Below are 127195 nucleotides of genomic sequence, written 5' to 3'. Positions count from 1 at the left end.
GACATCATTTTCTTCAACTTTTCTGATGTGACTTCATGTAAATATGTTTTTAATCTTTTAAAATAATTTTTATTTTGGGAATTAGATGTAATCTAGAATAAATGTCTTTTACCTAGATTATCTCTCTCATTTGGAGTTTGCCAGCTAAACAGCTATGAAGGATGGTTGCACTCTCCCATCCGTCCCTAGATGACGTAAATAACATTTGCTTTTTTGTTTAAACTGAAATAAAGTTTTCCAAGAACAAGATAAGGGTTCTTGATTGTTTTTTTTACAGTTGTAATTCCAGGTATACTTTATAAATTTTTTACGAAATTTATTGTGGTAAGGAATTTGCCTTTTGGCATTTGAACAAATGGCTTTGGTAGGTACTCCATTAAATAGTCATTTTCATACTATAGTTATAATTGCTAGGAATCATCTTTGTTAAATTTTTCTTATTTCTTTCGAAGTTTTTCTTTGTGATTCAGAGTGGTTCATATTTTAGGCATAGTATATATTTTGTGTCAACCAGTAAAAGATAAGGTACCCAGAATGGTAAAGATGTTTAGAAAGTCCTGTTTAAAAAGTATGATGATTTTATAGTCAAAGCGATTTTAATTAACTTAATAAAAGTATAGTACCTATGACAAGGCCGATGATACTCATTATCAGATGACATCTGGAATACTGCTTTACTGATTAGGGTGTCATACTTTAAAGACAATAAATATCTTTTCATCTTGAGATGGATGACTGGGCATGGTGAACAGCATGGTAGGGAAGTGATCGAAGGTACGATTAGACCCTTTTGCTGGGATGAGGCTGGAGGTACTAGATTTGATGGACCCAGCTGTAGGTCTAGTCCAGCATACCAATAGTATCCCAAGTATGTAACAGTGGACAACAGTTGGCAGGTAATTCAGCAAGCAATTGGCATTAGGAGTTTTAACTTGAGAAAACAGTGAGATTATCTTGGTAGGACTAGGGTCTTAGGCAGGTTACCAAGTCAAAATAGGACACAGTATAAGAACTAGGACCCAGACCTGGAAAGAAACTCATTTAGCAGAATTGAAGATCAGAGTGATACACTGTACCGATTACAGGGTAAATTGGTGCTGAACCCCAGAGCTGCTTAAACCACTCATTTCTGGCCAGGACTGGTTCCAGAGATTGAAGTGAAGCCCTAGCTGCACATGAGCATCTAGTCATAGCTGTGGATGAAGAATGGCTGTGGTTAGTTGAGAAAAGTATGGAATTTAAAACATAAATCATCATATGTTCCAACATGGGAAATTATTAACATAAAATACAACATGAATGACTCTGTGTAGAATTGTGCAACACGGTGGCCCTGGAAAGGGTCCATTTAAAAAAAATAGTCAAGAGAGATCTGCCATAGATAAGAGAGTGCCAACTGAAGGAAGGCTACGTATGCCAGAATATTCTGAACTGAAAGCTATGTGCCTCAAGTAGTTGGACAAATGTGAGACATTAAAAGCAAGAGCCAAAGTTACTAGGGAATAATATGGCAACCATTTTAGTAATAACAGGAAAATGTAAATAGTCTGGGACCAGGCACCAAAACAAGATCAGAACTAAAGCAGATAGATCCAAGAGTCAGAGAGGAGATCAGAATGCTGGGAGATACCAAGGCAATTCATAAACCCACAGTGATGTTTAGCATCTCTGCCTCTTTTGTAATTTTGAAAAGTTGGGTCATACAAATACGTGAAATAAGGATACAAACCTAGACTAAACAGGCCAGAAACCAGGTCAGAAGGCTAAATGGATCCATAAAGATCTAATTGATGTTGTTGTTGTTGTTGTTAGGTGCTGTCGAGTCTGTTCCAACTCATAGCGACCCTGTGCACAACAGAACAAAGCGCTGTCCGGTCCTGCACCATCCTTACAATCGTTGTTATGCTTGAGCTCATTGTTGCAGCCACTGTGTCAATCCACCTCGTTGAGGGTCTTCCTCTTTTCCGCTGACCCTGTACTGTGCCAAGCGTGATGTCCTTCTCCAGGGACTGATCCCTCCTGACAACATGCCCAAAGTATGTAAGACGCAGTCTCGCCATCCTTGCTTCTAAGGAGCGTTCTGTCCGCACTTCTTCCAAGACAGATTTGTTCGTTCTTTGCACCACAATTCAAAGGCGTCAGCTGTTCTTCGGTCTTCCTTATTCATTGTCTAGCTTTCACATGCATATGATGCGATTGAAAATACCATGGCTTGGATCAGGCGCACCTTAGTCTTCAGGGTGACACCTTTGCTCTTCAACACTTTGAAGAGGTCCTTTGCAGCAGATTTACCCAATGCAATGCGTCTTTTGATTTCTTGACTGCTGCTTCCACGGTGATGATTGTGGATCCAAGTAAAATGAAATCCTTGACAACTTCAGTCTTTTCTCCATTTATCATCATGTTGCTCATTGGTCCAGTTGTGAGGATTTTTGTTTTCTTTATGTTGAGGTGCAGTCCATACTGAAGGCTATGGTCTTTGATCTTCATTAGTAAGTGCTTCAAGTCCTCTTCACTCTCCGCAAGCAAGGTTGTGTCATCTGTATAACCCAGGTTGTTAAAGAGTTTTCCTCCAATCGTGATGCCCCATTCTTCTTCATATAGTCCAGCTTCTTGGATTATTTGTTCAGCATACAGATTGAATAGGTATGGTGAAAGAATACAACCCTGATGCACACCTTTGCTGAGTTTAAACCAATCAGTGTCCCCTTGTTCTGTCTGAACAACTGCCTCTTGATCTATGTAAAGGTTCCTCATGAGCACAATTAAGTGTTCTGGAATTCCCATTCTTTGCAATGTTATCCATAGTTTGTTATGATCCACACAGTCAAATGCCTTTGCATAGTCAATAAAACACAGGTAAACATCCTTCTGGTATTCTCTGCTTTCAGCCAAGATCCATCTGACATCAGCAATAATATCCCTGGTTCCACATCCTCTTCTGAAACCGGCCTGAATTTCTGGCAGGTCCCTGTCTATATACTGCTGCAGCCGTTTTTGAATGATCTTCAGCAAAATTTTGCTTGTGTGATTTTACGCTGTCAGTGGTAGGATAATATCCATATGGCTACAAGGAAGACCACTTAATACAACTATTATTCAAATTTACACACCAACCACTAGGGCCAAAGATGAAGAAATAGAAGATTTTTATCAGCTGCTGCAGTCTGAAATTGATCAAACATGCAATCAAGACGCATTGGTAATTACTGGTGATTGGGATGTGAAAGTTGGAAATGAAGAAAGATCAGTAGTTGGAAAATATGGCCTTGGTGATAGAAACAATGCCGGAGATCAAATGATAGAATTTTGCAATACCAACGACCTCTTCATTGCAAATACCTTCTTTCACCATCATAAGTGGCGACTATACACATGGACCTCGCCAAATGGAACACACAGAAATCAAATTGACTACATCTGTGGAAAGAGAAGATGCAAAAGCTCAATATCATCAGTCAGAACAAGACCAGGGGCCGACTGTGGAACAGACCATCAATTGCTCTTATGCAAGTTCAAGCTGAAACTGAAGAAAATCAGAGCAAGTCCAAAGAGAGCCAAAATATGACCTCAAATATGTCTTACCTGAATTTAGAGACCATCTCAAGAATAGATTTGACACATTGAGCACTAGTGACCGAAGACCAGACAAGTTGTGGAATGACATCAAGGACATCATACATGAAGAAAGCAAGAGGTCACTGAAAAGACAGGAAAGAAAGAAAAGACCAAGATGGATGTCAGAGGAGACTCTGAAACTTGCTCTTGAGCGTAGAGCGGCTAAAGCAAAAGGGAGAATTGATGAACTAAAAGAACTGAACGGAAGATTTCAAAGGGCCTCTTAAGAAGACAAAGTCAGGTATTATAATGACATGTGCAAAGAGCTGGAGATAGAAAACCAAAAGGGAAGAACACACTTGACATTTCTCAAGCTGAAAGAACTGAGGAAAAAATTGAAGCCTCGAGTTGCGATAGTGAAGGATTCCATGGGGAAAATATTAAATGACGCAGGAAGCATCAAAAGTAGATGGAACGAATACACAGAGTCACTATACCAAAAAGAATTAGTCGATATTCAACCATTTCAAGAGGTGCCATATGATCAGGAACCAATAGTACTGAAGGAAGAAGTCCAAGCTGCTCTGAAGACATTGGCAAAAAACAAGGCTCCAGGAATTGATGGAATATCAATTGAGATGTTTCAACAAACAGATGCAACAAACAGGTGCTCACTCATCTATACCAAGAAATATGGAAGACAGCTTCCTGGCCAACTGACTGCAAGAGATCCATATTTATGCCTATCTATTTCTTTATTATAATTGATATTAGATTGCATTAAAATTAATTTGGCAATAGTGTACAGAGTGGAAGTCTTGCAACAATCCAGGCATGAGGCAACGGGCCCCATATGAAAAGAGTGGCAGTGTAACTGAAAAATAGTGAATCTATGCATCTCTGTAAGGAAAGACTTAATAACAGTTAGTGATCGGATGAGCTTAAAATGAGAAGGGAAAGTCACAATTCCAAAGCCACAAGAAAATGGGGAACTTAGTGAGGGGAACTAGTTTGGTGGTAAAGATAACTATGGTTGTACTTTGAGTTTGAAATGACAAAAAAGAATTTGAGTATCTATGCTTTAGATACATTAGCCCTTGGTTGTAAACCTTGGACCTTGGATCGGCCTGGAGAAATAGATTTAGTTTTGTGTACTTCATAGGTATGCATTTGCAAAGCTAGAACTTTAGAGGTGATATTAGTTCCTTCTCAGTAGTCTACTTGCAATTTGAATGTTACAGGCCATCAGATGCCTAGGTTGTGAATATCATGGTTCATACCATAGTGAGATTAATTGAGCATAACAGATTTTCCCTCTCATTTATGCCTTTTTCTTTCAAAAATAGAGAACTCAATTGTCAAAAAGAAAAATTTCATTAATGAGTCAATTCAAGTTAATAGGATTTATTGAGCAAGAACCTGTTCGTAAACAGCCAAAACTGTCAAGGGGCTCGTTTAAGCAGTACAAATACGTAGCTTTTAAAAGCAGGAGATTTCTCGTAGGGAGGGTACAATGATTGGATCTTAGGTATGTCTTTAATTGGAGGGAAGGATCTTATGAATGACTTTATATCATTTGTTTTGTAACTATACTTGTCTGTTGCGAATTGGTGGAGTCTGGTATCTAGTACTGCTATAACAGAAATACCACAAGTGGATGGCTTTAACAAACAGACATTTATTTTCTCAGTTTAGGAGGCCAGAAGTCCGAATTCAGAGAGCTGGCTTGCGGGGAAGGCTTTCTCTCCCTGTGGGCTCTGGAGGAAGGTCCTTGCCTCTTTAGCTTCTGCTTCCTTGTTCCTTGGAGATCTCCCTATGTTACCCTATCTCAACTCTGCTCTCCTGTTTATCTCAAAAGAAATTGACTCAAGATACACCCTACACTAATCCTGCCTTTTTAGCATAACAAAGACAGCCCATTCCCAAATGGTATTATAACCACAGTCATAGAGTTTAGGATTTACAACACATTTTGTGGGGGACACAATTCAATCCATAACTATGAGTCCAATAGGTTTCTTTTAACTGTCAAGTTGTTTTTGCTGATGGTTAGAACACTGAAAATTTTTCTATTCTGTCAAGGTTTGTATCTAATATGAAAGACCATTTTGATTTATTCTTGGAAAGATTTCACACCTGGCACAGTCATTAATGTTTAGTTAATATTTAACACTATGAGAACAGGCATAATTTTTACTCATATTATGAAAAGAATACAAATATACCAGTCTTGTTTGTCCAATAGATTTTAAATTTATTTTCTTGAAGCCCTACGAGAACAAGCAGGGCCTAGACAGTGTCTGCTGGATAAGTGGGGATGCTTATGCTAAGAGAAGGCTGAGCAGGTATGACTGGGTTACTCATTCCCACTTTGATCAAAGCTGCTTCACTTTTCTGCTTCATATATGTTGTTGTTGTTAGGTGCCATCGAGTTGGTTCTAACTCTTAGCAACCCTATGTACTACAGAATAAAACACTGCCTGGTCCTGCACCATGGTCACATCATTGTTAGGCTTGAGCCCATTGTGGCAGCTACTGTGTCAGTCCATCTCATTGAGGGTCTTCCTCTGCTTCACTGATCCTCTAGGAAGCATGATGGATGTCCTTCTCCAGGGATTGATCTCTCCTGATAACATGTCCAAAGTATGTAAGATGCAGTCTTGCCATCCTTGCTTCTAAGTGGCATTCTGGTTGTACTTCTTCCAAGACGGATTTGTCTGTCCTTTTGGCAGTCCCTTGTATATTCAATATTCTTCACCAATACCACATTTCATTCTCGGCCAGCACCACAATTCAAAGGTGTCAGTTCTTCAGTCTTATTCATTGCCCAGTTTCCGCATGCATATGATGGGATTGAAAACACCATGGCTTGGGTCAGGCGCACCTTAGTCTTCAAGGTGACATTTTTGCTTTTCAACACTTTAAAGAGGTCTTTTGCAGCAGATTTGCCCAATGCAATGCATCTTTTGATTTCTTGACTGCTGCTTCCACGGGTGATGATTGTGGATCCAAGTAAAATGAAATCCTTGACAGCTTCAGTCTTTTCCCCACTTATCATAACGTTGCTTACTGGTCCAGTTGTGAGAATTTTTGTTTTCTTTATGTTGAGGTGTAATCCATACTGAAGGCTTGATCTTCCTCAGTAAGTGCTTCAAGTCCTCTTCACTTACAGCAAACAAGGGTGTGTCACCTGTATAACACAGGTTGTTAATGAGTCTTCCTCCAATCTTGATGCCCCGTTCTTCATATAGTCCAGCTTCTCAGATTATTTGCTCAGCATACAGATTGAATAGGATGGTGAAAGAATACAACCCTGACGCACACCTTTTCCGACTTTAAACCACGCAGTATCTCCTTGTCCACATAAAATTTCAATTAAAATAGGGGTCTTCTGCTTTAAAAAAAGTTTTTCTTCTTCTTTGCTTTTATAATAAATCTTTGATCTAAGACTTTTCACCCCTCCAAGCTTGAATAAAACCTCTCTCCCTCCTTTCTTCTTTCTTTCTCTTCCTTCCTTCCTTCCTCCCTCACTCCCTTTTCTTTCTTTCTCATCCTTCCTTCCTAGTTCACTCTAAGCCCTTTTTATTCAATAAGTTCTTCAACTGTTTATGATCCTTTCTGGTCAAAAAACTTTTCGAGAAAAGGGGGAGTGCAGGGAACAGGAATTATAAAAAAAAAAAAAAAAAGTACATTTACAAAAGTAAATGGCCAACAAACATGAAAAAATGTTTGGTACATTGAGTGATGTACCAATTTCCAATTCTCAGATGCACAAGAGTGAAAAATGTCCACTGTTGGTAAGAGGCTTGGGGGAATAGCCCGTCATGAACTATTGCTGGGTATGTAAATTGGCAGAACACTTTAAAAAGCATTTTGACAATAACTTTAAATACATACATCCATTCACTCAGCAATTCTAGAGCTAGGAATAATATACAACGAAAATAATAAGACAAGTGCCCAAAGATACGTATACACACAGTGAAAAATTGGAAACAACCTAAATATGCAGCAATAAGGGACTGGTTAAATCTGAAATATCCACGTGATAATATCCTTAAAATATTACTGTTCAGTATTTACTGATATGAGATATTAGATGAAAAAACTAAGCAATACAATGGATACTGTATAAATAAAACATGTACACATTTTTAAAAGTTACAACTAAATGTTAATAGTGGTTTTTTTAAAAAATAATTTTATTGTAAAGTACATTTGACAAAAATTTGCTGTTTTAACCATTTTTAAGGGTACAATTCAGTGACATTAATTATATCAACAAGAGATGATAATTGAAATTAAGAGAATAAACTCTTGAAGGAAGTGAGTGGGGAAGAAGAGTGAGCAAAGAGTTAAATCAGCATATGGTTAAAGGAGACAGAAGTAGTCTGAGAAATAGAAGTAAGGGAAGTACAATGTTCTCAATACCATGAAAGTAGAGAACTTAAGAAGATAATCAGCAGTGCCCAAAATAGGAAATAGAGATCAAGGAAGGCGGGGCTGGAGAGAGTGATTGCATTTGGCTTAAAAGGAGGTCTCCATACTATGGTTCATTTATCTCTGTAGCCTATGAAACTGATACCAGATTGCAGAGGGATGAAAGACTGAATAGTACTAAATGAGGCAAGTAAAAATCAAACACTTAACTCAAAGGAGTTAGAGAACCAGGACATTTAAAAGGGCAGGAGTATCAGGTGAGTTGTTGTAAATGGGGAGGCATATAAATGTGTGAAAAGGAGAAGGAGCTAATGGAGAGAACTGGAGATATTGGAGAGAGAGGATGTGTGAGCCAAGATCTCCTTCAGGGTTGAATGGGTTGTAATTTAGTCAAACAATGTTTATGAATGCCTGCTGCGAGAGGCACCTGGGTTACAACAGTACGAACCCTATAAGAACAATTCCTGTCTTTTTGGTGCTTCTGGTCTAGTTATTAGGTAGTCCAAAGTGGAGAGGAGAGGAGGAAAAGGTATCTTTTTGCTCAGACTCCAGGGTAGAATGGGAAGATTAGGTTAAAAGACTGGGATGTTGTACTCTTGCAAAAGGATAGAAGAGCCAAAGTGGGTGGGGTGGTCATAGTGGGAGAGCTGAAGTTTCTTATGTGTGAGAGGACTTGGAGATGAGAAGGGTAAATTGAAGAAATCTGAGAGTTGTATAAGGAAGCACTTGAAGTAGCCGACCATGGAGGGGCTAGAATAGAGTGGAAATCTAGTGTGGCCATGAATTGTCAAAGAAGCTGACGTGTATTTCTTAGTTTCCTGGAATACCTACTTGGTGATTTACAGACAGTTGATACCAAAAAACACCATAGGTTGCTAGATGGGGCAATTTGTTTATTTTTCAAATGTTTAAATTCAAATTGAACTTCAAATAACAGTGAGTTTGAAAGTTGGGCACTGTTGAATAATGGCAATGTTTAACATTTATGTAAGTATTTAGATTTGACTCAGTTTTATCTACATTCTCATGTGTTCCTTACAACAACCTGGTAGGCTGGTTGATATTATCACATCCTCATTTTTTTCGATGAAACTCAAATTCAGGGAATGTACAAGGTCAATTAGTTGGTATGGTGGGTCTTCTTACCCTTGCCACCCACTCTGCTTTTTCTAATTTGTCTTCAATTCACCATTCAATGCTGAGAGAAACATAAACCAGGTAGAAAAGGAGGTTATAATGTGGTCCTATCAAAAGTGAGCTTTCCAAATAAAAGCTACAAAAGAGAAAATTCCCAAATGTCAAATGTACTTACTGTTCTCTGATATTGCTTAAACAGTGCTACTACCACTTGTGGAGATGGGAATTAAGCGTTGATATTCCCTTCAGCTACTGAAATATTGCCCATGTAAAACTGTACCACCACATTTCTTGAGAAATTAATAAATCACAGATAAGAACAAAAAATAATATTAAACATTTGTGACTCCAACACTCGGAATTGACAACTGTTAATATTTTATTATATATGCCTTAGTTTCTTCTAATGAAGGAAATAAAACCTCTTCTACCTAGTTTTTGATGTTTCTTAGCATTGAAAAATGAATTGAAGACAAATTAGAAAAAGCAGAGTGGGTACAAAGGGTAAGAAGACCCAACCACACCAATTTCTAGCCAAGTGACCTTGTAAATTCCCTGAATTTGAGTTTCACCTAAAAAAAAAATGGGGTTGTGATAAAATCGACTAGGCTACCAGGTTGTTGTAAGGAACACATGAGAATGTAGGTGCAGTGCAATGAATGGCTTTTGTGACACCTTTCTTGCTATGGTCTTGTAATCGCCACTCACTTGGATCGACCTCTGCAAATAGGGTAATTATGGCCCACCAGGGTGATTGGTCAGTTTTGCCATCCCTCTGGGCTTGAAATGAGCCATCTCAGAGAAAGGAAAGAGAGAATCCCACCACCACCAAGGAAGAACAGCCAGAAGAGGAGTGTGTCCTTTGGACCTGGGATTCTTGTGCTGAGAAGCTCCTGGAACCAGGAAACGGAAAGAAAGAGTTGTAACACTGAAGACAGCAAGAAGTGGTGGCAGAGAAACAGCATCAGGAGAGACCATCAGGAGACGATGCAGTGGGCTTCCAGACCCACAGATCAAGAAAGCTGAATACCTGTGGGCAGGAGCCTTGCTGGCCAAGTAGGGTGCCTCCAGACACTTGGTGGAGCTAGGTTTGTCAACCCATGGAGGTGGAGCTGAGCACCTTCAGACCGAGGCTTATTGGTAGAGTGGGAAGCCTCTGGGCACTCATCGGCAGAGCTAAAAGAGCTCTGTAACACTTGGTGGAGCAGGGCAGAGGCCAAGGGCCAGAGAGAGGCATGCCTGATGGAAGAACTGTATCCTGAGCATTCCTGAACTTGAATTGTAACCTGTTACTTCCCTAATAAACCCCATAATCATGAGTATGGTCTTCAGTCCTGTGTGGCCATTGCAAAGAATTATTGAACCCAGCAAAAAAGTAGAGAGTGCTGTTTGAGGGATAACTGATGTCAGAATTAGTAAAGATGGTGGAAAGAGGTGGCATAACTGACCTCCGCCTCATAGGAATCAGTCTTGGGCTATTGATCTTGATTCTCCTTCCTCCTCGTGCCATTTTTAAGTAGGTAAAGTGAATCAAATCCAAATACTTACATAAATATAATTTATCGTTCCTAGGGTTATTTGGGCATTATCCCCAGTCCCGTTCTCCTCCCAGTTTGGCCAGTGGGGGAGCCCTAGTAGGTCAGAGAGAGGGGGGAAAGGGAGGTTGGTATTTATTCTCTAAGGTTCCTCCCTCAGTGAGACCATTTTGGTCCAACCCAGTGCTTTCAGTGGGGGAGCCCTAGTAGGTCAGAGAGAGGGGGGAAAGGGAGGTTGGTATTTATTCTCTAAGGTTCCTCCCTCAGTGAGACCATTTTGGTCCAACCCAGTGCTTTGATTAAAGACCACCTTATTTCAAAATGACTCTGCTTCCAGGTAGAAGGAGCTCTGCTGTGACTATCCTTGGGCATTTTACTAACCTGGTGGTTTCCCCGTTAAAAAAACAAAAAAACAAACCCATCGCCATCGAATTGGTTCCGACTCACAGTGACCCTATAGGACAGATTAGAACTGCCTCATAGGGTTTCCAAGGAATGCCTCATGGGATTCAAACTGCCGACCTTTTGGTTAGCAGCCATACTATGCCACTATGGTTTCCCCATAGCTTGGTGAATGGTCCCTTCTTGAACAATGCTCATTCCCGTTTGAGTGTGCACCTGTGTCCTGCTTGCTCTGTAACTGACTCACCTGAGAAGCTAGCCAAACTGCAGATTTTTACATCTTTTCCCTTTCTTGTCTTCATTCATTAACTAATTTAATTATCTATTCATTCAACAAGTATTTATTGCATACCCCATGTACCAGGCACTGGACAAGGTGCTGTGGGTACAGTGGTAACAAGGTGTAGTTCCTGCCTTGGGGAGGAGACAAATAATAAAAAGGAAATAACTATAGCTAATTATGTTGTGATAGAGGGTTACAGAGGCAGGGGAAAACTTTAGATTCATGGTCCGGGAGAGCCTCCCTGAGGAGGTGACATTTCGTCCTGCAGATAGAAACAGGGGGAAGAGAGTCTGAAGCAGAAGAAACTGCAAGTGCAAAGGTTGGAAAAGGCTTGACATTTTCAAGGAGCAGAAAGGAAGCCAGTGCACTAGAAGCAAAGTCAACTAGGGATGCAACATATGGCTAGAGAGCTAGACAGACCAGGGTAAGGAATTTGGGTAAGGAGCTGGCCTTTTGGTTAGCCATATCACTTAACCATTGCACCACCAGGGCTCCTAAGTGATATAAGCTCTAATTTATAGATGAAGAAACCCAAGCTCAGTGGGTTGAATGACTCACACAAGATTGCCTAGCTAATAAGATGACTAACCTGGTATTCATACCCAGGTCTTCAGAGACAAAGTTCAAAACAGTTTCACCATACAACACTGTGGTTAAAAGGCTAGTACTTTCTTGTAATCCTTGTCACTGCACTTCTTAAATATGGGAACCAAACCAATGCCTTTGGACTCTATTCTGACCCATGACGACCCCGTGTGTTACAGAGTAGAACTGCTCCATTGGGTTTTCTTGGTTGTAATCTTAAAGGAAGTAGATCACCAGGCCTTTCTCCTGTCATACTGCAGGATGGGTTCAAACTACCTTTAGGGCAGTAGTCATGCACAAGCCATTTGTGCCACCTAGAAACCAAACCCAAACCAAACCCATTGCCGTGGAGTCGATTCTGACTCATAGCGACACTACGTAACAGAGTAGAATTGCCCCATAGGGTTTCCAAGGAGTGGCTGGTGGATTTGAACTGCCAACATTTTGGTTAGCAGCCAAACACTTAATCACTGCGAACAGGGCCCCAGTGCCACCTAGAGACCTGCTTAATGATGGGAACAGTGTGATAAAAAGAAATCAGTCAGCTCTCATGTAATTTCCTTTCTCTTCCAAGTAAGACATTTAATTAAATATCTTAAAGTTTAATATACTGTGTATCAGTGCTTAACCTCTCCCATTACACAGAGGGTGGCTTTTTTTTTTTTTTACTTCCTCATTTTAGCCATTTTTACCATATTCCAAAAGACATTTGAGTTTTTTAAAAAATAGGAGTCCACCTTTTGTGTTTTCTGTGAGCTTTGAGGTCAAATATTAAAGTTTACCAGTGATGAAGCTATTATAGTTCTGTGTACTTAGGCAAAATGCTCAGATGAACTGTATAAAGCTTTATAGGTTCTTTCCCAACCCCTTCTCCTTTGTAGCTGATTCATTTCCCTTTTTCTTGGGTATATGCCTGCAGTCATCATTTTTAAGTCATGTGATTCTGAAGTAAGAAACCATTTAGGCAGCTTTGCCAAATGTAGCAGGATACACCTGGTCCTACTGATCGCTAACAGAAACATTGAATTTAGTCCATCAAAAACTTAAGATAAATGGTATCATTTCAGAAGAAAAAAACCTTTTGACTCAGATGGGAAATGCCGAGAAGTATTACACCATTTCTCTCAGGAAAAAGCTGTCCTTTTCTAAATTTATTAGTTCTTGGAATAACTTTCCCAAATAATTTGTTCTGAAAGTTATCAGAAGGGCAAATGAGACCTTGACAATTTGAGAAGAGAAATGATTATTTCACTGGACTCAACAGATAATTTGGAAAAATGGAAATATTTGGATTATTAGTATTTTTAGAATTTTAAAGTTTGAAGGGACTTTAGTGATCATTTATTCCAAACTTATCCAAACAGAAATTCTGTATGCCTGATAGAAGGGCATTTACTTCAGTGATTAGGAGCTCACTACCACATAAAGCAACCTATTCCAGCTTCTTGACACCTGTCTTTTAGTTTGCTGTTTGAATTCCCTGTGCTTTGTTGACTTGTTCACATCTAATCTACAAGATTGATGCAACTGATAGAACACTGAAGGCGCTCTGTCTATGCCAAGAAATTTGCAAGACAGTTACCTGGCCGACCAACTGGAAGAGATCCATATTTGTGCCCATTCCAAAGAAAAGCGTTCCAACAGAACGTGGAAATATTGAACAATATCATTAATATCACACATAAGTAAAATTTTTCTGAAGATCATTCAAAAGTGATAGCAGTAGTACGTTGACAGGGAACTGCCAGAAATTCAAGCCAGATTCAGAAGAGGATGTGGAACAAGGGATAATTGCTGATGTCAGATGGGTCTTGGCTGAAAGCAGAGAATACCAGAACGATGTTTACCTGTTTTGTTGACTATGCAAAGTCATTTGACTGTGTGGATCATAATAAATTATGGATAACATTGCAAAAAATGGGAATTCTAGAACACTTAATTGTGCTCATAAGGAATCTGTACGTAGACCAAGAGGCAGTTAATCAAACAGAGCAAGGGGATATTGCATGGTTTAAAATTAGGAAAAGTGTGCATCAGAATTGTATCCTTTCACCATACTTATTCAATCTGTACGCTGAGCAAATAATCACAGACACTGGACTATATAAAGAAGAATGAGGCATCAGGACTGGCGGAAGAGTCATTAACAACCTGCGTTATGCAGATGACACAGCCTTGCTTGCTGAAAGGGAAGAAGACTTGAAGCTCTTACTGATGAAGACCAAAGACCACAGCCCTCAGTACGGATTACACCTCAACACAAAGAAAACAAAAATCCTCACAACTGAACCAATAAGCAATATCATGATAAACAGAGAAAATACTGAAATTGTCAAGGATTTTGTTTTACTTGGATCAACAGTCAGCGCCCATGAGAAGTGTTTTTTAAAGTGTTAAAAATAAAGATGTCACTTTGAGTACTAAGGTGTGCCTGACCCAAGCCATGCTATTTTCAGTCACCTCATAGTGGTATTTTTTTTCATATACGTGTGTAAGCCAGACAATAAGTAAGGAAGACAAAAGAAGAATTGATGCATTTGAATTATGCTGTTGGTGAAGAATATTGACTATACCATGGACTGCCAGAAGAATGAACAAATCGGTCTTGGAAGAAATACAGTCAGAATGCACCTTGGAAGGGAAAATGGCGAGACTTTGTCTCAGGTACTTTGGACATGTTATCATGGAGAAAGATATCACGCTTGGGAAAGTAAAGGGTCAGTGAAAAAGTGTAAGGCCCTCAACAAGATGGATTGACACAGTGACTGCAAGAACGGGCTTAAACATAGCAATGATTATGAGGACAGCACAGGACAAGGCAGTGTTTTGTTCTATTGTACACAGGGTCACTTTGAGTCAGAACCAACTTGATGGCACCTAACAACAACAACAATAACAAACCTATAAGAAAAGGGTGATGAAGTAGTTGCGCTGTTACACTGGAGTCAGTCCTATCCTGATAAAAAAAAAAAAACACCATTAAAATACTTGCACCATACTGATGATTTTTTTTTTTTAATTTATTGTGCTTTAAGTGAAAGTTTACAAATCAAGTCAGTTTCTCATACAAAAACTTATACACACCCTGCTATGTACTCCTAGGTGCTCTTCCCCTAATGAGACAGCACATTCCTCCTCTCCACCCTGTATTCCCTGTGTCTGTTCAGCCAGCTCCTATAGGGTTGCTATGAGTCGGAATCGATGGCACTGGGTTTGGTTTTGGTTTTGGTTTATCCCCCTCTGCATTCCCATCTCACCTCCAGACAGGAGTTGCCTACATAGTCTCAAGTGTCTACTTGAGCCAAGAAGCTCACTCCTCACCAGTATCGCTTTCTGTCTTATTGTCTAGTCCAATCCCTGTCTGAAGAACTGGCTTCCAGAATGGTTCCAGTCTCGGGCTAACAAATGGTCCAGGGACCATGACCTCCCGGTCCCTCTAGACTCAGTCAGACCATTAAGTCTGGTCTTTTTATGAGAATTTGAAGTCTGCATCCCAGTGTTCTCCTGCTCCATCAGGGATTCTCTGTTGTGTTCCCTGTCAGGGCAGTCATCTGTAGTAGCCAGGCACCATCTATTCTTCCAGTCTCAGGCTGATGTGGCCCTTTCTGTCTCTTGGGCTCATTTTTACCTTATGTCTTTGTTCTTCATTCTCCTTTGCTCCAGGTGGGTTGAGACCAATTGATGCATCTTAGGTGGCAGCTTGCTAGCGTTTAAGGCCCCAGACACCACTCACCAAAGTGGGATGCAGAACATTTTCTTAATACATTTTGTAATGCCAATTGATCTAGATGCCCCCTGAAACCATGGTCCCCAAACCCACATCCCTGCTACTCTGGAAACTTCTCTGCTTTTGGTTTAGTCCAGTTGTGCTGAGCTCTCCGGTATTGTGCGTTGTCTTTCCCTTCACCTAAATAGTTCTTGTCTACTAACTAATTATGACTACCCCGTCCCTTCTCTCCCTCCCCACTCTCGTAACCATCAAAGAATATTTTCTTCTGTGTTTAACTTTTTCTTGAGTTCTTATAATAGTGGTCTCATACAATATTTGTCCTTTTGCAACTGACTAATTTCACTCAGGAAACCCTGGTGGCTCAGTGGTTGAGAGTTCAGCTGCTAACCAAAAGGTGGGCAGTTCGAATCTACCAGGTGCTCCTTGGAAACTCTATGGGGCAGTTCTACTCTGTTGTATAGGGTCACTGTGAGTCAGAATCGACTTGACAGCAACAGGTTTTTAATTTCACTTAGCAGATTCCTCCACATTATGAGATGTTTCACAGATTCATCGTTGTTCTTAATCATTGTGTAATATGCCATTATGTGAATATACCATAATTTATTTATCCATTCATCTGTTGATGGGCACCTTGGTTGCTTCCACCTTTTTGCTATTGTAAACAGTGCTGCAATGAACATGGGTGTGACGAAGGTGCTCTTAGCATCTGTTTTAACTTGTACTACTTTTCGAGTGATATCTCCTGGTCTTCAGGAAACGTCAGGAACGTCTTAAAAATAAGAGGTAAATTTTTTTTTTTAAACCCAAAGATTATAGATGTATGTAGATTAAAAAATTGATGTCCCATTCTTTATCTAGTTCTATTTCCCAACATTAACAATTGTCTGTTGTGTGTTCAAAATATTTGCAAGTATAAACAAATTGTTTCATTTTTATTACAAATGATATACTATTTCGTACTGTTCTATAACTTGCTTTTCTCTAGTGAAAACTTTGAGGTGGATTGTGAAGGATTTTCATAGTACTGATCTGTCTTACTGTCTTCCTTATCTGATTTAAATGTGAAAACTTTCTCACAAACCAAGGATTTGATTTGAATAGTATCTAAACTGGAACTCTGGCAAAATAAACTTAAAATCCAGTAAACTGCTTTGGAAGAGCCCTGATAGGAAAACATTAAAAGTTAAATAGCATTATTGTGTTCTGTGAATTTGTGCTATTGGTAAAGCTCATTGGCTCTCTCTTAAATGTCTGATGGCCTTTCTTTTTGGTTCTTCTCACTACAGTGAAACCTGTGAGAGAAGGAACTCAGTGGGACTGCCTTGTTCTTCTGGGTCTCTCCTGTTTTCCAGCTTTGACAGCAATCTTAACACTTTTGTATCACTTGTTTTAGTGGAAAATAATGTTTTCTTTCTCTGATAGGTTTCTGCCCTACACGGTTTCCGGCTTTCATGCATTTTACTATAATTGTTAGCAGTAGTTCCTGAAAAATCCCTACCCACAACCCCTGTAGCCTCTTTACTAGTCTGCTTCCTTCTAGTGGCATTGATCCTTTCTTCCTACAGCAGGTCACGTCCCAGAGGTCACTTCCTTTTTGTTCTGTGTTCTTCATTCTGCGTTCTATTTGAAACGTTCTTATCTTGCAACCTGACCTTTACTTTTCTGCGTAACAAGTATCTGATTTAGGGTACAGTGAGATTCTGCCAGGCTTGGCAGAAATACCTTCTATGACATTCCTGACAGATGGCCATTCAAATTCTACGTGGGAACATCATGATGTATTCTAAGAGCAAAACTTCAAGGGCTGGAAGAGGATCCCCTATAGCTACAACGTGCAAGTGTTTCCACTGCATCAAGTGTTGTAAAAGGTCTGTGTTAGATTAGAAGATTTCTGTGATGTAACATCTAGATGCTTGGTTCTGAACTGAGTCTTGGTTTTGATGAGCCAGCCTGTCAAAGTAAAGGCTTTTTTGAATATGGTTGGTGCAATTTGAATATGGGTATTAAATGGGATGAGAGTTTATTAACATGAGTAAGTAGAGATCATAAAGTCGAAGTAGGTTACATAGCAACATGTACATAGTCTCATTTTAGTACAAATGTATATATTTTTATAAATATCCATAGAAAAATATCTCAAAGTGTATACACGAAGCTAATCTTTGGTTGTGGTAGTGTAATGTTTTTATATTATCCAGTCATCCACAATGCTTCATAAACTGATTTTGTAATGCTAACAGCTTATGTTTTATTAATAAATACAGCCTATAGGTTCTGCAAAAATATAAATGTGAATTTAGTTCATGATAAAGATAATATTTCAAACTAGTTAGAAAAAGAAGATATATATGTGTGTGTGTATAGATACATATATAATATATATAAATATAATACATTATATAAATATGTTGTTGTTGATGTTAGGTGTCGTTGAGTTGTTTCTGACTCATAGCGACCCTGTGCACAACAGATCAAAATACTGCCCCATCCTGTGCCATCCTCACAATTGTTGCTATGCTTGTGCCCATTGTTGCAGCTATTGTATCAATCCATCTCCTTGAGGGTCTTCCTCTTTTTCGCTGACCCTCTACCAAGCATGATGTCCTTCTCCAGGGACGGATCCCTCCTGATAACACGTCTAAAGTACGTGAGACATAGTCTCATCATCTTGCTTCTAAGGAGCATCCTGATTGTACATCTTCTAAGACAGATTTGTTTGTTCTTTTGGAAGTCCATGGTATATTCAATATTCTTCGACAACACCACAATTCAAAGATGTCAGTTCTTTTTTGGTCTTCCTTATTCATTGTCCAGATTTTGCATGCATATGAGGCTGTTGAAAACAACATGGCTTGGATCAGGCACACCTTAGTCCTCAAGGTGACGTCTTTGCTTTTCAAAACTTTAGAAAGGTCTTTTGCAGCCAATTTGCCCAATAGATTTCTTGACTGCTGCTTCTATGGGTGTTGATTGTGGATCCAAGTAAATTGAAATCCTTGAAAACCTCAATCTTTTCTCTGTTCTTCATGATGTTGCCTATTGGCCCAGTTGTGAGGATTTTTGTTTTCTTAATGTTGAGGTGCAGTCCATACTGAAGGCTGTGGTCTTTGATCTTCATTAGTAAGTGCTTCAAGTCCTCTTCACTTTTAGCAAGCAGGGTTGTGTTATCTGCATAATCCAGGTTGTTAACGGGTCTTCCTCCAAACCTGATGCCCCATTCTTCTTCATATAGTCCAGCTTCTTGGATTATTTGCTCAGCATACAGATTGAATAGGTATGGTTAAAGGATACAACCCTGACGCATACCCTTCCTGACTTTAAACCGTGCAATATCCCTTTGTTCTCTTTGAACGACTACCTGTTAATCCATGTACAGCTTTCTCATGAGCACAATTAAGCATTTTGGAATTCCCATTCTCCACAACATTACCCATAATTTGTTATGGCTGACATAGTCAAATGCCTTAGCATAGTCAATAAAACATGGGTAAGCATCTTTCTGGTATTCTGTACTTTCAGCCAGGATCCATCTGACATCAGCAACGATATCCTTGGTTCCTTGTCCTCTTCTAAATCAGGCTTAAATTTCTGGCAGTTCCCTGTCGATACACTGCTGCACCCGCTTTCAAATGATCAGCAAAATTTTGCTTGCATGTGGTATTAACGATATTGTTCGATAATTTGCACATTTGCTTGGATCACTTTTCTTGGGAATAGCATAAATATGGACCTTTTCCAGTAGGTTGGCTGGGCAGCTGTCTTCCAAATTTCTTGTCATAAATGAGTGACCACTTCCAGTGCTGCATCTGATTGTTGAAACATCTCAATTAGTATTCCGTCAATTCCCAGAGCCTTGTTTTTTGCCAATACCTTCAGTGGAGCCTGGACTTCTTCCTTCAGTACCCTTGGCTCCTGATCATATGTTACCTCCTGAAATGGTTGAATGTCGACCAATTCTTTTTGGTATAGTGTCTCTGTATATTCCTTCCATCTTCTTTTGATGCTTCCTGTGTCATTTAATATTTTCCCTGTAGAATCCTTCAGTATTGCAACTTGAGGCTTGAATTTTTTCTTCAGTTCTTTCAGCTTGAGAAATGCTGAGCGTATTCTTCCCTTTTGGTTTTCTATCTCCAGGTCTCTGCATGTGTCATCATAATACACTACTTTGTCTTTTTGAGCCACCCTTTGAAATGTTCCGTTCAACTCTTTTATTTCATTGTTTTTTCCTTTTGCTTTAGCTACTCTGACATTCAAGAGTAAGTTTCATAGTCTCTTCTGATATCATTTAGGTCTTTTCTTTCTCTCCTGTCTTTTTAATGACTTCTTGCTCATGTGTCTGTCTGTTTGTAGTACTGTGTGGTCTTGTGTGTTGCTGTGATGCTGGAAGCTATGTCACCACTATTCAAATACCAGCAGGGTTGCCCATGGTGGATGGGTTTCAGCTAAGCTTCCAGACTAAGACACTAGGAAGAAGGACCTGGCAGTCTACTTCTGAAAAGAAGAACCCAGTGAAAACCTTATGAATAGCGTGGAACATTGTCTGATACAGTGCCAAAAGATGAGCCTCTCAGGTTGAAAAGCACTCAATGTGACTGTCAAGAGCTGCCTCCTCAAAGTAGAGTCAACCTTAATGATGTGGATGGAGTCAAGCTTTCAGGACCTTCATTTGCTGATGTGTCACAACTCAAAATGAGAAGAAATAGCTGCAAACATCCATTAATAATCAGAGCCTAGAATGTATGAAGTATGAATCTAGGAAAATTGGAAATCATTGAAAATGAAATGGAGTGTATAAACATCGATATCCTAGGCATTAGTGAACTAAAATGGACGGTATTAGTCATTTTGAATCAGACAACCATACGGTCTTCTATGCCGAGAATGACAACTTGAAGAGGAAGGGCTTTGCATTCATCACCAAAAAGAACATTTCAAGACCCATCCTAAAGTACAGTGTTGAAAGTGATAGGATAATATCCATACACTACAAAGAAGATCAGTTAATACAATTATTATTCAAATTTACACACCAACCACTAAGGCCAAAGATGAAGAAACTGAAGATTTTTACCAACTTCTGCAGTCTGAAACTGATCAAATATGCAATCAGAATGCAATGATAATTACTGGTGATTGGAACGTGAAAGCTGGAAACAAGGACTGGTAGTTGGAAAATATGGCCTTGGTGTTAGAAACAATGGCAGAGATCGCATGATTGAATTTTGCAAGGCCAACGACTTCTTCATTGCAAATGCCTTTTTTCAGTAACATAAAGGGCAACTATACACATGGACCTTGCCAGATGGAATACACAGGAATCAAATCAACTCTGTGGAAAAAGTTGATGGAAAAGCTCAATATCATCAGTCAGAGCAAGGCCAGGGGCTGAATGTGGATCAGATCATCGATTACTCATATGCAAGTTCAAGTTGAAACTGAAGAAAATTAGAACAAATCTATGAGAGCCAAAGTACGACCTTGTGTTTATCCCACCTGAATTTAGAGACCATCTCAAGAATGAATTTGAGGTGTTGAATAATAATGGCTGAAGACCAAATGAGTTATGAAATGACACCAAGGACATCATACATGAAGAAAGCAAGAGGTCATATATAACTATATACACATATTTATAGTATTGTGACATCTGATTATCACTTGGAAATTAAATAAAAATGGATCCCTGCCACACTCCTTACTCCAAAATAAATTCCAAGTGGAAGTAAAGATTTAAAAGTCAAAAAATGAAACCGTAAAAGTTCTTTAAAAAAAAAAAAAGCTGAATTTAGTTTTATCTTACACTTTAAAAGCCTTTCTAAGAATAAAATACAAAAGCCATGAAGGAAAAGATTGACACATTTGACTACATAGAAATTAAATTTCCTGGAATTGTGTGGTATGTAAATTATATCTCAATAAAGCTATGAAAAAATGTTTGGAGCTTATATGGTAGTTCAAAGAATAAATTCTTTAATTTACAAAGTGTTATTACAAATAATGAAAGAAAAGATGAACAATCCAAAAGGAATATGTGCAAATAATATGAATAGGAATTAAAGGGGGAGAAAAAAACCTTGGGAAATAAATTTTTGGTTTCAAGTCAGGAGTTTTGAGCTCATTTGATCTTCAGAGTTAATACATGCTGCTTCTCTTCTCTAGGACCTTGTATCCTACTTGGTCCTTTAATCTGACCAAACCACCTGATATCTCTGCTGTTTTACAGTCTGGTTAGTTGAATTAATTGGAACCTTGAGTTAATGAGATGCTGGTGTGACTTTGATCCCCATTAGAATTTGTCGCTTCTTACCGAAAAGAAGGAGCCCTGGTGGTGCAGTGGCAGTGCCAAAATGCTGGCAGTTCGAATTCACTAGCTGCTCCTTGGAATCCCTATGGGGCTGTTCTACTCTGTCCTATAGGGTCGCTATGAGTTGAAATCAACTCAGTGGCAGCGGATCAGGGACTGAGAAAAACTTTCTTATCACTAAACTCTGGGACTCTGCCTCACAAATGTGTGCCATTATTCACAGGAAAACTGAGAAAAATGGTGTGGCTGGCTCTTTGCAAACTGTTGAGAAACCTTGAAGCACAATATTCAATTGCTATAAAATCACCTTCAAAATAAAAGACATCAACATATTAGTTTTGCAGTGATTTCTCTTTTTCTCAATGTGCACATCCAATTTTCTTTAGTTTAATAAACACATATAGAGTGTGCAAAACTCTGTGGTTGGGCCTATCATCAAGAAAGTTATATTTTAGAGGAAAAGACATGTCATAAGTGCTTAATGGTCCAATGACAGTGTCTAACCTGACATCTTACATTCAGTTATTACCATATTGTTAATTTACAAATGATACTAAAAACTCCCAGACAATTCTGACTCATAGCGACCATAGAGGACAGAGTAGAGCTGCCCCGTAGGGTTTCCGAGGAGCGGCTGGTAGATTCGAACTGCCAACATTTTGGTTAGCCGCTAAGCTCTTAACCATTGTGCCACCAGGGCTCCATTATACTAAAAGTTGCTACATAATCAGTGGCATTATAAACATCAGTTGTTATTATTAAAAGGAGACCTGGTGGTAAAATGGTTAAAGCACTCAGCTGCTAACAGAAAGGTCGGCTGTTTGAAATGGTGGTCTGCTTCTGAAAAGATTACAGCCTTGGAAACTCTATGGGGCAGTTCTACCCTGTACTAGAGGATCACTATAAGTTGGAATCAGCTCAACAGCAACAGAGTTGGTTTTTTATTATATTATTATGGTATATTATATAATATGTATTATAACATATAATTATGCAATTATATAATACAATGCAAAATATACTAATAGGTAATTATTAGTCTGTAAACAAATGAGTGAGACTGTGTTCAATAAAACTTTATTTATGGACACTGAAATTTGAATTTTGTATACTTTCCACATGTCATAAAATATTATTGTTTTGTTTTAACCATTTAAAAATGTAAAAACCATTCTTAGCTCGGGCGGGGGGGGAAGGGGGAGAGCAATACAAAAACAGACCAGATTGGCTCATGAGTCATAGTCTGCCAATCCCTGATATGAAAAAAAAAGACTGGTTATTTCAGTTAATTGGGACTTGGGAATGAGGCCAAGCTGTGGGTTTGATCCTCAAGGGAAGGGACAAATTAGCTTTGCATTGGCGAACCTGTTGCAGTCCACCCTAAGTATTGCCCAATGACTTGAAGATGGGGCCATTAGTTGTCACCAGGAGAAACCCATAAAAGATACCACTTTCTCACGTCTTCATTCCTATCATCGCTTACCGATGATTATTCACACACTTTCTGTCACTTGAAAGTTTCTGAATCCCACTTTTTTGAAGTAGGGTGACATAAACAGTAGCGGACCCTTCCCACCCCATAGTAAGGCAGTCAAGGGAGCAATCTATAGATTTTTGTTTTTCTTATGTAGAAAAACTAACTTGTAAGCACTTAGGATAATTCTCTGAGAACGTAAAGCAGCGGTGTTGTGCATATTTAATATAAATCTTGAATTTTTTTATTGACCAGGGTAATTTCATTCTCTGAATGCCCTAAGCAATTCCCCTGGGTTTGATCTTGCACTAGGAAGTAAGAGGAGTACTTTTGTTTCCTGTTCAGGTCATTTCTGTGGACTTTGTAAGACTCAGAGCTCTGTTTACCCTAATTAAGCATTGCAGATAGCTTTGTGCTCTTTCCATACGAGAAGGATTTCATTTTCCAGACCTAGATTCTCTTGCCTCTTTCACACGTCTTCATTCTCTGCTTCTGAAATAGCTTTTTTTTTCTAGATGGAACAACTGGCCATGGGGGCTAGTGAAGTGTATAGAGTCCTGGTATTTTCAATTGCCTCATGTCTGCATGCGAAACCTGGATAATGAATAAGGAAGACTGAAGAACTGATGAATTTGAATTATGGTGTTGAAGAATATTGAATATACTGTGGACTGCTGGAAGAAAGAACAAATCTGTTTTGAAAGAAGTACCTCCAGAATGCTCCTTAGAAGGGAGGATGACGACGAGACTTGTCTCACGTACTTTGGACATGTTATCAGGAGGGACCAGTCCCTGGAGAAGGATATCCTGCTTGGTAAAGTAGAGGGTCAGCGAAAAAGAGGAAGACCCTGAAGGAGATGGATTAACACAGTGGCTGCAACAATGAGCTTAAACATAACAACGGTTGTGAGAATGTTGCAAGACCGGCAGGTGTTTTGTTCTGTTGTACATAGGGTTGCTGTGAGTCAGATCTGACTCCACTGCACCCAAAAACAGCAACACAGAGCCCTTGGGGGAGGATTATAAACAAAGCCACTCTTTGTCATTTATAGTTCTACACTGGCATAAATTCCTCCAGTGAAAATGATTTTTTGATGACAGATATAAGTAGGTTCAAGGCTACTCCAGCAAAGCTTTGTCACATGGAATATTTCCTAAACTTGATGTTACTGAATTGAGGTTCAAAGGAGCAATCCCGGCTGGCTTCTCTGTGTGATCAATTATACCAGCAAATTTATACGATCCCATCCGGCTCAGGTCTGAAAACCTGGAATCATGCTTGATACTTTGTTTTTCTTATACCTCAATCCCATCAAAGAACTCTGTCAGCTCTACCTTCAAAATGTCTCCAGGATCAGACTCCTCATTACATCCTAAAATACCGTAACCTGGTTCAAGTCAAAACCATCTCTCTCTGGATTACTACAGAAACTCCCCCTGCTTTTACCCTTGCTCTTCTTCAGTCTAGTCTCAACAGAGAAACCAAGATGGTCCAGTTAAAAATATAAGTCAGATTGTGTTTCTCCTCTGCTCGAAACCCTCCAACTGTTTCTTCTATACCTCAGCATAAAAGCCAAAGTCCTGACAAAGGCTTACAATATCCCCCATGCCAGCCGCCACTTCCTGACCTCATCTTCTGTTATCTTCCCATCACTCAGTTTTAGCCACACTGACCTTTGCCGCCTCTCAAAGAGTGGTCTAATTGGAGGGAGGGACAGGTAGGGCGTGTGCCCTGGGCATTGTATACATGCCCCAGGCACTGCTTGAGGCGGAGCACCTTTTAGCAGTTTCTATTGGCCATTACAGCTGTGAGAGATATGCAGCAGTTTAACACTAATTGCCCTGGGTGCTATTTTCTGTAGTTAGGCCCCTGCTGCTTCCACTTGAGACCTTTGTACTTCTCCAGAGGTGAAGTATTCCAAGGAGAGCATGTTTCCTTCAGATCTCTGCTAAAAGGTTGCTTTACAAATCCATAGAATGGCTAAAATGAAAACAACTGACCATAGCAAGTATTATCAAGGATGTAGAGAAGCTTGAACTCTCATACTGAGCTCATGACAGTGTGAATTGGTTCAATCATCATTTGTCATTAATTACCAACAATAAAACATACACTTTCTTCATGACCCAGCAATTCTACTCCTAGGTATATACCCAAGAGAAATGAATGCATGCGTTCACCAGAAGACATATGTGAATGTTCATAGTAGCTTTCTTCATAGTAGCCTCAAACTGAAAACAATCTGAATGTCTATCCATGGGAGGATGCATAAATCGTGATATAATCATGCAGTGGAATACTGCATTGCAATAAAGAAAACAACCATCTTTACATGCAAAAATATGTGTCAATCTCACAGACATTCTGTTGAGTGAAAGAAGTCAGACACAAAAGGGTGCAATATTGTATGATTCCATTTAGTTGAAGTTCAAGAACAGGTAAAACTCATCCATGGTGATAGAAGTCAGAATGGTAGTTAGCTCTTGGAGGGCACTGAGTGGGAAGGGGCATAAGAGAAACTTCTGGGACACTGTTCTATTTCTTGATCTGGGTAGTGGTTAAGGGGTGTATGTAAACACCCGTCAAATTATATGTATGAGCTCTACACTTTACAGTGGAGCCCTGGTGGCGTAATGGTTAAGAGTGAGTATGCTATACCTTGATAATTAAGAAAAGAAGAAAAAAAATTACCTATACGAAATAGTCCTCTCTATTCTGTTTTTTTTTTTAATCCCGTTACCCCTTATCCTGTTCTATTTTTCTCCATAGCACATATCAGCAGCTTGAATATTTTATATATATTGATATATTTATTTGTCTCTCCCCACTAGAATGTAAGAATTTTGTTTACTGTTTACTGCTGTATCTCAATTTAGAACAGTGCTTGACACATAGGAGGCGCTCAATAAATATTTGTTAAATAAATGAATTACTGTCTTAGAGCATCATCTCTGAATCCACTTACAGATCAATTTTTGTTGGAGCATGGGACACTCCTCTCTGCTGATAACGGGTACTATGTTTAATTTACAAGCTGACTACGGATTACAAAATCTTGGGGTTGAATTGCAGGCACTGAGATTTTGTTGACAAAGACATTAGCTGGCTGCCTTCTGGGCCCAAAGCTAAGCAAGGGGCAGAGTGGGACTTTGTTTCAGGTTTCTCACTCTCCCGAGATTGTTGAATTGCTTGGTATTATTTTCTCCAAAGCTAGAAGAGGAAAATAAGTAAGCCATTGTCTTCCTAAGCTAAATTACTTTTGTTATGGTCAAGAATTTTGACCTTGGGATCAGACAGAAAGAATTAGCAAAGCAAATCTTTTTTTTTTTTCTTTTTTTATTGTGGTTTAAGTGAAAGTTTACAGTTCAAGTCAGTTTCTCATACAAAAACTTATACACACATTGTTATGTGACCCTAGTTGCTCTCCCTACAGTGTAACAGCAAGCTCTTCTCCACCCTGTATTTCCCGTGTCCGTTCAACCAGCTCCTTTCCCTATGCCTTCTCATCTTGCTTCGGGACAAGAGCTGGCCACTTAGTCTTCGAGTCTGCTTGAGTGAAGAGGCACCCTCCTCACCAGTATCATTTTATGTGTCATAGTCCAGTCTAATCTGGCAAAGCAAATCTCAAGAAATATGATCTAGTAAGATGGGTAGGGTGGAAGAGGTGGTTCCTCCAGATCTAGAATGCTCTTGTTGGTTTGCAAGGTAAAATGCAGGGAGAAGATAAGGAATATACAACAAAAAGAAATTGGTCTTAAGATGGAATTTAAATGCAAGGGTATAGATGTGAAAACTGAACTGGGTAAAAAGATTTTGAGAAGTACAGGAGCAGGAAAACAAGGATAAATGAAAATTTACATTTCTCAACTATAAACTTACTCAAGGTAGGAGCTGGCATGGTCAGAAATAACATTTACTGAGTACCTAGGGAGTCCCTGGGTAGTGTTAGGAGCCCTGGTGGCTCAATTGTGAAGAGCTTGATTCCTAACGAAAACGTCGGCAGTTTAAATACACCAGCCACTCCTTGGAAACTCTATGGGGCAGCTCTACTCTGTCCAATAGGGTCACTATGAGTCGGAATTGATTTGATGGCAATTGGTTTGAGTTTTTTGTTTAAATTATTATGTATTTAGCATTTAAGTAGACTTTTCTCATTTAATCCCCACCCCAGGTGTTTAGGCACTTATTATTAACCTCATTATTTTATTATGGCTCAGAAAATTGAGGCTCAAAGGGCTACAAAATTTGTTCACAGATGATGAGAGGAAGAGCTGGGATTTCTGTTTAAATCTGACTCCAAAGGCAAGATTATCTTCCTTTGTGGTAATAACACCCTTCCCTGATGCCTAGAGTTATGACTGCGCCATTCATTCATCACAACCATATATTACTACTTGATTACTTATTTGATCTTATCACTCTCATTGCCTACAACTCAGGATCCAAACTACTCTCAATGCCGTGCAATGGCCTTCACAATCTGACTCCCACCGCCTTTCCAGCTTCTTTCTGTCTTCTCATTCCAATCCATCCTTGGTGCCAGAGTGATCTTCATCTAAAACAAATTCTAATCGAAACTGCTACTTCAAAACCTCTGCTCACCCTGTTACTTTTATGATAAAGTTCAAACTTCTTAATATATTATACCTCTACCTACCTTTCCAGAATCATGTCTTATCCCTCACCCTCATTCCACACACACTAAACTTCTGTTGTACAAACAAATGCACTGCTCCCTGTACGGGCAGTACTGCTCAACACCTCCTAAGCAATCCCCATTTCACTTCTCTCAGGCCTTTACATGGAAATGCCCCAACTGCCCATGTTTCCATGGAATACACTTGCCCCTTTCCTTAGCTGGTGAACTTCTGTTTATCTGGGATTGTATGCTGAATATTACTTCCGTCAAAAAACCAAGCCCATTGCTGTTGAGTTGATTCCAACTCATAGCGACCCTATAGGACAGGGTAGAACTGCCCCATGGGGTTTCCAAGGAGCGGCTGTTGGATTGAAACTGCCGATCTTTTGGTTAGCAGCTGAGCTCTTAACCACTGTACCACTAGGGCTCCATTACTTCCTTGGTGGAGCCTTATCTACCTTCCTTATGGCATTTTTTGGCCCTACTTACAATGTTTTGCATGTGAAATAATATGCATGTTAAAGTCAGAAAATGAATAAGGAAGACCGAAAAAGAATTGACTCCTTTGAACTATGATGTTGGCGAAGAATATTGAATATACCACGGACTGCCAAAAGAACAAACAAATCTGTCTTGAAAGAAATGCAGCCAAAATGCTCCTTAGAAGCAAGGATGGTAAGATATTGTCTCATGTACTTTGAACCTGTTATCAGGAGGGACCAGTCCCTGGACAAGGTCATCATGCTTGGTAAAGTAGAAGGTCAGCTAAAAAGAGGAAGACCCTCAATAAGATGTATTGACACAGTAGCCACAACAATGGTCTCAATCTAACAATGATCATGAGGATGGTGCAGGACCGGACATCGTTTGGTTCTGTTGTACATAGGGTCGCTCGCTATCAGTTAGAGCCGACGCAACAGTACCTAACAACAACATAATATTTTGACCATCTCTTTATCTTTCCCAAGGGTCTACTGCGCCACAAGGGCAAAAAAATTGAAATATTCATCCAGGTGTCTTCAGATCCTGGCACACAACACATGCTCAATGAAACCAGTTCTGGAGAATTGATTTTGACTCATGGTGACCTCATGTGCTTCAGAGTAGAACTCTGCTCCACAGGGTTTTCAGTGGCTGACTTTTTGGAAGTAGATTACCAAGCCATTCTTCCAAAGAGCCTTTGGGTGGACTAGAATGGCCAACCTTTCAGTTAGCAACTGAACGTTAACCGTATGTGCCACACAGAGACTCTATATGCTCAACAGATGTTGTTATGGATTTAATTGTGTCCCCCAGAAATGTGCGTCAACTTGGCTAGGCCATGATACCCAGTATTGTGTGATTGTTCACCATTTTGTCATCTGATGTGATTTTCCTGTGTTGTAAATCCTACCTCTATGATGTTAATGAGGCAGGACTCAGTCTACAAGATTAGGTTGTACCTTAAATCAATCTCTTTTGAGATATAAAAGAGAAAATTGAGCAAAGAGTTGGGTACAGGAGGAACCTCATGCCACCAAGAAACAAGAGCCAGAAGAATAGCATGTCTTTTGGATCCGCAGTCCTTGCTCTGAGAAGCAACTTGACCAAGAAAGATTGATGACAAGGACCTTCCCCCAGAGCGGACAGAGAGAGAAAACCTTCCCCTGGAGCTGACACCCTGAATTCAGACTTCTAGCCTCCTAGACTGTGAGAGAATAAATTTGTTTGTTAAAGCCATCCACCTGTATTTTCTGTTATAGCAGCACTAGATGGCTAAGACAGATATGATGAAAGAATGAATGAACAATTCTTCTAAGAGACTGGTATATCCCTTCAACCAGATTATATAGTTTTTACATTAATTTGTCTCCCCGATGCCTGACAATAACCAGTGAAGATGTGTTATGGATTGTTGTATGTCCCCCCCAAAATGTGTGTATCAGTTTTGCTGGGCCATGATTCCCAGTATTCTGTGGGTGTCCTCTATTTAGTGATTGTAATTTTACGTTAAATAGGATTAGGGTGGGATTGTAATACCCTTGCTAAGGTCATGTCCCTGATCCAATGTAAAAGGAGTTTCCCTGGGGTGTGACCTGCACCACCTTTTATCTTACAAGAGATAAAAGGAAAGGGAAGCAAGCAGAGAGTTGGAGACCTCATACCACCAAGAAAACAGTGTGGGACCAGAGTGTGCCCTTTGGACCTGGGGTCCCTGCGTGGAGAATCTCCTAGCCTGGGGAAGATTGATGATGAGAAAGAAGGCCAACAGAGAGAGAAAGCCTTACCCTGGAGCTGGCACCCCAAATTTGGACTTCTAGCCTACTAGACTGTGAGAAAATAAATTTCTCTTTGTTAAAGCCATATGCTTGTGGTATTTCTGTTACTGCACCACTAGATGACTAAGACAAGATGTAATAAGAAAAAGACCTCCCTCTGCACCTTGCCGTCAAAACAACCAAAGATAAACATCACTGGTTAATACTAATAAGAAATTTGGGTGGCAAAATAATCATATTTTACTAAGAAGCATTAAAAAACAAAAAGTAGAGAAACAAACCATAGTTCTGAAGAATATTAATTAGTATAAAGATGTTGATATTATAAAATTAATTCCTAGGATGGACTGGCTTCCATCAAACTCTCAAAGGATAATTTTCTTTAAATCGAATCTTGAAAAAATGATTTTAAAGTTTATTTGGGTATTCACTGTACATTTTTTTCAATTTTTCTCTATGTTTAACATTTTTATAATTATGGGTAAAAAATAATTTAGAGGAATAAGCAGGTAAGACTAGATGAGCAGCCAAGATTAGTAAAGAAAGTGTTGCAAAAGAAGAGTGTATGTGGGTGTAGGCTTGCCCTATCAAATTTTATTTTATTTATTTTTTAATTGGCATCCCTTTTTTTTAATTGTGCTTCAAGTGAAAGTTTACAAATCAATCAGTCTGTCATACAAAAACTTATGTACACCTTGCTACGTACTCCTAGTTGCTCTTCCCCTAATGAGACAGCACACTCCTTCCCTCTACTCTCTATTTTCGAGTCCATTTGACCGGCTTCTGACCCCCTCTGCCCTCTCATCTCTTCTCCAGGCAGGAGCTGCCCACATAGTCTCATGTGTCAACTGGATCCATGGAGCTCACTCTTCACCAATATCATTTTCTATCCCATTTTCCAGTCCAATCCCTGTCTGAAGAGTTGGCTTTGGGAATGATTCCTATCTTTGGCTAACAGACGGTCTGGAGACCATGACCTCCGGGGTCCTTTTAGTCTCAGTCAGACCATTAAGTCTGGTCTTTTTACAAGAATTTGGGGTCTGCATCCCACTGCTCTCCTGCTCCCTCAGGGGTTCTCTGTTGTGTTCCCTGTCAGAGCAGTCATCGGTTGTAGCCGTGTACCATCTAGTTCTTCTGGTCTCAGGCTGATGTAGTCTCTTGGGCTCATAATTACTTTGTGTCTTTGATATTCTTAACTCTCCTTTGTTCCAGGTGGGTTGAGACCAATTGATGCATCTTAGGTGGCCGCTTGGTAGCCTTTAGACCCCGGACGCCACTCTCCAAAGTGGGATGCAGAATGTTTTCTTAATAGATATTATTATGCCAATTGACCTAGATGTCCCCTGAAACCATGGTCCCCAAACCCCTGCCCATGCTACACTGGCCTTCAAAGCATTCAGTTTATTCAGGAGACTTCTTTGCTTTTGGTTTAGTCCAGTTGTGCTAACCTCTCCTGTAGTGTATGTTGTCTTTCCCTTCACCTAAAATAGTTCTTGTCTACTATCTAATTAGTGAAAACCCCTCTCCTTCCCTGCCTCCCTCGCCGCCTCATAACCATCAAAGAATATTTTCTTCTCTGTTTAAACTATTTCTCGAGTTCTTATAATAGTGGTCTTACACAATATTTGGCCTTTTGCAACTGACTAATTTCACTCAGCATAATGCCTTCCAGATTCCTCCATGTTATAAAATGTTTTATGGATTCACTATTGTTCTTCTTCGATATGTAGTATTCCTTTGTGTGAATATACCATAATTTATTTATCCATTCATCCTTTGATGGGCACATTGGCTGGTTCCATCTTTTTGCTATTGTAAACAGTGCTGCAATGAACATAGGTGCTCATCTACCTGTTTGTGTAAAGGCTCTTATTTCTCTAGGATATATTCCAAGGAGTGGGATTGCTGGATTGTATGATAGTTCTATTTCTAGCTTTTTTTTTTTTTTAATTGTACTTTAAGTGAAAGTTTAAAAATCAAGTCAGTCTCTCACTTATAAACTTATATACACCTTACTGCATACTCCCGATTACTCTCCCCCTAATGAGACAGCCCGCTCCCTCCTTCCAGTCTCTCTTTTCGTGACCATTTTGCTAGCTTCTAACCCCGCTATCCTCCCATCTCCCTTCCAGACTGGAGATGCCAACATAGTCTCGAGTGTCCACCTGATGCAAGTAGCTCACTCCTCATCAGCATCCCTCTCCAACCCATTGTCCAGTCCAATCCACGTCTGAAGAGTTGGCTTCGGGAATGGTTCTTGTCCTGGGCCTACAGAAGGTTTGGGCACCATGACCACCGGGGTCCTTCTAGTCTCAGTCAGACCATTAAGTCTGGTCTTTTTATGAGAATTTGGGGTCTGCATCCCACTATTCTCCTGCTCCCTCAGGGTTTCTCTCTTGTGTTCCCTGTCAGGGCAGTCATCGGTTGTAGCCGGGCACCATCTAGTTCTTCTGGTCTCAGGATGATGTAGTCTCTAGTTCATGTAGCCTTTTCTGTCTCTTGGGCTCATAATTACCTTATGTCCTTGGTGATCTTCATTCTCCTTTGATCCAGGTGGGCTGAGACTCATTGATGCATCTTAGATGGCTGCTTGCTAGCATTTAAGACCCCAGACACCACACTTCGAAGGGAGATGCAGAATGTTTTCTTAATAGATCTTATTTTGCCAATTGACATAGATGCCCCCTGAAACCATGGTCCCCAAACCCCTGCCCCTGCTTCGCTGACTTTTGAAGCATTCAGTTTATTCAGGAAACTTCTTTGCTTTTGGTATAGTCCTGTTGTGCTGACCTCCCCTGTATTGAGTGTTGTTCTTCCTTTCACCTAAAGTAGTTCTTATCTACTATCTAATTAGTAAATACTTCTCTCCTACCCTCCCTCCCTCCCCCTTCTTGTAACCGCAAAAGAATGTGTTCTTCTCAGTTTAAACTATTTCTCAAGATCTTTTAATAGTGGTCTTATACAATATTTGTCCTTTTGCAACTGACTAATTTCACTTAGCATAATGCCTTCCAGGTTCCCCCATGTTATGAAATGTTTCACGGATTCATCACTGTTCTTTATCAATGCGTAGTATTCCATTGTGTGAATATACCATAATTTGTTTATCCATTCATCCTTTGATGGGCACCTTGGTTACTTCCATCTTTTTGCTATTGTAAACAATGATTCAATAAACATGGGTGTGCATATATCTGTTTGTGTAAGGGCTCTTATTTCTCTAGGATATAATCCGAGGGGTGGGATCGCTGGGTCGTATGGTAGTTCTATTTCTAGCTTTTTTAAAAAAAGCGAAGCGCCAAATCGATTTCCAAAGTGTTTGTACCATTTTACATTCTCACCAGCAGTGTAAAAGTGTTCCAATCTCTCCACAGCCTCTCCAACATTTATTATTTTGTGTTTTTCGGATTAATGCTAGCCTTGTTGGAGTGAGATGGAATCTCATTGTAGTTTTAATTTACATATCTCTAATGGCTAATGATGGAGAGCATTTCCTCATGTATCTGTTAGCTACCTGAATGTCTTCTTTAGTGAAGTGCCTGTTCATATCCTTTGCCCAATTTTTAATTGGGTTGTTTGTCTTTTTGTGGTTGAGTTTTAGCTGAATCATATAGATTTTAGAGATCAGGCGCTGGTCGGAGATGTCGTAGCTGAAAATTTTTTCCTGGTCTTTTTACTCTTTTGGTTGAAGTCTTTAGATGAGCCTAGGTGTTTGATTTTTAGAAGTTCTCAATTATCTGGTTTCTCTTCATCTTTTTTAGTAATGTTTTGTGTTCTGTTTATGCCTCGTATTAGGGCTCTTAACGTTCTCCCTATTCTTCTTCCATGATGTTTATTGTTTCAGCCTTTATGTTTAGGTCTTTGATCCCTTTGGAGTTAGCTTTTGTGCATGGTGTGAGGTATGGGTCCTGTTACATTTTTTTGCAGATGGATATCCAGTTATGCCCACACCATTTGTTAAAAAGACTACCTTTTCCCCGATTAACTGACACTGGGCCTTTGTCAAATATCAGCTGCTCATATGTGGATGGATTTATATCTGGATTCTCAATTCTGTTCCATTGGTCTATGTGCCTGTTGTTGTACCAGTACCAGGCTGTTTTGACTACTGTGGCTGTATAATAGTTTCTAAAATCAGGTAGAGTGAGGTCTCCCACTTTGTTCTTCTTTTTCAGTAAAGTTTCACTTATCTGGGGCTTCTTTCCATTCCATATGAAATTAGTGATTTGTTTCTCCATCACGTTAAAAAATATTGTTGGAATTTGGATCAGAAGTGCATTGTATATATAGATGGCTTTTGGTAGAATAGACATTTTTACAATGTTAAGCCTTCCTATCCATGAGCAAGGTATGTTTTTCCACTTATGTAGGTCCGTTTTGGTCTCTTGCAGTAGTACCTTGTAGTTTTCTTTGTATAGGTCTTTTACATCTTTGGTAAGATTTATTCCTAAGTATTTTATCTTCTTGGGGGCTACCATGAATGGTATTGATTTGGTGATTTCCTCTTCGATGTTCTTTTTGTTGATTTAGAGGAATCCTACTGATTTTTGTATGTTTATCTTGTAACATGATACTCTTATTTATAGCTTTTTAAAGAAACACCAAATTGATTTCCAAAGTGTTGTACTGTTTTGCATTCCCACCAGCAGTGTATAAGTGTTCCAGTCTCTCCACAAGCTCTCCAACATTTATTATTTTGTATTTTTTGGATTAATACCAGCCTTGTTGGAGTGAGAAGGAATCTATTGTAGCTTTGATTTGCATTTCTGTAATGGCTAATGATAGTGAGCATTTCCTCATGTATCTGTTAGCAGCCTGAATATCTTCTTTAGTGAAGTGTCTGTTCATATCTTTTGCCCATTTTTTAATTGGGTTATTTGTCTTTTTGTAGTTGAGTTTTTCAGTATCATGTAGCCCTATCAGATTTTAAATGCTATTCCAGTAATTAAGTCTGGAGCAAGAACTAAGATCAGTGGAACACAAAAATTACCCCTGAAATAGTTCCTAGGATAGATAATTTCATGATATTTTAATTGTATTTATTAAACAAACACTTATGCAAAGCTTACTATTTGCCAAGCAACATTCTAAAGACTTCATAAATAGTAACTCATTTATAAATTAACAAATTTAATTAAGAATGGGTCTCTGGTACAGACTACTGGGTTCAGATTCTGCCTCTGCTATTTACCAGCTGTGTTCCCTTTGGCAAGTTACTGAACCTCCCAGTGCCTGTTTCTTTATGTATAAACTGTGGATAATAATTCTTGTTGTTGTTAGGTGCTGTCAAGTCAGTTCTGACTCATAACGACCCTATGCACAACAGAATGAAACACTACCCAGTCCTGCGCCATCCCCATAGTTGTTGTTATGCTTGAGCCCATTGTTGCAGCCACTGTGTCATTCTATCTCGTTGAGGGTCTTCCTCTTTTCTGCTGACCCTATACTTCACCAAGCATGATGTCCTTCTCCAGGGGCTGATCCCACCCGACAACATGTTCAAAGTATGTAAGACGCAGACCCGCCATCCTTGCTTCTAAGGAGCGTTCTGGTTGTACTTCTTCCAAGACAGCTTTATTCATTCTTTTGGCAGTCCATGGTATATGCAATATTCTTAGCCAAAACCACAATTCGAAGGCATCAATTCTTCTTTGCTCTTCCTTCTTCATTGTCCATCTTTCACATGCATATGATGCAATTGAAAATACCACGGCTTGGGTCAGGCACACCTTAGTCTTCAACGTGACATCTTTGCTCTTCAACACTTTAAAGAGGTCCTTTGCAGCAGATTTGCCCAGTGCAATGTGTCTTTTGATTTCTTGACTGCTGCTTCCATGGGTGTTGATTGTGGATCCAAGTGAAATGAAATCCTTGACAACTTCAATCTTTTCTTCGTTTATCATGATGTGGGTTATTGGTACAGTTGTGAGGATTTATTAGATGTAGGCTTCATAAAAATATTAATTTACTTAATATTTTAAGTGGATAAAAATAGATAATAATAATTACTTCTCTCATAAGGGTTTTAAAAGATTATGTAAATTAATTGCGTGAAGAAAATTGGATAAAAATACCTGGTTGGGGCCTCACCTCATATCATACACTGAAAATAAATTGCAGATTTTAAAGAAGTATATCCAAAAAAAATCAAAGCATAAAATATTTAGAAAAAATATAATTAATTCTAAAGTTGTTGTTTTTCTTAGTGTATATATAAATATGTATATACTCACCAGTATATACATAAACCAAAAAACCAAAACCAAACCCACTGCCGTCGAGTCGATACCAACTCATAGCAACCCTATAGGACAGGGTAGAACTGCCCCATAGAGTTTCCAAGGAGCACCTGGCAGATTAGAACTGCCAACCTTTTGGTTAGCAGCCGTAGCACTTAACCACTATGCCACCAAGGTTTCCATATGTATAAAAGAAACCCTAAACTTTGATATAGCAATAAAAATTCAACATTAAAAAGAAAAAACTTGAAAATAGTTGAATGGAATAGATGGTACATTAATAAACTTTCATGTCAACTTTTATAAATCAGAAAAAAATAGAAAACTGGTGTGACCCTAATACTCCCCAGCGTGTTTTCTCCTTTTCAAAGTGGGTGATTGAGAGCTTGACATCACGAATGCCATGATGAACCTGTAAGTTTGCTTTTTTTTTTTTTTTTTCCTCTGCCTGCCTTCTTTTTTCTGCATACCTGTATTAATGATTTTGTTTTGCTCTGTCCGGCCACCTATGACTTATGACCCCCACAGGAATATTAGAGTCCAGATGTCTGGCATGTGTATCTTTAGCCTGATAAGGAGATGTCCAATATGTATTGCTTTAGTCTGATAAAGAGTCTCTTATAATTATCTTGTAATGAGTAACTCATCTGGCCAAGACATCTGCGGGCTACAAAGACACTTTTAATCTTTGTAAAAATCATATATAAGCTCTAACGTAAAATTGCGTTCCAGAACGCCATAAAGACAGCTTGGGTTGCTGTCGGATTTTCCATTGAGAATACCTCCTAAATAAGCTTTCTCTCTGTACCTGACTTTGAGTACGTTTCATTGGCTCAACTGCTCCAGGGCACGGACCCTTGTTGGGCAACACTGGCAGATATGTAAACAATTTACAGAAGAAAAATACAAATAGCCTAATGCTTGCATTTGGAAAAAACGTTCGATCTCACTGATCAAACAAAGATAAATTAAACCAATGAGATAATATATTTTAACTAATAAATTGGTTAGAACTGAAAAAAAAAAGAGTATTAAATGTTGGCATATATATCGTAAGACAGGCACTCAAATACAAAATAAATTGGTACAACCTTCTCAAGAGCATTTTGGGAAGATGCATTGAGTCTTGAAAATGCTCATTTATGCTGATTCTGTCCTTGGGAAATAATTAATATGGGTGGATGTATTTGTTCAAGGATATTCATCACTGGATTATTTATAATTATGAAAAATTAGAAGTGACCAGAATGTCACTACAATAGTAGAACCAGTAAGTGATATACACTCTCAAAGTGGAATATTTCACAACCATTAAAAACCAATTGTATCACCATCTAAGATGCAGCAATTGGTCTCAACCCACCTGGAGCAAAGGAAAATGAAGAACACCAAGACCACACGACAACTAAGAGCCCAAGAGACAGAAAGGGCCACATGAACCAGAGACCTACATCATCCTGAGACCAGAAGAACTAGTTGGTGCCCGGCCACAATCGATGACTGCCCTGACAGGGAGCACAGCAGAGGACCCCTGAGGGAGCAGGAGATCAGTGGGATACAGACCCCAAATTCTCATAAAAAGACCAAACTTAATGGTCTGACTGAGACTGGAGGAATCCCGGCGGCCATGCTCCCCAGACCTTCTGTTGACACAGGACAGGAACCATCCCCAAAGGCAACTCATCAGAAATGAAATGGACTGGTCAGCGGGTGGGAGAGAGACGCTGATGAAGAGTGAGCTAATTATATCAGGTGGACACTTGAGATTGTGTTGGCAACTCTTGTCTGGAGGGGGGGTGGGAGGATAGAGAGAGAGGGAAGCTGGCAAAATTGTCAAGAAAGGAGAGACTGAAAGGGCTGACTCAAGAGGGGGAGAGCAAGTGGGAGTAGGGAGTGAGATGTATGTAAACTTATATGTGACAGACTGATTGGATTTGTAAACGTTCACTTGAAGCTTAATAAAAATTATAAAAAAAAAATTGTTGGGGGGAAAAAAAAAAAAACAATTGTATCATATGGATGTGAAAGCTGGACTCCTAGATAGGTACCCTAAGGAAATACTCTAACCAAAGAAAAATAGTATATTGCAATGCTAGTTAAAAAAGAGAAAATTTGGAAATGATGTAATTGTTCAACAATAAAAGAATGGCTACAGTATGGTTCACTTACATTACCTAATATCATATAGACATTTAAAAAGATAATGTAGTCTCTAGGAATATGAAAAAAAATTTCAGAGAGACTGTGAAAAAAAGAATATGAAGTGATTATACAGATTGATTGTAACAACATAAAAATATGTACCTAGAGGAACTGAGATGCAATTGAACATAGTTGTGGATTGTGGTTGTAGTAGGTCTCAAGGTGAATTTTTTTCCCTTCAAAATTGTTCTTACTTTAAAAAATTATCTAAAACAAACAATTTTATCACATAATCCACTTCTCCAAACACTGGCCCAGCTCCAATTTCTTCCTCTTCCCACACCTCTTCTGCTCAGAAAAGCTTCCCATTTATCATTTGCTTCTGTTCAGCTCCACAGCATGAGCTCCTGTCACTCATATCCACATCACAATGTTGGCCCAAATAGAAATTGCACGTTCCTAGAAGTCACTTCACCATTTTTTCTATCTCACCTATCAAAAATATTGCTGAGCTGCACATTTTATTCAAGAATTGGTCCTCTTTTTTCACCAACAAGGTCTTTTCCCCTCTTCCTCATACCAGTATTCTTTTGAGCTGAGCTGTAACCTTTGTTTATCTGTTAGCTACAGAGTTCCTCATCCTCAGCACCACTGACATTTTGGCTCAAACAATTCTTTGTCGTGGGGGGTTTTCCTGTACACGGTAGCATTTTTAGCAGTATCCCTGGCCTCTACTTACTGGATGCCAGTAGCATTCCCCACAAAGTTGTAATAACCAAAAATGTCTCCAGAAATTTTCAAGTATTTCCTGAAACTGAGGGCAAAATTGTTGCTAATTGAGAACCACGAGACTTAAAGAATGTCAGTGGCACAGGGTGAGAACCTGTAACTGTCTGGTGATGCCTTTATTTAACCACAAGAGGTCTCCCTAGACCCCGTTATAGTTCTAATGGGGGAAATACGGAACAGGGCTATACCAAAAACTAAACCCGTCGCTGTCAAGTCGATTTGGACTCATAGCGGCCTTATAGGACAAAGTAGGACTGCCCCGTAGGCTTTCCAAGGAGTGCCTGGCGGATTTGAACTGCCGACCTTTTGATTAGGATTCCTAGTTCACAGGGCTATAAGAAAAAAAAAAAGGCCACCACCAAATAGGAGATTATCACAATGGCTTGGTGTGGTGACATCAAAAGCTTTCCAAAAAAAAAAAAAAAGCATCTTATCAATCTTCCCTGGAGAAGAATTCCAAATAACTTATGTAGATGTTGTTACCTGCTGTCGAGTTGGTTCCGACTCGTAGCAACCCTATGAACAACAAAACAAAACACTGCCCAGTCCTGCACCAGCCTCATGATCGTTGTTATGCTTGAGCCCATTGTTGCAGGCAGTGTGTCAATTCATCTTGTTGAAGGACTTCCTGTTTTTCACTGACCCTCTACTTTACCAAGCATGATGTCCTTCTCCAGGGACTGATCCCTCCTGATAATATGTCCAAAGTCTGTGAGATGCAGTCTCGCCATCCTCACTTCAAGGAGCACTCTGGCTGTGCTTCTTCCAAGACAGATTTGTTGGCAGTCCACGGTATATTCAATATTCTTCACCAACACCATAATTCGAATGCATCAATTCTTCTTTGGTCTTTCCTATTCATGTCCAGCTTTTGCATGCATATGAGGTGATTGAAAATACCATGGCTTGGGTCAGGCACACCTTAGTCCTCAAAGTGAAATCTTTGCTTTTTAACAACACTCTGGAGAGGTCTTTTGTAGCAGATTTGCCCAATGCAATATGTCATTTGATTTCTTAACTGCTGCTTCCATGGGTGTTGATTGTAGATCCAGGTAAAACGAAATCCTCGACAATTTCTATATTTTCTCCATTTGTCATGATATTGCATATTAGTCCAGTTGTGAGGATTTTCATTTTCTTTATGTTGAGGTGTAATCCATATTGAAGGCTATAGTCTTTGATCTTTTTCAGTAAGTTCTTATATCCTCTCCACTTTCAGCAAGCAAGGTTGTGTCATCTACTTATGAGACACTCCACCATAAATGAAGGGGAGCATAACTCTCTACTTCTTAAGTGTGGGCTGTGCATAGTGACTTCCTTCCGAAGAGTACAGCATGGAAAGGGAGAAAAGTAACCTTATGGTGGAGAAACCTAACAAACACTACTTCAGCCTGGTGATCAAGGTCGATATCACAGTCATAAATCATGCTGATACAATGTACTCTTGATATGATGTAATGAAAATGCTACTTTACATCTGTGGTCTTCCTCTCCAAACCCATTAAAAACAAACAAAAAAAACACGTTTATTGCTCTCGAGTTGAGTCTGATTCACAGCAATCCCACAGAACACAGTAGAACTGCCACCATAAGGTTTCCAAGGCAATAAATCTTTATGGAAGCAGGCTGCCACATCTTTCTCCTGTGGAGCTGCTGGTGGGTTTGAACTGGCGAACTTTTAGTTGCCAGCTGAGCGCTTAATTGCTGCACCACCAGAGTTCAAACCCATTGCTCCAGTCTAAGCATGAGAAAAACATCGGACGATTTACAAGAGGGGCATCCCACCATGTGTCTGGTCATTACTCCTCAAAACTTTTGAGGTCATCAAAAACATGGAAAATCTGAGAAACTGTCACAGCCAAGAGGAACCTAAGGAGCCATGACTATTAAACGTAATGTGGCATCCTGGACAGAATCCTGGAGCAGAAAACGGATGCTACGAGGAATATCATATTGCTTAGTAAAAACTAAGAACATCTGAATGAAGCGTGGACTTTAGTTAATAATAAGGTATCAGTATTGATTCACTAATTGTAATAAATATACCACACTAATGTAAAATGTTAATAATCCCAGAAACCATGCTGGAGCAGGGGGATATGGGAACTCTTGGTACTATCGGCTCAATTTTTCTGTAAATCTAAAATTGCTCTAATACTAAACCAAAAGACGCAAAACCAAACCCATTGCCGCCAAGTCAGTTTTGACTCACAGCAACCCTCTAGAACAGAGTAGAATTGCCTCGTAGGCTTTCCAAGGCGCAGCTGGTGGATTCAAACTACTGACCTTTTGGTTAACAGTCATAGCTCTTAACCACTGTGCTACCAGGGCAAGCCCATTAATTAAAAAAAAAAAAAGCATCTGATCAGTCCTGCCCTTGGCAAAATAATTGGAGAAGGCTTTAAAATGATGTATTGGCTAGAATTCACATTTCTGATCTAAAGGCAATGAGAAACGCTATTTTCATAAACCAGTCAAGCCCCTCACTGTCTGAAGCAACATCAGGTGAGAAAGGCAGAGGTTGACACCAAAGAAAACTTAGTAAAGAGCCCACCTACCTTAGGTAATTGTGAGAGGTTATTCCTATTCTAGCAGGTAGGTAAATGTAGCATGACGATTCACTGAGAAGATCAGCTTCACATCTTACTGAACCTCAGTAACACTCCCTGAAGTTGGTGCTATATTCCTGTACTACACTCAGATGAGGAAAATTCCAGGTCTGAGAGATTACATCTCTGCCCCAAATCATAGAGCTAGTAAGTGGCAAAACTAAAATTCAAACACAGGTCTTATATCTGAGTTTTAAAAAGAATTTATTTTATTTTGTTGTTGTTGTTGAGAATATACACGGCAGAACATACACCAATTAAACAATCTCTACATGTGCAATTCAATGGCATTGATTACGTACTTCAAGTTGTGCAACCACAAACCCAGGTCTTATATCGGATTTAAAACTCTTTGCTCTGAACCCCGTGAAGTATTTCCTCCCTACATGTGACAGCCAAGGTTGTTCACTGTCACTGTAGGCTATGTATGATGTAATTAAATGAACAACAACAACAAAAACAACTAAAAAACAGAAGTGTGGGCCCTTGTTTAGCTCAAGAAAAAAAAACAAAAAAACCCAAACCTATTGCTGTTGAGTCGATTCTGACTCATAGCACCCCTATAGGACAGAGTAGAACTGCCCCATAAGGTTTCCCAGGAGCTTCTGATGGATTTGAACTGCCAACCTTTTGGTAAGCAGCCATAGCTCTTAACCACTACGGCACCAGGGTTTCTTCATTTAGCTCAGGATATCAATTTTCTTACTGGGGGAAAAAATGGACAGTAATACCTGCCCTGCTTACCTCGTTGGGTTATTTTAAGGGTGAAATGAAAGGAATATATGGGAAAATGTCTTGCAATCTGTGAAGCATGGTATTATTGAATCAGTAACACATTTTTCACTTTTGCAGCTTTTTGCAAATATGTCTCTGGGCTAATTGTAAAATGAAATATGTGGGAATGATCGAGGGGAGCTTCAGTCCAGAAGGGCTTTGGAGAGAGCTTTGCCAGTTTCAAATCCTCCCTTTGAATAAAAGAAAAAACAGCTTCAAATCCTCCCTTTGAATGGAAGGTCCCAATTCTGTGGTCTTCATCACTGACTGCACTTGTCACCTGGGGAGCTTTTAAAACGCATTTATGCCCAGGCTCCACCCCAGATGAATTAAATCAGAATTGCTAGGATTGGAGCAGGGGCATTAGTACATTTTAAAAGCTGCCAGGTGATTCTAATATGCATCCAAGGTTGAGAACTCTTGTTCTAACAGATCTAAAGCTACCCCAATTCTACAAGGCTCACAGTACCCTTCCTACAGAGGCTGCTCCTCATCCCTGGAATTGGAATGTTCCCATCAGGTGGTGAGGCTAAAATAAAAGCCTGATCAGACAAGCTGCTAGGACAGCTGGCGATATTGTCATTCGACTAAAGGAAATGGATTTGTTTCAATTTTATTCAAGAAGGATGAGTCCAGCCAAGGAAGGGAGAACGCAGCAAAGAGGATGGCTGACTGGCTATGCAATTATTTAGCACTCTGCTACAGTAGTAGGCCAGTAGAGCAGAGATGCTGCTCTGAGCCTTTGTAAACTTGGCTTTGCATGTCAGTTTACCTTGGCTGTCACGTTGTCTGATGAGGCTTTATTGGGAGCCTGGGCCTCAGTGCCTGGCAGACCAAAGCAACAATCAGCTTACAAGCTGGTGAATTATACTGTTCAAAAACTGAGGTCACAAAAGAAAAAGTGATTGAGCAAGGGTAAACATTAGGTGTGCTACAGAATTAGCCCTTTCCCTGTCTTTCTAAGAAAATACGATTCAGAACTAGAAACTCCCTTCTTCTAGAAACAAGGCCCCACGTTCCTATAGGTACTGCTTCTCAGGATCTCTGGCGGAAGAATTTAGGTTACCGCATTGCCAAGAGTGAGTGCGGAGATGGAGAAGTCCTCTGAGGAAACTGAGGATCGCCATCCTCTCGGGTCTGGGCATCACCTGGACGAATACAGGAACTCTATTTGTCATAACATTCAGAAATGAGCAGTCTCAGTAAGGTTGCACAGCCGATTTGCTGTCAAAAATTGCACCCCTGTAAAACCTGAATTGGCAAAAGTTGTATGACGCATATATGTACACCAATGACAAAAAAAAAAAAGAGTAGCTGCTGAGGCTGCTTAGGTACAACCAAATGCCTCATGGGATTTTGTTTCTTGGTTTGGAGTTTTAGGGTCATGGTTTTATGGGACATCCCAGTTCATTGGATTAATAACATGTTTAGTGCTTCTGTTCTACCTCCTAGTTTGTTATGTAGTGTCTGGGGTCTTAAAAGCTTGCAGGTGGCCCTCCAAGACACAACAATTGGTCTCTATGCACCTGGAGTAACAGAAGAGGGAGAGTCAGGAATAGGAGGAAATGGAATATGTGCCTAATTGCCTCCATGAAAAACTGCCTCCTTTGCCATGAGACCAGAAGAACTGGATGGTGCCCAGCTACCATTACTGAACATTTTGATCAAAGATTCTATAGAAGAATCCCGATCCAAAGGGAGAATATGCAGAACAGAATTTCAAATTCTTATGGAACTCAGACTTTCTGGAGCCATGGAGGCTAGATGAACCCCTGAAACTATTGCCCTGAGATAATCTTTAAACCTTAAACCAAAAATATCCCCTGATGTCTTCTTAAAACCAAACAATAGTTTAGCTTAATCAGTTAAGACTGTCTGCCTTGAGCATTGTGCTCTTTTAAGGTCTATCTACAAAAAAAAAAAACATGGGATCAAATTGACAATAGCAACTCAAAAGATTAGATAGGAACACTAGAGGGCAGTGAGTTTATGTTAATGGGGGAGGAATAACAGAAAAAGGATGGCCGCACAACTTGAAGAACGTAATCAATTAAAAAAAAGAAAGAAAGAAAGAAATGACTATATCATAAGGATGGATCCACATTAACAAAGCTCACAAGATACCAATACTGGTTATGCAATATCCGGACATTAACACTGGGTGGTGCGTTCTCTACCTGTAAAGGAAACAATATGTGGAGGCAAATTAGAACGGTAATTTTACTTGAAAATCAAGGATACAATTAAGAAATTAGTTGGATGATCTTAAAGGATCAAGTTATGGTAGTTAGATTCATTCACGCTCTCTGTAGGGGTATAGTAACCAACCAGATTGAAATACCCCAGATTCTCTGCCTGGGCCACCTTGGAGAGTAACTGACAAATTTTTTGCTCTTCAGAGGTAACTTTTTCAGACCAGAGGTCTGCAGACTTTTCTGATCCTGCGTTCCTAACAGTAAAAAAAAATTTAAATCAATGTTTCAAATTGTCTGTGGATAATTTTGAATTTTTTTTTTGATATCACGTTCTTGTCAGATATGACAAGAAAGCTATTGCTTTTACTGAGTAGTGTGACTGACAAATACCTTATATCAAAAATAGGATATGTCACGACCCCACCATTTTTTTGTTTGCTTGTGCTTTAATTATTATCCTTATCTTCAATTTGTGGTTTCTTTAAAGGGATCTTGTTAAGTCCTTGCCCTTGGGACACCTTAGTAATGAATGAGGCTATTTTTCAGCCAATATACAACACAATGGATTCACTCAGAGACTAGAATATTTCACAGCTTTTGATACAATAGCAATATACAATTGTTCTTGCCTAAAAATTATGCCCTAATCCCTGTAGTTGGGTACGGGCAATCCTAAATATCTAGCCACCCATTTGCTGATTTTTGAGTCTTTTGTGTAGATGTTCAATCTCCTCTATCACATTTTGATTCTCCCTATTTTTACTCCCTGAGGGGAGCTTTATCTGAAGGTTTGGGAGTCCCTGGGGATACAAATGGTTAGACAACTCAGCAGCTAACCTAAACGCTGGAGGTTTGAGTCCACCCAGAAGTGCCTCAGAAGACCTGGCGATCTATTTCTGAAAAAATCAACCATTACAAATCCTGTGGAGCACAGTTCTACTCAGACACACATAGGGTTGCCATGAGCCGAAATCAACTCAACAGCAAATGGTTAGGAATTATAGGTAGTCCTCAGTTTATAGCCGGGGTCTGTTCTGATGACTCTGTCATAAGTCATTTCTGACTTAAATCAAATACCTCATTTAAAAAAAAATTTCATTATTATTGAGTTTTATTATCAGTATCTTTTTAGATCCACCAGTATTTTGAACAGTAAATCACAAAATTGTGAACATCTGAGAATGATAACATCAGCAAATTACAAGCTGCAACCTATTACTAATAATAAGATGTAAAAAACCAAACAAACAACTGCCACAAGAAAAACCAGGTGGTCATAAGCGCTGTCCCTTGTAACTCTAATACGTCTTAAGTCGGGGACTACCTGTACAGGGCTCCATATAGAACTACACAGTGAGTATGATAGTTTTATTATTAGAAGAATGGTTTTATTTGAACTCAAAAACACAACAGCTAAAAGCAGAGGTAATCTGGTTGAAGGGATCTGGGCAAACAAGCTTCACCTCTCTCTTCTCAAGAGACTTCACCTACAGGGCTTCCCAGGAACGGGAAGCCTTCCACTGAGATTGAAAACTACCACTCCACAACATTTAAAGATTGAGATGGAGCTTTGATATAACTAGTGCTGTCTGTGCTATAAGTAAGTTGGCAGGAACTACAGACAAAGGCGATCCCATGCCTAGTTTGTCTGCAATGAATTAAGAACAAAAGAAAGTATTCTGATTCATGTCTTAACCAAAAGACTGTATAATGGAAGATTTTAGAGTTTAGACTTTATAGTCAATCTTGGGTTTTTTTTTTTTATTTCCTCAGAGAATTTAATTTTCTTTTGAATAGGAAATACATACACATGATACTAAATGGTAATATAAGGCTCCCTCCTATCCCTTACCTGCAATCTCCCTGTCCTTTGCAGTGGCAACCACAGTTACAAGGTTCTTGTGTCTTCTCCTAGAGACAGTAAATGCATAGTCAATCATACTTGTAATATATGCATATATAAAAATATATTTGTAAAAAATGATGGCATACTTTGTAATTGTTCTGCATCACACTTTTTTTCACTTAAATTTTGGAATTTGTCCCCTCTTCATTCATTTATTCAACATGTATTTATTGAGCACTAATAGACTGTCTTATTTATTGTTCACTACACCTCATGACAGGGTTATACATCCTGGTTGCTGCCATGTGACTCTTCCAGTAAAGGAGGAGTATACTCCTCTTCCCTCTTGACTTTGGGCTTGGCCTGGTGATTTGCTTTGACAGGGGATTGTGGGCAGAAGTGAGTGTGTCAGTCCTAAGCAGAAGCTTTCAGAGGCACTGTATGTTTCCACGTATTTTCTTGCATTTCAGTGATTCTTAATGAGAAAATACTTGCTGTTGTTAGATGCTATTGAGTTGGTTCTGACTCATAGCACCCCTGTATACAACAGAACGAAACACTGCCCGATCCTGCACCATCCTCACAATTGTTGCTGTGCTTGAGCCCATCGTTGAAGTCACTGTGCGAACCATCTCATTGACGGTCTTCCTCTTTTTCACTGACCCTCTACTTTATCAAGCCTGATGTCCTTCTCCAGGGACCGATCCCTCCTGATAACACATCCAAAATATGTGAGATGTAGTCTCACCATCCTTTCTTCTAAGGAGTATTCTGGCTGTACTTCTTCCAAGACAGAGAAGATACTAGGAGCTGACCTAAACTCAACCTGTGACCCTCAGCCTGGAGCAATGTCACCATAGCTGCCTACAGATTCATGAGGAAGAAAGAAATGTTTGTTGTTGTAAGCCACTGGTATTTTGTTTTATTTATTACAGCAAGACGCAAACTAAGACCTACTATGTGCCCAGGCACTATTCTAGGCATTTGGGTTCATTAGGGAATCAAACAAAGATCCTCATCCATTTATATAGACAGCTGCCTCTTTTTAATGACTGCATAGTATTCCTTTGAATAGAGGCAGGGTAATATACTCAAGCAGTACTTTATTGATGGGTTTAGGTCGTTTGAAAGCATCAGTCTCAAAAGGTGAAAAGCATAGTTCTAATACAAACGCATAGGAAAGATATGTCAAAGTTTTATTAAACTCATTAATGAAGAAACTACCAGGATGACAAAGTTGGTTCAAATGAAAATATGAAAATTGAGATTTTTAAACTCAATGGATAAAAAGACATCCTGAAATGAAATTGCTAAATTTGATATAAAGCTGCTTAATGTCTACAGGGTAATAAAATAATAACCTTTGAGGTTTTCTCCTACTGGTCAGAAAAGAAAAGCATTCCACCTTAACAGTTTTAGACAACGCTGGTGGTATAGTGGTTAAGTGCTATGGCTGCTAACCAAAGGGTCGGCAGTTCAAATCCGCCAGGCGCTCCTTGGAAACTCTATGGGGCAGTTCTACTCTGTCCTATAGTGTCGCTATGAGTCAGAATCAACTCGACGGCACTGGGTTCTGGGTAAGATGTCTGGGCTTTAATAATTTCTTAGGGAGTCAGTCTTTTGCTAATACTAACAATGTTACAACATCCTTTTCCATACATCTTCATGAATATATGTGACTATATCTAAAGGATACATCCCTAAAAGTGAAATTTTTGGTTATATTCATTTCTAATTTCGAGAAAGATTACCAAATGGCCCTCCATAGAAATTTACCCTACTGCTAACAACACGTAAGTGTATTTCTCCACATTTTCTCCAACATCGTGTTATTGAACTTTTTGCTACTTGTCAATACGACAGGATAAAAATAGTATCTCATTTTAATTTATACTTACATAGATTGAGCATTACTTTTCATATCTTTATTTCTTTTTCCTTTACCATGAATTGTTACTTCATGTTCTTTGCCTTTGAAAAAATTAGGGTTTAGTCTGTCACGTTCATTGCGAATATTTTCTTTCATGGTTTCTGGCATATTTCTAAACTCCACCGTTTACTAGCTGTGTGACATAGGGCAAATTACTTAACCTCTCTGAGCCTGTGTCTTTGTCTGTAAAATAGGAATAATAATACAGTCCACAATCCTTATTTGAAACCTTAGGATAGATATTTTAGATTTCAGAATCTTTCAGTGCATATACTGTATATTACATAATACCCTCTGTGGAATTTGGGCTCTTTCATACAAGAAATGGATGAATATAGTAAACTCATTGCTTTTGAGTTGATTCCGACTCATAGCGACCCTATCAGACAGAGTAGGCCTGCCCCACAGGGTTTCCAAGGCTGTAAATCTTTACACAAGCAGACTGCCACATCTTCCTCCCACAGAAAGGCTGGTGGGTTTGAGTGGCTGACATTTGGACCAGCAGCTGAGCGCTTAACCACTGTACCACCAGGGCTCAGATCTTCCTCATAGGGTTGTTGTAAAGATTAAATTAATGCATGTGAAGTGCTTATACCATCTCCTAGAAAACAGGAAGCACCAAATAATACCATTGTTATCACTGCTGTGTTTAAGAGGCAGGTGCTAAGTCCTCATCACTCTTACTTCTAGGACCTTTAGCTTGGCATGAAGTTTTGCCTTGTGGAGTATCTTGATGTTTGGGTGGGTTTTCTCGTGAAGGTGATGTAGGATATTTGAGAACAGGAGGGAAGCATTTTTCCTCTTTGATGGTGTAGCAGAAAGAGAAGCCAGCTAGATCAGGGTTCCAATGCCATAGCATCAGCTCCTTTAAAAAATGGGGATAAAAATCTGTATCTTGCAGGTTGCTCTGAGGATTAAGTATAATTAGAATAGAAAGAGCTCTGTACACACTATGTGCTCTGTAAATGGTAGCAGCTGTTTTGTTAAGGTAAGTTCAGGAGGCTGAGGTACAGCCCTGCCCCATTAACAGGCTGAAAAACTGCATAATCAGCCACTTTCATGACTGCAAATGAGGGACTTGGATAGAGATCAGAGAAAGAATTTATTGTACATAAAGAAACAAAGCACTGTTACCATGATCTGTCAGCGGGAAGATGGCACAGGGCCCTCTTCTGTGATGTAATGCCACGGGACTTATGTTGGGAGAAAACGAGGCGGCACAGTGAGGCCTGAGGGGCATGACTCCCCCTCCCCACCGAGGCAAAGCTGGAGTTTTTCCCAGGTGGTATGACGGTGGGAGAGCCTGTAGCCTTTAGCCTCCTGGGTGTTTCCATTGTACTGTGGTAAAATGTAGGTTTTCTCTTTTATTATAGAATAGTTTCAGGTTTGACGTTTTCATACTACAAAGTAAGACTGCTATCTGTTGATCAGTATACTCTGAGAACAGACCCCATCCATTCCTGCTTAAATCCCCACTGGACTCATCTCAGATATAAACCTTTAGGGAGAGCCTACAATCTGCCAGGTCCAGAAAATACAAGGATGATCTGATAAGGTTCCAGGCCAGGAGGGACTGGCAGAGAGAACAGATAACTGATAGCTCTTAATACTGAGTGTGGGTATTGAGTGATTTGATGCAGCGATGAATAAAGTGCTATGGAGGGTACTAGAAGAGAAAAATTGATTTTGCTAGGGAGGTTAGGAGACCCTCCTTCAAGGAAGTGACATCTAATCTGATCTTGGGGCTAAGTCATCAGGCAAATGGTTAGAGGAGAGGGAGGAGCCCTGGTGATGCAATGGTTATGTGCTGGGCTGCTAACTGGAAGGGTGGTAGTTCGAATCTACCCCTTGCTCTGCTGGAGAAAAGACCTGGCAATCTGCTCTCATAAAGATTACAGCCTAGGAAACCCTGACTATGAGTTAGAATGAAAGGCACACAGAAACAACAGAGGAGAGGCAGGAACAGAGGGGAAGGGGAGGAGAAAATACCATTCCAAGTGAAACAAACTGCAGAGACAAAGGTGTGAGGTGGTAAGCATGTTTGTTCATTCATTCCATTATTCATGCAAAACACAAATATGTGCTGAGTGCCAGACACTGTTTTTGGCACTGGGAATACAAAAGCAAGCAAGACAGACAAGGTCCCTCCTGCTGTGATGCAGTTTACAAGTAAATGAACAAAATCATTTCAGGGAATAATATGTGGTATGAAGAAAACATATTTTATGAAGAAAATAAACTGGAAGAAGGTGTGATGAGGGGGCATATAAGATGAGGTGTTCAGGGGGACCTCTGTGGAGGGGACATATGACCTGAGACCCAGATAGTGAGGAGGAGGCAGCCTTCTGTGAGCAAAGTGTTCCCTGTGGAGCAAACAGCAAATAAAGCCTACGATAGCATTAACCACTTGTGGTCGAGTTGATTCTGACTCATGGTGACCCCATGTGTGTCAGAGGATAACTGTGCTCCATGGCGTTTTCAATGGCTGATTTTTCAGAAGTGGATCACCAGGCCTTTCTTCTCAGGTGCCTCTGGTGGACTGGATCCTCCAATATTTCGGTTAGCAGCCAAGCATGTTAACAGTTTGTATCACCCAGGGACTCGAGGCCTAGGCTGGTCTGGTGTATTTGAGAAACAGAAAGAAGGTCAGCTTGGCTAGAGCTGAGAAAGCAGAGAGGAACAGGAGAGATGGAGGAAGATTAGATGGCGGCCCCTGGTTAGTAGGGCTTTGTGGGCTATGGCCATGGGGTTGTTTTAAAGAAATACCATCCAGACTGTGTAGAGAATGGATTGGTAGCAGGGAGATAAGTTGGAGGCTGTTGCTTACTCTAAGCAAGAGATGTTGGTGGCTCAGACCAAGGTGGACAGTAGAGACAAACATGTTTAGAGCAAAGATATATTTTTGAAGTGGAGCTAACAGGATGTGCTGATAGGTTATTGTGGGGATGAAGGAAAGAAGATATAGTTAATCATGTCAAAAGCTACGAGTGGTTGAGTACAGAAAGAGACCTTCTTCATAGGAGTAGTAGTACCATGTGGCAACAGTGGAAACATGAGCTGGAAAAGAATGGCTGTGACGGCATTAGGAATGAATGAATTTGGCCTCACACAGAGGAGAGAGGGAGCCAGGCTAATAACCCGTCTGTGAGGCCAGGAACCTCCCAAATGTTTACTGTCAAGAGCTTAAAAAAACTGGCTAAATCTGAACAAATTTGCTTATGTCTCTTCCTACATTTCTTTCTAGCCCTAAACAAAAACCAAACCCATTATCACTGAGTCCAACTCATGGTGACCATGCGTGTTACAGAGTAGAACTGCTCCATAAGGCTTTCTTGGCTGTAATCTTCATGAAAGCAGACTGCCAGGGCTTTCTTCCATCATGCTGCTAGGTGGGTTTGAACCACCAATCTTTCAGTTAGTAGCCCAGTGCTTAATTGTCTATACCACCCAGGGACTCTGAGTAAATGTGTATTTAGGGATAATTAAAGGTTCTTGCGTTCCCTAGCAGCTTCTATTACTTCGTTTCAACTTCTACCCTCCTGCTTAATAACTCACAAAGCTCAGCTCTTTTTGACTGGGAGGAGGCATGATCAAGTCGAATAAGTTATCTTCTGTTGAGTGGACTGGCTCTATTGTTTCCTGGTGCTGGTCCCGTCTGGCTGCCTCTTCCAGTCCCCTGCATGTATATAGCAGGCCTGCAGGGGTCCTCAGATCTCCCTCTGAACAGTTGCACCAGGCTCATCCTTCTTAGCTAACATTATCTTTTATTTAAACAGAAAGAGTAGCCACCAATCTTGTTACATAATATACCAATATCCTAGGGTGTTAAACCAATGCAGCATCTACTGTTCAGGAGTGGTGATCTGGCAACACAGATATTCACTAGGAAAATATTGCTGAAACATTATAACAAGTTTGACTTTCTGGCCCTACTTAGAATTTCAGAGCTAGAAGGGATTTTAGAGATCATCCTAATCCAAACCTCCTTGTTTTAAAATGCAGAGACCAAGGCCTAGAGAGACAAAGAAATCTGCCCAAGACGCAGATCAGGACTAGAAACCAAGCTCTTGATACTCCAAAGGAATTCTTGCATCTTCTTAGATTAGTGTAACACTTGTTCATGATTCTTATTTGAAAAGCAGGTGTTTCCCCTTGTTTTAGACTTCAAATTTCTCAGCTGTGAATAATGACATGGTGCTCCTTCTTACAATGCAACTGCAAATCAAAGGCATGTCTACCATGAAACTGATGTACTGAATTTTGTTTTGTTTTAAACTAACATTGGGACTGGATTCACACCCACCAGTGAATATTAACTGAATACAATTTGGTTGGTCAAACGTATTTTCAAAGACAGCTGGATGGAGTTAGGAGTGAAGTTTTGAGCCACCTGGGGATCTACCCCAGCACCATTCTCTGTCACTTGGGCTCCCCAGTCTATGTGCAAACCAGTGTTTGGAGGGGAGTTGGAGTCAGGGGCAAACTCTGAAGCATCTCACATTGCTGGGTAGTTGATTCCAACTCATAGTGACCCTATAGCACAGAGTATAACTGCCCCATAGGGTTCCCAAGGCTGAATTCTTTCCAGAAGCAGACTTCCACATCTTTCTCCAGTGGAGTGGCTGGTGGGTCCAAACTCCCAACATTTCAGTTAGCAGCCCAGTACTTAACTGCCATGCCACCAGGGCTCCTCACATCCTGATGGCTGCTCAATAAAACATGGTTTCCTACTGAAAGTTACTCTTACTCCTCTGTAGAATTGCAGAATACCAGGAGCTTTGAACGTTCATTGAGTGTAAAGGCTGGACCTGGCTCTCTTCACCTGCCCCTGCCAGCATTCATTCTCACATTGACCCATTTTCCTGCTGGGGACACTGCCCTACTTCACCCACCTGGTACCTCCCTGGATTTCCTGACTACCATAGGATTAATTTTTAACCTTCCCTTCCTTGAAAAGTACCACCTCACTGACCCAGAATGTGAGTTTCTCCTTTCTGGTCACTCTGACCATTTTACTCTCTGGAGCTAACCACCTTCTCTTCCTCTAAAAGTCCTGGAAAGTCAGCAGCAATAGGAAGCTAGGTGCCTTCCAATTCCCCTATGGGCTCTTTCCTACTTTTAACTCGCCAAAGTTACTAGCAAAACAGAGAAAAGGGGAAGTGCCCTGCTTCTGAGTAGGGTCTGGCTGGGCCAGGTTGGACCGGCACTATCTCATTAAATTCAACTGTCCCAGTTCCTGAGGGCCTCTTCAGGGGACTTAGGGCTCTGGGTTAGGAATGGCTAAGGTGTAAGGGGGGAGGGTTACTATCTTGGCCCTCCAAATAGAAGTATAAACAGCCCCCTCCTCAAATCCCAGGTTCTGGGAATCATTCTGAAACTCCAGCCCTGACCTGAGCACAAACCCGAAACCCAAATAAACAGGCTCCACCCAGGCGCTGAGAGCCCACCCATCCTCACCACCCTTTTCCCTGCTCCTCCAGCCAGATCCACCGCTTGGCCAGACCCCGCTGGCTGACCCTTGCCGGGCCGGACCGGCACTCACTCCACTCCCAGCACCCTCACCCGGCCGGGGCAGAGGGGTGGGGGGTGGGAGGTAGGGGAAGCAGGGGGCGGAGTTCCGTCCTTCGCTGATTGGCTCGGCGTGGATGGGCTGCGGCCGTGCCCGGCCAACCCGCGACGTGTTGCTATGTGCCGAGCGGAGGGGATAGGCGCGGGGGCGCGTCCGTCACGGGGCAGCCCCCGGCCCGGACCCGGAGGGATGCAGAGTGGTGGCAGCGGCGGTGGCGGCGGCGACGACGACTGTGGCTTTAAGAGCGCGCCCGAAGCCCGGGATCCAGCCGGGCGGTCCTTTGCAGCTGCGCACGCCCGCAGAACCCAGCCCAGCGCTGGCGGGACGGAGCAGCCTGCTGCCGGGTGAGGGAGCCGGGCGCGCGGTGCGGGCTGCGCGCGCGTGGGCGTGGGGCGCGTTGACAGCGCGGGCGTCTGGCACCCGGCGCGGGTGTCTGCCCGGTGGCTTCCCCAGCCCGGGTCCCGCGGAGCCCGAGGCGCCGTCCACCCTGCGCGGTCGTGGCGGGGCCCCGCTTAGGGTCCCGATGGGGGTGGCAGGGGCCGGGGGCGGGGAGCTGGCCGCCGGGGCCACGTGACCGGTTTGTTTACAAACACTGCCGGGCTCCGGCTGCGGCCCGCGGAGAGAACGGAGGCTGCGCCGCCCCGGGGTCGCGGCCGGGGACCTGTGTGCAGGGCCGGGCAAGTCTGCCGTGCGCGGCTTGGCGGGGGACCATGGGGAGACAGGGTGGCCGGTCCCTTTTCGGCTTCTTCCTCGCGGCTTCGGACTCCGTGGGGGCCTGCCTGGGAGCTTCAGACCCTTTCTGTCCCCCGGAGCCAATTGGGACCAGGGAACGCCACCCACGAGGCCCCGCCTCTGGGGGACTGGCCGCCCTCGAAACTCCCGAGAGCGCTTCGCCGGGCCCGAGCCGAGGTAACCGCAGCCGAGTTCTTGCCTGGCCGCTTCCCGGCGCCTCCCCGGTGCCCTTGCCAAGGGGGTGGGCGCAAAATGTAGGGGCCTCTCCAGCGAGTACCTCCCAGGGACTGGCGCGAGGGGTAGCCCTGGCCTCTTACTATTTCTCATAAATTTCCCCTGTTCGGCCGCAGACCTCCCCTGGGTGTCTTTCTCCAAGTAGTGGGCTTTTCTCTTTTCTCAGGTCTTGGGAGTGGCGAGACCTGTTCTTTTGGACCTCTTGCTCAGGGTTCTGCCAACTCTGGCTTCACCCTTTTAGCTACAGGAGTTTAAAAAGCAAAGTGAATGGTCTTCAGATTTCTCTGTTCTGTATGTGGCTGACCCTCCCACAGCCTCACTGCTGTTGAATGGCACAAGAAACTGCTCCTGGGCTTTGCTGGACTTTTGCTTCCTGCCTTCCTTGTTGACTTGCTCTCCTTGCGTTCTGAGAGGTTATTTCAGCGAGCCCTTACTTCTGGTGAGTCTAAAGGCTGACAAGACAGCCACTGTCTTTTTCCCCTGCTCTTCCTACCTTCTAGTCCTGCAAGATATGCAGGATGGGGCTCCCTGTCACTGAGCATTGGGCCAGAAGGGGAGCTGTCAGCTTCCCTGTACCCCACTGGGTCATAGAACATCAGAGGTGCAAAGCAGCAAGGGGCTGGAGAAGTTAAGGGACTTGCCCAAGGTAACAACTCCCTGGCTGTGGGTGGGCTTGGTTCTGATTCTGAGGTTACAGAGCCTGTGATCAGTGGGCTTGGATTCACTCTTCCCTGACTCTCCTTTTACCTAGTGACTGCCACAGGGCCTGCCTAACCTGTGGGCCTAATCTGACTTCTTTCCATCCCTCCCGTCATTTCCTTAGCACTTAATGCTCAGTCCTGCCTGCCTTTGATAAGGAACATTTTCATTCTTCTTAACTGTGATCTGAGTGGCTACAAGTTCTTTCCTGAGGGAGCAGGTCCAGCCTTAGGGGAGCTGTGCAAACTTCACTTTGGCACCTCCCCTATCTCCAGCCCCATGATAGAGTCTTAGGAGGGGAGTGGGGCCCGGGCTCATCCCCTGCTTACGTTTGGCTTTGCCCTATCAGTTTAGGAGTTAACAGTATTTCCAGAATGGTCTTGTTATCTCTGTGCTTGATTGAACTAAAATCAAGAAGCTGGAGGTTAGGGGTTGTTGCTGGGTCCAGTCTGACTTGTAGTGATCCCGTGTACAACAGAACCTAACATTGTTCACTCCTGTGCCATCCTCACAATCATTGCTATGCTTAAGCCCATTGTTGCAGGCACCATGTCAGTCTGTTTCATTGAGGGTCTTCTTCTATTTTACCAAGCATGATGCCCTTCTCCAAGGCCTGGTCCCTCCTGATAACATGTCCAAAGAATGTGAGACGAAGTCTCACCATCCTCGCTTCTAGGGAGCATTCTGGCTATACTCCTTCCAAGACAGATTTGTTCACTCTTTTGGTAGTCCACGGTTTATTCGTTATTCTGGAAAGTGGAAAATAAATACCATAAGAATACGGTTTTCTTCCCTCTAAGAGACTGGTTTTCAAGCTTTAGCTGGGACTCATAGTAAGACGTTTTTACATCACTGCACACAGGTACACAACTGAAATAAAAGTTCCGGGAAACAGTAATTACCCTTACTACCTGCAGTGTGCTCTTAAAAAAAATCAACTATTGGTCATGACCCATTAAGTTGATTTCCTGACCAAAGGGGTCATGGCCCACAGTTTAAGAAATAATGCTGTAGGGCAGAGGTCTTCAAACTTACAAGTGTGCGTAAAGATAACCCAAATAGTGTTTTAAAATGCAGTTTGTCAGGATGCTCCTGAGATGTTTATGTCCAGTGGGTCTCAGAAATCTGCGTTTTTAATAAGGGGATCGAGAGATTGTGATGCAGATGGTTGATAAGAAACCCCTGCTCTAGTGAGAATTGGAAGCGATGAACAATGAAATTCAATTAACTTGAATATGAAATACAAAGCCTTAGTCAGGTGTGGGACCTACACTCTGTGTAAGTGCGTGATCCATCATTCAGCTGCAAATCACACTACCCAAGGCTTTGGAAAGTCTAAGGACATAGTGCTGCTTGCTTTCAACTGCCCTAAGAGACAGTCACCCTTCCCACCCCACCTCACCCTGTTTGAGGGCTGCTGTTCACCGTTCTGTACTGTTCCACTGTTTCTAGGTGCGTGGGGATTGGGGGCATGAGTAGTGCTGATGAGTTCATAGATGATGTGAATTTTCACACATCTTAATGATTTTAATGGTTTTGAGGCAGCGGCACAGTCATTGTGCCTGGGGTATTAACAATTGGCCAGCAAAAGAAAAGGGTTGATTTTGTTTATTTTAATATCTGGATATTTCAGACTATGTGGCCTGAGGCAAGGGCAGGCTCCTGACATTGTTTTGAGTGAGGGAAGTCAGGGACCTATATATTGTCAGTTGTTGATAAGTAGATACACAGGTTCCCACACCTCCCTGTCTACCCTAGTCCTGGTTTTTTGCCTTTGTGAGTGCTCAGCTCCTGTGTGCAGGTGTGTCTTATTACCCAGTTTCTGAGGCTGTTATCTCTACCTTCAAGCACAAACATACACACACCTGATGCAGCCACACATCAGATTTTTCTCTCTTAGTGACTATGTCCAAACATGTTAGTAGAAGAAATTTCTCTGAGTTAGTCAAAGCTGCAATTTAGCTTCAAAAAGGACTCTAAATTATCCAAATTCGGATTTAACTAGGATCCTTCTTGCCAAAGGTGTGCCTTATTTAGGAACATTAACCGTGAGATTGTTTAAATTAACTTTAATAATGTTCATTTTGACCAGGCAGCTCACATTTAGAATGTTTAATTTTGAGCATATGGAAAAAAGAAAGTAACAAAAGGATGGCAAAGGAATAAGAACAGAAAAAGCAAAGAACGATGTTCAGGTGGGATTCAAATGAAGGGATTAGTTCTGTGTGTAAATTATTTTAGCATTTTACTAGGCTTTGTTAACCAAACCCCTAGGTGCTCTTTTAGAATGAAAGGGTTTAAAGTTCTAGAAAAGGAAGCACCTTTTTGAACTTCAGCCCCTCAGTGATGGAAAGCTAGGCATTGGAAAAATCAAGGCCTGCAGGCTAAAGGTATTTGGTGGTGGTTGTTGTATGCCATCAATTCATAGCAACCCTGTAGGACAGGGTGGAACTGCCCCATAGGGTTTCCTTATGGGAGTTGATATTTTCCATGAAGTTTCCTTAATGGCCCAATTATCTGTAACAAGAGGTGGTACAAACTTGAATCTTAAAGGACTGCACCTACCTGAATTTCCCAGGCAGCTGTGGATACAGCCTTGAGGGCTTATACAACATAAATCAGATTGTGATATTTTGTTTGAAACCTTCCAGTGGCTTCCCATAGCCCTCCAGGCATAACCCAACTCCTTTCCCCATAGGCATTGCCTGTCCACCTCCCCCAGTTTCTCCCACCTCATCTCGGACCAGTCCTCACCTTGTCCTCTCTGCTCCAGCCCTGTTGTCCTTTCTGACATGCTTGTTCCTGTCTCAGGGCCTTTCTACTGGGAGTTCCTCTTCCCAAATGCCCTTTCTCCAAGTTTTTCTTTGTGGCCCCTTCTCTCACCAGGGTCTCAGAGAGCGCTTTCCTGACCAGTTATCTAGAACAGCTGCTCCCCTCATCAGACCTCCATTAAACCCCTTAATGTTCTCTGAAGCACTTTAATGTTGTCTGAAAATGTTACTTATCTACTTGTTTGCTAAAGGAGCCCTGGTGATGCAGTGGTTAAGTGCTCAGTCAGCAGTTCGAACTCACTAGCAGCTCAGCTGGAGAAAGATCTGGCAGTTGGTGTCCTGAAAGATTACAGCCTTGGAAACCCCATGGGGCAGCTCTGCCCAGTCCTTTGGGGTTGCTATGAGTTGAAATTGACTGGGCGGCAATGGGTTTGATTTTTTGGTGGTTTTATTTGCTAGATTGGAAGCCCAGTGAGAGCTTTTGTGTTTTGGTCCCTGCTGACAGTGCCTGGCATAGAGTGGGCACTGGACACATGCTGTTGGTTGAATGAATGAATGAATGAATGAATAAAAAGCAGCAGTCTAGGGTAGGAAATTTTTTTTAAGAGAGGAAAAGATAATTTCTCCCTTCCCTTGGATTGGGATAGTGTTCTCTTAGAATTACTTTCTCTCTGAAATTCTGCTTTTCATATTTTCCATCGCTTTATTTCCTTTACAGACCCGCAAACCCTCTAAAATCTCCATTGCTTTTGTTGTTGTGGAGGTCGTGGTGTTAGTAAGCAACTCTGGCCTCCCCAGTCACCTTATTCTAGGCCTCACTATTTTTTCCTGATAAACATTAGCATTTCTCTCATTAATTCTAAGCCCTCAAAACCAACCCCACTGCCATCCAGTAGATTCTGACTCACAGTGACCCTTGTAGGACAGAGTAGAACTGCCCCACAGAATTTCCAAGGCAGTAAATTTTTATGGAAGCAGACTGTCACATCTTTCTCCTGCAGAGTGGCTGGTGGATTTGAACTGCTGATCTTTTGGTTAGCATCTGAGCGCTTAACCACTGCGCCTCCAGGTCTCCTTTCATTAATACTAGGAGGCACTGTAGGCAGGGCCAAGCGTCTGGACTTTGGAATCAGAAAGACTTGTATAATTAGCTCTGTGACCTTGGGCAATTTACTAAAATTCTCTAAATCTTTGTTCCGTATTAGTAAAATGGAACTAATGATAGTTCCTACAACATAGGGTTGATGGGAGGATTAAATGAGAGAATGCAGGGTAAACACTTGGCACAGAGCCTGGCACATAAGAAGCACTCAGTGCTAGCTTTTAATAACAACACTAATATTCATAATTGGATTACCCCTCTTCTCTGGCTGGAAGGAGTTCCCAATCCATTGAGTTGGGATTGGGCAGAGAAAGGGGGAAAATGACCAGATTTTGAATTAGTTGTAAGTAAATGAAGACCAAAAATGCCACTTAGGTCTATCAGAACTAGAATGGAATTTAGAGATCATCTGATAGGAAACTGATTGCTGCCCAACTTTTAACAAATACCCAGTTGGAAGAAGCAATATTTACGGAAGTTTTTGGAAGGACATGCTGTCTACCTGTTCCTCTGGCCATTCCTGGTTTTATCCTTGGGTTAAACTAGGCCAGCTGAAAGCTGCATGCTTGGGCTGTATTATCTCAACCCTTCCAGAATGGTTTTCACTGAGATAAGCTCCTGTGTCCTGCCCTTTGCTTTCATGGAGAGGCACTGTCAGAAAAGGCTTTATGTAACTTGCTACTGTATTTCTTATACAGATTTATATTGTTGACGATTTTAAGTACAACCTCAGTATCCACTTTAAGAAATTCATGGGAGAAATTTCTTTCAGAACTGAGTGTCAGGAAAAGCGTTGTTTCTTTGGTGGAACTGGTATGCTTTTTTCTTTGTGAACTATTGGAAATTTATGACTGATCATATTTCCCTTTTTGCATTGGCTGCCAGGGAGCACAGAGCCAAATTTGTGGCTTAATTTTAGTAACTGCCTAGGGCCCTGCATGCTAATTTTTTCCAGTGTTAACCTTATGATTTTTATCCTCTAATTTTTTATTTATCCTCTAACCTTTTATTCCTGTAATTTTAAGTTAATAATTTTCTATTAATTAGATATATGTACAATTGGGGTATTAAAGTCCATTTTAGGTTACATTTTAGAGATAAACATTGAGGCTGAAATAGGCAAAAGGGACTTCCTTAATACACCACTAATTAGGGCAAAGGAGACTATAAACCATATTCTTTGATTCTCAGGTCAAGGGCTCTTTCTACTCCTGTATAGTCTAGAAAAATACCAACATCTGAGGTAAACTCTAAATAGCCCATAATGGCCCAATACTAGGCAAAGAAGAGAGTGCTGCCTGCGTGGTGCCACGTTGCAACCCACACTCCTATTTCCTGGCTGAGCCGGCAACACTTGTGCCCTCGCCCCATCAGTGACAGAGCAGTCAAAAACATCACCCCTCCCCCGTAGTCCTGAGAATGTAGTGTGTCCAGACTTTAGTGGCCTTGACCTGAAACTAGATTGCTGGGCAGGGATGGGTTACGCAATGAGCAAGGTACGCACGGGCTTACTGGTGTTTACCTACTAATCTGTAGTTCACAGTTTCACCTGTTTTTCATCTTCAAAGGCATGGTGAAACCTATGTGGAATTGTATACTACAGATTAGTAAGTAAACACAATTAACCTCATGTATACCTTGCTTACTGGTTAATCTGCTGCTGTTGCCAGGTCAGAGTGAAATTAGCTTCTAGTGCCTGGAGTTCCCTTGTCTTGCCAGGCAAGGGTGGCCTGACATCCATATGGCAAATGGTGCTGTGGAGGCTCAAACAAGGTCTTCCAGGTGTGAACAGTGGCTGAGTTTGGTTGTATTGAAGATAGTGGACTTACTTTGTTTTATCTGACATCAGATTAATTAAATTAAGGCAATATTGACCATCCTGATAATTTATTTTGTTTTGTTTTCTCAAGGAGCTCTGGTTGGGAGTACCTGGAGCGAGGGAGCATAGGCTTGGAGCAAACATTCCTGTTTTGAGCTAGAGAAGAGGAACCTCTGGCCTGGGGCTACAACTCAACCTTGGCTTTGTTTTACTTTCGGGTAATAATCATTCAACAACAGATAGCAGGGCCTTTGGAAGGTACAGATGAGTTAAGATACAGACCCTGCCCCTAAGAGTTCGAATAGAAGTGATAAAGGCCTATGTGTAAATAACCAGAGGACTAGGTAGAAAGAGTTTAGAGTCATTACCAAACCAAAATCAGACCAAACCCGTCGATCATCTAGTAGATTCAGACTCATAGCTACCCTATAGGACAGTAGAACTGCCCCACAGGGTTTCCAAGGAGCTGGTAGATTAGAACTGCTGATCTTTTGGTTAGCAGAGGCACCAAAAGAAGGTGGGTTTTTTTGAGACTGGAGGTGAGGAGGGTTTAAATGTGCAGAAACTGGTAGATGGAGAGGGTAATTCCGGGGAAAAAGTGCAAAGGCACAGAGGCATGTACATAAGAGGGGATGGTGTGGCGAATGCTCAGTAGGCACGTAAAAGATGGGGAGGAGAATATTGAGACTGTTTGGGCCACCATTGCTGCAGTTAAGAGCAACTCCATGGGTGTGGACTGTCACCTCCATTCAGAGTAGAAATTTTAAAGATTAAGAGCTGTGAACAATAGCTAACTGGCACGGACAATAAACCAAACCAAACTCATTGCGATGGAGTTGATTTCGATTCATAGCAATCCTAGAGGACAGTAGAACTGCCCCATAGGGTTTCCGAGGAGTGGCTGGTAGATTCAAACTGCCACCTTTTTGATTAGCAGCCAAGTTCTTAACCACTGTGCCTCCAGGGCTCCGCCATGGATAATAATAAAAAAAAGAAACCCAAACCTAGTGCTGTCGAGTTGACTCCGACCCATAGTGACCATATAGGACAGAGTAGAACTGACCCATCGAGTTTACAAGGAGCGCCTGGCGGATTTGAACTGCCGACCCTTTGGTTCACAGCCGTGGCACTTAACCACTACACCACCAGGGTTTCCCCATGGATAATAGGTTTCCCTATGGATAATAGTGAGACTATCCGGACTGATCCCCAAATTTGGTTTCCTTAGAATTTCTCAGTCCCATCAAAGGCCTATAAAACCAGAATCTTCAGGATGTGAAATCCATAATAAAAAAAAGCAAACAGCAACCAAAAAAATGTTTTCTCTAGGTTTTTCAAATGTAGCCAATTGCACACGTCTGAAGTTGGGAACCCAACTTTGGTGGTTTATCTCCCTGGCAGAAACCAAATTACTAAGCATCCTCCTTTGGTCTCCCTTCCCTTTGCTCTCTCCTTTTTTGCCTCTTTCTTTTCTTTTTGTTCGTGTCTCTCCTGTACATATCATCTATTATATGTCTCTTATTACCAATTTGGTCTTCATTGGGCATCCCTCCCTAAGTTGATATGCCACCAAATGGACCATAAGGTAGAAATGAATTCTTTCAGTATTTGCTGTATTAATAGAATAAACATGTATATTGTATTTCTTTAAGAGCAACATCTAAATTAAGTAGCCTTAATTAGTTTTGCTTGTTGTTATTGTTGTTAGGTGCCATCGAATTGGAAGTTTGCTTACATGGCTCTTAATTTGATTCCTTTAGGAAAAAAAGTATCCCCACGTTTGACTATAGCCTTAAAGCTAAATAGCAGGAAGGTATAATAAGAACTGAAAAATATCTCTTGGTGTGTGTCTAATTTCCAGTTGTCCCACCTTCTGGGTAAGGTTATTCTCTCTCCTCATTTCTTTTCTCCTGTTTCTTCAATTTAAGGCTGAAGCATTGAGCCCACCCTGACATCTTTGTTTTGCACTGTAATTAGTTGACATAACCTCTTCCTCTAAATGACTCAACAGTATCGGGTTTAGCCTCTTCCTCTGGGAGCCATTCTGCCTGAAGCCCTGGAGGGCTCAGACTTCTCTTTGACTTGAAGAATCCACTTGGGGTGGGGGACATGATTCAAATTCTGATCCTGGTCCTTTCTAGCAGAGTGACCTTGGGCAAATTGCTGAACCTCTCAAGCTTTTCTTTCCTCATCTGGAAAATAGGAATAATCATACTCTAATGCCTGCCTCCCTAGGTTTTTGTGAAGATTAATTGAAATAATGCATATCAAGTACCTGGCCTTTTGCCCAGCCCAAAATAGAGAATCGTAGAGTCCTGGACATCCAACCATTTCAGGAGGTAGTGTATGATCAAGAACCAGTGGTACTGAAAGAAGTCCAAGCTGCACTGAAGGCATTGGGGAAAAACAAGGCTCCAGGTATTGACAAAATACCAACTGAGATGTTCCAACAAATGGACGCTACACTGGAAGCATTCACTTGTCTATGCCAGGAAATATGGAAGACAGCTACGTGACCAACTGACTGAAAGAGATCCATATTTGTGCCCATTTCAAAGAAAGGTGACCCAACAGAATGCGAAAATTATCGAACAATATCGTTAATATCACATAGAAGTAAAATTTTGCTGGAGGTAATTCAAGAGTGGTTGCAGCAGTACATCAACAGAGAGCTGTCAGAAATTCTAGTCGGAATCAGAAGAGCACATGGAATGAGGGATATTATTGCTGATGTCAGATGAATCTTGGCGGAAAGAGAATACTAGAAAAATGTTTACCTGTGTTTTATTGACAGCAAAAGCATTCATCTGTGTGGATCATAAGAAATTGTGGATAGGATAGTGAAGAATAGGAATTGCAAAACATTTACTTGTGCTCATGTGGAACCTGTACATAGACCAAGAAGCAGTTGTTTGAACAGAACAAAGGGATATTGCAGTGTTTTAAAATCAGGAAAGGTGTGCCTCAGGGTTGTATCCTTTCAACATACTTATTCAATCTATATGCTGAGCGAATAATCTGAGAAGCTGGACTAAATGAAAAAGAACGTGGCATCAGGACTGGAGGAAGACTTATTAACAACCTGCAGTATGCAAATGACACAGCTTTGCTTGCTGAAAGTAAAGAGGACTTGAAGTACTTACTGATGAAGATCAGAGACCACAGCCTTCAGTATGTATTACACCTCAACATAAAACAAAAATCCTTGAAACTGGACCAATAAGCAACATCATGATAAATGGAGGAAATATTGAAGTTGTCAGGATTTAATTTTACTTGGATGCACAATCAACACTCATTGAAGCAGCAGTCAAGAAATCAAGTGATGTATTGCATTGGGCAAGTCTGATGCAAAAGACCTCTTTAAAGTGTTCGAAAGCAAAGATATCACCCTGAGGATTAAGGTGCACCCAACCCAAGCCATGGTACTTTCAGTCACCTCATATGCATGCTAAAGCTGGACAATGAATAAGGAAGACCGAAGAAGAATTGATGCCTTTGAATTATGGTGTTGCTGAAGAATATTGAATATACCATGGACTGCCAAAAAAACAAACAAATCTGTCTTGGAAGAAGTACAGTCAGAATGCTCCTTAGAAGTGAGTATGGTGAGACTTCGTCTCATGTACTTTGGACATGTTATGTTGAGGGACCAATCCCTGGAGAAGGACATCATGCTTGGTAAAGTAGAGGGACATAAAAAAAAAAAAAAACAAAGACCCTCAATAAGGTGGATTGACACAGTGGCTGCAACGATGGGGTCAAGCACAGCAATAATTGTGAGGATGGAGCAGGACCGGGCAGTGTCTTGTTCTGTTGTACATAGGGTTGCTGTGAGTCGGAACCAACTCAACAGCACCTAACAACAGCAGTCCATGAGGTTGGTGGTTCAGACCCACCCTACTGTTTCATGGGAGAAAGACCTGGTGATCTGTTCCCGTGAAGATTACAGCATAGAAAACCCTATGGGGCCAGCTCTACTGTGTTGCATGGGGTTGCTGTGAGTCAGAATCGACTTGTTGGCACCCAACAACAACAGAGTCCTGGAGGCTTATTTGCAGTTGCTCCAGCGCCTCAGATGACTCCCCGCTGCCCCTTCCCTTACCTCCCACCTCCCTTCAGAACACTTACTGAGCTCTTTACTGCATGCCAGGCTCTGGGCCAGGTATAAGGGGTGATTAACCAGAAGTGGTCTCTGGCCAGGAATGGCTCACAATCTAGTGGGAAGACTGAACCATGAACAACTAACATTATGAAAGTTTCTGAAATTATATGAAAAAGCTGCCCTGGCAATGTGCATGTCTCCCTTTCATGTGCCAGGCGTATTAAAATCTATCTGCCCTTCTCATACAGAGAAGAAATCCAGAAATGTGCTGTAGATTCACTTCAGATTCTCCCCACCCCACCCTCTTTCCTTGCCTCTCTCCTTCAGTAAATGACACCTCTAGATGACAGTTTAATAATTCCTAGATCAAAACACATCCATCTTTGGGCTGGTGGTAGCTGGGACTTTAGACATACAGGCATTTTTTTGAAAGTGCCTGTCTCCTTTATTGTGCTTGAGTTTTAAGTTCAATTTCCAAATTCCAATTGTGGAAAGGCAGGGAGCCCAGGCACAGATGTCAGAGTCTAGAGTTTGGGATTTATTTGAATTGGGAGATTAAAGTGAGAAAGCCAAAGGCATGCTGACAGCTGAATCACGGAATTGTATTGGCAGATTTGGGATGCATGGTTTGTAACGAATTGGGGCCCCAGCTGTGCCTTGGGGGACTAGCAGTTAAAGAGACATCAAGGTCACATAATGCCTGTAGTCTAAAGGACTCATTCTTTTATTCAGCAGATATTCAAGTGTGGGAGATACGTGACAATCAAATAATCACCCTAATAGAAGTAAAACTGTAACTGTGATAAGTGCTGCTCTGCAAGTGGGGAGTATGGGAATCGGGGCAAGTTCCCTGGTGAAGTAACCTGTGAAGATTGGTGGCATCTCTTACCATTTTTTTTTTGGAAGCTTCATCTAAATTTTTATTAATGTGAGTTTTTAAAAACAAGCATCCATACCGGTGTGGAAGGGAGAGAAGGGAGAAGGGGAGGGCAGAGGAGAAGGGAGGAATTCTGCTTTATTGGTAATGAACTCCAGGTTCATCCCATCGTGAATTTCATAGTTGTCCAGGCACATGTGGTCCTTAAAATTGTGCACCCTTCTTTCAGGGCAGTCTTGTTCCAATGGGTGCCAGTTTGGGCTGCAGTCAGCTTCTTAAAGGTCCCCAATGGGGTCATCAGTGTTGTATTTAACATGGATCTTCTTCCCCAGATGGTCATTGCAAACCACCACATCATCCTGGCTGGAGCGAAGTCACTTCCTCCTAGATTGAACACTGAGCCCTGCTGCCCCTTACCCTGTTTTCTAAGACCTTTTTTTTCCCTTGATAGATCTTCCAAATGGCTGTTTTTAAAAGTAGTTAAAGTATAGCCCTGTCTGGAAGTAGGGTAATAGACCGGATTCCTCTTTGGGCTCCAGATCATGGGAAAAATGTATTTGTTTTGTTTTAACCAGGATTATCTTCTGAGCATGGTCAAATACAAAGGCCAGGACTGATGTTGAAGGATGGCATTCTCTGGGGGGTGAGGGAAAAGGGCAGATTTGGCCCTCTTTTCACACGTGCAGTAGGGGCGGAGTTGAAGCATCCTTTCCCTCTGAACCTGAGCCAACTCTGACACTTCACTTTTCTCTGATTCAGTAGCAGCTCAGACTGCCCTGGGGGTTCTGTGGGGACCACCCTGGAGAAGGTGCCTGGGAGGGGGAAGGCTGAGGGCTTTTCTCTGGGGTCCAATGTCACTGCCAGCCTGGGAGAGTCCCTTGAGAAGCCAACCTAGGGGGCTGCAGAGATGGTGAGAAGGGCCAGGGAGGCGCAGAATGGGAAATATTTCTGCTCTCAGACAGCAGATGAGTAAAACCATCAGAGGATTGTGTGGTGTGGCTTATTGAAGACATGACTCCACAGTACTGAGTTTCAGACTCCATTTGCCAGCCCAGGTGCACTGGCATCACAAAATTTTGCTAGCTTTTTAACTTCATGGAGCACTGATGGTGTGTCAGTCCCGTGTAATAACCAGAGTTAGATAATTTAAAGGCACTGGACAAAAAGTAAGTAAGTAAAGACATTTAAAAATTACCAACTTTACAGGGCAGGACAGTTTCACTGATGGCCACTCATTTTAGTCAATAAACATTTTATTAAGACTCTCCAATGTGCTGGACACTGTGCAAGTCTTGGGGGAAACAAGGGAGGTAAGATTGGACCTCTGACTTCATGAAGTTCCCAGTCTGAACAGTGTGATCAAATGGCATTCCAGAGAAAAATGCAGAATTCCTTGTGTGCTGGGGCCCTCGTTCTGCCTTGGGTCTTATTTGAGCTTGGTATTTTTAAGAAGAGTAGGTATTCACCAGACTCCTGGGTGGTGCAAACGGTTAATGTGCTTGGCTGCTAACTTAAACGTTGGAGGTTCAGGTCACCGAGAGGCACCTCAGAAGAAATGTCTGGCAATCTACTTCCAGAAAATCAGCCAGTGAAAACGTTAGACCAGCTCTACTCTCACACACATGGGGTCAACCCAAAAGCAACTGGTTAGTTAGGCATTTATCAGGCAGAGGAGATAAAGGCATTTCAGGTAACTGAAACAGCTTGAGAGAAGGCACAGTGTATGAAAGAGCTTGATCTGTTGGGGAAACAGAGGTTTGGGGTGGGTTGGGGAGGTGGTAAGAGTTGAAAAGAATTGAGCCCAGGCTCCTTGTATACCACTTGAGTGGTTGGACCATGTGCTATAGACTGCTAGGAAACCACTGGAGGTTTTGAAACATGAGAGAGATGTGATCAGATTGTGTTTTATAAATAGAATTCTAGAATGAGCTAGGGAGAGAAAGGCCTAAGTCAGGAAGACCTGTTAGAAAGCTATTGTAAGATGATAGAGAAGGTGGGGCTTTTACAGTGGGGCTGGTGGTGACTGGGATGGTGTCCAGAGAGTGGATTTATGAGACAGAACCGACCATCTAGAGGACAGATGAAGTATGAGATAAAGGGAAGGAGAGAGTGAAGGACGTTTTCTGCTTGGGCAACTGAATGTTCAGGAGGAAGTGACAGAATTGGGGTGAAGGTGATGGGAGTCAAGGGGATGGGAGAAGATGGTGTTGTCTTCGGACGTGTTTAGTTTGAAATGCCTTCATAGGAGCTAGATAGAGATGTGCGTGAGAAAGGGGTCTAGGGTTCAGGACTGGGAGGCAGAAGTTTAGAAGAATTGAGAGGATGTGAAGAAGAGGCCCAGGGAAGCAGGCAGTTGAAGACATGTTGTGGAAGCAACACAAAAGGAGGAGGATGGAGGAAGAGCAGGTGGTGAATTGAGGCTTAGTCAGAAAGGTAGAAAAACCTGAAGAGGTAAGGTGAGGCCCACAAAAAAATTTTCAGGGAAAAGCAGCCCAGCAGAGTCAAATGCAGCACCAAGGCTGAATGTTATTGTGTGCTGTTGAGTTAATTCCACCTCGTGGTGACCCGATGTGTCAGGGCAGAACTGTCCCATGGGTTTTCCAGGCTATAGTCTATGGGAGAAGATTACCAGGTCTTTTCTCCTGCAGAGTGCTTGGTGGGTTCACACCACCAACCTTTAGGTTAGCAGCTGAGCGCTTAACCGTTGTGCCATCAGGGCTCCTTTTAGGCCGAATAATGTTAGCATTCAAAAGTATTAGTATTTGGACTTGGCATGTTGGAGGCTTCCCACATTTTTGTTACTCAAAAGCCTGGTTGTGATAAATGATATTCATGGAGCATTGCTAGAAGGTTCCGTAGCTCCTTCATTCCTCTGGAGAGTCTATATATTTTTTTTTATCAGTGGATCCAACCAGACCATCAGAAATTCATGTTGTTGGACTGTCCTGATTTGGCCCCCTGTAGAATCCCTTTTACAGAATTGCACTTGGTTGGTTATGCTGTCTGTTTTCATGGAGGGACACTCTAAGAAACCACCTTGAAAGAGGGTACTTGGCAGGAACTGGTGGAGTGTGCTGGGGATCTTGTCCACGGGATGGCTCTTTGTTTGCTCCACCACATTCCACAGGAGAAATCTCTCTTAGAAAACCTGTGTCCTGAGCAACCAAGAGGAAACCCTGGTGGCATAGTGGTTAAGAGCTATGGCTTCTAACCAAGAGGTCGGCAGTTTGAATCCACCAGGCGTTCCTTGGAAACTCTATGGGGGCAATTCTACTCTGTCCTGTGGGGTCGCTGTGAGTCGGAATCAATAGACGGCAAAGGGTATGGAGCAACCAAGATGTTTTTTATTTATTTATTTTTTAAATTTTATTGTGCTTTAGGTGAAAGTTTGCAGCTCCAGTTAGTTTCTCGTTAAAAAAATGATATGTATCAGTTTTTGTGATATCAGTTGCAATCCCCACAATGTGACAGCACTCTCCCTCTTTCCACCTCGACTTCCCCTATGTTGTGTGTTGTCTTTCCCTTCACCAAAGTTGACACTTGTCTACTCTGTAGTTAGAGATTTGCCCTCCTCATCCCTCTCTACCCTGGTAACTATCAAAGAATGTTTTTTTCTGTGTGTAAACCTTTTTGTGAGTTTTTATAATAGCGGTCTCATACAATATTTGTCCTTTTGTGACAGATTTATTTCACTTAGCATAATGCCCTCCAGATTCATCCATGTTGTGAGATGTTTCCTGGATTCATCATTGTTCTTTATTGTTGTGTAATCTGTTGTGTGTATGTACCATAATTTGTTTATCCATTTATCTGTTCATGGGCACTTAGGTTGTTTCCATCTTTTTGCTATTATAAATAGTGCTGCAGTGAACATGGGTGTGCATATGTCTATTCATGTGACAGCTCTTACTTCTCTAGGACATATTCCTAGCTTTTTAAGGAGGCACCATATTGTTTTCCATAGTGGTTGTACCATTTTACATTCCCACCAGCAGTGCATAAGAGTTCCAATCTGTCTGCAACCTCTCCAACATTTATTATTTTCTGTTATTTTTAAATTAGTGCAAGTATTGCCGGGGTGAGATGGCGTCTCATTGTAGTTTTGATTTGCATTTCTCTAAGGACCGATGATCACGAGCATTTCTTCATGTGTCTACTAGCTGCCTGAATGTCTTCTTTTGTCAAGTGTCTGTTCATATCCTTTGCCCATTTTTAATTGGATTATTTGTTTTTTCGTTGTTGAGATGTTGAAAGAAGTATTTTGCAGATTTTAGAGAAGATGTTTTTATGGGAAATATCAGCCTTATAACTGCTGATGTTCGCCCCACCCCTGGTTACTAGGGAGCCGAAAGCCAAATTTGCATCACTGATTATTTAGCAGAAGGCGTTGGTGATTCAATGGTAAAACTTTGCCTTTCATGCGGGAGACCAGGGTTCAATTCCCAGGCAGTGCACCTCGTGCATCCACTACCTGTCTGTTAGTGGAGGTTTGCGTGTCGCTATGATGCTGAACAGGTTTCAACCGAGCTTCCAGACTAGGACAAACTAGGAAGAAAGGATTGGTGATCTACTTCCAAAAATCAGCCAGTGAAAACTCTGTGGATCCCAATGGTCTGATCTGCAGCTGATCATGGAGGTGGCACAGGTATCAAACAGTGTTTTATTGTGTATGGGTCATGCCAACTCAGCAGCAGCTAACCACACCAACAATTATTTAGCGGTTGAGCAGCATGCATTTCTGTGTCCTGACTTCCCTTTTGTTCTTACTTTAATTACCCTACTCTAATTTCTTAATCTATTTTTAATCTTATTGTATGTGGTTTTTGTAAGCCAATCTTAAATCCTTTTTGGAGCTGAGAGTCTTATAAGGAAAGAAGGAAGCTATTGATAAACTTAGCAAGTATCCTTAGTAATTTATCTTCAGATAGTTTGGTTTCTTTATATTATTTGTGATTGAAATTGTAGAAAAAAAAAAAAACTGAAGTAATATCTGAACCCCTGATAGCCAGTGGGCCACAGCTACTTACATGTAAGTTTCAGGATATTCAAGGGGAACTGCCTTTTGTCTATGCAGATGTTCTAACAGATGGAAGCTCACGAGGGCCTCCCCAGGCAAAGTGCTGAACTCAGGGCTATGTGGTAAATACGTTGCCCTGCTAACAGATGTTGCAAAGGGTCGTCCAGCAGCAGTCTCTGAGTGGGCTGTTTGTGCGGCTAGCGTGTTCTCTGACCTCACTGAAATAAAAGTCTTAACAGAATGAAGGTTGGTAGATGAATGCTCTGCTCTGCGGGGGATTCAGTTGGCAGAGACAGTACTACAACATGGAATCGGGACTTAAGAGCTGAAGGAACCCTCGGGATCATGTAGGATTATCATTTGATGGATAATCCTCCTGAAATCAAAACTAGGCCCCTGTTTTTTTGTGTCCAGGGTAGAGATGAGTGGTTGGTTTTGTTTACGAAGGAAAGTGTCTTCTTGAATATCCAGGCTGGTTTTTATTACCAACTGGTTTGATTTGAAATGCCACTTGGGTCCAGTGCTTTATAAGGGGTAACATAAAATAATGACAGGGATTTTCCTGTGTGCGTTCCACATCAGCCCAATGGCGGTTTTAATAGGGGCATTTCAGTCAAGTTTTATGCAGTGGCCCCATCACTAGGTTTAGCGGAGTCACTACAGACCCACAGAGGGGACTTTTCCAGTGCACTAAGTGATGGAGTGGTCTGTTTGGGGTGACATAGCAATAATGTCAGGTCCCCAGCTAAGCCACAAAAACCTGCTTAAACCACAGTGTACCTTTAAGTGGATTAGTGTAGGGCCTAACCCCCTAACCACCATGAGTCAACCTGGGAGGTGGAAGCACTGCTTGTTTTGGTCTTGTGAATAGGAACAGTTCCCTGCGCTTTCTCTCCCTTGCTGGTAATGATTATAGCTGATTAAGGTTATTGAGTACCAACCACCTGCCAGGTGCTGTGCTGAGCATTTCGCTTGCATTGTCTCACGTGCTTTTTTTTCTCATATATGAGGTAGGCACTGATGTTATCCACATCTTCTAGGTAACTTGTCCATGGTCATGCAGCTGGTGAGAAGAAGAACCAGAACTTGAACCCAGATCCACCTGCCTCTAGAGCCTTCACTCCTAACCATTGGACAACACTGCCATGTACTTCTCTCATGTAGCAGGCCAGGGCAACTGGATCTCTCTCTGCTGTTTGGTCTGGCTTCAGGATTCTGGTGAGATTAGGAATAGGGAAGGAAGGCCTGCCATAGTCACTTCATCTCATTTTTTTTCTCCCTGAAGTGACTTGCCTGCTGCCTTTCCATTGCCACCACTTATTTATTGCTTCCAATCAGGCATCTCTTTCCTCACTCATGGGGTAGCAGGACATGGCTCCTCAGTCGAGTTGTACCCCTACCCTCCTGTCATTACAACTAGCATAAAGCCCTTTTCTGACTTTCTATAATAAATGAGAGAGAGAGAAAAAACTGAAAAAGTGGTTAAACCATTACTCTAGGAGCCCAGTATATATGTATTTTTAAGTTAGACCCAGTAAATTCACAGAATGGGCATGGTTGCCAAAGATAGACATTTGATTTATACCCAGGATTATAGTCTAGAAGTACCCTGGTTTTCCTGGGCATCTCATCACAGAATCTGAGTGGAGGTTGCTGGGGATATGGGGGATTGGTTGGGACCTTGGGGCCCAGAATAACTTCGAGTCCTGCCTCATTACCTGGAGGGGGAAGGGAGGGGCTGCAGTCACATCTGCTATCCACCCAGGTAAGTGGACTGGTATAGTCTGTAGCCTAAGGAAGCAGAAAGAGTTCAATTCAATGTATGTGTTCAGCCTCTACTGTGAGCTTTGTGTGCTCTGTCGCTATGAGTCGGAGTCGACCTGATGGCAATGGATTGGTTTTGTTGTGCCCTGTGGCTTGGAGCCCTGGTGGTGTAGCGATTAAGAACTTGGCTGCTGACCAAAAGGTTGGCAGTTTGAATCCACCAGTTGGTCCTTGTAAACTCTATGGGGTAGTTCTGTGCTGTCCTGTAGGGTCACTATGAGTCTGAATCAACTCAATGGCAATGAGTTTGGTTTTTTTTTTGTTTGTTTTGTGGTGTTCTCTGTGCTGCTGAGTTCAGAGGGTACAAAAATGACTAAAATGTGGTCTCTGCTCTTGGAGCTTACAGTATAGTAAGGGGTACAGATTCAGAAAAGGACAGTTTTAATATAGGTTAAGTGTTAAGATAGACGTGAGGACAGAGGAGGGGCTACTAAGCCCAATGCTGAGGTGACAGTTGAGCCAAGTCATGATGGACAGGTGAGAGCCTGGTGAGAGTTGGGAAGAATGTGTCAGGCTGAGGGAATGGCATCAACAAAACCATGGAACCATGCAGTGCAAGCGTGGTATGTTAGGGGGAATTGCAAAGAGTTAAAGGAGTACCAGTAGTGCAACAGTTAAGAGCTTGGCTGCTAACCGGAAGGTTGGCGGTTGGAACCCACCAACTGCTCTGCAGGAGAAAGATGTGGCAATCTGCTTCCATAAAGATTACAGTGTTGGAAACCCTGTGGGGGTAGTTCTACTCTGTTCTGTAAGGGCTGCTATGAGTCGGAATTGACTCAGTGACACACAACAGCAACACAGCAGAAAGAATTTGGTCCAGGTTGCCAAATCCCAGGCACTGAGGAGAGTTCCTGACACATGGTAGACCTTTAAATGCTAATTGTATAAATGGAATATAGAGTATGAGATGGTGAAGGTGAGTCTGAAGCCATACATGGGAGTCAGTGGTAGGTGGGTGTCAGCAGTAGTACACACCTGGGATTCATTGTATGTTTCTGTGTGCCAGGCACTATGCTGAGCATTTTATATGTATTAGCTTAGTTAATCATCACAAGAATGCTATGAGATAGATATTATTATTATTATCCCTATTTTTTTTTTTTTATGAGGAAAGTGAGGCCCAGACGGGTTAAGTAACTTGTCCAAGGTCACATACCTAGTAAATGATAGAGCTGGAATTTGAATGCCAAGAGTCTGGTTCCAGAACTGGAATTTGAATGCCAAGAGTCTGGTTCCAGAACCTGAAATGCAAGGGATTGATTTAAGGGGGGAAAGAGGCTCAGGGGTCTTCCAGGGCTGTGTAAATCAGCCCTTGTGTTCCTTGCAGTGCCTTAAGGCCTGTGGAAGCATGGCCTCTGGGGAAACCACCTTGTAGAAGGACCTCAATACCAAATGAACATTCCTGTGGTTCCTCCAGTGTCATCACTGCCTTGTCTTACCTTGAAGAGAGTTCTAGGTTTGGAGAGAAATGCCAGGAGTGCCATCTCATGGGGGTGCTTGAAGACAAGTTCAGCCAACCGCCAGTCAACCAGTTGCTGTTGAGTTGACTCGGACTCACAGCAAAACCATGTGTGTCAGAGTAGAACTGCTCTGTAGGGCTTTAAATGGCCTATTTTTCAGAAGTAGATAGCAGGCCTTTCTTCCAAGGTACCTCTGGATGGACTCAAACCTCCAACCTGTCAGTTAAGAGCCAACTCAGAAACTCTAAAGACAGGTTAGATGGTCCTAGTAGAAGGGGCAGGCCACCCATCCCTCTAGGAGGAATCTGCTTACACATAAGCATCAGGTTCAGCTTGAATAGGAAAAGATGTTCTCAAAGGACCTCAAACTCTATGTCTGTCTGTGGACTCTCGGTCCTCCTTTTTCTTTTTTTAAAGCAGTAACACAAAGTACCATCTCCTCTCTCTTTTTTCCCCCACTGACCGCTAAAAATAATAATAGCTACAGTTTTGCTGCATATTATTTGCCAGGCACTGTGTATGCACTTACATCATCTCACCTAATCCTCACACAGCCCTGTGTAAATTGATATTATTAGAAATGGGAAAGAAAGCTGAGGGTCAGAGTGGTTGCATCAACTTGCCGAAAGTCACCCAGCCAGAAAGGAGTAGACCTGGTTTATGTGATTCCAGAGCCCACTTCTTTTTCAGTCATTCTTCGCCTACCCTCCACCAAAGCACCCCATGCAAACAACAACACAGAGGCACACCTTAGGGTTGGTTAGTCCTGTGGCTGATGATGGTGTTACTTCCTTTATTGAGTCTCACCTTCTTGAGCCAGCTTCTGTGGCTCTGAGTGTGCTGGTACAGTCTTGTTTCCCACATCATACATCGGGTTCTTCTATGGGTTACTTTCATAGGTTACCTGAAGAATCTGTACCTTCTGTCCCCCTTCCAGGTGACACTCAGAAGGTTCTGTCTTGAGTTCCAGCTACAGTTAGGGCTTTTTATGGACAAGGCCTGTCTGTCTGATGGGCCAGCAAGGTTTGGCATGATCTGCTGAATAGTTGGTTCCCAAGGTGGTGTAGCTAGGATCTTTATTTCTAATCATATTTCACATCTATTCTTTTACATGCTGATCAGCGTGAGCCAGCTGGGGTGGTGGCAGATCTTGCTTTAATTTTCACTGTGATGGACTATGACTTAGAATGCTGCCAGATTGTACCTGTGCCCTGCGGCTTTTAAATAAGGAGTTCATTTGATTATTGTTGGAAATAAATTTGGACTTCACAATATGTTCAATGAATTGGACTCATGCAGCCTGTGGCCCCATTAGCGGGTACCATTGTCCAATAATTAAAATGCTGTGGTGCGTTCTGAAGCCCTTCTTATTGTCCACGTTTTTAAAAAATCTTCCTTCCTAAAACTCAGGAAAGCTTTAATTTTCTTTTAAGAGGGAAGAAGACAGTACTAGGTAATTAATTTTCCGGTCACAGCTCTCTTTTTTCCTCCCATTTAGCCTCCTCTCTTCTTTTCTTCTGGAAATCCTGGTGGCACAGTGGTTAAGAGCTATGGCCGCTCACCAAAAGGCCCGCTGTTCGAATCCACCGGGCGCTCCTTGGAAACCATAGGGCAGTTCTACTCTGTTCCATAGGGTCGATATGAGTCACTATCAACCCGATGGCAATGGGTTTGGTTTTTTTTGGTTTTCTCCTTTCTCCTCAGCCATGCAGGCCTTCTCTTGATCCTGCACCGCCTTTCTTTCTGCTTACCCTTTCTCATTCTTTCTAGTTTGCCCCAGGCCAGTTGGAAAAGATTCATATTTGAGCAAGCCACATTTCCTTTTCTTCTTTTTTTTTGAGGAAAGGAGTCACTTCTTTCAGATGCCTGTGAACTTGTTATATTAAAGAGCCAGAGGAGCAGAGTGACGCTTCAGCAGCAAAATCTAAGTCTGTTGTCTGGGCTCTCCAGGGCTTTTTCTAGCACCAGGCAGCTTGAGGACACTGCTGTGGGCGCTTATGTGGTGGATTTTAATTATCCTTTTTTTTTTTTTTCTAAGTTCAGAGCTGTAGTAAGGACTGAATGTGTATGCATAAATGCTTATCCTTCAGAAGGTACAGAAGATAGTCTTGAATAAGTTTTGGGATTTGGATTTGAAGCTGAGCATAACCAGAAACTCCTGCCTGTGAACTTTTTATTTTTTTGGTTTCCTACAAAGAGAAGTGAGAGAAGAAACAATTCTACTCCAGGGAAATGCATAATTTAGAAGCCGTCTGCATGTATAAGAAAACAGACTCTGTGGCTGCTGGATAAACACAGACTGCAGCCAGGTCTCCTTGTTTCCTTTCCTTCCTCAGTGTTTGTGTAAGACGGATGGGTCCAGCGCTCCTCATGCTCCCCACTGGGCAGCTAAGGCCGTGGACTTCAGAAGCCTCTGGCCTGGGGGAAGCCTCCCACTAGCTTTCCCCTGACTGTCTTTTCTATTCCTTACACTAACACCATTTCTTTATTTCCTCGAAATGCTGTCCTTGCTGAGAATGGAACAGGAGTATTAAAGCTTGAGCAGATTTCAGGAATCCCTAAGTGGGGTACTTGGCTCTTTCTACTACCTGTAACACTTCAACACCCAACAGCATTGGTCCACTATGGTTTATTATTATTATTTTTTAAAGTAATTTCATTATTTGTTGTTGCTTTTGAAAATATCCACTGTAGACTTTTGGTCTGTCCATTCAAGTTACCTGCTACCCAGAATATGCCCAGGTGTGATGAAGGGGCTTTGGATCCAAGGGTTTACATATTTCCTTCCCATTGCCTGCTATGGCCAGGCACATCCCTGAGGCAAAGCTGGGGGAACTATTTCCCACTTACATGTCCTCCGAGTACACCTATAATGTTCACTTTAACCTGATGTTTCATCTTTAAAAATAGTGGCAGGAGACTGAATAGAGAACGTGCCTGGGTCCCCAGAGGTCAGAATCCCTTCAATAGTTAGACATCTCATGTATTATTGGTCACCCTGAATGTGGGATCTGCTTGGCTCAGGGCTGTGGAGGGGAAATGCTATCAAGTGGTAATGTTCAATGTTATCTTTCAGCCTAATGCCAGCCAGTGGTGGTGTTGGCCACTCAGGAAGATGTACGGAGTCCCAGGGGTATGGTGGCCTTCAGTGGCCACTGTGGTGTGAAGCTGTCAAGGAAGAGGGCAGCTTCCCTTTGGAAGATTTGATACCAATGAGGTTTAGGGGGAAAAGAGGACTGTGATTTGCGGGCTTTCTCTAAACATCCAGATGGATCCCAGACATAATCAGCAAGGAAGATATTTTGTTTGTCTTCCTCTCCCATCTCTCAAAATAATTTTATCTTCAAAGCGTGATGCAGGTGTTAATTAACATTCACTGTTCTCCTGGGAGGTAGGCAAGTGGGAACATTCACCCCCATTAGTGAAGCCCAGGGAATGGACAGGTTGCGAAGCCTCAGGGAGGTGAACCACAGAGAAGCAGAGTGAGTCTAGCAGGTTTAGGTCTCGTGGCTTTGCCCTCAGACCTTTACCTGGAGGTCACTTGGTTGCCCTGGGAGCCACCGTGCTTTCTCAGTGTTCTTAGTTCCCAAAATAATAAAAGAAGCCGTGGCTATCGTAGGAGAGATGTTTAGTACTGTGGGCTGTGTATGACGAGTCTGAGGGTTGGGGAGAGATTCCGATAAAATTTACTGCCTCAGGTGGAGAAGTCTGATTATGCCATTGATGTCATTCATTTACTTGCTTTTAAAAAGAAAAAATGTCCTGGGCATCTTCTGGGCAAGGAACTGCAAAGAAAGTCACTTCTTCCAAAAGCTGGTTAGCCACGAGGAACCCTGCTGGTATGGAAGTTGACTCTTTGTATACCATGCTTAATCCTTAAGCTAAGGATGGTATGAGGTTCATTGCCTCTGCAGTTCATGGTTTCAAGTGTTGGGAGGACTCCTGGCATCTGGAAACGGATGAGAAATCCGTATGTGACTGTTGGATTTAGTGAACTGCTAGAGGCTGAGTGTCTTCTTTTCCTCTAGCCGTTCGTCTTGGTTGGCACAGGAGAGGAAAGGCTTTAGGAGCCCTCCCCTGGGGGCTGTGGGCAGCACATTTTTCAAGGGCTTTTTCTATGGCTTCCTAGGAATGGTGATGATGCCAGTGTGCTGGATGTCTGTGGTGGGTGCCTAGGGTAACTGCTGAAAGTGCTAAATTGATACTGAACCTCCAGCTCTAGAGAAAGCAACAATACTGAGTTCCTGAATGGTTTTCTTCTCACTCATTGGTCATCTTGGGCACAGTACAAGAAAGAGAGAAGGGAGTCCTTTTGCCCTGTAAGTGTTGCCCTTTCTGGGTGGCAGCTGAGCTCTACTTACTTTGTTAGAAGCCTTGTTCCAGCAGCTAATGATATTCCCTTTTCCTTGGCAATGCAGGCAGCTGAGAACCAGCCCTAGACCTCTGTGTAAAGGTCCTTCCTCTGAAGACATCACCAGTGTGTGGAGCCTGCCCCACACCCACCCCCTGCCAAACCACGGCCTTTACCTGTGTCTTCCGGTGTTTCCCGTGCGACCCGTCCTGTGGGAGTGCCTCGTGGGCCACCCCAGAGTTCACCCCACACTCAGCAGCACCAATGGTGAAGATGACAAGATCCAAGACTTTCCAGGCATATCTGCCCTCCTGTCACCGGACCTACAGCTGCATTCACTGCAGAGCTCACTTGGCCAATCACGATGAACTCATTTCCAAGGTACATGTTCCCTGCAGGCCCTTCCTTGCCTGTGGCGGGGGAGGGTACTTCCTGCTCCCAAGGTTGCACAGGTTTGCAAACTCTCCCAAAGAAACTGGGATATTTGTACTCTCATTCTTTGCAGGGAGGGCGGACCTGAATGACAGTCTCACTCAACTGAGGAATAACTCTGGGTTATTTTTTAGGACATCTTAGGAACAGTGATGGATGGACAACATGCTAGTTTAATTTATTATTTTGGGAATTAGATGTCATCCCTACTGGAGGCTTTAGGGGTTGGTAGCTTACAGGCAAGAGGAGGGAGAGGGTGGGGAGTGATTGGAGCCTTACGCTCTGCTTGTTTGGTTTAGGTTGACAGATGAACACCATGTAGAGTGCAGCCCACTTAGAAAGTGAATATTAAGAAAAGTCGGGGGTGGGATGAGGAAGGTACAGGTGTGTCATAAGAGGGACGTAAGTGAGGACGTTGCCTTCAAAGCCCCTGGGAAGGTTATGACACTGTTAAACTACTAAGAAAGGTGGCTTGTCAAAGAGATGACCCACAGGCTTGAGTCCTGTAGGGCTTGCACATGAGGTAACATGGCGCCGCTTTGATCACAATCAGAAGAAAGAGTGGAATCTTGTTTTCCCCGAGGAGCCTTGGCAACTGCTTCCTGAGGTTGGAGCAGGGGTTAAAAAAAAAAAATCCTGTTGCAGTCATGCAGTCCAGGAACTGGATCCTTCAGGCATCATCCTTAGAATGAAGACATTCCTAGGAGAGGAGAAACAGGTTTCACTAGGTTGCATTACAAGGAGAAAGGGATTTTGGGGGACTTTTCCCTTAAAAGACATCTTTCCCCTGAACTTGAACTTCATGCCATCATTAAAGTAAAACAAAAATCTTTATGCAGACTTAGATTAAAAAGAAAAATCAGTGTTCCTAGAAAAAGCCAAGCTGTCACTTGACTTTGTGGTGCTCAGCATGAAATCTTCCAGGGCTGAACTGGCTACAGGACATGTTTTGCCAACATGATATAAGAAATCAGGGAGAGGACAGCTTTGTGCTCATAGCAGTGATCTGGAATTCCTGGGAGTGCTTCCTGACTTAGACCCAGGTCTTTGGAACTTCCCCTCAGATGGAGTTGGGGTTTGCCTTTCTAGGGAGCTGCATCAAAGAACAATGAGCCTAAGTTCTGTCCCAGACCTACAGCGGCTCTATTCCCAAGAACTGTGCCAGAAAATGTGGCATCACTTCGTTGCCTCTGGCTTGGTATTCCCAGCCAGAGAGGGATGAAGAATCAGTCAATGGTCAGTCCTGTCCAGCAGGCTGATTTGACACCAGAAATGAAGAAGGCTGGCCGAACAACCATGTTTGTGGTAGTGAGAAATCTCAGATGCGGACTGAGGTCTATGGTCCTTTTGTCCCTGCCCATGGGGGCTCAGGGAGGCTCTTGCAGGAAAGAGCCTGTCTGGAGCCCTCAGAGTCTTGCCGTTTGACTGGGTTTCCATTCTGTCTCACTTTCCCTTCTCGCTATTTCTGTTATAATTGCTCCTTTATGCTATTTGATGCAGCTAGCCTTTAGCTTCCCTCTCTGTCAACTTACCTCAGATTCTCTCTGAAGTTTTGGGGAACCCCTGAGCCTGGCAGTTTGGATGTGGGGAGGCTGTGTCAGTGAGAGAAGAGAGGATTCAGCCCACTTCGCTTTGGAAGGGGACCTGCAAGCTTGGAGAGGAATTGTGAATTGTCGTTTTTCCAGAAATCTCCCGTATCTAGTGGAGAAGCCAAGGCATCATTTTAATACAAGAAGTGCTATGTGTCATAAAAAATTTAGGTACCAATAAAGCACTTTCTCGTTGAGTAGAATGAAAGACTTAATATTTATTGAGTACCCACTATGTGCTAAAAACTGCTACTTGACACTTCGTAAGTGTTATCTCCCTTAACCCTCATGAGAAATCTTTAAGGTAGGTGATATTATTTTGTTTTATGTGGATGATGAAGCTGAGACTCATACAAGTTGTGCAAGTTCTCAAATTAGTGATTGTCAGGGCCAGAAGTTCAGAGAAGAGCGAGAGATTGCTTTGAGCTGAGGGATCAGGAGAATTTCTGGTAGAGGTAGTGTTTGAGTGGGATTTTGTAAAATGAGCAGAAGCCAAATATGAGAAGATTTGGTTGATGTCTTATCTCTTTGGCCTGCTCTACAGGGCTGTCTTAGTTATGTAGTGATGCTGTAACAGAAATACCAGAAGACAGAAATACCACAAGTGGATGGCTTTAACAAAGAGAAGTTTATTTTTTCACAGTAAAGTAGGCTAAAAGTCCAAATTCAGGGTGTCAGCTCCAGGGGAAGGCTTTCTCTCTCTGGAGGAAGGTCCTTGTCCTCAATCATCCCCTGGTTGAGGAGCTTCTAAGGCGCAGGGACCCCAGGCACTGCTCCTGGCACTGCTTTCTTGGTGATATGAGGTCCCCAATGCTCTGCTTCTCTTTCCTTTTTATCTCTTGAGAGATAAAAGGTGGTGCAGGCCCCACCCCAGGGAAACTCCCTTTACATTGGGTCAGGGAGGTGACCTGAGTAAGGGTGGTGTTACAATCCCACCCTAATCATCTTTAGCATAAAATTACAATCACAAAATGGAGGACAACCACACAATACTGGGAATCATGGCCTAACCATGTTGACACGTATTTTTGGGGGGAACACAATTCAGCCCATGACAAGGGACTTTGACAGTCTTGAAGAGCCTGGCTTATAAGTTATGCCTTCCCCCAGGCCCTGTTCCTTGCTTTATGCTGCAGTCACCAGGAAGTAAGCAATATACCTCAGTAAGCAGGTGGGGCTATTTCAGACCTCTGTTCCTCTTCCGAGAGCATTCCTCCTCCTTCATCTCTTTCCTCTCACTCGTGAGCTCTTACACATCCTTTATGACCTGGAACCATGTCCTGTCATCTATGTCTCAGGCTCAGACCTGTGGCAAGAGCTCAGTAAATGAACAAATCACTGGACAGATGGAGTGTGACTATTGGGAGAGAACAAGTGATGAGCAAAAAGGACTTTGCTGGCTTCATGTCCTCCTTCCTGCCCTTTTTGGGGCAGAAAGGCTCATTCACAAGTCCTGGCCAAAGTCAGCAGAGGCTTCAGTTTCATTGCTGTGACTGCAACCGGTGCACAGATGGGGTGCATTAGAGCTTGATGATTTAGAGAGTTGGGTTAAATGCCTAACTGTGGGGAAAGATGAGGGAGCTGTGGCTGGCCTTGCACAAAGATTCCTTTATTTCACTCCGCAGCCACCCCTGGTGCTAAATAATCCATAGATTCTTATGCAGGTCCGCTTGATGGAAAGATCATTGCCCTAGCCCCTTCTTTGGAAAATGGGTCTTTCTTTTAATTTTTTTTTTTTTTTTTCTCTTCCATTTAAGAAAGTTCAGGGAGAGAATGTCTCTCCTGTTCTCCCCCTTGACTTAATCTCCCACGCGGTTTCAGAGTCTGCCCAGTGGGAGTTGGGAGCGGGGAAGCAGATAACTGGAGCAGCAGTGTAATTAAATGACACTTTGTACTTGTAATAGAGCCTTTCATCTGAAAGCTTGACATTCGCTGTTTGGCCAAAAAAAAAAAAAAAACGTTGGCTTTCATTATGGAGAAAAGGCCACAAAGATCACAAGAATTAATGCTCTGAGTATATGCCCAAGCAGAGAACTGGGAACAGTACCTGGACCTGACTTCAGCTCCCTTTCTGTCCTCGTGGTTTAGCCTAGATGGAACTGTGTAGTTATGAAGTTTTGAACAATTATTGATGTGGTGGTGGAAAGAATCCTGCACTAGGCCCTCCACCTTCTCAGCTTGCTCTAGATCCCTAGAGGCCTACTTGCTGCAATCAGCTATCCAATCTCTGAGTCTCAGTTTTGTACCTGTAAAATGGGTAAAGTAATATTCGTGTCTCTAGTAGCTAGCATTTATTGAGTGCGTACTATGTGCCCCCTTCAGTTAATCGCCACACAGTCTTTTGAGGTAGGAGTGTCTTTTTTTTTTTCCGTTTTGAAGGGGACAGGTTTACCTCATTGGGTTGTTATGCAGCTCAGATGAGATCATGGATGTGTGGGTGGTTTGCAGATTACAAAGCTCTATGCAAATATAAAGTAGTCCTGTTGTTTCTCTTGGCCTTGCTGTTAAAAAACAGGTGAGGTGGGACCGGTGGGATTTTTCTGGCATAACGCCAAGCAGAATTAGTTTAGCCAAGATAGTTCACTTTAGACTGTGGAGTACAGGACATGGATATAAGAGGAAAGGGTGAAAGAAGTCAGCGACAGCAAAGCTGAGTGTATCTGCTTTGAGACGAAGGTAACACAGCATTTGCTCTGTGGGACGGTAGGGAAGCGGGGGAACTCTTTGAATTGATGACAGAACTATCTAGGGAATGTGCTGAGGCATCCTACCATTTCTTTTTGGGGGTGTTGTGGTCTAAATGCTGGCGTGTTTGCATGCAGAGGTATTTTGAGTTGGCATGAGGAATTGCTCACACTGTTGTTTCTCCCTTAATGGTGCAAGGCCCGGTATAAAAATATACTTTGGTTATAAAATAATGATAGATTTGATTGCAACAGTGAGTTGCCCTGAGAGAGAAAAATCTAAGCACTCATTTTAGCGGACCCAGTCTATGTATCGGGGAAACCTGGGTCTTCACAAACCTTTTGAATTAGACTTTTCTGTACGTAGCCCTTTCCTTGCCTCCCAGCTAGCCCCTCAGTGGCATTGTGGAGTAAATCTTTTGGAATAGCAAATTGGATTCATCTGTCAGGAACCTACTTTGGGGAAATGTGGCTTCATTCCAAGATGCTTAGGGTGCTCTAGTGTGCTGAGCCCTTGGAGGAAAGGTATTGTGGGAGAGTGAGTGTCCAGTGCAGGTGGAGGGAAGACATCTTTTGCTCACCCTCAAAACTGTTTTAAGTTAATGCTGTGTGAAGTCTGCAGATTATCTCCTGGTGACAAACACAGAGTTCCCAGCATTGAAGATTATCCAGTCGAAGCCCCTCTTCAAGAGGAAACAGGCCACGAGTGCCCCAGTGACCAGCCAGAGATCACACAGCCTCAGAACCAGGAATCTATCTCACTTCACCTCAGATGTGCTGTGCGAGAAGCCCTGGCCTAACTAATTCCTACCTGCTGGGCAGTTTGTCTGAGGTTAGGAACTTGTAGGAGACAGGTTATTTTTCTTTCCCTGTGGGGCTCCATTGGGTGTATGGTGGTGCCATTTCGGTTTTCTCTTCTGCCTGGAGACTAGATGCAGCATTGCATGGCAGGGAGTAAAGATGTTCCGAAGGCTCGTATTGATCCAGTGGCTGCTGAGAGGGAGGCTCTGCCCTCAGTTTCCCAGCCGCAGCTCCTAATTATGAGTGTGATTCTTAAAAAGACTTGTTCTGCTAACACATGGGCTTAGGGGTAGTGGGCATGGACGGGTGTTGGTATGAAAGGACAGAGATCTGTCCTATCCTGTCAGTTCAACCTGGCAGGGATTTGTTTCTCTTAATTCTCACTGTCCACCAGCTTGTGCTTTTAATGGACACTAAAACTAACACCCCAAATTATTAGTGCAATTATTTATGTCCTGGGAAACTTCATGTAAAGAATAAATGCAGGAGCAGAATTTCTAAGAATCCCCCCATTTCTTTTGCTCTAGGTGCCCTGGAAAATGTTACAGTGAACATGAGATTGTATTAATAGCGTTAGTGACAGTTACGTTACTGAAGCAGCATAATTCATAAAGAACATGCAGAATAAGATGTGGCTCTCATTAAGATAATTATTTCGTGAGCTTATCTAAATTGCAAAATATGTTTTGAGCTCTCATTTTATTAGTTGAGGAAGATTTTTGGTATACAGTGGATATATGACATAATGATTTTTTCAAAAGCCGTCTGTGAATAAAATTAGTATTTCTGTTTTACCGGGAGGGGGGAAAAACAACCAGATTGTATGTAAACCTATAAATATCTGTTTAATAAAAAGTGAAGTTTGTGTTTCTGGAATAGTGGGGCCCAAGTCTTCCCCAGATGATTAATGGACTGTAAGAAACAAGAGGTGGAGAACAACTGCTCTAATTTGTAACACATACCCTAGTGGTTGTCTTTGCTGGGGAATGTTTGTCAGTGTTTCTTCAAGAGCATTTCTGTGATACAGCAAAAGCAGAAGTGATGCGTTATGGAAAGTTACAACATAACTCAATAAAGCCCAATTTCAAAACACATTCAACCAATTTGGCTTTTGTAAAGAGAATCACATTTCCAAGCTAAACTTACTTGTTTTCTTCAGCTGTTTGACCTTTAAAAGCCCTATCTCCTCGTAATGAAGTGTTAGTTCTGGAGGAGTGCAAAAGAGCTAAGTGTTGGCCACCCAGGAAGGGGTAACAGGTGAACTAAGTCTGTACCGAAAATCATCACACAAAGGGATATGGATAGATTGCAGTATTTCTTGGTTAAAAAAAGAAACCATTTGGAGCTTGTAAAATACAGTATTTACGGTATCATCCCTCCATAAGAACAGAGACTGAACCGATTCAGGGTGAGACACACTGTAAAATGGACTGGGAAAATTTGTATAGCTTGTTGTTGTAGTTAGCTGCCACAGAGTCACCTCCCAATGCATGGCAACCCCACGCGCAATGGATCGTTGTTATCCACAGAGCTTTCATTGGCCGATTTTTGGAATTAGTGTGCCAGGCCTTTCTTCCTTGTCCATCTTAGTCTGGAAGCTCTGCTGAAACCTGTTCAGCAACATGCAAGCCTCCACTGACAGACAGGGGGTGGCTACACATGAGGTGTCTTGGCAGAAATTGAACCCGGGTCTCCTCATGGGAGGCAAGAATGCTACCACTGAAATACTATTTCCTTCGTGTATAGCACAGTTGGTCCAAAATGGGACCACCTTAACTAGATCCCAGGAGTCTCCATGATAGGGGGTGACTGCAGTGTGACTGACGATGCTTATACTTTTTTGTCTCATTGGTTTCATTCTTTCAGTCCACGAATACTGCATATGGGGTGTGTGTGTGTGTGAGTGTGTAGTAGTAGTAGCACTGTTCTATATATTATGATACTATCCTTAAAGATTTTATTCTCATGGAATTTTGACTGTAGTTGGGGAGATAATGGGTTCATAAGTCATCCCTTCTTGAAGTTTGTATTTAACCTTATGTTTATCTTAAAACAGTTATATCGTAAGGAAGCATGTCTTCTCATTGACCTGTGAACGACTTGAGAAATGATTGTGATTTCATCTTTGTGTCTCTAGCACCCAACGCAACTCCCAAGATTAGTAGATTCCCAAGACTACAGGAGGGGTTTTTAATCAGAGGTTCATGGAGTGACCTCAAGGAACCCATGAAATTGCATGTGCCACGTATATTTTCCTAGGGCAGTTTCCATAGGTTTCATCAGGGTCTCAAAGGGGGTGTTGATTTAAGAAAAAAAAAGAAAACCTGCCTAGAGGCTGGAGTTCTGGGAAGACTTGGCCAAAGAAATGGCATTGAGATGTGCCTTGAAGCATGGATTTAGACATGTAGAATTGGGGAGGGGGGCAAAAAGAGCAGCATGAATAAAGAAGGGGAGGCAGGAAGTGTGCAGGGAGAAGTCATTCTCTTTGGTTAGATATTGAGGGAACTATGTGAAAGCAGATGGGAAGAGTAGGTTGAAGTCAAATAGTTGGAAGAATAGAAGATTGCACTTTATCCTATTGGCAGTTGGATGCTATTGAAGCCTTTTGAGTAAGTAATAACATGACCAGAGCTTTGTTTCAGGATGGTGAATGTTGCGTGATGTGGTACGCGAACTACTGGGGAAATCGGGAAACTAATATATGTCTATTTAATAGTCCAAATGTGTTCTGGTCACATGGTGGTCGTTCAGTAAATACTTGTTGACCACTGCTTAGAAAGGAAAGAGAAGCAATCCATGGTTTAAAAACAAAACAAACAGACAAAAACTCCCTATCTTTTGTAGCCATGAAAAAGAAGAACTGGGTTCAGGAAGTCACAATCTTTGAATGGGGAGCAGACCTATCCTACAGTCATAATTGTTTTTCATGTGAAAATTAATGATCTGGGCACAACTAGAGTTGCTTACCAATTGATTGTCAAAGAAGCTGTCGGGAACCAAGTCTGGTGAATCATTTGCGTGTTTTTTTTTTTTTTTTGCTGCAGACTACAGGCAGCTGGAGCACAAATCTGCTCAAATGTGATCCTTTCTATGTGGTTGCTTTAAATACCAAAAGGAAATGTTGACTTGAGCTATGAGGCGTACCCTGAAAATTAACTCTGTGGCTTGCAAATGTCTGTAAGGTTCCAGTCACAGGATTGGTTTGTTCTTTAATGTCTCAGAATTCAGCGAGGATGCTGGTAACTGGGATCCTGTGCTTCCAGTCAAAATGCAAAAGAAACTTTTCTCAACAGGGTGTTCTTCCTGGGAAGCAAGAAGTAGGTGCAGGACTCCTCCCTGTGTTTTTGTTTGATCATTGGCACTCCCTCCAGCCTCTGGAATGGTGAAGCTGCACCGTTGCTGGTTTGGCTCCTGTATTTTGGGGCCTAACCAGAATCCACTGGGCAGGAAGAAATTGTTCAGTTCAATAATATTCCTTGTGTTTCAAACAGCATGCCAGGGTACTGGGGATAAGGAGATGAATCCAACATGATTCCTGTATTCAAAGAGCCTGCGATCTTTAGGGTACACGGGAATGGAAGGCCAAAGAACGTTACAGATGAGGTGGTGTCGGCACCCGAAATATGTTACTGCTATTAACTACCATTTATTGAACATCTTCTGTGTGCCTGGAACTCCTTTACACACTTCACTTACTCCATCATTTACTTTATAACATGCTTTCAAGGTAGGTATTAAGTGAATTGACTGAAGAACTCAGATGGGACTCAAATCAAGATCAGTTTATGCTCTCTTTACCAGAGCTTATCAGCATTGACCTAACTAGCTCCTTTTGGCATTGGGTGTTTTCTGGTCAAGGAGCCCTGGTGGTGCAACGGTTAAGTGCTCGGCTGCTAACCAAAAGGTCAGTGGTTCAAACCCACCCAGTGGCTCCGTGGGAGAAAAGACCTGGCAATATGCTTTTGTAAAGATTACAGCCTGGGAAACCATATAGGGTCGCTGTGAGTGGGAATCAACTCAATAGCACACAATGCTGACAGCAGTTTCTGGTTTCCCTCAGTAATACAGATATCAAATCCTATCCTACCCTCCTTTCATTGTCCTTGCCTAGAGAATCCTTCTTTTTTCTCTCTCTCTCCATTTCCTACCCATTCTTAGAGACCAGCTCAAATATTTTCTCTCCAGGAAATCTTCCTGGCCTATAGGATTTTTTCCCTTTTCTGAAATTCTATAGAGCACACTGCCTGGTTACACAGTTGGCAGTTAAGGACTGTCTTTTAATATATACTTTTTTTTTATGTTTCATTTCCTAATAAGATTTTAAATGTCCTGGAGTTATAAAAAAAAAAAAAAATAGACTCTCAGAATTTGAAAGCTGGAGGGGCCTTTGAATCTGGCTTTTCTAGTTCAACTCCTCATTTACAGATTAGGAAACCAAGGCCCAGAGAGAGAAACTGAGTGCCTCCTGGCTTTGTCCTTTGCCACCCCCTCACCACAGCACCAGCCTACTGCCTTACACATAACAGATCCCCAAATGAGGGCATTAGATTAGGAATATCTTTGAAGGTTCCGTCCATGTACACCATCTTCTGATTCTAATACAGCAAAATAAGATGATAAGAGGCAAACACTGTTGTTAGCATCTGTTGAGTTGGCCCCCGACTCATGCACAGTGGGACAGAATGCTCCTTGGTCCTGTGCCATTCTCATGATTGGTTGGGCATTGGACTCTTGTGCTCCATTGAACCATTATGATCCATTGGGCTTTCGTTGGCTGATTTTTGGCAGTAGATCGCCAGGGCTATCTTCCTGGTTCATCTCAGTGTGGAAACTCCACTGTAACCTGTTCAGCAGCGTAGTAACACAGAAGCCTCCACTTGACAGATGGGTGGTGGCTGTCCATGAGGTGCGTTGGCCCAGAATTGAACCTGGGTTTCCTGCATGGGAGGCAAAAATTTTACCACTGAACCACCAATGCCTCATTGAGCACATACTAGGAGGTGGGAATCCACCCCAGGGATCTCCCATATGGAAGGTGGGAATTCTATCACCAAATACAGCAGTGCCTCCTTAGAGACAACATAGCTTAGTGGTTAACAGTAAAAACTCTGAGCCTGACTGCCTGGGTTCAAACCTTGCCTTCTTCATTTAGTAGCTATGCAAGTTACTCAAGCTTTCTGTGTCTTAATGGCCTCAATTGCAAAATGGGGGTAATAGTATTAGATACCTGATAGGATTTTTGTGAAAATTATTTGAGGTAGTCAACGTAAAGTACATTTACCACAGTGTGTGACAATAATAAACGTTCAACAAATGCTGGTAGCTGTTGTTACTCTCTGGATATTCATTAAGCAAAACCAAATGAAGAAAATGCACAGAGACCAACGTGGATTAATGGCCACCAGGGGCTGGTAGGGGCAGGGAGGAATAATGAGGTACTATTAAAAAAAAAAAAAAAAAAAAAAATTTTTTTTTTTTTTTTTTTTTATGTAATAGGTACAGTTTCTGTTTGGGGTGATGAAAATTTTGAGAATTGATAGTGGTGATAGTTGGCCAACAACACCGTGAATGTAATTAATGTTACTGAATTGTATACATAAAAATGGCTACCACCAAAAACAAAACAAAAACAGAAAGTGGCACTCATAACCAGGGCCTGGCCCCCCTGACAGGCCTGGAATATTGGCTCCTTCCTCCATTTTTGAGGGTTGCAGCTTTTGCACTTCAGCTACACACTTGTCTTCAGTGACCTTCTAAGGCCTCTAATAGTCATTGGGTCTCTTGTTTCTTATCATTCCAAGGGGACCAGCAGTAATTAAATCACAACAGCCACAGGCTCCACTGGCTCCCTGGGGCCTTACCTGCAAGCAGCAGTGAGGCCTCCCTAGAATTTAAATGAAAAATCTGCCCTTCCTCCCTTCCCTTCTAGACTGTCAGGTGATTTTTTCGGTCTCTGACCGACACATCAACCAGTTACAAAGACCTCAAACTACTCTTGACTACTCTGACAGAGCGGCCTAGGCAGCTGGAAAAGAATTCCAGGGCTTCCTTGTTGGTGCAGTAGCTGAGAATTGCTTGTCAGTTTTGTTCACTCTGGGGTATCTCAGGGTGGGGGTGGGGAGAGGTTCTTTTGAAAGCAGCCATTTTCCTTATCTTAAAAAACAAAACCAAAAAAGAATCTCTGACACCTTTGTTCCCAGAGCACTTCAGCCAGCTGACCCCCGATTCAGAGTGTTCCTTTCAGGGGTCAGGACTGCCTAGCCAAGGAGAGCCTCAGCACTCTGCTCCCCTCCCTCCTTTGCCTATGGCTGATGACTGGACAGGGGAGGAGGGGAAGGAGAGAAAGAGAGGAGGAGATGGCTCTGCCAGCTGCTGCTAAAAACAACAACATCTAATCAGTCCATAAACTTCCTCCCCTCCAGACCACGGAGATGCCAAGAGGCACAGCAGGTGGCACTGGCTCTGCCTTCCCCCTGCTCTAGAACACCCTTTGGGGAAATCTTGGGTTCTTTGAGGGTTAACTTAGGTTCATCAAAAGGAAAATTATCTTTGGGGGCCCAACAGCTCCTTTTCCTTCCTGTTAGGCCTGGCCCCACCAAAAGCATTCACTGTAACCTCAGCTTCTCAACAGATAAGTGGGGGAACAGAAGAGTGTTTCCTTGCAAAACAAAAGATCCCGGAGTGAGACCACCTGCACCAAGCCCTGTTGCTTTTCCACATTTAGTGAGCCCCTCTTAAATGCCGGCCAATGGGGATCCATGGCAAACAGATGTGTGCCTTGCCCTCACCGCACTTGTACCCAGTACCCTTTGGTTACTAGAAAGCCCAGCATTTGAAGGGGCAGCTGGTGGCAGCAGAGTGTGGCCCCAAGGTTGTCTGCATGGCGACATTTCCATATTACTTTCCCTCCAATTTGCCTGATTTTTGTGAGATGCCCAAATGTGTACAGCTTTTTTCCTGACTGTCCCTGATGTTACTGGTTTCTTTTGGCCCCTGCGATGTCGCCCCAAGCTAGCCCACGCTAGTAAAAGTTCCACCAGGGCTCTTGCATCATCTGGCTGCAGCTTAGGGTGGCTAGCGAATGAAACTCACCATTCTCTCATGTGTCTTTGGAGGAATGTCTGTGTTCTTGGGACCAGGACTGTCATTATCGCTAGGAGAAGGTGGTGGTTGCTTTGCTTACATGCCTGACCTTCCAAAGGCTGCCTGGCTTTCCCCACAGCTGGCCTCTGTCTGCTGAATGTTCCAAATGGTAGGTAGGGCTGCAAGGAGTCCAGTGGCAAACAGATGTGTGCTTTGCCCTCACCGAGCTTGTACCCAGTATCCTTTGGTTGCTAGACGGATTCACCTAGGAGACCTGAGGACAGAGGAGGTGAGTAAAAGCAAACTTTGTGGAACTCCTGCAACTCAAAGTCCCCATATTTCTTGATCTTCCTCCCCTCAGTAGGAGAAAGAAAAAAGCAAAGCATATCTGTGGGGGAGGAGAGCTCCTCCCTGTCTGTCTGGTTCTCTGTAAAAACCACAGGCCAGTCTGCCCTGGGCACTGTGGGGGTAGGTGCTGGGTAAATACAGGAGGAAGGAAGGCGATAAGATAAAGTCTGACAAATCTGGGTCACCAGGCTGTTGCCAGGTACCTGTGTGACTGGTCACCTTGAAAGTGACAAGACTGAGGATGGATTTTTGTTCAGGGTCCAGACTGGCTGACTCCTCATGCCTTTGTTTATTTATTCAATAAACATTTATTGAGCACCATTATGCACCAGGCCTTGTGCTAGGTGTTTCAGGCCCCTGTGTGTCTCTGACAGGCAAAATCTCCTCCTGAATCCCACGCCTGTCGAAAACCAAACCAAACCCACTGCTGTTGAGTGGATTCTGACTGATAGTGACCCAGGCCTGTAACCAGTGCTAAAAAAAGAAATGACATCATTCAAAAGCGAGTTGGTCCACTAATTTCCAGAGGAGGGGTAGCCAGGCCCTTTGTGGAAGGGAGGGGCTGTTTGGAGTCTTGATTCCCTCCCTGTTCCTTAGGTTAAATTGGTTTGAACACTTTCTTTAAGGCCAGATAGTAAATATTTTAGGCTTTGCTGGCAGTAGTGTCTCTGTCCCAATTACTCAACTCTGCAGCCATAGAGAATATGTAAACAAATGAGCATGGCTATGTCCCAGTAAAACTTTATTTACAAAACAGGTGAAGGGCCAGATTTGGCCCAGCGGTGGTGGTTGCTGACCCCTGGGCTATATGATTAGAAGGATTGTTGTGAAATGGGTGTTGGAGAAATAGGTTTGTGTGGTTTCAGGAGGAGATGCCATTTAGAACCTCAGATCAGCTTGGTAGCTGTATCTTGGATGGATGGTGTAAGGGTTGAGGCACCGTGCTAATTGACAAGGTCTAATGGGCATTCTGGTGTCAATTAGCTGCACAAAGAATTCCACACCACAACCCAGACTTGTAGCATCAACCTCAGCCATCCAGCACGCAGTTTCCCACCATAGGTTACAAGGTAGCCAAGCAAGACAGTGTGGATGGTTTCATACGATCTCATCACTCTAATGGGAGAACATCTTGGGGCCTGAAAGGAGAGTCAGTGGCACCATTTTAAAAGCCCTGAAGGGGAGGAGTCACGCTCCTTCTGCCTGGCCGTGCCACTAAATTTTCTGTGTGACCCTGGACAAGTCACTTAACCTCTTATTGAGCATATATTGGCACTGGGGGTACAGGAACAGACACAACGATATCCTTGTCCTTAAGCAGCTTACAATCTAGTGAGTGAGATGGCAGGTAAATTATTATAAGATGTAGTGAAACACAGACTTTGAGTAGGAGGTTGTCCCTCCTGTCCATGGGATACTCTGGGGGCAGAGAGCAGGATGAGTGTTTACTAAGTGAGCAAGAAAAAGGAGTTCATTCTGAGCAGAGGCAAAGGAACACTGTAGAGGAGATCAGGCCCAGGGAACCACTGGTAAGACAGATGGAAAGGAAGTGTGGGAGGGAAGCAGGAGGTCAGCAGGGATGGATCCCTCAACTGAGGAGTTGAGACTCAATTCGGTAGGCTGTGGGGAGCCACCCAAGGGAGTGGATAGGATTAGATTGAGATTGGACTACACTATTATAACGTGGTCTGTTTTGGAAAAATCATCATCTCTCTAGCTTCTATAAACTATATACTCATGAGCTTTGTGTGATTAGGAATGTTGATAATGTTTAGAATTTAATAAGCATCATGACATGCCAGCAGCTGTGTGTAATTACTAACCAGGCCCAGTCCCTTCCTGGCTATGCCTTCAGCTAAACAGCAGGCAGGTAAATCATTTGCAAAATAACTCTGAGAAAGGCCCTTACAAGCTCCCTGGGGCCTGGACACTCCTTACCTGACCCTCCTGGCTTCTTGAGATTTGCTGAATCATTTAAGCTTGCAATTGGAGCCCCACATGTATGGGTTTTCTGTTACTTTAAAGGGAGAACTGACAGGGCAAAGTGAAGGAGAAAAATAAGTAACTTTGCAGTCTTCATGTATTTTAGGGCCTGCCTGAGAGTGGTTGAAACTGGCATTAGAAAATGGAGATTGTTGGTTAGTGATTCCCAAAGCTGACAGCACATTAGAATCACCTGGGATACTGTATTAAAAAAAAAAAAAAAAACTCCAGGCCCCACTCCCAGAGATTCCAGTTCAGTAGGTCTGAGTGTGGCTGACTGTAGTAAGGATGAGGGAAGCAAGTCACCGAGGGTGCATTTAAGGAGGCATCTACTTTCAGGGTTTTGTAAGTTCAGGGTCAGCACCTGAGCTTGAGCGCCTCCTTAAATTTTCTACTGTAGCTTACTGGCTTGCCTCTCCCTAGTCTCAGCCCTGCTGGGAATCAGTATTTTTAACAAGCATCCATAGGAGATTCTGATGCGGCTAGAATGATATTTGGGAACCACTGTTCTAGGACTTGGAGCCCTGGTGGCACAGTGGTGAAGTGTTTGGCTGCTAACCTAAAGCTTGGCAGGCAGTTCAAATCTACCAGCTGCTCCCTAGAAGCCCTAGGGGGCAGTTCTGCTCTGTCCTGTGGGGTCACTATGAGTCGGAATTGACTCGATGGCAACGGGTTCGGTTTTTTTTTTTTAGTTGTTTTTTTTTTTTTTTTTGGTTCTAGGACAAGTGTTCTTGGTACTTGGGAAATACCTACACTTTGCTGTCCCTGCTGTCCACTACCTACCACCTAGTCCTTTCCACTAGTAGTAACTCTCTGAATACCCAAAAAGTGGTTTTGACTGACATTTGTTTGAAAAAGGAGCAGCTCTTTGGAGATCTTCTACCAATGATGATGATAGTCATCATTTTACTGAACACTTAATAAATGCCAGGCACTGTGCGGGGCACTTATCTTTGAAGTTTCACAACAACCTTGAAAGAGACATACTACATAGTCCCCATTTTCAGATGAGGAAAGTGAGATTAAGACAGCTTGAGTTGGCCAAGGTGACCCAGCTAGGAAGTGGTAGGAACATAATTGGAATTCAGGCCTGATCCCAAAGTCCACGCCCTTAAGTGCCCTACCTTATGGCCTGTTTCTTGCTCTGAATTGGCACAGGAACCCAGCCAGACCCTCTCTTGGTCCTTCCCAGGCCGTCTGCTGGTTCCGAAACCTCTAGGTAACCCCCTGGCTGGTCCTATTCCTAGGGCCTTACATTGGGACCAAACGTGGCACCCCAGATCTCCTCTGGGGGTTCTTAATTGAGTTTTCTGGACCCATGGTAAACAGAGGAAGGAGTGAGAGGAGAGCAAGGGTGACCCTCAGCAGGGGCAGAAGAGTTATTCTTCCCTCAGCTGTTTATTGATTAACTTTCTTTCCTCCTGAAACCAGACAAGAAGAGGAGCTCAAAAGTTAGTAGCGCCCAGAAGCCCTAATTCATTTGTCTAACTGGCCCAGGGGGAGTGACCCTGTGCAGTGGACTTTCTGTTTTCAGGGCCATGTGTGCCCTAGCTCATTAGAGCAAAGTTCCCCACACGGAGGGAGAGATTCCAGCCTCGCCAGGGAGTTGATCTCCTGTGAAGCACATGCCTGCCTATTCAGTCTCTTCCTTCCTGGCCCTCTGGCTGGGCTGCAGCTGGTGTTAAGTTGCCCCAAATACCCAGTCTCCTATTTCACATCCTCAGGCAAAGATCCCACAGCCAAGGTGCCCTTTAGGCTTAGCTTTCCGACCGGCTGCTCACTAAGAGATAAGCTCCTAAGAGAAGGGGAGAGGAAGAGTGGAGAGGCAGATAAAACCTGAGCCAGACCCCTTTGTCAGTGGGCACAGTGGGTCCTGCAGCTCCCTGGTTTTCTGTTTGACTGGTCAGGCCCTGGGTAGTGACTTCCTGGCTGGCAGGCCCAAGCCTTTTATTGGCAGATGGAATTTGGCTTGGCTGGGGCACAATTATGCATATGCTTAGGCTTTACCTTAGGGTGGAAATTGGAGGCTAGAAGTTTGTAAGTGTCAAGAGACAAGGAGACTCTGTGTACTGTGTGTGGGCTGGGAGAATGCAGAGGCTCTTGAGCCAGGCTCTGTTTCTGCATAATCTGCCGTGGCCCTGCCAGACTCTCTGTCCAGACCTCTCAGAGATGTTTCATTCCTTGGGCTGGGTTGAGCAGAGACAGGAGTGCTGCTGCGAGTCAGTGGGGGGAAAAGCCAGTGGACAAAATGTTCCTAAGGCTGTACAGATCAGCCATAGTACAGGCTGGGGCCCTGGGATTTGAGATGAAGCCTCTCCCCCTTCTTTAGCCAATTCATATTCTTGAGTAACAAATGAGGTCAATGCCTGGATGAACTGGTTTTCACTTACCTTTCTAAAGTGATAGGTGTACTTAAAATAAGAAATGGGTGTGACCAGGAAGTTTGCATAGTTAGCTTTGTCTTACTGCTTTGAGGAGTGATCATATGCTCCTGGACTCATACTCTTCATCTTTTCTCCTCTTCCCCATCACTTGCACCCAAGACAAATGTCTGGAACCTAGTTATAGGGATTCTTCTATTGTATGGAGTTAGTTGATGTCCCCCAGCAGTCTCAGGCGATTTCCCCAAGGAGTGGTCCCTGACCATGGTCCACAAAGATAACCTTGTAGGTAGGTGCAGAGTGACAGAACCCAAGAGCTGGGCTTCTCTATGTGTAAGTTGATCTTGAGTATCCAGAGACTCTATTTTAAAATGTATACAGAAAGGTAGCAATTAAATGTTTGTCTTGGATTAACCGTAGTTTCTGCATTCCCCCAGGAGCCCCAGCCTAGGGAAGATGATTAAAAATAGATCTGAGTAGCACTTCCTGCTTGGCAGATGGCTGATAGCAAATGCTAGGGCTTGCAGCTGACCTTTCCTCTCTGAAATCTGCTCTGTGTTTCCATGATGCTAATTGAATCCCTCTCAAACCTAATCAGAGACTCTTTAGTGAGCCACAGAAAACCACGGCTTGCTGTCCTGGCTGGGCTCAGTTCATGGAGCAACATGAAAGTGCTGGAATTTACATGGAAACACCCACTCTGTGGTCCAACTGGCTGGTCTGTGTTTAAAAACTAACAAATTCTGCTTTCAAAAGTGACTGCCCAGTGCTGTTAAAGATCCCACACCCTCTCCACCCCCATCAATAAGGAAAGAGGATAGCGGATAAGGAAGTGATAAGAAGACCTCATGTTTAGATGTGTGCACGATAGACAGTGCTCACAGTCATTTCAAAACAAAGTAGGTGCCTGAGAGAGAGTCAGGAGCTTCCTGAGATTTGGGTCCCAGAAGTGGCTCTGTCGCCATCCACTGCTGCCTTTCCTCACCTATAAATTACAGATAATACTACCTACATATCCTCATTGGTTGTTGTGAGATGTAGAAGGAAATGGTGCTTGTGACAATACTCTGAGGTGACATCAAGCTATGGAAGATACAAGCTATCATTATTTATATTATTTTATGTCACAGAACATCTAGAGACCACTGTTGACTTCTTACGTTAATCCTTTTTTCTAGCCAGCTAGATTGTAAACACCTATAGGGCAGGAACAGCTCACTGTATTCTCTGGTGCCCCGCAAGGCTTGGGACACAGCTGCTCATTAAATATTTGTTGATTTATAATCAAGAAGGCACAGTATTCCTTCATGTGAACCTATCACAAGATACTGAACCATTCCCTTATTTCTGGACATTTAGGTCCCCCCTCCTTAATTATTTACTGTCACAGACCACGTTAATGTGACACTTTCAAAAGTTTGCCCAGGAGGTGTTTTTTCTATTGCCTGATGTTTCGCAGTGTGCCAGAGGCTTTTTCCATAGACAGAGAAGGCTGAGCACCAGAGTATGTGGAAGGGATTTAAGTTTCTATGTCTCAAGGTTAAGAATCTTAAGCAAGGAATTATCAGATAAGATAGGTCAACTACTGAGTAGAAGAGACCTGTTTTTTATGCAGATAAACAGGAAGTTTGAAAACATGAGGGAAGAGGTCTAACTCTGAGTCAGAAATATTCATTTAATGTGGGAGGCGTCCATATTCTCTTGAGAATATGCACTCAAAGAATGTTGACCCTCTTAAGAGACCTTACCCAACCCCCTCATTTCACAGATGATGCAACTGCCTGCTCAGAAGATCAGGGATCTGCCCAAGAACACCATGCAAGTTAGAGTCAGATGATCAGGCCTTGCCTTATTCGGGGTGGGTAGCCTGGTTATTCTGACCCAGTTATGTTCCATTTCTGGAGGGAGTACCTAGAATCACCAGTGCCTAGTTTTCTCCACTCTGGCAAGCACGCTATGCCCAAATCCCTTTTTGACATTCATATGCCCATTACTCTTTCACAAGAGCTCCTTGCCTGTGATTTCTTCAAGCCCCCACCATAAACCTTACCACCATGACCCTGTTAAGTACCATTGTCTCTTCATTAATAGTTACTTCTTGTAATTCTACTCCACAGCCAGGTCCCCTAGGGTATATGAATACAGAGGTTAAATGTGAGCATATGCTAATACATTCACTGGAGGAAAGCCCAAATGCTGGACAACTGCCACAGTGGGGAAGAACATATTCATCAACCTACTTTAGTTTGTGCAACGTGAAGCCCAATGGACTATTTAAGTAAGGGCTTGTGCTTTGATTAGCATTTCTAGGGGAGAAAAGTGTTGAAATTATTCAGGGATCACTTTCTAGTATGAAATGAAAAACCAGGTATATAAGACAGTGGTAAGCTTGATGAGAGAGTGGTAAGCTTGATGAGAGAGTGGTAAGCTTGATGAGAGATCTAATCCCATGTAACATATGGAAAATTTGAAGGAACCGGTGGAAGAAAGGAGGCTACCACTTCTTGAGGACCTGCTAAAGTTAGGCACTACGATATTCACTATGAGGTGAATATTTTTATCCCATTTTTGAGATGAGGAACTTGAGACCAGAGATTTGAATATATCCAAGAACAAATGGCAGAGAGAGTGTCAGAACTGAGAATTGAATCTAGTTCATCCAACTATATAATTCCTTCATTATACTAAGCTTCTAAACTGGGAGAAGTTTAACCCACAGAAGGAGACCTTGATGTGTGCAAGAGCTTTAAAACTACAACTGACATCTGAAGGATTGTCTTATATGGTGCCAAGAGATCTAAAAATGGAGCATTCAGGGAGCTCTAAGGAGACAGAGAAATTTCGGTACTGTCATATAAGGAATTTTGGTACTGTGAGAGCTATTGGCAGTAGAATGGGCTTCCTTGGAACATGGTGAATTCCCAATCCCTGACAGCGTTTAAGCAGAGGTTTGGTAGAAAAGTGGATGAGAGCCAAGAATCAGGTGAGTGATTGGACTAGATGACCTTTGAGGGTCTTTTAAATCCCAGTGGAGCCTGTAAATCTATGAAATAGAAACTGAATACAGTATTTTTTCTTTTCTTTTGAGATCCTCCACTGTACTCAGACTGCAGTCAACTGCATGAGGTTCCTGCAGACTACAACGACTTAGATACTTCTCCTGCTACACGTACTCCCTGAGCTGCCTTCTGGGTTCTATGATCATTCTTTGCCATGAGGTTTAGGTGCCAAAGAAAGAAGGGATTTTAAGGGGCATCTTAGTTCTTAATTTCAGTGAAATTAGAATGATTCATTCTTCAGTGAGCTGAGAGAGCTGTTTTTAGGCTGCTACTCAGAGAACATTCCCTTGGTGGTCCTTAGTTGGCCTTAAGCATTGTAGGTTTACAAATTTAATTTTATCCATTCACTCAGGAGTGACCATGCTCAGGTGAAGGGATTTATCCTAACTCAACTCACAGGAAGCTAATTGGTAAGCCAGAATTCTAATTCATTAATTTACAGTGGAGCAGATAATCCTGAAAGCTTGTTCCATGTGTTATCTTCATGGAAGGTAAACCCACTTGAGCAAGATAATTAAATTTAGGCCGTTGCTAAGTAAATATGGAATCAGAGCAGAGGAAGTTGAATAGCCTGAGAGATTTTCATCAGTTGAGACAGCCTGATCTTCCCTTCTTCATCAAAGAGACAGGTTTTACAAGTGAACAGGTGCTCGAAAAAGCTCAGGTCTTGGAGTTAAAAGCCATAGGTTTAAGTTTTGACCTTGACTTACTAAGCATTTGAAACTGGGGAAGTTACTTAACACCTCTGGGCTTCAGTTTGCTCTTCTGTTGCTTTGGAGGTTAATGCATGTGAAAGTGCTTAGTGCATTCTGATGTTCTGTACAAGTGTCAGTTTTAGTCTGATTATGCTCAGGCTCATCTCTTTCAGGAAGTCACTCAGACAACACCCTTGTTACCCTGTTGGCACTCGCAGACTTTGGAGCCAGTCTGTTTGAGACTCTGTCATTTATTAGTTGTTTGACCTTAGGCATACTTCTTAATCTCTCTTTGCTCTACTTTCCTCTCTGTGAAATGGGGATGACGATTGTACCTGTCTCATCGGGTTATTGAGAGGAATAAATTACTTAGTTTGAATCCTGCCTGGCACGTATAGTCAGCACTACATAAGTGTGAGCCACTTATTTTAATGAGCTACCTCAATGTTCATCTATAAACTTCCCCAATTTCACTATAGGTTGTGCCCTAACCAAGGGGCATGGTGGGCAAGTCCCACCTTTGTTGCTAGCTGTGTGGTAAGGATCAGCATGAGTCCAGTCCCCAAAGTGTGGAAATGGATCCAGTCCTCCCCTTCCCACTTCTCTATCCTCACTGTCAGCCACTCACGTGGCACAGTGTCTCTCAACCCCAGCCACCCAGAGCTGGGTCAGAGCTTACAAGTTAGACACCATCTTTCAGACTGGCTGCCCATGCAGCATTTCTTGGACCCTGACCACCCAAAGATGGGTCAGAGCTCACAAGTTAGAAGGACACCTTCTTTCATACTGCCTAACAGGCAGACGCCAGCCCCTGCTGGCTCTCACTGCCCCTGCGAGTTTGTTAATTTGTGGGAATAACTCACAGAATCTCACAGTGTGTGCCATGCTTGCAACCACAACTGTATTAGCCAAAAGGGATACAAATGAAGAGGACATGTAGGGTGAGGTCTGGGAGGGATCACAGCATGAAGCTTCCATGTCCTAAGGAGAGACATGCTATCCTCTCCCATGCATGGTCCCGGGATCCTTAGGGCTCAGGGCTCTTACCAGCCTCACCATATGGCTGTTCCTCCTGAAGCTTAGTCACCGTTGAGCCCCCAGGTCAGTCACTCAGGTGTTGGTCTGGCTAGAAAGAACTGAGAATAAAGGCTAAATTGCTTTTTACAAGGTGATTGCTTATTAGAAAATATTTTGAAAGTGATCTCCTTCATAGTTGGGTGGATTATCTAATAGGCAGGGTTTGCACGGTGTTTACCTTGCTTACCAGATCATCTGTAGTGAACAGTTTCACATTTTTTCAACACATCAAAGATTCTGCTTCTAGGTATGGCTGGTATCTGTCTCTCTCCCTACCCTACAGCACCTTCCTACAGAATCAAACCCTCTTTTGAAATTTACAATCCCTGACAGGGGTGGATGACCCAGTAAGCAAGGTAAGCACAGGTTTACTTGTGCTTACTTACTAATCTGTAGTGAACAATTTCACATGAGTTTTACCACACTAAAGACATCTTTTGTAATATAAGGACAATTTCATTTGCCAGACCCCAGTTGGTTTGAGAACAGAAGTGTAGACTGAAACATAAATCAGGAAATTTGCATTTGTTCTTTCCAGGCTTATTATCCTTTTAACTCTAGAACTCCTAGTGAGTTGTTTTCAAAGGCTTGATGACTTTGAGAGAAATGTGAGCGCCAATATGTCAGCCCCTTCAGTTTTATTTTTAATATTTGAATTGCAAGGGGCCCAGCTATTAACTGCTGGCTGTGAGTGCATCCTGCTTCCGATGCCTTCGGTCTCTAACTCTAAGGCCAGCCTCCCTGAGCACTCAGAAATAAGCGTTGATCAAATATGTCCAGACCTAGCGAGGGTGACACGTCAGTCTTTCTTCCGTAGAGGATGGGCTTGTCTGGTTATGGGCATCCCCCGCTCTGTATCATGCTGGGGAATGCATGTTTTCCATGCCTTACTCTGCTGTGGAGAGTGGGGAGGGAAGGCAGGATGTTGAGTGCTGGCAGCATCTGTTTTCCCACTGGCTGCATGTTTATATTGGCATCTGCTGTCCTAACCCTTTGCCACAGACTGGAGAGGCTTATCCTGCTCTAGGTTCAGAAGGGAACAATCACACTGCCTGAGCCGCATCTGGGGCCCTTAGGGTGGGAGGGGGACTTCGGGATCTGTAGCTGGGATTTGGAAGAGAGTCTGGGGAAGCTCTGGCTGGACAGCCCCTGCAGGCTAGTCATGCGGCTCCCATGTTTAAATCCTAAAAGCCTGTAGCAGTGTTAAAGGAAACAAACAATTATTAAATGCTTTTTATGAGCCAGGCACTGTGCTTTATATACACTCATTCATTTAATCCTCACGACATCCCTCTGGAATGGGCATTATGGTTTCCCCTTTTGTAGATAGGACCCTGAGGCTCACAGAGATGAAATAACTTGCTCAAGGTTGAACAGCTGTTAAAGGGTAGCTGGGTCTAAGGCCTCCCTGGCGCCAAAACCTGTATCGTTTCCACTGAACATCACTCTTTTTCTCTCACCATTCCCTGGGCCCGTCCCTGAAATCAGCAGCCCATTGCATATCTATCATTAGGACGGTGAATTTGAAAGGTCTGGCCATTGAGTGGTTTAGCTCCCCAAACCCTCCCCTCCCTTTCAGCAATAAACTGTAGCACCCAGGCCCCCTCACCACCTTTGTTTTTGCATTTCCAGGCATCATGTATGCTCCCATGCCCTTGGAATTTTATGACTCCACGCAGCAGATATTTCCTCCTCAAAGGCCAATCCCTTCCCTGCCCCTCCCTCCATCTGGTTAGGGAATGTGAGGGTGAATTGAGACCCACCAGCCTGTGTGTAGCTCACAGCTCTGTGAGGTGTGGGGCCTGTAGTATCATCGGGGCAGTTGCCTTGCCGCTAGGTAGCGTACATGGTTTTTTATCCCCTTCTCAAAGATTTCTGGATGATAGGAAATTTGTGAACCATGAACACACACAGATGGACTTGTTCTTTCCTAGTCTTTCCTGGTGACCTGTATCCCAGTGTGGAAGATGCAGAGAGTCAGGAAATTCTTCCTTTGTAATTAACCTGAGTCTCTCTTATTTCCATTTAAGTCCATTTCCCCTTGTTTTTATTGCCGAGAAGATGGAAGAAATCCCCTTCAGTCATCTTTCCTCTTAGCTAAATGTTCAATTTAAGTTGCACTTGGGTTCTAATTCTGGACGTTTTCATCATTTTCATTGTTCTTTATTATCACCCTTTCCACTTTCTCCATATGCTTCCTCAAGGGTGAAATCCAAACAGGATCCAGTGCTATTTTGCTTGGGTTTCAACTGTTTGGAATGGAGCCTGTGGCTTACTTTGACCCTAAATAGGAAACCCCACCAGGCCTAACCATGGGCAGAGAATAGAATGAAAAAGGAAGAAGGACTGACCTGATCCTTCCCTGCAGAATGTGAAATCAGTGTTGAGGTAAAGGTATTTAGCCAAAACTAAGGGCGGGGGTTTTAATAATCCTCCTTTGTGTCTCTGTGTGAATACTTCTGCTACCTTCTCTTTGAGATGCCTGAAGTACTTTAAAAGGAGTTCATGATAACCATCCCTTACAATGTATAGTGCCTGGATCCCAATGAATTGGAACTGGGTTTGGTTTTGGTTTTTTGAGCAACTCCATAGACAGAAAGTAGATTAGTGGTTGCCAGGGGTTGGGGGTAGGGGAGAAGGGGAGTGACTGCTAATGGATACATGTTTCTTTTTGGGGTGATGAAAATGTTCTGGAATTAGATGGTGGAGGTTGCACAACTTTGTGAATATACTAAGGGCTACTGAATTGTGTACTTTAAAAGGCTGAATTTTATGATATATGAATTATATCTCAATTTAAAGAACTTCAGCTATATCTTGAGTTCCTTTATATAGTACCAGTGAGTTCCTTTATTAGCTGTATGATAAAAACAACTTCTAAAAACAACAGGAAATAGAACCTTGAAGTTTATGAACCACTTTCATACACAGTATCTCATTTATTTCTTATGTAAACACTGTGTGAGTGAGAATACTTTTTTTATTGGGCTTGTTTTACAAATTAGGCAATTGAGACTCAGAGGTGGTAAGTGGCTTGCTGAAGTTAGTAGTATAGCTAGTCTATGGCAAAGCCAGGACTCAAACCCTGACAGCCTGACTCTGAAGCCCATGCGATAGCATAGCACCTAGGACCTAGAGATTAGATAGTGGTGCTCAGTGCTTTAAGAGGGGAGGAGTCATAGAATGTTATAACTGGAAAGGATGTGGGGAGCTCCAGTTCAATCCCTCCATTTTTATGGAGACATTAAGTTGCACAGAGGGAACAACTTGGCTTTTAGCATAATAGGAGAGAAAGAGGGAGACCAGAGTCACCAAAGGAAAGAAATTGGAAGAACCAAGTAGGTTAGGGTCGATATTTTCATCTCTGTTCTCGAGGATCCTGAAAAGGCCAAAGAGGAACGTTGGGGAATGGACCTTTTTACTCTGCATGTCATTTACCTTGTTTAACTTACTGTTATCAACAGCCCTGTGATACAGGTATGGCTACCATTTACAGAATGGAAATGCTTTGTTTGTTTGTTTTTAACTAAAAGATGTGGAAGCTGAGAGAGGTTGAATAACTCTCCCAGGGTCACGTAGCTAGTAAGTTGACGTTGTGAAACCAGGGCTTGAATCTGGGTCTTCTGGTGCCAAGACCAGACCTCTTACCATACACACATATGTGGGGAGTCATCTAACCCCCAGATGTTAGGGCTGGCTGGGCAAGTGGACATCTACTCCCTCATCTCTGTGCACCTCTCTGAGGCACATGTTCAGTTGCTAATGGTCAAGCTTCCCAGTAAGAGGAATTTGCCAGACCCTTCATGCCTGAGTCTGTTCAAGTGAATAGGACTCCAGGATCCCAGGATCCTTGTGGGCACCCTCCTGGGATGACCCTTCACGGCTTTTGACCTGGAGAGACAAAAGACTGACATCTAGGGCTTTTCCTCTCAGAAAGGGAGAGGAAAGAATGAGGGCTTGCATGGTTCAAACCGATCAGTGGTGTCTGTCACCAAAGGAAGGAACCTACTTGTTTGCTGTGTTATCCCCTCCCACAAAAAGTACGAAACAGTTTTTTAGTGGTCCTCCTGCTTTCAAAAGGAGTGGCTGCCTTCCAGACTTTCAAAGGGGCCAGAAATCAGTGGTTTTGGCTACTAAACAGGAAACTGAAAGTCCTTTCCGTTCCTTTGAGTTGTCTGGAAGGGCTGGGTCTGGAGCTGTTACTTTAAAGGACAGAAGAAAAGTTCTGTGTAGTTAAAAAAAAACAAAAAACAAAAAACCTTTCCTGGAGGCCTGAACACCAGCCTTGGTTGATACACAACATGGAAAAGAGCTGCCTTGTTGCCTGGCAGTAATGACAGCAAACAAATGTGTCTGACAGTCTGTTTGGGATCTCCTGGTCTGAAATTCTGTTTGCTTCATTCTCATTGCTTCCTTAACTTCCTTTCAGTCTCCCCACCTTCAGTACCACCCTCACCCAAGGGAGTGCCAGGCCGTGCCAGGTTGCGCCAGGCGGGGCTGGGCCTCACAGGATACGGCAACCCAGCCTGGGCTATTCTTGTCTGTGTCTCTTTGCAAGATGCCTGTTGTTCTCAGTGGCTGTTTTTCTCATCATAAATGTTGGCAGGGGCCTCAGGGTCGAAACCATGGTGGAAGAGCCTCCAGAGTTCTGCCCTGGGAAATGCAGCTGGTCCTGAGTGCCAGACTGAAGGGAACAGAGGCTCATCGACACTGTCCCTTAGGGGTACCTGAGTAGGTGTTGCCACTGGGGCAGCCCTGTTTGGGCTTGGCACTCTTGGCAGAGTGTGGGACTCTGCCAGTGTACTCTTGAAAACAGGCCTAGAGGAGCCCTGGCAGTCCTGGGAGGATACCTCTGGGCCCCTGGCTGGCTCTTTTTTTGCCACGTGCCCTGTCCCAACCCCTACTCTCTCTAGGAATTCTAATCTGTGTCAGGCTAGGAAGAGTTACTTTTAGGCCCTGCCCTGTAGCAGACTGGAACCCCCCCAGAGCAGTGACCTCAAATTTTTAAAATCACCTACCAGTAAAATGAGGATATACTCTGAATATATTTATTGTTGTTGTTAGTTGCTGTTGACCCCATGTGCGCAGAGTAGAACTGCTCCTTATGGTTTTCAAGGCTGTGACCTTTTGGAGACAGATCACCAGGCCTGTCTTCTGAGGTACTTCTGGGTGGGTTCAAACCACCAACCTTTTGGCTCCTAGTTGAGCGTGTAACTGTTTGCACCAGCAGGGACTTCAATATTTGTATACTTATTTATATATTGCATATGTGTACTGCTATGTAATATATATAGATACATATACATTATAAACATATACAAAAAACTCAGGAAATTAAGAAGGATGAAAGATAAAATAAACTGTGATAAAATTGTTTTTAAACTTATATTATTAAAGGTATATGTGATTAAATATGCTCTTTTTTAACAAAAATATTGGTTTATCATTTTCTGATGCAGTAATTAAAAAGCGTGTCCTAAAGAGAGTGCCGTTTCAGTACTTCATTTTAACAGTTGCCCTTGCTGAAAAAGGTTCCTTACAAAGAAAGGTAGGTTCGAGTGGAAGATTAGTATCTTTGTGTTTGTGAAAGTCATGATCCTCGTTTTCCAACACATCCACCAGTTACACAGAGGTTTTTGCTGAACTTTGCTGAACTGTAGTCAAATCAGTTGTTTTTGCAAACTTTTTCAGAAAGTTATTTTACCAAGGGCTCAAATGCCTCTGAAACTCTATGAAATATCTTTAAGCAGATTAGATTAGGATGTACCTATACCTCATTGTATAGGTGTATCAATACAGTGCACAGGTAGAGGAGATTTTAGAGATGGCTTATCATTTAAAAAATTTGATTGAATTAAAAAATGTTTTAAAAGTTTACATACAGTAAATTCTACTCTTTTTGGTGTATAAGTCTGAGTTTTGCAAGTATATAGTCTTGTAACCACTGCCACTATCAAGAAAACAGGATAGTTCCATGACCCTTGCTACTCTGCCCTCTTAGCCTCTGACATCCGCTGATCTCTTCTCCATCCCTACGGTTGTGCCTTATCATCAGCTAAATGGAGTAGGGTTGTGCCTTATCATCAGCTAAATGGAGTCATACGGTATGTGACCTTTTGAGTCTGGCTTCTTAGCATAAGACATTTCAGATTCATCAGATTCATCCATGTTGTTATATGTATCAGTAGTTGCTTCTTTTTATTAGAGCAGTAATACAGTGTATGAATATACCAGTTAGTTTATCCATTCACCAGTTGAGAGACATTTAGATTGTTTCCAGTTTTGGGTGATTATTAATAAAGCTGCTAAAAACTCACAGGTTTTTGTGTGAACATAGGTTTTCATTTAACCTGAGTAAATGAAACTGCCACACTCTTTTCCAAAGTGGCTATACCATTTTGCAATGTTTGGAGTTCCAGTAGTTCCACATTATTTCCGGCACTTGGTTTTGTCAGTACCCCCCCCACACACATACATATACACACATATATACACCTTTCCCTTGAAGGAACAGATACAGTGTGTTTGTTTTTTTTGAAAATACTGCAAAATGGCATATTACTATCTGCTAATTTTTTAGTAAAAGTCTGCTAGAATGGCAAGAACATTCATCTTTTTGCAAAAGAAAAATACACCTTATTTTTACATTTTTAGGTACTTTGCTATAAGTGAATCTCTTTGTTATCTCATTATAAGAAAATGGTAAAGATCCCACTTATTTTTAGAAGACCAGCCTCACTATTGACATCATGTAGTATAAAAACAACAGTAGTCAGTATATGTCAAAAATAAAGGCAGAAGATCACCACTGTGAGTGAAAGAAGCCAGACAAAAAAGATTACATAGTCTGTGGTTCCATCTATGTAAAATTCTAGAAAATGCCAACTATAGTGACAAAGCAGTGATTACCTGTGAATGGGAAGAGAGGAAGCGAGGAGAGGAAGGAAGAATGGATTACAGAGGGGCAGGAGGAAACTTGGGGGTGGTGGATATGTCCATAATCTTGATTGTGGCGATGGTTTCACAGATGTATATTGATATCAAAACTCACCAAATTGTAGGCTATAAATATGTGTTATTTAGTATATGTCAGTTATACCTTAATAAAGCTGCTTAAAGAAAAAATGACAACAAAAGAAATCAGAGGCAACCCACTCTTGCAATAAATGTTGATTGTGTGCCAGATTCACATGCTGTGTGCTGGGGGTTCAGAGAGATTGAAGACGTGGCCTCAAGGAGCTCACAGTTTAATCGGGGAGTTGTACAAATAAACAATTTAAACGTAGGATGCTAAGTGCTAAGAAAAAGAAAAACATGGTGAACAAGAAGAGTCTAGAACATTGGTGCCTGTCCTGGGAGGGGTCTGGGGAAGCTTTACGAAAGAGGGGAAGGACTTGTCGGGGGGGGAAGAACCTCCTCTTCAGAAGGAACAGCGTGAGCAAAATTGGTGAAATTCAAGTTCCAGGAACTGCATATGGTTCAGCCTGACTAGAACAAAGGACGCAATGAGAAAGTATAAGAGACAAAGCTGGAGAGGTTGGCAGGACCAGATTGTGAAGGGCTGTTGCTACCTTGGCCGTCCTTGATCTCTCCAAATCTATGGTCTTTGCTCCTGGGGCATCATCTCATCCAAACACTTGGCATGGACTTCTAGATTCCAGGTTTTGAGGCTGTGAAACTCACAGCTGCTCAGTCCTGGCCTGGGAGCTCTTCTGTTCCCTAGGGATGTTTCAAGACCCAGAGGAAAGAGAGAGTTGGTTTACATCTGAACCTTGTGGCTATACCTGGGAGTGAAGGCTCCTGTGCTTTTGAATGTTGGAGGCAACCAATAAGCCAGCTGCCCCAAAGGCAATTTTTCCACAAGTAAAGAATTCGACCTTTCTGACTGGCGACACTGAATGCTGAAGTCCTGTGTCTGGCAAAACGACTGTCTCATGTGCAGTGGTCTGTGCCCTGTCTGGTGCTCTCCCACCCCCTGGTCATCTGTTAACCAGTCAGCCTGGATTTTTTCAGTCACTAGAGTAACAGAGGTCATGGGAGTTGCTTGCTTGCTCATTCATTCATTCGTTCATTTTAGAGTGGTTTTTCAGAGATGACTAGGATGTTTAAATCAGGATATGATTATCAGACCGTATTAAAAATGCAGGCAGCAGTGCAGAACACGGCTGGCTCATGTCCTGTGTAACCAGAGCAGGAGAACACGGAGAAGGCCTGTGTTAATGGAAGTAGATGCCAAGTTACATGGTAAGCTGCGGCTCCCGTTTCAGCTGCTCCCTGCCACCCTTCGGCCGGAAAAGAGAAGCTCAGGTTTAAGCTAGAGTTTTAAAACGGGATTGCTGCTTAATGAGCCATTTCTGTAATCTAAAGATCAAGTTGCTTACTCTGCAAAAGGAGAGCTCCCATGCTCCCATTTAGGAGGATTGTGACTGTCATGGCACTTAAGGTCTATGAGAAGGGGAGACTAGTAAGTAAGTGAGCATTTGGTAGTTTAGTCTCGTGTTGGGGGTTCTCTGCTGCCTTCTGCAGAGCTGAACTGAAAGGGTGAGCAGAAGTGCTTTATCGGCTTCCGTGCCCTAGCCAACCTTAGGAAAGCTGTGGCCTGCACAGATGGCCCAGAACAAGTGGGACCAGGAAAGGCCAGTGTGGCTTAATTACCTCAGGTGGATTAATTATGTGAGGCGGTGCCAGGAGGGAAGAAATTTTTAATGACGTTGTGGAGTTTGGTGCTGCTTTTTTTTTTTTTTTCCATATTCTTACCTGGGCTGGTCTGAGCTCTGTAGCTTTGTTTATTCTGCCTTCTCCTCCCCCCCCATGCCATCTGCCAGCTGGACTGTTAACTGGCTCAGAGCTTCCTTTTTCTGTGTCAATTCTGGAAGGTCACGGTTGTTGGTGGTTTGGGGCTGGTTTCCCGAATGGGTGGGTGAAGTGGATGTCTAACTATTGATTTGTTTTCTTGCATTTCAGTCGTTCCAAGGAAGTCAAGGACGGGCATACCTCTTTAATTCAGTGTGAGTGTCTCTGTTTTTTGGTACAAATTTTGAGGGATGGGGAAAACAACCCTGTACAGTAATGAAACAGTGGGGTCTGCCTTCTCTGCCACAATGAAAAACTCCGTGGAGTATTACTCTCCCCATTTGGTAGTCAGTCACTTGTGGTAAGTTTTTTGGGCAGCATCTTTGGCTAAAAATAGCATACCCACTTCCCCCAGTAGGCACATTGGAATCAGGGCAGAGACTGTACATGTTCCCATCTTCAGCTGCATTCAGTCCTCTTGATGTGGTTCTCGTTTTAACTAAGATTTGAGACCCTGTGCTTGTGGCTCTGGACTTTACAGCATGGTTGCCAGTTAGTTCCCTTAAGTCACAAGATTAAAAGCATTTGTTAGAAAAATTACATAAATTCCAAGCAAAGTCTCAACCATACAGACTTATTTTTAGTTGACCGACTGAATCAGAACTTGGAGATAGGAAATCCATTCACATGGAGACATTTCCACGTGGCTAACTTTTGGGGTTGATATTGATTTCAGCTATACACCATGCTCTTTGCGGTCTTGGTTTCCCCTGGGGCAGCCTTGTCCAGTTAATTTTTCGTGGGAAGCGCAGCTGGAATGACTAATGATGTACTCGTGACTGACTACCTGCTGTCTCTTTTTCTGTCCCTTGGCATAGAGTTAATGTGGGCTGTGGGCCTGCAGAAGAGCGAGTGTTGCTAACAGGACTGCACGCAGTTGCAGACATTTACTGTGAAAACTGCAAAACCACTCTGGGCTGGAAATATGTAAGTACTGAGGAGTCTGGTTGGTGGAAAGAGGCCTATGAAGGGAATAGCTTAGAGTCTCACACTAGAACAGTGCTTTCTTCTCCTTGCTTCCCATGGATGTGGGGTTGTCCTAGGCCAGGACAGGAAACTGAGCACAGAGAGCATATCCCAGCACACTCACTGTCTGCCATGCTCATTCTTCGGACACTCCCCTCCACCTACTCATTCCTTCGCACCTGCCCCTCAGACACACACACACACACTTCTTCCTCTGCCTTTTGATTTAATAAATAACAATAATAGCACATAGCATTTACTGACAGTTATGCACTAGGCACGCATTATTTTATTTATTCTTCAGGAAGTCCTAGAGGGTAGGTACAGTTTTTATCCCTATTACATAAATGGAGAAACCGAGGCTTAGGGAGGCTAAATAGTATGTCCAAGGTTACCTAGCCATTAAATGACCAAACCAGGTTTGGAATCAAGGTAGTAGAGTCCATGCTCTTAACCACTACACTTTGATGCCTCCAGTAAAGGTTCCTAGAACATCTACTAGGTCCTAGGCCCTGTGCCAGGCACCATCAAACATTATCTTAATTAATCACCACCTTCAGATACAGTCATGGTTGCACTCTCCCAATTGGACAACCATTCTTTTATTCTTTAACTCAACAAAACATTTTAATGTCCTTTTAGGGCCTAGGAGAGCTGAGTAATCATTTGTCAGGGTAAGAGGAGGGAAGGGCAGGGACCTGCTGCTCTAACACTGGGGGCTGATTGTGCTGCCTCACATTGTGGTCACTACACAACTATAAACAGAGTCCCCACAGTCCCTCTGGCTAGTGGTAAAGTGACATCTGGGAAGCTGGAGTCAGTTTCCAATAGAAGTGTACTGGTATTATTGTTATTGTTACAATTAGTTCCTTTTCAGACTGTGTATATAAACACATGCACAATATTCTTTTCTGCCCTCTCTGTCATTATGGGATATTGAAACATTAATCTTGCTGCATCTGGGAGGACAATTCATTCAATGTAAAATCTCTCAAATTTCTCATCCTCTCAGTATCTTGCCACCCAATGTGACCTGCCATTGGCTTCAGAAGGAGCCTGAAGGAATAGTAAAAACTACCACAGTGACTTTGGCGGTACCACCTTTGGGACAAAGGGGATAGATTCCATTTTTTATGTCTTCACTGAAATATTCAGGATCAGAAGGAAGAAATCCAGAAGATGTGTTTTGTGATGCTGAGATGGTTTAACCACAGCCTCCCTGGTGGGCTTGGTTATTCCTTATGGGAGAAACTGACCCTGGCGCCCTCCGTCCTGCCTGAAGGCCACCTCTGGGTGATCTGGGGACCACAGTTCTGGTTGTGATTATCCAGAAATGTTCTACCCTTTCCTTCTGTTTTGTAACCTCTTGGCCATCTTATCTACTGGGGATGGGCTGGATTACAGACAAAAGATAAACCTAAGTTGGTTAGTTTTGTCTCCTCACCTGTGGTTCAAGTAAGGCAATTCACTCATTTGACAAACCTTTATTGAAAGCCTTGGACATGCCCAAGCCCTGGTCAGTGCTGGATATAGATACAAAGTGGATGAGATTCAGTTCTTGCCCTCAGGGTGTTTACAGTCATGATGCCAGGGAGGAAGGTGACATGCTAAAGAGAAAACAACTTGACAAGTGTAGTGATATGCTTAGGACAAGAGGGAAACATCTAGGAAGGGCCATTCCTCTGACTCCATGGCTAACTAGGAATGTCTGTCACCTTCTCTTCACTCATCTGATACATATTCATCACCTTGTATACACCAGGCCCAATGCTTTGTTTTTCTTCTGTCACAGCAACCTTGTGAAGTAGGTGTAATTATCCCCATATTACAAATGAGTGAACGGGAAGTCTGAGTGGTTAAGTGATGCTTCCATCACTGGGAAGTGGGAGAGTCTGAATTCAGTACTGGTGTTTAGACCCCAAATCTAGTATGCTTCCTCCTGGAGTCCAGTTCTGACATTTTCAAGATGCCTGTGAAGCTTGGGGCTGTTGTCTTTTTGCTTAATAAAGATACCCTCGTTCTCCCAATTTTGCTTTCTTCTCCCCCTACCCTGAACACGCTAGTATGTGACAATAGGCGTTATTCCTGACTCTTGTTCTTGTGTATGTGCACACACAGACACACAGCTGGGGAGTAATGAAGTGTCAGAGAAATTTCTGCTGAGCCCACAGCTCTTGTAGGTGTGTGGTGTGTTTGCACATTCTCATTTCCCCTCCAGTCCCCTCTCTACTTTGTGGAATGATTCTTTCCTCAAAGCAAGAGGCCCGAGTCTGAATTCTCTTTCTGAAACCGAAAGCCCCCGAGGTCTAGAGCAAGACACGCAGTTCATACAGATACTGCCCTACTATTGACTGTGGGATTTCGTTTCTAACTAATTCAGTAGACTCTGGAGGAAGAGCTGACATCCTCTGCTTGTGCACATGAGCCATGTGATGACTGCAATGACTGGTGTTTTTCAGATGATATACCAAGATGCTCTTATGTGAATATAACAGCTCCTTTATCCTGCACCTATGCAGAACTTAATTCTGTGGGGCTTATTAGCTGGGAGAGCCCACGATGTTGTAAGTTCAGAAAGGTAACCTGCCAGGTGGTTTGCATTGAGTTTTCCCTTGGGGGCCTGGCAGTCAGGTAGGTCCTGAGGGCTGCCAGCTTCTCCAGCCTGGAGTTTATACAGCACCTGTCTTTCCTGGAGAGAGACACTGCAGGAAAAGCAGGCTTAACACATCTGACATAGAAACAGCAAGATAAACGAAATAAAAAGGAGACTATTTGGCCTCACAGTACTTTGCTTCTCTTGCTAAATGCCTTTTCTCTAAGCATAACAAAGTATAGTTTAAAAGTATAAGGAGACTTTCCTGTGTTCCTAGAAACTGGTGGGAATGGCACAGAAACTTTATGTGGGTACATCTGTAGGGCACACTGCTGGTTAGCATCAGAAAGCAGAACACCCTAAGGTAATACATAGTCATGTGCTGCATAACATCTGTTCGGGCAATGTCCGACTGCATATATGTCTGTGGTCCCATAAGATTTTTTTAAAATTGTGCTTTAGATGAAGGTTAACAGGGCAAATTAGTTTCTCATCGAACAATCAATACAGGTATTGATTTGCTGCATTGGTTGCCAACCCCACAATGTGTCAAAACTCACCCCTTCTTGACCTTGGTTTCCCCATTACCAGCTTTCCTATCCCCGCTTGCCTTCTTGTCCTTGCAGCTGGGCTGGTGTGCTCATTTAGTCTCATTTTGTTTTATGGGCCTGTCTAATCTTTGGCTGAAGGGGGAACCTCAGGAGTGACTTCCGTACTGAGTTAAAAGGGTGCCTGCGGTAGAGTTCAGAAATCTTGATGGGAGAACGGGATGTAGCAGACGTAACTGGACATAGCAAACACAACAGCTTCCCACGTACAACATGTGTATCTCATTTCTCTTACATACGAAGTGATTATGCTGCCAGGTATATAATGGTACAGTACATACATAACCTATAACACATAGGTTATAGCCATATAAACGCCTATGTTAGAGTGTTGTCACCTCTGTTTAATTTTCTTTAGAAAATATTACTGTGAAGTGCATCATGGCTCCCAAATGCTGCAAAACCAGTGCTAGTGGTAGCAGCAGCAAGAGGCATAGGAGAAGTATCAATTTCGAAGTAAAACAAAAGGTATCTCATATAGCCTTGCTAAGTATATAATATGGTGTTCACACAACATTGAAATCACGTAACATCCGATTTCATAGAACATATTGTGGCCGTTAGGTGTTGCATGACTGTGTGTGTGATATATCTATACATACACATATATGTATGTATATCTACACACACACAGTTATTTGGCAATTATTTATTGAAGACCTGTGTGTCAGGCAGTCTTTTAGGCACTAGTGATACAGCAATGAGCAAAACATACGAAAATCTCTGCCTCTATTAAGTTTATATACTAGTAGTGGGAGACAGGCAATAAAGAAAATATATGCAGATTATAGTGTATGTTTGAAAGGGATAAAGTGCTTTGGGAAAAAGAAAGAAGGGAAAAGGGGCAGAGGGAGTTCTGGGGTGAAAGTTGTGATTTAAGGAGTATAGTTGGGAAAGACCTTGTTGAGATGGTGACATTTGAGCAAAGACTTGGCTGAGCAAATATCCTGCAGAAGTTTTGTTGTAATATTGAGAAAATCCTAGTGTTTTCTCCCTCCATTCTGCAGGTGAGTGAAGGGGACACGGAGTGCTTGATTGGTAGGAATTCTGTCAGTGAGTCTGGGTAAAACCGGGACCAGACCTCAGTGGTCCTAACCCCTGTCATTGGCACTGCCTCTGCTTCTGTGCTACAAAAATCAGCTGCTTATCTTTCGTCATTCAACATCTTTTTTCTTTCCTCTCTGTTTTCTAGGAACATGCCTTTGAAAGCAGCCAGAAGTATAAAGAAGGCAAATACATCATTGAGTTAGCACACATGATCAAGGACAATGGCTGGGACTGATTGGAGAAGTCCCCCTAACCCAGTGTCCACGTGAACGCCATCCAACTGAACATTCTACCCAAGCGTGAGAGAGTGACTGAACACTTGGTTCCATCCATTTAGAGGCCTTGCCATCTGGGGCATCCTCCCACCCTGACGACATCTTTCTGGTGACTGGCCTCTAAATCGCTGTCTCTCTGTCTCTTTGCTTTGTATCTGTTTGTGAGTTGATCCTGGCTTCTCTCTCTGTTCTAGTGTTGGCTAAAAACAAAACAACAGAATGAACGGATGCCCGACTGCATGGTGGCAGCCCACCTTGATAGGGGTCCTAGGGCCCATGCAAGAGCTGCCCGATGGCCTCTTGTCAGGAGTGCAGTGGCACAGGGTTGAGAGGAAGGAGGAAAGGGGGAACCCTGAGGGTCCTGGGAGTAGGTAGGGGTGGGAGGGTGGAGGTAAGGACAAAATTGTGCTGCTCCTAGAGACCTGGTAATCTAGGCTTGAAATAACCAACTTGTCTAAAAGGACAAAAAGAAAAAAATACCTCATGAGTGCATTCTCTCTGACCAGAAGCTTCTGTTCCTGACACCAAATGTGCCAGGTTAGCAAATGAGCACAAGAAGTGGCCCTAATTCCAGCTGATGGGGCAAACCCCTGGTTCTCCTGGGCTGAGTTGGGAAGTGGCCTGGCAGCAATCAGTGACTCGGGTGAACCCAAATGGGTTTTGATGATTCTTAAGCCTCGCTGCGCCTCGAGGTTCCCTTCCTCTTTGCCTCTTCAGCCACTTTAGATAAGGGGAGAGGGGATTGCCATTTGTTATGGGTGCAAGATCCAAATATCCCAAAGGCTTTGACTGACAACCAAGTAAAATTGGTAATTAAGGACAGCAGGGAACAAAGGGGGCTGGAGTTTGGGAGCGCCCGCAGAAACAGCTCAGACATGGGGCCAGAAAACTAAAAAGTAAAACCAGTTAGCAATTCTGCCTGTTTGACCTTTTCTCTGACCCTTAATAAGAGCAATGTGGCAAGGAACGGGGTGTTGCAGGCAGTGCCTGAAATAGTTTAGATTCGAACCATTACAAGTTAGGTGCAGCTTTCTTCTTTGGGCATACATGGGCTTCAGTGGGGTCAGCAATTCTTTGTACATGGAGTTTTGGGTGTTTTTCTCCATTTCTATCACTGTAGATTGCGGAAAACATAAGCCCAAGGCTTTGAGCTTAGTGATAACCTGGCAGGTGGATTCTTCATGCCCCTAGTTCTTCGTAGACTTAAAATGTCTTATGTGGAGAAAAAGCTCCCGTCAGTGTGGCCCAGCAGCAGTGTCAAACTTCAGGTTACCAGTTCCGGTATTATGCATCCCACCCTCCACCGCCTCATCCAAACTTCATGATACTACGAAAGTAGAGAACAAATCCGTCTAAGGCTCATGAGAGAAAGAGGGGTTTGTTAGATTTAATCAACACCGTGAAGTGTGTTTTAAAGCAATCCAGCCAGCACACGGTGCATGATGGGAGACATATTTAACTGAGTTAATTTCATTTCTTAGGCTGAAAATATTATGCTAATATGTGTGTTAGATAATTCTCAGCATCTCGTTCTCTAAGTAGGCTGATCCTATAGGAAAGTTTACCTTAAAAGTCACAAAGGAGTGAATTTATGGAGACAAGAATCTGTGAAATTGATTATCCAAGATTAAAGCAGCCAGCCCAGAACATGTTCAGAATTGCTTCTGCAGCAGAACCCAGTTTTCGCAGGGAGTGAGTCCATGGTGGAAATGCCTTTTTGTGTCTCTCTGTGCTGGTTACAAAATGGGAGACACAGGAAGGGTGTGGTCCTGCCCTGCTGTGACAGAGGGCAGGACTGACAGGAAGCAAGGTAGCTGCAGGTTAGTACTAGACTCCCTGCTGTAACACAAAAAGGAGTCCTAGAAGTAAAACTTTCTTCCCAAAGGTTTCTTGCCCAGATCTCCCTTGTGCTTTAGCAGCCCTGGAGATTGAGGAAGTAAGCTGTTCTCCCCACTTCACTGAGGTTCAGAAGAAGTATTTCATTTCTGCGCCCAGAGTAACAGTTCTTCTGGCTCCCAGGCTTCAAGATCTCAACAAAAAACATTTTCAACTTTCACATTCCCAAACTGGCTTGCCAACACAGAAATCATGGATTTCCCCCCTTCTCTATCTCCCCTGAAGGAAGCAGGCTTTGTTTATGAATTTTGATTAGCTCCTTTGCTCAGGGTAAGTCCAGACATTGATACTCCTTTCCATAAAAAGAAAATGGGGGTTAAATGTAGTGACAAATAGATACTGACATGGGATGCCCTAGAATTTTCAAGGGACAGAGAAGGAGACCAATATGCCACTGTGTTTCCTTGGGGATGGAGCCTCTGGCTGCTGCAGGATCAGAGCAGGCTCCATTCAGACCCTGATTCTGGTTTTATTCAATTAGTATCAATTGAGAATCCAATGGGTGCATGGCACCATATTTGGTGTGAGAGATCTGAGTAGGGTATTGTTTTTCTTGAAACTACAGGAAAGAAAAAATTCATTAGGCTTTCCCTTTGTGTCAGTGAAACCAAAAGTGCTTCTTTTAACTTCAGCTCCATTCACGGCTTGTTTATCTGAAGTCTAGCAGTATTGGAGGGGCCACAGCTGAGCGATGGAAATGCATCAACTCATGGCCTCAGTCAGTTCATTCTTTAATTTCCTCACCAAATTATCAACTCAGAGCATAACCAAAGACCTCGTCCGTTCACCCCTGGTAGGTTCAAGGAATTGGAGTATGTTTGGGTAGGGGGAAGGGGGACAGGGAAAAGGGAAAGAGAGAGCTGAGAAGGGAAAAGGCATGAAGTCTTATACCTCAGCCAGCAGCTGCCTTCATTTTGAACTGAAGTCCAGCTGGCAGACTCTCTGTCTATCTAGTTCCATCTCCCCTGTGCCACCCTAGGTTGTATGGCCTTGGCTGCCATGGATTACAACTAGATCCCCAGGGGATATTAGTCTCTGGCTGCTGGTGGGTTGATTTGACATGAATCAAGATATAGCTGAACTTGATGCCCCCAGTTCTCAGCTGGGCCTGACCAGGTACTGCCCTAGCTCCTATCACAGGAAGATCACTAACGTCAATTTGCACTGGTGGACCAGCGTGTGCAAAAGAGGTGTCCCCTTTATAAAAAGATTTTCAAGTTGATATATATAAACAGTTGCTTGTGAAATATACTTTTGTAAATAATATTTAATTTTTTAAATAATATATTTGGTGCTGTTTTCTCAGATCCCCTGAGAGCACTTTTTATTTTCGTTTGTAAATTCTATGGTTTCCTCTGCATTTCTTGAAGTACATTTTAAGGGAAACAGTTATCACCAATAAACTTTTTATTTTTTAAAGGTCTATCATTTTAGTCAGGACCGAGGCAATAAAACACTGCCTCTCTGCATTTTTTTCCAGTGGAACAGACTCTGCAGTACATTACCAGGTTGAGAGGTGAAATATTTCCTTGCACCAGTATTGGCTAGAAAAGAAAATAAATAAAATCAAGTAAACTTAGTAACAACTTTGAGTGATTCTTCTTGTTGGGAGAAATTTCCAACTAAGTGGAATCTTGTTTTTTATTGTGTGTGTGTGTGAGGGGGGAAAAAAAGCGCTTTGGATTGTGCCTCCTGTTTTTCTCTTTTTACTGGGGACACTAACTACAGTTTACACTGCGTGCGCATACAGTTTTTCTTCCCTTTCTCTCGGGTTGTTTTTTGTTTCTGAGTGGACCAACAGCACAAACCGTGAGGTTTTTGTTTTCCTGAGCAGGGAGCTGTTGCTGATTTGCTCTGTTTTCTTTCTCTGTGTGCTCAACTTCTACAAGCTGTAAAGGAAGTATGTTGTTTGAAAGATCAAGCAGAGTCAGGTCTCTGCTTCTCACTGAGATGTGTGTTAATTATGAATCCCAGGGCTTCAGCTGTTTTAGAAGCTACATCATGTTAAACTTTAACTGGCTTGAGTTGAAAGACCGTTAATAAAAAATACACATACCTTGTAGGTAAATAAGCTTTTTTTTTTTTTAAGATCAGATTGCCTCAGGTTCAGGAAAGAGGCTGGGAAATCAAATCTTGAACACAATCAACTTCCATATTTTAATAGAATCTGCTTCAAATGAGAAAACTTGCTAGTGGTCTAGGTAGAGGAAAGAGATGTTTAATTTTTAAAACAAAAGTACAGTCATGAAATCTACTGACAGTGAAAGGTGAAACCAAGAAAGAACCAAGAATTACCAAACTCTATCTGCCCCTATGTTTTTGTATAACATTTTGGTGAAAGTGGGAGTCAGTTCCCTTTTTCCAACCTGCAGAGACTATCTTTCAATACAGAATCTATTTATGCTTGTGTTTACAAACAGGAATTGTTGGGTTTGGGGTTTTTTTTTTTTTTTTTTTTGGCATTTTTCGGGTCACTTTGCTTCAGTAACAAAGAAAATTGTTTTCAAATAATTTGTCTTCACCTTTTCCTGTATTTGTACATAGTGATTCAGTATTAGAGAAAAGTGCATTGTTTCTGTCATATTTCCAATCTGTGTTGGTGCTCATTTGAGAAAATAAAGTTTTCAAATATTAACTCTTTGGAGGACTCATCTGTCATCTTTGACCTAGCCTGTTTTATCTTGGTATTTAACATTGAAAGTGCTGACGGGCCTGCAGGAGGTTATCTAGTTTAACTCAGTTCACAGATCTGTCACCTGAGACCCTAAGGGGTTATTCTCTCCAAGGTCAGCCAGCCAATTAATGACTAAAAATCAGGTCTCTCGCTTATCAGCAAATGCCTCTCCTTACTTAAGCTATCAGAAACCCATGAGTTCTGTTTTCTAAACTCCGTATTCTGCAAGTTTATTCTGATGACATCATTTTTTTTTTTTTTATGGAGATAGGATTGCATTGAGTGTGGGGCAGGGGAAAGACATAAACAACAAAGTCATGCCAAAAGGGGGTAGTGCAGCTGACCCAAGCCAGGGTATTTTCAGTCACCTCATAAATTTTTTTCATAAGCACACAAAAGCTGGAATAGGGAAAACTGCAGAAGAATTGATGCATTTGAATCATGATGTTGGCAAAGAATATTGAATATACCATGGACAAATCTGTTTTGGAAGAAGTATAGCTAGAATGCTTCTTAGAGGTGATAATGGTGAAACTTTGTCTTGCTTACTTTGGGCATGTTATCAGGAGGGGCCAGTCCCTGGAGAAAGACACCATTCTTGGTAAAGTGGAGGGTCAGCAAAAAAGAGGAAGACCCTCAACAAGATGGATTGACACAGTGGCTGCAACAATGGGCTGACACATACCTACTATTGTGAGTGTAGTGCAGGACCAGGCAACATTTAGTTTTGTTATACATAGAGTCACTATGAGTCAGAACTGACTTGACATCACCTAACAACAACAACAACAATCATCTCTGAATGATTGGCTAACAAAAAAAAAAGGAGATGAATATTCACAGTTATATGGAAAAATTGTCTTCAACTAATATTTTTGAGCATTTTATTAGATTCCAGACACTGGGTGAGGCAATGGATATATGGCATCTGAAATGCAGTGGGAAGTGAGACCATCCAGTTGACTGTTACCTTGGTCAGCTCACAGACTCATAGAGACCCTATATGACAGAGTATAACTGCCCCATAGGGTTTCCTAGGCTGTAATCTTTATGGGAGGAGCCTTGGTAGTGCAGTAGTTAAAATGCTTGGCTACTAACCGAAAGGTCAGTGGTTTGAACCAACCAGCTGCTTTGTAGGAGAAAGATGTAGCAGTTGGCTTCTGTAAGGGTATACAGCCATGGAAACCCTATGAAGCCATTCTACTTTGTCCTATAGGGTCACGGTGAGTCAGATTCGACTTGATGTTAGTGGGTTTAGGTTTTGGGAATCTATGGGAGGAGATTGCCAGGTCTTTTATTCCAAAGAGTGGCTGGTGGGTTTGAACCATCAACCTTTTGGTTAGCAGCCAAGTGCTTAACCACTGTCCCACAGAGCTCCATAGGTTTTCCAAGGAGCTCCTGGTGGATTTGAACTGCCACCCCTTTGGTTAGCAGCCATAGTAGCTCTTAACCACTACGCCACCAAGGTTTCTTTGGTCTGCTAGACCCTTGCTATTCAAAGTGTGTCCCTGGGAGTTGCTTAGAAGTGCAGAAGCTTGGGCTCCAACCTAGACTTACTGAATCAGAATCTGTAGTTCAGTGAGATCATCAGGTGATTCTTATGCACCTTAAAGTTTGAGATGCACTGAGCTAGATGCTTCATTCAGCATTTGGAAGATCCCCTTTCAATTCCTCTTAAGCTGTGCGCTTAGACAGCAGTGGGAAGTGACTCTTAAATTCTAAAATGGTGCATTGAGGCCAAGGGTCCCAAGTGGCCGAAACTCAGTGCAGAAACACACGTTTCAGAGGAATTCATCCTATGAGGAGGGTAAAATCTGAAGTCCAAGCATCAGACAGTAAGGTGTAGTCAAAATTATTCTTGATCCCTGTTTCTTCAGTTAAGCGCGAGAAGGAGTTGACTTGTTTTGCGGACCATGTTGTAAAAGGAAAACAGCTGCTGCTGAGAACTCCGACTCATGGCAGCCTTATGTACAACAGCAATACGCAAGCCACCACAGTATGAAAAAAGTGGTGTGAAAAACATAGGCAACCTTAAATCCAGAATCAGTCTCTGTGCAAGGAACTATTGGATCATGCCCTGAGAGGCAGGTGGTGGAAAGACTACTTGGAGAAAAGGCAGATTCAGATCTCCTATCACACATTTCAGGGTAGAGGTCCACTGAGTAGTTTTGCCCACAGAATTTCAATTACTGATCTGTAATTTTTTTTTTTCCTGGGCAATAACAGGTGAATTCCCGTAAGTTAAATGCCTGGTTGAAAGCAGCTCCACTGTCCCAGATATTTGGGGTTTGCAAGTGGAGACCATCGTGGTTTTAGAGTGATGGTGGGCTGTCGCGTTCTCGTCCCTCTCTTGCCTGTCGGGGATAGTTCTGCAATGAGGATGTGCAAGGTTTCTTTGTGGCTCTGTTTAACATGCTTAAGCTTCAAGAAAAGAGTACCTTTGAAGCTGGCCTTTTGTCAGGCAAGAAAAGCATATGGAAGAGAATATATGGGTTTAAGGCACAGTTTACAGAGGAGCCCTGTTTTCATAATGGATTACACCCTTGCTTAGAGTAAAGGAAAGGGCAAAGCCCTTTTTGCTATCCACATGGTGTGGTTTCAAGAGCCAGACAGATCTTGATTTGTTCCTGCCTACAGCTCTTTTGGCACAAGTGGTTAAGAGCTTGGCTGCTAATCAAAAGCCCAGCAGTTCCAATTCACCAGCCACTCCTTGGAAACCCTATGGGGACAGTTCTACCTTGTCCTATAGGGTTGCAATGAGTCGGAATCGACTTGATGGCAATGGATTCGGGTTACAGCTCTTTGGGCAAATTGTTTGACCTTATTAAGCCTCAGCTTTCAAATCTGTAAAGTGTTTTTTAAAAAAGGCTAGTGACAAAGGCTCATGACACCTTACCTGGCACATATGCAGTCAGTGAATGGTAGTTGCCATTATAATTAGTCTTTATCTGTAATAAACCAAAAAATCAAACCCACTACCGTCGAGGCGATTCCGACTCATAGTAACCCTATAGGACAGAGTAGAACTGCCCCATAGAGTTTCCAAAGAGTGCCTGGCAGATTTGAACTGCCGACCTCTTGGTTAGCAGCTGTAGCACTTAACCACTATGCCACCAGGGTTTCCTATCTGTAATAGTTATCATTATTCCCAGTAATAGGCTTTTAAAAGCCTATTTCTTGTAAAGTTCCCTGGGTGGTACAAAAGGAAAAAAACTACTAAAGGGTGGCAGTTTGAACCCACCCAGTGGCACCACAGAAAGAAAGGCCTGGTGCTCTGCTTCTGTAAAGATTACAGCCAAGAAAACCCTATAGAACAGTTCTACTGTATAACAAACACATGGGGTCACCATGAGTTGGAATCAACAGCAACAGGTTTTTTAATCCCCGTAAAACAGAAAATCCCTTTCCTACTTCCCATGAATTTCTACCCCCCTGTCTGGACCCAGTTACAGTTGACTTTTATTTGTCCTTGAGTAGATTATCTTCTTCATGTGACCTGTTTTGCTTCAGTGGATGTTCCTGTTATCAGTTCTTTCTTGTTTGCCTTTTGCCTACAGGGACAAGAGGAAAAAACATGTAGGAGACAGTCTCAAGCCAGCAATCCTTGGGTCCTCACCCTTCCAAGCTCTTACACCCACAGTGGCTCTCCAGGAGAGCAGTCTGAAAGACCAGGAGGGGAGACCACTAATACACATTGAGTACCTGGTTTGTGCCAGACCCTGTGTTGGATGCTTTGCCCATGTGACCTTACTTAGGATCCTTGCAGTGAGGTACTCATTCTTGCAATGAGTTACGTTACACTTGTCATCCTAGGAATCCTTACCACCCTGTGGGAAAGCAATGACAAATGCTTATTATCTCCATTTTGTAAAAAAACTGAGGTTTTTCAAGGTTTTTACTGCTGGTGATAAGGTCAGAAATCATACTCAAGCTTACATGACTTCAAAGGCCTGTGTTTTCCCCCCTAGCCACATTCCAGATACCGACTACCCTCGTCCTCCAGCATTGTTAATTCTGGTGTGGCTTCACATGATACTTTCCCAGTTGGCCCTTGATTGCTTAATAAATAATGGCTCACAAAAAGTGGAAACAACCTAAATGTCCATCAACAGATGAATGGATAAACAAAACGTACATACATACCATGGAATATTACTCAGCCATAAAGAGAAATGAAGTCTTGATACATGCTACAACATGGCTGAACCTTGAAAACATTATGCTAAGTGAAATAAGTCAGTCACAAAAGAACAACTATTGTACGACCTCACTCATACGAAATAGCTAGAATAGGCAAATGTATAGAGACCAAAGTTGATTAGTAGTTAACAGGAAGGGTGGGGGAAGGGGGAGTCACTTAGGAAGCACTGAGTTTCCATTTATAGTGATGGAAAAGTTGACAACAGACAATGGTGATGGTTGCACAACATGATTAATGTAATTGATGTCACTAAATTGTGCATGTGAAAAATATTAAACTGGCAAATGTGTTATTTGTGTTTTTACAACAAGAGATAAGGGCTTAGAGAATGAAAATTAACATAAGACAGCTACAAAAGTCAGTGCTACCTGGAAAGTATCACGTATTCCATAAGCTGGGCTTTGTTGTTGGTTTTTAATGCTCTGTGATGGATTACATATGTAATCCTCGGCACCCCTTCCATTAATAGTAGATGCTTAATAAATGCTTGATGGACACTGAATTAATGTGATCATGAAGACTTAACAGTTTGTCCTAATCTTGTTTAAGGCAATAGGATGCTAAAGAGGGAAATGGAGTAGAGGTTAGTGTGAAATGTTTCCTACATAAGGTTAAATGGTTACACCATTAACGATCAGTTTATTGTTTGTATTTATTTATTCAACAAGATTTTTTTAAATTGTGCTTCAGGGGTAAGTTTACAGAGCAAAATAGTTTCTCATTAAACAGTTAAACACAAATTGTTTTCGTAACATTGGTTGGCAACCCCGTGATGTGTCAACACCCTCCCCTTCTCTGCCGCAGGTTCCCTGTTTCCATTTGTCCAGTTTTCCTGTCCCTTCCTGCCTTCTCATCTTTGCTTTTGGGCAGGTGTGCCCATTAGCCTCCTGTGCATGAATTGATCTTTGAAGCCCATTCCTCACTTGTGTTATTGTTGGCCCTATAGACCTGTCTAATCTTTGGTTGATGGGTGAACCTCATGAGTGACTTTAGTACTGAGTTAAAAGGGTGTACAGAGGCCATACTCTCAGGGTTTCTCTAATCTCTGTAAGACCAGCAAGCCTGCTCTTTTTTTGTGTGAATTTCAATTTTGTTCTACATTTTTTCTCCCGTGTTTTGACATCTGTTGTGTGCCTAGTCTACTACGGAACTAACCCCAGGGAGCAGGAAGTCAGCAGTACTATGTAGAGTGGCAGAACAAAATGGTTACTTGGCCCTCTCCACTGTTGACCAAATCTCTGGCCACATCAGCCAAGACCCTCACACTGGACCCTCATAAGCAGCTGCTTTCTGCAAAAGCAATTGCTCTTAAGTGTTTTCATCTGAACCCAATTAGTGGCTCATGTCCTAGAGCAGAGTACAGGGCAGACTCTGGAAGCAGAGCACTTGGGTTCAAATACTGGTTTCCCTTAGTAAAAAGATAATCTGTGCAAAGGATTCCACCCAGTGCCTGGCACATAGTAAGGAGTCAATATTAATAGAATTGTTTTTATTACAGATCACTCCGTCTATTTTGAATTGGGAGTGGGATGGAGAGAAGTATTAGATTTGCTCTTTCTATACATCATTTCATCTTAGAAGAAGAAGTACAGCCAGAATGCTCCTTAGAGGCAAGGATAGCGAGACTGCGTCTTACATACTTTGAACATGTTGTCAGGAGGGATCAGTCCCTGGAGAAGGACATCATGCTTGGCAGAGTACAGGGTCAGCGGAAAAAGAGGATGACCCTCAACGAGGTGGATTGACACAGTGGCTGCAACAATGAGCTCAAGCATAACAACGATTGTAAGGATGGCTCAGGACCAGGCAGTGTTCCGTTCTGTTGTGCATAGGGTCGCTACGAGTAGGAACTGACTCAACGGCTCCTAACAACAACAACGTACATCATTTGTTTAATATTTATAACAATCCTATGATGCAAATATTATCCCCATTTTATAGAGGAGGAAACTGGCCCATGTGCATAAACAACATGCCCAAGGTCCTAAACTGGAAGAGCTGGGATTTTAGCTCTTGTTCTGATTCTGAAACTCATGCCCTATCTGCTGATCCAGTCCACCATCCAGGAAATGGAAATACCTATCAAATAGGAACCTATCTGGCAGATCTGACTAAGCACACACCCAAAATGCCATGGCTGTTTTATTTTTTAACATTTTATTTTTTTTTTATGAAATGGAAGCCCTGACTTTTCAAATATTGGAAACACGGATCTTAGAACTGAGGTATGTTATACCTTTATTTCACAGGCTCTCAGGCCTGTTGATTGTTGTTGTCTTTTGAGGGGGAAAAAAAAGTGTTGCTTTCAGTTGTTTGGACTGATTAAAAAGATAAAAGTCCCAAAACTTGCCCATGCTAAAGCAACTAAGGTATCCTAACATATGACAACATCTCTATGGGGTCCAACAGTAACTCTCTAGGCACCTCAAACAGCCAAGGATAAAAAGTTCATGTCGCGTGAAGATATTTCTAATGCCCAAGTGATGTGGGGTCATTTTAATGAGAAGCTGAAGCCGA

The 127195-nt window shown here is 42.5% G+C and overlaps 1 protein-coding gene across 4 annotated transcripts; it reads left to right on the top strand.

Annotated features, from left to right (window-relative positions):
* Positions 1 to 54575: 54575 nt before the first annotated feature.
* Positions 54576 to 120397, top strand: YPEL2 (yippee like 2). Of its 4 annotated transcripts, XM_049859105.1 has the most exons (6): positions 55017 to 55351; positions 64035 to 65398; positions 79501 to 79814; positions 110530 to 110573; positions 111237 to 111345; positions 115778 to 120397. In XM_049859105.1, the coding sequence occupies exons 3-6, from the start codon at positions 79698 to 79700 to the stop codon at positions 115865 to 115867; spliced, it is 360 nt and encodes a 119-aa protein (XP_049715062.1). In that variant the 5' UTR covers positions 55017 to 55351; positions 64035 to 65398; positions 79501 to 79697; the 3' UTR covers positions 115868 to 120397. The 4 variants fall into 4 exon arrangements, with proteins under 4 accessions (XP_049715059.1, XP_049715062.1, XP_049715061.1 ...); XM_049859102.1 differs by lacking the exons at positions 55017 to 55351; positions 64035 to 65398 and adding an exon at positions 54576 to 54786; XM_049859104.1 differs by lacking the exon at positions 64035 to 65398.
* The last annotated feature ends 6798 nt before the right edge of the window (positions 120398 to 127195 follow it).

The sequence above is a fragment of the Elephas maximus genome, chromosome 19 (genome assembly GCF_024166365.1).
Source record: "Elephas maximus indicus isolate mEleMax1 chromosome 19, mEleMax1 primary haplotype, whole genome shotgun sequence".
Taxonomy (NCBI): domain Eukaryota; kingdom Metazoa; phylum Chordata; class Mammalia; order Proboscidea; family Elephantidae; genus Elephas; species Elephas maximus.
This window is presented reverse-complemented; position numbering and strand designations above follow the sequence as displayed.

Excerpts from the sequence above, each read along its gene's own strand:
- YPEL2 (XM_049859102.1), top strand. The coding sequence starts at position 79,698 with ATGGTGAAGATGACAAGATCCAAGACTTTCCAGGCATATCTGCCCTCC. Across the intron at positions 110,574-111,236 it reads GCATACCTCTTTAATTCAGT|AGTTAATGTGGGCTGTGGGC; the intron begins GTGAGTGTCTCT and ends CCCTTGGCATAG. Across the intron at positions 111,346-115,777 it reads CCACTCTGGGCTGGAAATAT|GAACATGCCTTTGAAAGCAG; the intron begins GTAAGTACTGAG and ends TCTGTTTTCTAG.